Here is a 121,896-nt window from a genome sequence, read left to right as displayed (position 1 = left end):
GCTCTTCACAACTTCCTACAACTGGATACTGTAGTTGTGCTTGGGTCTGAATACTGCCTCCGGTCTTTAGCTGGGTGGGGCATCCAGTATTCAGAAGTGTGTGTGTGTGTGTGTGTGTGTGTGTGTGTGTGTGTGTGTGTGTGTGTGTGTGTGCAGAGGAATGTAGGCAGGCTGCACTGGGCCAGCACTGATGTGGTAGCACTGCTTCACACACACGTCTAAGGGCAGAGAGTGTGTGAGGATGACTCTATGGGAACACGAGGGGGCCGGTGCACACACTCATCACTGTGAGATGCTCTGTGGTCTGTAGGGAATGATTCACTTCCCACTCAGCCTGTGTGCAGACGACCAAACTCTCTATTTCCAGAAGTATTATAGTAACATGTGGGCCAATGACAAATAAGAATGTCCATGAAATGTAGAATGCTTACATTACATTAAATGTAGAAATGTAGTCTTTGTATTCACGTTGGATTCAGATAAGGTTGAAATGTCATATGCTGTAACCATAAAGCAAAAAGTAAAAACATATTTTTCTTACAGCTAGTATAGATGTGAGTGTGTATATCTTACATGTTATTTTTTCATGGTTTAATATTTTTTTTTACAAATATTTTTAATAATTAATTCATAAATATATTGTTTTTGGAGGGACACAACACATGATATTACAACCTGAACTAACCGTGCCTTGTCATCAAATATCAAAATATTTGATGTTTTAAGATAAAAGTTTAAAATATTAATGAACTGCTTCATTCTTTAGATAAAATATATTTTATATATTTAATTTTAATATATTATATTCAAAATATGAATGAGCAAATTTATTCCAAGAAATAATAATAAATTATTATGTCATGTTAAAGGTTTTTAGGCGATCGCATACTTTTTTTAATTAAAGCCCCAGCAAAATATTAATATAAATTTTAATTCAGAAATTAAAAATGTGCTTATCAAAGAAGTGGTGTATTTAAGTCACTTTGTGTATGATCTGATTTCAACAGATCCAGACAAAAAAGCATTGTGGCAAACTGACCCATGTTTCATTGATTTAGCAATATCTTTACATTAGCTGTTTACGATCGGATGTAGTTCTAATATTTTGCCATCAAACCTAACTTTTCTCATAATGATATAATCCTCTTTTTGTTTCCAAAATCTCTTTAATCCATTCCATTGTTGTTTTGCTTAATCCCTGGACTCATAAAGTCTTGTGCAGAAATCCCTGATACAGCTTGTCTTAATTTCAGTGGAGAATTATGTATTGTGTTTGTTCCCATGTATCACAGCACACATTTCATTACTAAAAAAAGGACCCTGCGCTCGTCATCTGGATCATTAGAGCAAATTTCAAACATGATAAAGGCAAACTGAAATATTGTTTGTTGTTGAAAAAAAAAACTGAAAGAAAAACAGGAACTTGGATCAAATCCAATCATGTGTTTGCTTGAGGCTTATATGGAGATGGTGAGAAAAGCATGTGTTTGTCCCACAGTGAATACAGAAAACATCCTATTTCAGCTGACAGAAATCCTATCAGCCTCTGTGGCTCTTTGGGCTTCCCATAGATGTGATGCTCCTAATTGCTGCTGGCAGGAGACTGACCATGTTAAAAATAACTGTATAAGTACTGTGGTATCATATATCTGTTACACAACACTGATCTCAGTAAATTGTGGCTATGACACATGTCGAGGATCTGGCATGGTTCTGGCGGCGGTGGCCCGCGAGCAGCTGGGCCACTCCACTGCTGCTGGCGGAAACGTAACGTTTCCACCAGGCGACCCGAAGCATTTGAACTCGGAAGGCAGAGGGAAGTTCAGCTTTACCAGGGATCAAACGGCCTATAGGCTCCAGCCACCACAGCTGGCCACCGATCTGGGGGGAACACCCTCGCTGTGGCTTTCTCGACAAATATTAAAGACTGTTCCTTTCGTAGGGACAGGGCTGCTCTTTCTACCTCTGCCAGTTTGTGGTTGTGTAAATAAAAACTGCCATGGACTCATTCATTTGAACGTTTAATATCTGAGAATCTAGTGAAATCTCAAAATACACAAGAAAACATGCACATGTTCTGTTTACCAGCTGCAGAAATACTTTCGCAGGCCACATTCTGCTGTGCTTTTCCATCACCACCCCCCACCTCACTTTGGATTCACAACAAAAATGTGTATTAGCATACTTGTTCATATGCTAAAATTATGCCAGTGCTGACTAACGTATCTCAACACTAATAAGCTGGGCACAAAAAAGACAGTCTCCATAACAACATTGAACATGTTTGTGTAAGCAATTCATTAAGTGATGCTCCATTTTTGTCGTGAATCAGTCAGAATTATACTTCTGGCTCCCGTACGCTCTTCAAACTCTAGCTGCCAAATTGTATGTGAGTGCAGTGTTTACTGAATGGCAATACAACGAAGTTAAGCAAACTTTAAGTATTTTCATACCACAGGTAATCAACTTAGTATTGTGCTTGGCTTGTTTCCTTGACAGTATGCAAGCAATTATAGTCTACTGTAAAATGCTCTGAGGATTACTCTGCCTCTTTTCCAAATCACTGTACTGCGAGCTGCTTTCACCGGTAAACAGAAGATGATTACTCTGAGATTGTGCTTAGCGCTTTAACCAACTAGAACAAAATATTTTTTTCACCTGTACAGACAGACAGTAGCAGGGGTTTCTGTTGTCCTACATATTCTGCAATCACTGTGTAAGAAGAGTTCACACCAAAATGAAAATTAGCTGAAAGTGGACTCACCCTCAGGCCATCTAAGATGCAGATGTGATTCATCAGATTTAGAGAAACTTAGCAGCACAACACTTGGTCACCAATTGATCCTCTGCAGTGAATGTGCGTCAATCAAACAGCTGATAAAAACATCACAGTAACCAACAACACAAGTCCATCCAGTCCATCAGTTAGCATCTTTTTAAATCAAAATCTGCAAAATCAATCAAGGAGTTTTACCTTTAAACAGTCACTTTACACATAATGAACATCAATTTGAAAACGAAATGCACTCACATGAGATGAAGCCATTTTATTTTACAGGGACAGGTCACCGCATAGGAGCAGCCACTTTGAAATCACATGACCTGTTGAATGCAACTTGCTTTAAATTTGCTTAAAGGGGTCATGATCTTTTTTTATTATTTTGTACAGTTCTCTGAGGTATACTTATAATGTCAATTTTTACATCACAAACATCATAATTTAGAAGTAATAGGCTATTTACTGTCCTGTTTGACCCCCCTTGTCGGAACACTTAATTTGTAAACGCCCACTGCTTGTGTCTGTTGGACAGCCTGCATCCTTCATAGATGGACACTGCCGTAATTTAGGTAAAAAAATGCATAAATAACTCAATACATATCAAACGATCTGTAATAACAGACAAAGCGATCAGTAACATCGTCATTTAGTTTCAATCTTCCTGAAAGTCCTGCCTTGATTTGTTCTTTGTTTGTAAACAAGTTCGCTGGAAAATGAAAAAGAAAATGCAAAAAGAAGGCAATGCAAAGACTGTGTTTTTCCCAAGCTTGGGAAAGCACAGTGCCTTGTTTTCTTTGGAGCCATCTTTTTGTTTGGTTTCTGCCTGTATATGCCTCTCTCGTCATTTACCTACTACATGTGTGAATCTTTGGGACAAACAGGCAGTGCTGTAAAAGCAGGCACTGATCTTCTACTTCAGAGGCAGTGTTTAGCCACACTATTACATCATAGAGTGGCATATTCCACAAGCTGTCGTTTTGGCAGACTGGCTATATAAGCTGTTTTTAGACTAGCGGGAAATTTGTGAGTTCTGAAACTTACAGGATGTTTTTATAGTACAATGACCTCTTATATGTCAAAAGATCAAGGGGATTTTGGTTTCTCAGTTCATGCCCCCTTTAATGCTGCATCCACACCAATAATTGTCAGTATAAGAACAAGGTAACCACTATATCATCCAACAACTTAAAGAGATAGTTCACCCTTTACTTACCTTCATGTTATTTAAAATCAGACTTGATTAAAAAAAAAAACTTGATAAACGAAAATCTCATAATTTATGGTATAATAAGTTGGTGAGTAAACAATGACAAAACACTGAATAAAAAAAATCCAGTGCAACTAAATAAACAAAACCAACACCTAGATCACCTGCAATCTCACGTGGAGTGCGATTTTTTAAAAAAAAACTGTTCTAAAATCCAACAGAAATATATTGCAGAAATTATACTCACCTGGATATGTATGACAGCCAGAATAATCACAGCATACAGTATGATGTATAAGCGTCCCTAAAAACGTTAGGTGTGGAGAGTTTGATATACCATAACTTGGTAACCTTAGCAAAGTGACGTATCTGGGATTCCCCAAAGTCACCCTGTCATCAGGTGTAATTTCCCTAACCTCACCTCACCTTCTCCAAGATTAATACGCTACTGTAAACATATACCAGGGTAGGAGAAATACCATCAGCGGTGAGGGCAAAAAGAGAATAAAAAAACACAAGCTCTATGAATCATGGAGGACAAGCACAATGACATCTGGCAGGCATGTGGGTTTCAGCATCACTGGAGGGCTTTTAGTGCAGAGCTTTAGGATGTGCCCCCTCTACAGGACATAACGAGCATTACAGCTCTAAACTTTATCCTTTGTATTGGTGACAGCTGGTCTACAAGAAGAAATTGCATCACTAGCTGACTCTAACAAATAGTCCTGTTCAAATTAGATGAAGTTTGTCCTTTGAAAAAATAAACATATTAAGTGTTCTCAGTGTTATGTACATATATAAGATATAAAGTAATATATAAACTATGTATATTTTACATTTTGCCCAATAATAAAGGCTTCATTGAAACCATAGAGGCACAAAGCATCCTACTGATATTGTGCCAAAGACTGGAAACGTTTTCGCCTTCTGGTGCCTTCAGAAACCACACAAACAAACTATTTAAGCTCATCACCTCTGATTGGTTCAGTTGATGAGCTGATGATATACATGTCTCTGTGCTATTTTATGCAGCTGTATTTTCCTTCTGGGCATCTGCAATTATTGCTGCTTCATAATAGTGATGGTATTGGCTGCCAAGCAAGCATGGCAGAAGGTGACATGGACTTATGAAAATACGGAAAACAATCAAATAATGTGAAAGTCAAGTAATTCTCAGTGGGGCAAAATGCTGCATTACCCTTGACCCATTTTTCATAGTTCAGTCCAGCACAAAAATAATCAACATCTGGAGCATCTGCGTGTATTTTAAAGACATGTATCATTCCAAATTTCTGGTCTGGAACAGATAGGCTTGGTAACTCATTGGAAAGCTCAATATAAGCATAAACACATGAAACCATATGGCCCAATGAGGTACCTAACCCTCTCCGTAGTCCAAAAGGTTACCTTTGTTCCCGTCAGCAACGGCAACCATCCCAATGGCAACAAATGTCCATTTTCCCAGTGCCCACCAGAGAGCGTGTCCTCTGCTTGCTTTTCTCAGGACAGATTTATGTGCGCCTTTAGTGCTCTCAGCAGCTGTGGGAGTGTAGTACTTTTGGCTGAAGATGCTTGTGTTAATGATTAGTATGTTTATGGGGCTGCAGGCAGACTCTCTCAGAGATGGTGACACCAGATGCAGCTCCAGCCAGCAGGCAGACAATGATGCCGGACAGAGATGGATGAGTCTAGCAGGCTCTCGCTGAGATGCTCATATTGCCTTACAGTGACCAAAGGCCTTGCTGATGGCCATTTTATGGGCTGAGGCTGGCACATACCCTCCAAAGACTGCAACGATGTCTTAAAGAGTGTATTCGGTTTAAATGTAATCACAGAATTGTAGGAACATTCGGTCTTCAATCTTTTGTTTCTCTCCATTTTTCAACAAATTTAATTAAGCTTTAGGTCTGAAGAACAGACATTTGTAGACTAAGTATTTAAATACAAAATAGCAAACCACGTGGCATCTGGAAACAAATTTTCTCTTTTTTCTAGTATAGGTTTTTATTTTGAAATCTACCTTTTGTGGCACATTTTAAAGAAAAATGTGTTTATCCAATTAAATGAATTATTAAATTACATTAAAATGAATTATACATTATATACATTTTTATTACATTTTTAAAATGACATTCTTTAGTTGAATCCTACTTTGTTTGATTATCCATCAGTTTTACATTATATTATATTCTGTTTTCTTATACTGTATAGAAGTCCTGCAAAGTGGTATGGATAATAAATAGATAGATGGATGTAATTTATAAAAAATTTAAAGAGTGTTTTTAGTTTTTGGGCCACATCTTATTTTGTCCTTAATTTATGCCTTTTTCATATGTGCATGATACACATCATATTCCTGCTAATTTTGTAACTTTTCCAACCATGAAAGGAGACCACACAGGGCATACATGATAATTTTACACAGAAAGTGTAGTTTAAGTTGTCAGACCTTATGCAGGAATCCTCTCTTCATTTCTATTTCATCACTAAGTCCAGACACTAGGTAGACTAGGTAGCCAAGGAACATCTCCTGCCTTATATTTGTAATGAGCTTAGGCACAGTTTGCCCCAAAGATGAACCAGGATCATCCCCCCATGACAGTTTAGCTTTTGACATTTCTTTCTTTCACTATCAAGTGGTTGAGTCCACAGAGACATCTGCCCTCCACCGAGGAGAGCATGTCTGACCACAGGGAAATCTGTTTCATATGACTGAGCTAAATCTAAAGCCTCTTGGAGTGTTCATCAGACACAAGCCATCCTTAATCATTTTATTTCAATTAACATTCTGGCAGTGCTCAATTTTAAGTCCCAGATGCTTTAAAGTTTGCAATATGCTCAACCTAAACTCGAAATGACAATTAAAAAATTCAAAATATTTAATGAAAACAATTTAAGTGGTTTAGTATCAGAGTTATTTTAGTAGTAAAATACAGTAGTTATTAATATTCTGAGCTTTCATTTTCAGATTTTCAATTTTTATTTTAGTTAATATATATAATTGTTTAATTTATTTTCAACTGTTGTATCTAATATTTATATTTTATTTTATTTCAGCTGTATTTCCATTTATGAAATTTTGTAATAGTTTAGTTGTTTTTACATAATAATATAGATTAGATCATGTTTTGTCATCTATAGTAATCAAAATTTGAGTCCAAACAATTGAATATTGGCATAAAACTTTTCTGTGACACTTTAGTATGGACCAGTTCTCATTATCAACAAGTTGCTTTTAGAATGCCTGTTATTAACACATTGGCTGTTTATTAGTACTTATAAAGCACATATTCATTAATAATTAACTATTAATAAGTAGCACATTAGGTGTTTATTGAGACAATAATCATAGTTACTGGTTTGTTAATGGCAAGAGTTGGACCTTAAAAATTAAACTGTGACCCATTTCTCTTTCAAAAGTTACATTTTATGAGGAAAAAGTGAAGCAACAAAAGTTAAAAGGTCCTAGAGAACACATCTTCACTAACAATGTTTTTCTTTGTATGCATGGCAAGGCTTTTTTATGAATCACTTTGTTGTTGCCCTTAGTTTCTGATGTAATATTGAACGTTTTACGCTAAACTGCCCCCGTCACACATTATCACACTTATACACACACATATAAACACCTTAATATGGACCAAAACACACTCAAGAAAGAGTATGTCTCACGGCGCTTCTTCAGTAAATCAACAGATTCTTTATCTCACAAAACCATCATTGCAGAATTAGTTGCAGAAGTTATTATGCTTTTGGCCAAAGCATTTTTAGACTTCAGCATGGGGAGCAGTGAACCAAACAATGCTAAGTCAAAGCTGTTTACTATCTCTTTGCGTGTTGGAATTATAACAATGCATTTTCGGGTTAAATTGGCTTTATTGCAGTTTCTGATAGCAATCAGGTCTGCCATACCACTTGCTGCATGTCTGGTATTTGTTTTATTGTGTTTGAAGTCTGATGAGCTCATAAATAGGGAGAAAATGACCAGTGAAGGCATTGACGGGGGAAGTATTTCTCAAGCTGGATACACACTCACACTGCTACACATCGAGACCCGTCCCACCCCAGGTGTAGATGCTGGGACCGCTCTCAAACTTTCAAACCACTGTCAAAAACACGACCTTTATTGATCCATACAAGCACCCCTCCAGGCCCAGCTGGAACGGCCACTGTGTTTTTTCTCTAAACAAATATATTTGGAAATGTTCTGTCACTGTTTATGGGAATGTGCGCGCGAGGCGAATGTTTGAACCGATACCGTGGAAACAGCCGATGTTTAGAGCTGATAGTCTCTCCCCTTTAATTGCGGGAAATGGGTTTCAGATGTGCGTCGCCCACTGATCACTTTCGGCCTGGGCTTCCTCGTCATGTCTTATAAAACCACTTCAAGGAGTGCCTGATGGGGGGATGATACCAGGGCTGGGACGGAGGCCTCGGCAGCTGCCTAAATACTCCTTTGGGTCCCTCTGAAATAACAACAGCCACATTAGCAGTAGCTGAGAGCTCCATCGCCACATTTTTCAAATTTGAAAACAATTACTCTCCATTTAGGCATAATGAGAACAGATGCTGAAATTATTGGCTTTATTTAATATCGTACACTTGACAAGGATTATGTTTTGGCCTAGGCTATACTTAGCAGCTTTTTACGCACTGATGAATCATTCTTGTGGGCAGAAGGGTGATGGTTAAAATAAGAAATGTCATTTTATGTGCGTATAGAGACTCAATTATGGGCTATGAAGCTGGTTTATGCTGTTATTTTGTACTTTCATCTGATATGGGAGCCTGTGTTGCCCTCTGTTGGAGAATCATTAAGAATGCTAATAGTAGCCTACAGTAAATATAATATACATAAATAAAAAATAGCTGCTGTTGGGAGTGTTTTTGGGTCAAAAACAAATTGTTTTCAGCACTTGATGGAAAATTTAGAGCCTTGTTTTATACCCTATACTGGCTGTTTTATGATTGTATCGTGTAGCTGCTCCGTTGTGAAGGTTTATTCTAATTCTAACTGCTTTAAGGATGCTTAGTGAACATTTTTTATAAGGTTGCAATTTCCCCGCTTTAGTGCACTGAATAAATTGTAAACCGATATATAAACGAAATAAATAGCCTCTATTCTTAGCTTTTAGAGAGTAGAGCATTTGCTTCTTTCTCATAAACCAAAGTCACATGCGAGTTAGGGGCTGTGTTTTTAATGCTTTCTAACGATTTCTCTTTGTTTATCACGCCATTAAAGCTTGGCAGCAGGTGGATTCTGGAAACTGGCCTCCCGACACACAATCTCCATTTCCCAGAAGGAAAGGAGAAAAAGGCCTCGTCGCTTCCAAGGGGTACACATCTCTGTGGTTTTCTCTCTTTAGTTTGACAAGTCATAGTGTTGCAGTATGGCGGGCTCAGGTGACATCATCGCCCAGCATGGAACGGGCCGCTGTTAGTGCTTTTCAACATGTGCTGTTGATTTTGGACCAGGTGTTTGAAGTACTCTGCAGACCAGGGAACCAGTCTTCCCTCTGTGTCAGTGAAAGAACTCAGTGTGCAGCCAGAACCCATTCAGAGGTTGGTTCCACCATCTGACAAAAGGAATGGGGAAATCTTGTTGCTCTCTAGCATGAAATGATGAGTTGTGTGCTCACTGTATTTTAGCAATGGACTGGTGTCTTAATGGGGAACACTTTACAATAAGCTTATAAAATGAATTTTTTGCATGGGATAAGTCACCAAAAAAATTATTTGTATGAATTATTTCTTTCTGTGTAAAAGATATTGTGAAGATTTTTTTTTTTGCCTGTGTTAAAAGTAACTGTGGACTTTCATTGTATAGATCAAAAAAATAAATAAAAAACACAACCATTTTCTCAAAAATTTAATATATGTTCAACAGAAGAATGTCATATAGGGTTGTAAGAGCTTGTGTAAATGTAGAATATATAAAACACAGTAAAGACACAAAAAAAGATATTTTGAAGAATGTTGAGTAACCAAACAGTTAATGGTCTCCATTGACTGCCAAAGGGGAAATACCATGGGGGTTATAATAGTAGTTTGATTACCCACATGCTTACAAATTCTTAATATTTTATGTTCTTTTTCAGCAGAAGAAAGAAACTCATACATGTTTGTAAAAACTTGTTGGTGATTAAATGATCATAGAATTTTCATTTTGGGGTGAACTGTCCCTTTAAATTTTAATTCATAATTACTTCCATTTTCTATGCTGTCAAATATACTGACAAGCATTAATGGCAAACCAAAGAAAACTTACATGTCATTATCTGTTAAAACATGTTCAGTATGTGTTTACATTAAATTTAATACTGAATAACTCACCACAGTTAAAATTATAATTATGTTGGCTACTGTACCTGTGTTTTAGTATTTTAGTCAGCACTTAAAATTCCATGAAGCATGACAAAAGGCTAAAATACAATGATGTAAAACTTTCTTTAAACGTTCAACTTTTATTTTGACATGATTACACAGTACACTTCTTAAGTGTACTAAAGTGTAAGTACACTCTCTGTAAATACACTTAAAGATACTTTTTATTTAATTAATATAATTTTATCTGCAAGTACAGTTATTTAAAAATATACTTTTAGAATTTATTATAAACAGCAAGTGGACATTCACTACATTTAAGCGCAGTTCTTTTTTCACAAGCAAAGCAGAGAAAGTCTGAACAGTTTCTTGATTTCCCAATTCAATGATGCTTTTGTCCAAAGCAGTTTACAGATTACAAACCATAAATACAATCCCTTTGGAGTAACTTGGGGTCAAGTGATTTTCTCTAAGGGGTTATTAGTTTATAGATGACCCACAGTAGTATTTGAACCTGCAGCTGTCCATTTGAACCAGTATGCTGCACCACCCACTACTGTATTATTTAAATTATGCATTCATTCAATAACACCTTTAGATTTACTGTAAATTAGAGTTGCATCTTAATACTATCTTGATTCTCTGCTAAAGACTGACTTCTGGACACACGCGGTTATGCTTCATGTGTTTTCCATGTCAATCCCTTACTTCAAACGTGCTGATAAATGGGCCTGGGGCGCAGGAATCTGCTCACTGTGTCTCTCACCCTCACTTTGTCATTCATTGGTGTCATAAAAGACCACAGGACACCAAGTGATGATCTTATAAACGTATTTATACATGCCCTGAAATGAAGCGTTGAACATTTCTCCGGCTGATCAGACGTCCGAGTGAGTTTCTCAGCCTTGGGAAAGGAAGATTGTAGGGTTTATTTTGGGAGGTCAGCAAGAGGTGGGACAATGACTACAGGAGTTGTGGGTAATGGATTTATCACAGGGCTTTGGCCTTTCATGAGTCGCATTACTTAGATGGAATCAGGGATCCGTCTGTTGATTCTGGCAGTGGCACAGTATTCAGCATGACCCTGTCCCCAAACACATGGCCCGTGTTGTCTAGTGATTTATAGAACTCAACACTCACGCTTGCCATAAACACACAACGATGCCATCTGCTGGTGAAACACAATTTTGACACTGAATTCATTACTCAGACAATAACATATGGAGGAATCTTCATACAGCTACACTTCTGACTACTTTAAACAAAATGTAAAGTTTCATTTTTCATGGTAACATCTATGATTTCACATGTCCTGATTTTGATTAAAAATAATAATTGTTTTATAAAAAAATTAACCAATTGATGCTCAATTTTAGGTTGTTGTGGAAAGTGCAAAGCCCAAAATAGAGAAATTCTGTTTAATTTAGACACAATTAATAATAAAACCTAATTTTATTTTATTTAGATAATTACCCTATTTCTCAACTTAAAAAATAATTTTAACTTATGAATCACCCATCAGCTCCCACAAATAAATACATACTTGTAATTAATTTAATTACATTTAATTAACACAGCTATTAATAAAATAGTGTAAATTGTCATTAAAAACAGTACATTTTTATTTTTCTAGATATTTACTTAATTGGCTATATGTCTTCTTAAAAGATGTTTATGTACATTCAAATAGTTTAAATACTCCTTTAACTTCTTCAATATTCAAATATGATTTTACATTATTGCTCTATATAATACATATGATTACAGAGGGTTACAAAAACAGAACATAGAATTCCTCAGTTTCCTCAAGCCAAAATCCTTTGTTAATATCAAACAATTATGCAAAAACTATGAACTTAACTAGGTATTAATTTGAAGACCTATTCTGGCCCTGTGAAAGATAGGCCCCTGCGCATATAGACTATCAGTGCAAATCAGAAATAAGTTATGGAAGAAAACATTATTAACACCCCTCTACCCTCTAACATCTGTTCTTGAATGTCTCGAACATCCTGTACAGCTGATTAAGACCTTTATGTAGAATCAATGTGACTATATGTTTTCCACTGTTAGTAGGATTCCATTGTTAGTAATTAGACTATGTGAGACATGAACTTAAACACATCACCAGCTGGGGGGTCTCACTCTGCATCACCTGCACCCAATCACCCAAAAGACCATCAGCAAGAACTCATCGGTGGGACATTTAGGCAGTTTGTTAATCTGTACATCAACGTATTTGCACAGAGCCTTTGAAAGATATATTGATTTTCTGAGAGTTTAAATATACAAAATCCCGAATTATGTCCCCAGAAATATTAAGCGGATTGTTTGAATTTCTGGAACTGATAGCATGTGACATTCGTCAATATGTTCACTACTTTGATAGAAAAAAGTTCTGTTCCACTAGCAGCACCCTACTGGCATAATTCGGTCATGTGCCAAATCCTTCACTAGTGACCATCCTGAGCCGTGACTAAAGACAACAGATGGAGTAAATGTCACAAAAATTCAATTTCACTCCAAGAAAAGAAAAAAAAAGAAGAAGAAAGAAAGAAATGCCATTAAAGTCATGTGGTGTAATTATGACATCTACCATCATCCTGTAATCTAATCATAGTAGTCAGATTTCAGGAATAAATGTTCGCATTATCTGACTAAAATTTATATGCATAGGTAAACCAGTGCTTATCTCATTCCTGGCATAAACTGAAAAATATAATTCCAGTGGGATAATTAGCGATCAGACTGTGAATCAATCTTGAGTATCAATATCCACCAAGGATCACATGACTGTAAACGGCAAAATGATTGAAGTCAACAAATCCTTTCAGCACAACAATGACGCAATATAACACAAGCAAGCCTATACAGAGTAACTTACATTTTATAGACTCTAGTCACTGTTTGTCTATTTTTTGCTTTGCCAAAGAAAATATCTCTGAAGTAGAAAGCTAAAATAGATTTAACCATTGCACATAATAGCTGCTTTTCATAATGATTTGGTTCCAAAACAATGATTCAGTTAAGTGAATAATTCAGTGACTCACATGTTTCGCTTCTTTGTGAATTTGGCCAATTATACAACTAAATTGCACATAAATTCAGACTTTGCAATATTCTTCTGTCTTTGTTTTTGTCTTATTTAATTCATTAATATATATATATATATATATATATATATATATATATATATATATATATATATATATATATATATATATATATATATATATATACATATTAGGTTTGGAATTGAATTGTTTTGTGTTTATTGAGGAGCATTTCCTGTTTTTTTTTCAAGCAGTAATATATATATTTTTTATATTTTTTTGAATGAATGAATGAATGAATGAATGATTTACTCATTAAGAGTATTGTCATCACCTACTGTCTCACTGATGTAACCTATAGAAATACCTCACTGCTACACAGAGAAGCAGAGTGAGACAAAACCTACATTTGAGAATGGAAACTAGCTGTTATATAAATAAACATAATCAGTGAAGTGTGACAGCTTTAATAATTATGCTATAACCAGACATTTCTAGTTTAGTAGTCAGTGTTATAGATTTCCTCCCCTCATGTTCTTGAGGCAGCAGATGCCGTCTGATGTCTTTCAGCTTTAGATAAAAACAAACAGGCCTTTCAAGTGATAGCTGCCCAGTTAAATATAGCGTCAGGTTTGTTTGCATGACAGGACTATACACCGCGTCGCACTATGCATGGCTTTCATGCAGCAGGCTTTGATCAAAGGCAGGTGTGTCTGTGTTCAAGAGAGCTCGGCCAGTCATATTGAGCCTTTATTAGTATTAACCAGTGTTTGATCTTCATTTAGACCCAGTGAGGTTAAACAAAGCTGGCAGGTTTTATGTTTATGTTTATGTTTTTTTTTTTTTTTTGTTAAATACAAACTACAGTTGCTATATTTTTGTTTTGCTCTTTCTAATAATTGTTTGGCATTTTATTCACCAAAATCAATGCGTCAGTGGCCCTGTCCCGAAATAAATGACGAAACGAAACGCTGTGGTTGACATTGTTGCATTTTGAAGCCAACATCCAGAACTTTTATTCCTTTTCGAGTATAGTGCCTCCTGTTTTTACTTTGTGATTTTATGCGTTTTCCATTCTACACTCTTAAAAATGTGGTTTTAAAAAGGAAGTTATGCAGTAGTGCCATAGAGGAACCATTTTGGGTTTTCCAAAGAACTTTTCAGTTTATTTTTTTAGTGTGGAGAACATTTTAAATAATATAATTAACGCTTTTCCACTATAAAATGAAAATGGAAAGTCAAGGAAAAGTTTCCATAAATGTTAAAGAACCAGTAATCCAAATAAAGAATCTTTCTTTTTTACAGTGTATTTGTTTGAACACTTTTTCATGCTCTGTACTGTGTGTGTGTGTGTGTGTGTGTGTGTGTGTGTGTGTGTGTGTGTGTGTGTGTGTGTGTGTGTGTGTGTGTGTGTGTGTGTGTGTGTGTGTGTGTGTGTGTGTGTGTGTGTGTGTGTGTCTGTTTAGGCCGCGCTGTCTTATCGTCTCAATGTTGTCCAGCTGCAGAAGCCTATCAGTGATGTGCTGTGCCGCCCACCTGCCTCTGGCTGTGCCGCTAAGCCCTTTCTGGAGTCCTGATGGACAACCCTGTGATAAGAGCAGCAACATGATCTCTGTGTTTGCTTTTGATGTGACCCACAACAAAGAGGTGGACAAATTCTTGTGCTTTACAGGGCAAGAGAAATGAAACAGCCACAGCCTATTGTGCACAATGACATAGTTGAGTTCATTGAGTTTTTCTCTTTATTGACCTTGGCACATATTATATGCTCATAGTTCTTTCCCATAAACCCCTTAACATGTTTGGTAATTAATTGCGGTAGGGTAGTATTTGTACTCAATGCATGCAGTTGTGTGAGCATTCTTAAATCTGTATTACATAGTTACATAAACTCTATTTAACACCTTTAGATTTTACGCTGCTTGTTCCAAGTATTTCCACCTAAATGTGGACAAATTGAACAAATGGTTGTCCTTCATATTCATTCAGAGCTTTTTCCTCCACTAACAGCTGGGGAGGTATAGTCAGCATTTGTTCAGAGATTTCTCTGTTGGCAGCAGTGCCTCGGATGAAAGCAGGATTCTGTCATGAGCGAGAATATTAGACAGATAGGGATCCCGGGGTGTATAATTTCGCTAGCTCTTGCCTGGGGTTATTAAATATTAGCCTGAGGTGCTGAAGGGCGTTGCTGACAGGGGCTATCATCAGCTCTCCCTATCATCAGGATTTTGCACTTCTTCCAAACGCTTGCACTCCTGAGACTTAGTAGATGGTGCCCTCTTCTGTCCTTACATATTGTAGTAATTAAATTAACTGAAATTAGTTTTAGATATTTTGAGAAAACCGTATACAGTATATTTATATCTATATAATTAAGAATTAATGATCAGCAACATACTGGTTAATGGTCAAAATTAAATGATTATTCATTATTTATTATTAGTAGTAGTAGTCAGTATCCATATTGGATATTCAATTGTGCATGTTTATTTCCCCTATTTAAATTACTTTTGCCTTCATCTAACACTTACTAAAGTTAATACACTTTAATATGCAATTAATATTCACTTTTAAAATCATTTTTAATACTGTAGTTTAAATTATGCTGTACAATGTCGTACTGATTTAAAACAATTAATTTTAGTTAAGTCTAGTAATAAAATAATAAAATTTATATTAATACACCTATAAATGTACCCCCATTTAAAAGATCAGATATTTATGAACAGTATGTGATATGACGTATGCAACAGGACAGTGTCATCCAATTTTAAACCAACTTTTAAAATTGTATTATTTTTATTATTATTTATTATTATTGCTTTATTAGTTTTGTAGGCTGCTTATAACTGACCACAAGGTGGCGATAGAGTGCAAGGAGTGTCTTCCAAGAATAGGACCGTGGTAATAAACAGCCTTGATTTACTGATTTTTCTAATGATCTGGCTTTATTTAAAGAATGTTCTAATAAAGAATTTACTGTAAATCTGAGACGTAACTCACATATTCTTGCCTTGACTCAGCAAGTTCTTCCTTCACAACAGTTGTCTCTCAACTGTTGTCTTACAGTGATGCTGATTCTAATCTGCAATTAGGTAATATTGACAAGCTTGGCAAATGCCACATCTGACTGTAATATAATTAATTAAAAATAGATGCTTAACGATATAGCTAATATAATTATGGTTGGTTATTATGAAAAGAGATCATTTCATTGTCCTTGAGTAGAAATGTAGCCTACTGGATTGACAGATTGAGAAGGTGAGAAAAGGTAATAATTTTCTTTTCAGACACATTGCTTTTCACAGTAACTGTGTAAGGTTGCTGCAAGAGGTGAATATTCATAACCCTCCCCCTGTGTATTCATTAGATAGAAATGCTGCACTGACTGCAGTACTGTCAGTTCTACTAGTGAGATGCTGCATTGTGGGCAATTCCTCTTTTTCCCCGGTTTTGTTATGTTTTTGGTTTTTGCACTGTAACCTTACCATATTTTCAAAGAATAATACTCTCATTATGAGTAGTGAGTAATTGTCTCGGATTGTTTTTGTGCCATAATGTGCAGTTATTTAAAAAAAAATCCATTATTTTTTTTTCTTATAATACTGTATACTTCAAAGGTATAATACAGTTTATCTGTCCTGCCAGCTGTTATGATCAGACAGGCCTTTTGTCATTCAGCAGAGTCACAGAGATCAGCAGCAAAGAACATACCATTCAACTTGAACAGAAACAAGTGTGTTAATCTGAAAGTTGATCTAACTGTCTAATAAACCTGGAATTATGTATTATGAAAACTGTAAATGTACACAGGATTTGAGACATTTCATGCTTGGATTACATTCTGTTATATTACATCATATCTTCTGTATCATCAGCAAAACGAATGTAAAATCCCTCTATGACACTTATTGGTGTCTCCTGACAAATATGAATAAATGATGTATGATTGAATTTGTCATAAATGGGCTATTTACAGAGCAAATGTTAATGTTTACAACTTTAATCCAGATTTAAGCATGACGGAGCAGCTTGATGAATCTGGTTATCCTTTTATAATCTCATGGAAACTTAAAGGAGTGCTCATGTAACGTCCGTTTCTGCCAAGACTTTGCTTTTAGTAAGCTGTTCCAAACAACAAAAACGTGTGCGAAGAGTTAGGAGTGTAATTTATTTTATTTTATATGTTTTTTAACAAATATATATTTTTAAATATCTAGGAAACCCTCTGGGACAAATGTTATTAATAACAAATAGCCTAACAATTTTTTTTTTTCCATTTAATTTCTCATGACATTTATCTTGGTTAATCACTGGTTATTGTTTTCTTTTTCAACTGTTTTAGTGCTAAGTAGGTTAAATGGAAGTGCTGAGGAGAGAACTGATCCCCGTCTGGGAATAGCAGAACTATACTTGGCTCATGCGGTCTAAAAATTCCACCTTCTAGAGTGATAATGTGAACGCAGGCGTTTGCTTCTATTGGTGCTTTAGTCTGTCATTTGTCCTCTGTAGCCCTGAGGTTGGCTAATTACGCAGACACGTTGGGATAATCCCGGTTAGCAGAAGCTGATGTCAGACTGGTTTGGCTCACCACAAATCCCCTCTAGTTGAGGTAGGCAATGCAGGAGGACTTTGCTTGTAGTCACTTCTACAGAAGGAGTGGAGGGAGTGTGACTGCTCGGGAATTTCCTTTCTGATGGGCTGTCAGTCCACCTGCTAACCTGCCAGTTCTACTAACCAAATGGAACTGTCCTTGTGATCTGATACGTTCGATCTCCATCGCGACGTCTCTGCGCTCGCAGGACCGTAACATTACATTTTTGTCTGCGATATGGGGACCGTGCTCTCTATATCCCCTATAGTAACTAAGGGGACCATTCTGAAAGATGGAGGAGACGGGAAAACAGAGAAAAGCCTTAAAAAGCCGTCAGTGGTCGTGTCCACGCTCACATTTAAGCGGCTAGTGACTGCATCATGTCAGAAAAAAAGTGCCAAGAAAGTAAGTCCGAATCCTCTTCCTTTGCCAGCGAGCAGCGACAGTCAGGTCGAGCATCTGAATCAGGAGAACTCCAGGAAATCGCAACAGTCCGAGAAGAAAACGAAAACTGTACCTCTCGTGGTACCCATCCCCACGGTTCCTCCCAATCTAGACCAGGATCGGGACCTGTTCACTCCAGCGGCGAAGCAACTGGTGTCGGTTCAGAAGCAGACCAGCAGCCAGTCGCTCGTCTCGCCGAGGCAGGTGATCGTACAGGCCTCCACCGGGGAGCTGCTCCGTTGTCTGGGCGAATTCCTCTGCAAACGATGCTGCAAAGTCAGGGAACTCACCCCAAACGAGGTCGTCCTCTGGTTCCGAAACGTGGACAGGACTCTGCTGTTGCAGGGCTGGCAGGACCAAGGGTTCATCACGCCTGCCAACCTCGTGTTCGTCTATCTGCTCGTTAGGGAAACTGTAAGCCAGGATATTGACAGTTCACATGAACTCCACGGGACCTTTCTGGCCTGCCTCTATCTGGCGTATTCCTACATGGGGAACGAGATCTCGTACCCTCTCAAGCCCTTCATGGTCGACACCAATCAGGACGTGTTCTGGGAACGTTCGTTAGATGTCATCGATAAACTGAGTGGCAAAATGCTGCAGATTAACATGGATCCGCACTTTTTTACAGAGGTTTTCCAAGACTTAAAAACCGAAGGCGATTATAAGAAGGATGCAGGCGAACTGGATCGTTGAGTGTGATCAGATACTTCTGACACTGCTGTGTTGGTATTGTTTTAACAGTAGCCCCGCTGAAGTGATTTGTAATTGCCTAGATGGCATCACCGGTGTAGCTGCAGTTTTATGCATTTACATCTGTTGCTGTGATTCACAGTCATTCATAAAAAGGGAAGGCACAACATTTATTCTATATAATTGTCGGCCTTATATGTCATTTGGGTCACTATCCTTCTGAGACCTAAAGAAAAGTTGTATATTTTAGTTCTAATGTTGCATTAGAATCGTTTTACATAATTAAAGTGTTTGGTGTAGCCTAACAAACGTAGCCTAATATCCGTTTAGTTATAAAAATATATACCAATTATGTTATAACCTATTGTAATGGCCACATTATTATTAAAAAAGTCTGGAAGTTGCTGTATCAAGGATTAAAAGGTAGGCCTATTAGTTCATACACAAATGACTGCATGAGTCACAGGAGGATGATGCTCCATTTGAAGGTGTGCATGGAACTATCCAAGGTCCTGACCTATTTGTGCTCATTTATTCTGTTGACAGATGCCTGTCTCCAGCCAATCTGGATTTGAAACTTGAAAGTGTTTTCTCTTCACTGAGATGTTCTATGTGCCAATTCATGGATGATCTTACTGTTTTTATTCACATTGGTTTGAGGAAAATGGGTAGATCATGCTTGGAGTTTATTTCATACTTTGACATGATTTTTTCAGTGCTCTTGCTTGAATGAAATGAAACCCAGTCTGACTGGATTTCTTGATCGATAATGCACAAGCTCATTAATGCACTGACCACGTGCCATTTGACGATATATTATAAGATTACATAGCATCCATAACTTCATCTGATCTTTGGGACAAGCCATATCCATTATCTCTAAAGTGTACAATAAAACTCAAAATCTCTTACAACTGTAGTCACTTGTTCTTACTTTTTCGTTTGACTGACAATCTACATTTTTCTCTCTGTTCATTCTTATGGTTTGTATATTTATTTGGGCCTTATATTCGTTGCCGTTTGATTCCTAATGATAGTTTTTGAAAAAGGAAGGAAACTAATATTAATTATGAATCTACAGTTAATTTACAGATGGATCAATCTTGTTTACGACTCCAAGGCAGTAAATTATGTTATGGGCTTTTCATTATCAACCAGTCCCGTTCACCTGAAAGTAAGAATGAGCGAGTCTTGCAAGGTTGTGAATAAAACACTCGACATGAATGATCTTCGAGTTCATTGGCCAGAATTCGCTGCAGTCTGTGAGAGGGATTTCTCTGCGGAACCTCACGCGCTTTGTCTTCAAGCAGCACGTGGCCACGTGCACACAAGAAATATACATCAAAGGAGGCAAGTAGTTTTGAAGTAGGAAATTAACTCGCAATCAACACATATCCCAGTTTTGGAACTATTTTTAAACTTCTGTTGTAAGCAACATGCAGCCACCTCGTTTTCCCCCTATATTTCTGCAGCTTACTTGCAAGTTCTTAAATATTTATGAAATTTGTTGGTAACTTTTGTTGTGTGTGTGTGTGTGTGTGTGTGTGTGTGTGTGTGTGTGTGTAATATTTTGAAGTAGAAAGCAAGAAATAGTATTTTCTTGTGAAACATCTGAATATTTTATTAACAATTTTGGGGGAAAAAAATAAGGAATTCCCCATTCAGTTCTAAATGGTGGACATCTGATTCATAATATCTAAAAACAGTATCACTGACACTAATATGTTCTGACTGTTGAATAGCTGTGCATTATTAGTTCCTCAGATCCTCAGTAAACAAGTGATTTCTCCAAAGACCCTAACCAAAGTTCCAAGCACAGGATTAGTTCTTTCTTTGTACTTGTTAAAATGGCTTCTTAATCTGTCAGGAGGCTTTCTTCAGAAGCTACCATCTGCCTGCCCTTATGACACTGAGCCCTGGCTATATATACTGTATATAAGAGGTCTAATCTAAGTCTTTCCACTAACTGATCCCAGATTAGTAGAAATAGGTTATATCACATTGGAAATCAAAGTCTGGTGTGGATGCTAATATTATAGTTAATTATTGTTACAGTTACCTTTATTTACATTTATTGCTCATGTTGTGAACGTGCCTTTAAATAGTTAACAATTCATTTATAATATAAATTATAAATTACATTAATAATATAGAATGTTTCAAACAGGCTATTTTTTGGCTAAATTTTTTAAGCATTCAGTATGAAATAATTAGCCACAAACCTGATTATACCATTTTTTTTTTCAGTTTCTCTGGGGGAGAGCAAGATGGAGGATGTTGACTGTACAGAGAGTGGGAGTGGGAGTTCAGTGACTGAGTTGAATGGATGATACATTGAGTGCCACCCACTGGTTAGTAACTGGATCACATCATTAAGGTTTCTCTAGGGGCTACCAGCCAACACTCCTCTCCTGTCACAGAGGGTTGTGTTTACCAGAAACTATTATTTCAGCAGCCTTTTGGGGGCTAATAACCATTAACAATCCTGAATTATATTGATTACTCTTCAGCTTCCTTTAATGATAGCATTTATCCTTGACCCAACATGACCAGCAAGTGGCATCATGCTTGTAAACACAATCTACCATATAAGTAACTAAAGTGTTTGGCCTTTTTAAGTTCCTTTAAAACATACCAGTTATTTTATAAGGAAGGAATAAAGTAAAAAGCGTTTTATAATTTGTAATTTTATACACTTGTTTAGGGCAGGAGAGATTGGAAATGTTTTTCTTCCACCTGTGTGTTATGCAAAAGCCGCTGTACTGGACTTAGCACAGAAAATGTCCAGATTAACTCTTGTACATTCACCTACTCAATGACACCCTAGAACCCAGAAGAGCTTATTATAAGAGTGATTTGTCTTAGTGAGCACTGAGGAGACCTACGGAGGGTAGACCTTACTGTATATATAGATTAGATGGTCTGTGTTGTTATTGTTCACATTTTTACTTTCCATACTTAGCTCAAATAAAAAGGTCACTATTTTTAAGTAATAATAACAACAACAACAATTGTATATTTAAAAAAAAAAACAATAATGAATTGTGCATTTAGCAGACGCTTTTATCCAAAGTGACTTACAGTGCATTCAGGCTAACATTTACATGTGTTCCCTGGGAATCGAACCCACAACCTTGCGCTGCTAACAAAAAAATTCTCTATCACTTGAGCCACACTTACATACCATATTTGGGTGTAACTATTTCTGTATGATTACATGTAAACATATAAATTGTTTTAAATATTATAGTCATAAAAAGTTAAAATCCTATTAAGGACATTTTCTGTGTAGTACTTTTATATTTTTGACAAATGTATAATATTGATTATTTTGGAGAAGTAAATAATTATGTAATTTCTATATAGGGGAGGCCAGGGCTAGTTGTCACAACAAAGTGTTTCATAATTGTTTTGCTCTTTAAATTTAGAATAAAAGCTTAAAATAGATAATAAAAAATAGGCATGTTCTGTTGTGACAACTTGCCCCATATAGAGTAAGTAACATTAATGCACAATAATGGACGAAAAGTTCAAAACCAAGTTTTTAAGATGTGTCTACAAAAAAATTGACTTTCAAAAATAAAGCGAACATAAGAACTGTTTAAAAGTGTGAAGATTAAGCAAAACATAAAGGCTCCTTGATTTTATTGTTATTCATCTCATACAAATATTGTTTTGACTGAACGAAAGCACCAAGTCTGTGCACTTTCTCTAAGTTGGAGTCTGTTGGCCAGACAAGAGCTGGTTTCAAAATAGGTCCAGTGTGTCAGTGCAAGCAAATCCTGCCATGAACGGCGGACCCCAGTAGAGCTGCTATTAACATGCAGATCACACTGATGGGACTTATGGGTCTCCTCACAATACACAATGCTGGAGAAATTCCTCGTCTATGACATCAGATAAGCTACCAGCCAATTTAACAAGAAAGCAATTTTCCACAAATTAGGAAATGCATTGCTATTTGGATCTCAGACTTGTTACGTTACAGGAAAAGGTCAGGATTTTATTTCCCCAGTTTGTACTTTTTGGGATTTTTATATATATATATATATGAAGCTAAAATGATGTCTTATGGCGCGGTTTCTCTCAGTTGAGGTTATGGTCGAATATAGATACATGGCGCCCTCGCCCTCTTGTGTCCAGATTGTGTCATTCTAAAACGATGCGATATTTTGCTTCCCCTGTATTTTATTGATCCGCTTTCCTTTTCTCCTGTTACAATGCCTATGAGGACATTTAGTTTAATATAGGCTATGTATTATGCCTACTTGTAAAACCCCCACACGTTCAATAGTATAAAATAGTTTTTTTTTTAATTTACATTATTAATGATAAACATTATAGACTTTTGATGAAATAAATTAGCCTTTACACACACACACACACACACACACACACACACACACACACACACACACACACACACACACACATAGCTACTATAAAATAAATAAATACATTAAAACTTCTTTATAAACCACCCAAACAGGATATAATATTACTCTGTCTACATAAACACTGAAAGAACAAATATAACACATCATAATTTTTACATTAACCATTTTAATGTACTGTAATGTCACAAACAAAATACATTATAACTAAATAATCAGTTGAGTGAAAACAAGGCAAGGACACAGACTGGTGATCAGTCTTTGCGTGCTTAAATGGACCATACGAAAAAAATATTTAGGGGTTTATTAGGACATATTTTTCTTAAAATGTATCCCTATGCCTAATATTCAGACACCGTCCACGAGTCAATGTCGACGTTAAATAAATAACGAAATATCAAAGCGCTTTACATACGTGTTAACTATGCTCGATTACAAAAGTGTAGTAGCGAACATATTTGAAGAGTTCAGATCATGTAAAAGCCTCGAAGTGCCATCTGAAATATTCTTCTAAAATGAGCATTTTTCTCAGTCTCCTATATTCAATTATTTCACATTAATGACAATGAAAATAACATTGCATGCCATTGCTAGCCATTGCAATTAAAGAGAAATTACTGAACCTACACATGAGAGCCTGAGAAAATGAGCATTTTAGAAGAACATTTCAGATGGCACTTGGGCTTTTGCATCTCAACTCTTCTATTTTGCTTCTTACCATTTGTTCTCATACCATGTAGAATTTTCTCCAACATTGCGTTCCATTCTGCAGTCTACGACAAACCAGCTGATTTTAATGTCGAATTAACCAGTGATATTGCTATTTTCCATAAGATGGCGCTAAATTCCTTTCTTATCTTAAAGTGATCAACATTAACAATCCACCAAATGTTATTTCCAAATTACCCATTGAGCCGAATAAGCGCCTTTTCGTTTTTTTTTTTTTTTTTTTTTCGTATCTGTGTTATGATTGAAATATTAGTCTACAATGTTTTGAAATCAGTTGCGCTTTTGAATAGGCCCTATTAGCCTTAGTCTATCAGCGCGCACTCCTGAGGCGAATGAAAACAATCAGTTATAATGACTATTGATATTATTCAGGTTATTTAAACTGTTGATATTGTTAACGCAGCTTATATGTGACGCAGACACGGCACCGAAGGGTCCTGGGGCTTGCAGGTTGTGGCTGTGATAGAGGGTCGGGTGAGATCCGGGCCAGTATGAGAACCCCGACGGACCAGCACCTGGAGCAACCAGACTGAGTTTGGAAATGCCTGAAAACTGGAGGGGAGCGAAGTTGCTCTGGAATTTGTAAATAGCTTGTTCGGTTGAGGAGGGCTGGCACACTTGCGCCAGGCCGTTAAAGTCAAATTTGTACGCGTAACGCTTTCCGTGCACCTTGGTCATGATGTTTTTGTCGTAGTAATAGCGCAGAGCTCGGCTCAGTTTGTCATAGTTCATGTTCGGTTTACTCTTGCGTTCCCCCCACCGTCTGGCCACCTCGTCTGGGTCTATCAGTTTAAACTCTCCATTGGTGCCCTCCCAGGCGATGCAGGTCATATTGGCGCTGTCAGACAGCAGCTCCAGAAGAAACTGCCATAGCTGGATTTGTCCACTTCCTAAAATGCAAGTAAAGTAGGCTTACATAAATGTAGGGAAAACAAACAGACAGGCCTTTTGTAATCAGTAGGCCTATTCTTTGTAAAGAGTGAGAGTAAAGGGTATTCTTTGATGGTTATATATATATGGTTCTTTGGGGATTATTATTATTATTATGTTTTATTATAGGTTCTTTGGTGTATTGGCTTCTTGGTTCAAAAAAATAAAGGTTCTTTATTGGTTTCTATGGTTCCATGAAGAACCGTTCTCTGTAGCATGAAAAGGTTCTTAAACTGGAACTAAAAATTGTTCTTTAAAGAAATATTCACTGAAACCTTCTTTTGGGAACATACAATTTTGGAACTTTTATTTTTAATAGATTCTTTACGAAATTAAAGAAAAAAATAGGCCTAATCATAAATATAAAATGAAATAAAATCATGAATAAGCAGTCAAACCCCTTTGAATTATTATAATGATAATGATAATAATACATTTTGTTTTAGACGCCTTCCATGTCACTCACGGTCACCGTACATCAAGAGCAATAAATAAAACAGCAATTTAAAAAAATGAATCATAAAAATAGAAGCCACATTTACAAAGGTTAAAACAATACAATAAGAGAAAGAAAAGAAAAAAATCCAAAGCACACAATAACATATATTTTAAATTATGCAATAATTGTTTTTATTTTATTTTATTATTATTTTTCTTTTATTTTATTTTTTTGCACAAAAGTCAGTGCATTCGCCTGTCAACAATTCATCGCAACACTCACCTTTTTGCACTCCTGTGTTGATGGGGGTCCAAGAAGAGCCTTTACTTTCCTTCAAAAGATTTTCTGTAGGGTCTGAAAGAAAGCGTTTGAAATACGTTTCAAATACGTTTCAAATGAAAATAACATTTAGCTGTGATTTATATTCTAAATGCCTTCTTAAATATTGGAGAAACATAAAACGCAAAAGATGCATTTAACATATTTCCCCGTCTGTGTATTTGTAATTCGTAATTTTAGACAAAACACGTAATGTCACTCGTCTATAACAAATCGCAGCAAAAGAGGTTAAATATTATGAGTATTGTCGTGTTGCTGCTCGAAACGTTTGCCCAGACTTCAGCGCTGAGGTCAGGAAACGCGTCCAGGAAAAAGGATATCCGATTTCCGACAAAAGAGGACATGCTTTACAGATGGAGAAATCAGAGACACCGGCAATGGTGCGCAGCATTGCACCCGCGGACCCCATAGCATCGCCCTTTTCTTTTCAGTCATTTCAGCAATATTTCTCATTTTACACACAAAAAAAGATTGTGTACCTGAGAGATACATGTTAAACATAAGGCTTCCTCCGCAGTTCTGTCGCATTGTGGTGGCGGTGGAGGACGTGAAAGGGTAGGCTTTCATTGGCGCAAAGATTTTTATTAAACTTTATCTCAAAACTGTGATCTGGAATAAATGCGAGACAGATTGAAGTTTCCAGGCAACTGTCACAAGTCCTATGTCTGAGACAATATTCAGACAGCAATTTCCTTCGGTGCATTGGTTTAATTAAAAGAGCAATTTACCTCTGTCATCCCTCCCTGTCTCCACAATAAAAAGGAGCCGATAGAAATTCGGCCTTATCAATCCACCATCAAGGTTTAATAAAGTTTCTGCGTTAAGATCAGAGTTTCTATGGAAAATTGAAGTGTTTGACATGGAAACCGGTTCAGATCCCTTTTCTTTTCCGCCTTTTTACCTCTTTGCAAACAGAAAGGCCTGTTCCATGTTGGTTGAGAATATTTACCTTTTAACCATGCCTCAGTGCATAATGGTAAACAAGAACATTTTATCCCAAACTTATGCTACTTTAATGAGCAATAGATTATATGGTAAACCCTCGGCCCTGCCTTGATCACTTCTCTTGACTGTTTAAAATCGCGTAATATTATACCTTTCTAAACTAGACAATAACAATAGTTTTTGATCATGATTATTACACATTTTTATTATACAAGTCCTTGAATTTCATGGATATTTTATGTAGGCTATATACCTTTTTTACAAAAACAAATCTTAAAAAAAGAAGAAAAATAAATAAATGTAGATAGATTTAGATTCAGTTGTACATGTTTTACACTGTGATTTTTGAGTGTTAAACTGTTAAAACAACAATAACAAAACAGATTGGGTTCCCCCTGAATTTGACAATTTTGCCACATAAAAATGCTAATGCTCTGACTGTATGCACAGGGGTGTGTAATGTATTGTTTAAAACTCACAATAAAGGTAAATATGTGGTAATAAGTGCTTAAGAAGGCTTATCGTGAAATAGGTCAGGTAGGCTAGGTACTGTAGGCTATATGTCTACTTATAGTGTTTATTTAAACTATAAATTGCACAATGATTGACTGCATCAGCTTAATCTGTCAGAGTAGCATCGTTATCGACATGAACAAACATTAATATCATCATTCTGTAATCATTTTACTCATCTTCTGTGCATCGTTCTGACGCTCTCTGTCGTGCTTTCTCTGGCGTCCCAGACTTGCTTTAGCTGCCTGAGTCATTAAATAGATCGCAGGCAACTTAAAACAAGCCCCGGATGCAAGGCGATTCTTCAGTTTGTCCACGCGACATGGGTTACTTCATGCTGGTGCGCGCTCCTAAATGCAACAATTAGACAATTAAGGGAGAATAAACTAGAAAATATATATTGCAAAGACAATTGTTTAAATCTGGTATATATCTGAAGATTTACTTGTGTTTTTAATATCAGGTTATAGGACTTGCATGATTACATACTGTAAAAGCAAATTGTTAATTTAAGGAGATATTACTACCCGAATACACAGGTTTTTTTTGTTGATTTATTTTTCCCTGCTTTTGTTTTTCGCGAATTTTATTTGCGTTTTGAATTTAAAATTCAAAAATAAAAAAATTAAAATGTTAAAATTAAATATAGGGCGGTGGCAGGGATAACACTTAGCCTAATTTAATAGTAAATTAAAATTCCACAATAAATTGATGCTCAAAATATAAAATGTACATGTTTTAATTATTGCCTTACAAATTTCCCCAGTTGGGGGTAAATTGTACCAGCAGCACCCTTTATATTAGTTCTTTTATTAATTTCAGTTTAGAGTCCGGTATTGAAGCAACGTTAAACAACGTTAATCTTAAGCAGGCAAACACTAGAAAAAGAGTTATATCTAAGCTTAAAATACATTGTGTTATTCAACAAACTGTGTTACAGGTCTCTCCTTCTCTTGTTAACGTTTTAGTCAAGTTAATTTAATTCTAATAACACGATTTTTATTTTAAAAATTTGCATGAATATAACTAATCAACTTATGTTATACATGTAGCTAAGTAGCATATTTAAGTTAATTATAATTAACGTTATTATAATTAAAACGTTTGACTGTGTAGTTTAAACAGTTTGATTTGTGATTCATAGCTTTATAACCTGATATTTCCTCAGCTAACCCACACTAACTATAGTGCCGGTCTGTTTCCTGATTTGCTCCCTCAATAAGTTGACTTACCGCGTCCTGTTATGTCAGACTGCAGCCTGTCTCAGATCCAGCTGCTTTCAGTACTCTTGTCTGTCTTATAATCATTGCACTAAGAACGAGTGGCACACTTTTAATCAGCTCGTAGGTATGTGTATTTGATAAAGGTGTGTGCACTCGAACGTTTATTAGGAGATCCTGGACTGGGTGTGGGATCGGGTGTTCAAACAGCAACTGTTTCGTCCACATATGATCCTGTGAGTGGGTGTGTGTACTGTCTGCTAGAGTCCTGAACGGTTACACTGCAAACAAATAAGAGGCGGAATCAGACCCGGATCCCAGGGTTACGAACCATTTGATTGGACGAACAAGAACCCGTACTTCCTTTAGCCCATTATTGTTAAAAAGAATCGTCCATTGCATTAGATCTAGGCTGTTTTTTTAATAGTGAAAAAATAAAATACAATAATAATAATAATCATCATCATCATCATCAAGAAAGAATGTGTGCGACCTGTTTAATTCATAAAGGTCAGGACCTCGGACAGCTCCACACAAACCCAAACGGTTCAGACTCTCTCCCCCTCATCATTCATTTATAGTATACCGACTATAAATTCATTTTAATATATCATTATATTTCATATATAAATAAATTCATTTATAGTCATTTCCCCCTTCATTTTCCATCGGCTGTATCATATGTTTTGTTTATAAAATGCATAATATATATATTTTATATATATATTATATATATATATATATATTTTTTTTATCTGAACGTGGCTCGAGAACCAAGAAAGTGACTTTCAAGACTGGCAGTATTTATATGTTTCTGTAAAACGTATGCTATCTATTTTTAGTCCATGTTTGTGTGAACATTAAATGTGGATAAGATTAGCTACTGTTTGGTAATTGTTAACAGCACTTTAAATGTTTTTATTTTCTTTTGGCTTTTTCATTTTTCTTTCTTTCTTTTTGTTTTCAATTTCCTTTTTCACCAGTGTTATGTAGAATTAATTATGATATTTTAAATTATTTAGTGACAAATTCAATCTAAGTACAGTACATTACAGTATTGCACTCTATAAATACAATGCATTGCTTTAGACAAAGATTACTGCAGTAAAAATACAGATACTACAGCGGGATATTGTTTTTGGTGATAACAGTACATGTTGTTTATTGTGGTAGTCTTACAAAAACACAGTCAGTATTTACATTTTATGCAAATATATATACTGTGTGTGTATGTATGTATGTATGTATTTATGTATGTATTGTGCATACATACATGCACAATACAAATAATTTACATAAACGTAATAATTAATTTTAAATAAATAATTGCTAAAATATATGTCATTTAATTTTAAATACATAAATATTTAGATTTGTAATTAGCAGCACTTCCTATATATCTAAGTTATATATGAAAAATTGGAGTAAAACTTTTTATATATAAAGAAAAATAATATACATTTATATAAATGTATATTTATATTTAGCTCTGTAAAATATGAGTTTTAAAGACAATTATATATATACACCCTCAGAAAAAAGGTACAAAAGTTGTCACAGGGGCAGTACCCTTTCAAAAGGTACACATTATTTACCCCTAAAGGGTGCATATGATATATGTTAATATATGTTAATGTAGTTGAAAACCTCAAAAGCAGGTCCACGATGAACAAATAATGAGGCATTATCATAAAGGTACTCATGCTCTTGTTTATTATAGATATTTATTATAGATCAAGCAAGAGTTTTTTGTTGTTCAGCTGGCATAAAACATCCTTATTGTTAAATTTAATCAGTGTAGTCCAACAATTTTAGAAAGAAAAAACAACAACCTTAATTCGTAAAATGTCTGCATGATTACAGTTACCTAGAAATGTGGGAGGCCAGCTCTAATTACATATAACTTTAAAAAAGCATCAGATCTGCTTGTTTTACATCCAGAATTACCACTTAGCAGATCCATGAATTGAGCAGATATGTATGAAAGCAAGGAATTGCCGCAAGCACTCTTTTACTATAGTTTATATAATGTCTTTATTGCCTATAGTATTGACATGTCATGACATTGTGAACACAGTGGTGCTGGGTCTTATTGCTGAATTCTGCGCATAGACTGGATCTGATTGGTGTGTGCCTGGGTGCCGTACTCGTTGTAGCATCTGTACTCTCCTTGGTGTCTGTCCCTCTCAAAGATGTACTGATATCCACGGTAACCAGGAAACTGATAGCCTACCCAGCTGCCAGAGAAAAGGGCAAATCTCATTTATTGCACCGCTCACAAATAAGACTGTACAGGGAGCTGCTGCATTAGTGTCACAAAGAAATGGACATCCACAAATGACAAAACTCTATAATATGAGTTTTAAAGACAATTTAAATATATATATATATATATATATATATATACACCATCAGAAAAAAGGTACAAAAGTTGTCACAGGGGCAGTACCCTTTCAAAAGATACACATTATTTACCCCTAAAGGGTGCATATGACTACCTTCAAGGTGCATAATAATACCTAAAGTGTACATATTTGTACCTTTTGAAAAGATACCATCTTTGTGAGTGTGTAAAATCACAAGTAATGTAATGCTTGTTACAAATACATTTTTTGATTGCATGCATTGCAGACATGCATATTTTTTACAGAAAATCTAACATATATATTACAGTTATATAAATATACTATATCAAACATATAAAAAGTAAAATATATAAAATTAATGTATAATATAAACCTAATAAATTGTGTATGCATTATTATTTGGCTTTACTAACAAACATAAAAAAAATGAATAATTAAATATAGTTATTCAATATGTAGATATTTATCATAGTTTATTAATGACAGATGATGTTAAAAAGCTGGTGAGGTGACTTACGCTCCAGAGTTGATTTTAATTGAGGGGACTTCCTTGCTGCACCAACCCATGGCTTGAAGGGAGGGATAATCCTCACACATCTCAAATTTGCGTCCCATGAAATCTTCACACTCATAGAGGGTAATCTTACTGTCACTGTGGTTCTGTCGGGGAGAGGGTGAGTGCGAGAAATTAAATCATAGAGGTGATGATTTTGATGATTTTTGTTAAACCTAATGGGTCGAAATTGCAGAGATGCTGAAAGAGGTGCTGGAGTAAGTCTTCACAGGTTTGACGTAAACTTACAGCACATTTAATAGGTCTGAAAGAGAGCATGTGCTCTGTTCTGTAACTGCTGTTGCCACTCCAGGCCTGGTAACAGGGATAGTCTCCTTTCTCCAGGATAAACTGCTGGCCCTGGAACTCAGGATACTCGTACCCCACCCAGCTGAGACAGACAGAATGTCATAGTCAACGCAAACCAGGAAACAACAGCGTTTTACATGGCAGTGATCTCTACTGATCAGGACACAAAAGCAAAGCAAACACAATGGTGTGGACTGAATGGAGCGGCTCTGTGTTCCTTTATCAGCTCATCTGTCGTCACCACGGCAGGCAGCTGCCAGCCACACAGACTATCGCCACTATCTCTCTGTTGTTGTTCCAGTTTATATAAATATAACAAAAACAGCATCGAAGCTATAGTTACAGTTGGAAATATTGTTTAAGACTATAAGATGTTTTTATCTGGGAGCACTGCTATCAAGTAAAGAAAGATAAAGATACCAAATAGTCACTGTAATTCTAATATAGACATTTTTAAATTAATAAAAAACAACAATAATGTAATTATATAATTATAATTATTATTATAGATTAACAGAATATTTAAAAGTACATATACAATTATATTTTTCCTCTTAAGCTTACCTAGGTATAAAAAATAGTAAAACATTAATATTAGGAAATATTTTTACTTTTTTATTTGCTTGATATATTTAAAATGTCATTTATTTCTGTGATGGCAAAACTGAATTTTCAGCAACCATTATTTCACGTGAGTCACGTGATCCTTCAGATATCATTACTATATTCAGATTTGTACATTATTTTCCTTTATTATCAATTTTAAAATTATTTGTGCTGTTTAATATTTTTGTTTACACTTTCAGGATACTTTGATGAACAGAAAGTTCAAAAGAATAGCATTTACTTGAAGTAGAAATAATTTGTAAAAATATAAATGTCTTTGCTGACACTTTTGATTCATTTAATGCATTAAAAAACAGAGATGTATATATATATACATATTACTTCTAATTTTACAAATATCTCACTTATTTCGATGAAAAATTAAATTCATATAATATAATATCCTTTCTACTTCACATTTTGCACATTAAAACATTCAGAGAATACACTTACGGGCCGTTCTCCACCTTAATGGAGCGAATCTTTCTGAAGTCTCTGTCCAGAATGTTCTGGCACTCAAATCTGAATTCACAGCTCTTGCCCTGGAAGTTTTCCTCCTCGAACACTGTCATCCGAAACTTCCCCCTCTGCTCCAACTGCTCCTGCGGATTCATGGCTGCTGTCGATCACCGCACTCTCTATCAGGGAAATGAGGAGAGGAGAGGGGCATAACCAAGACCACAGCATGAATTCATGCACCCTTGTCAGAAATTCCTGGGTAGATCAAGTAAAAAATTGATTCCTGGATCGATTGTTGATAGTATGTGTTTCTTTCTGACATAATCTTTTTGGTCAATATGATCACATTTGCTCTGTCTGTGTTCTTTAGCGTTCTGATGTTTCACTTTGAGGGCATACTCACGTACTGAGGTGGGACAGATCCAGTATAATCAATGTGGTGGCCAAGCCCTTGTCCGGTGTTTTATAGGACAGGGCCCCTCATTTAGTGCAGAATGCACATCAGGCCTGCACACTCAGCAGCAGCCAACAGAAAAACTGCATTAGCCTTCACTATTGTGGAGCCATGTGCAGCCTATTGTGGAGGTCTTAGACCCACTGACTCATCAAAACTTCACTATCTGCCCCCACGCCAGACCCTTGGCTGTTTACAATGGCTATGCTTTAACATGAGATTAGACTGAGCCCTGGTCCCTCTCTGGTGCCTGCTTGTGGATGCTCTCTCTGGGCAGAACTGGCTGCTGTTGGCCAATAGCAGGATTTCTCTCACACTTTAATTACAATAGAATACATTTCCCAAATAATTTGATCCACAATATCCACCTTATTTAGGCAACGCAGATCTAAACTATTTTCTTTGAATAAGACTTATGATTCATTTATAATTACAGCTGCTATAAATGAATAATTTATTCCTCTTTAGAGGAATACTTCATAAAAAAAGTGCAGTAAACAGTAAAACCTATTGCGCTGGAAACCAGTGTGTTTATGATTAAGATAATGAATTAAAATAATATACCAGTTCACAATATCAAGCAGCATAACTGTAGGCTGTTTTTGCTCTGCTAAAATAACTGTAAGTGACTGCTTTACTCAGACATTCAAGTTATATGGCTGCACTCGCACTTACATTAAAAAAGGGCCTAAGGTGAAGTAGGCATATAATTCACTTTGCTAAATACACCTCGGATAATAATATACATATATATTTTTTATCTGTAATAACAGCCGCTGTTCAGAAACATATAGGCCTACAGCAGACAGTTGTTTTATGTCTTTTTACAATAAAGGCTAAAACAACTTTAAATAATAGGTATACATCATTAAAAATAATTGAGATAAATGTTTGAAATTTAATCAGCGTAGGCAGATTTATCCTATCAAGCCCGTGTTGTTTCATTTAGAGCATGATCATGTTAATAAAAAGTAGGCCGTTTAAATTTATTTTAAACATTAGAACTAGTTCAGTGGTCAGCCTTCTTGATGACATCTGGTGGTGTAATACTTTACTGCATGACCAGTGAAGCTGGGTTTCAGTAGCCTACATTTGAACTTTTTTAGGACCTTTTTGGCCACAACATTATTTAGTATTATTCATAGAACTAAATGTATTACAATCATGTTGGAAACATAACCCTATAAAATATTCTGATAAGCTAAGGCATGAATATGCATGCATGCACATGTGATTATTCTCACCTGGTGGTGTTGTTTGCATAAGAACAGGTGCTGCAGGGATATAGGACACACAGCTGGTGTCCTGTTATCCTGATTTTACTGATATGAGAGAAACAATGTATTTATAATTCAATTGCATCCAATAACTTAATTTCATAAGAGCACAGAATTGTACTCAAAAGTCAGTAAACTTTTTATTTTATTTTATTTTAATTTTTTTGACAGGAAGGTATATTTAAATTCAGCAATGATGCATTAAATCCAAAACTGATATGAAAATATAAAAGATTCAGCAAAATGGAATGATTTCTGAAGGATCATGTGACACTGAAGGCTGGAGTAATGATGTTCAATGTACATATTCCTAATGGGAAAACACAGTGTCACTGTCAGTGATTTGACATGCAAATCAGTCCTTTGCAAATCAGAAAGTGTGACACTTCCGTCTCATTCCAAAAGTAAATTTGGCATATCTGTCTATTTGAACAAAATAAAAAGTTACGTTTATAAATAGACATTGAACAATTATGTTTAAATACTAATGGAACTGTAAAATATAATAAAAGATTATATTTTATTTTATTTTTTTATTATTATTATTGTTGTTGTGTGTTGTCAGTATCATCAAACCCTGTAGGTGTGATTATTGTTTTTCCTGATTCGTTTACTTTGCAGGTGTGATGGAAGGGGAGAAATAGTTAGTGTTGGGTGATGTTTTCTTGAGGGTGCCATAGAAACTAATCCTTCTTGGTGCAAATGTGAACAGCTTCAGACAGTTGGTGCAAGTGACATCTGCTCAGATAATGTCCTCTATGTGTTTGAGCACAAGCCGAGTGCTTCTGCAGAACACGGCCATGATGGATAGAGACAGACATTTCCATCTACTGCCAAAGGCAAAAAAAAATTTGCATTTCAACAGTAACTCTTTTAACTGCCACACAGCCAACAGGCAACGCCTCTCCAGCAGGTAGCTGTTTGCTAAACACTTCATGGAGTAATACTGCAAAATATGCTTCATTCAGACACAATATAATTGTCACAACATAAGCAGAACCGCAAATGCTTCAAATGTAAATAAATAAATAAATAATAATGATAAACTTATACAGTATTTGTTTCTGCTTAAAAACTAATTTGCCAGAATCTAATATAATATACTGATTATTACATTTATATTGTTCTTAAAACACAAATACACATTAAGATGATAATATAAAAGTTTATTTCACAAACTGTTGACCTTGAACTGTTGACCTGAGTATTACAAGTGTTACTTGTTTAAAAACCAGTCAATAAATACATAGGCCTATTCTGATTATTACATGCATATTGTTCTTAAATACAATTACATGGTTATATAAGATGATAATATAAAGGTTTATTTTACAAACGGTTGACCTTACAGTATTACAAGTGCTACTGGTTTAAAAATAAACGAATAAAAACGTTTTTAACATATTTTCCTTTTCTAAATTCCAAATAAATAAATAGGCAATGAAAATAAGACATAGGACATTTGTAGCCTGTGTCTTCATATGTCATAGCCTAAGCATTCTTTATAGTTAATCAGCATGTTATTTGCGTTGTATTATTGCTTGTTGTAGAATGGTAAAGCTTCGGTGAAAAGTGTGACAGCAGTGAGATGTCAGTCGATGTGTCCCGCTGCTCTGGTGTTTCACTGACGCGTGTCTGCATCTGCGTAACGCGAGCCGAACGAACAAAACCTTTTCATCTGCAGGCATTGTGCGCGTGGCTCAACGTGAGACAAGTACAGAAAACACACAAAACATTCATCCTGGACGGCAATTCCTTCATAACGTTTCTGATGATGACTTTTCTCTCCTTGAAGGCACAACCCCCAACAGATCATGTGAGCAATGATTTTCCCAAATGATAACTTTTTCCATCAATACAAACATCATATAGCTAATAATCAAATGAAAATATGAATAGGCCTACTATATTTAAATTATTAATTATAAGGCTACATTTAGGTAGCCTACTACAGTATTAACAAAACTTGAGTAAAAAATAAAATAAAAAAAATCTTACCGTGTCATTCAGCGAAACAGTAGCGTTTTAATAGTACCGCTAATGCACACTGACCTGAGGCCTTTGGCTTTATAGTGCAGTGTCGGTGTATTTAGTGCGCACGCGGGTAAATGCATTGATCCGCTCTCCGTCTTCCGCGCGCGGATCTCTGTCCTGGACACCTGTCACACGGCACTTTCCTCTCATCCAATATTGACACAGGGAGTCAAATGGGAGGGCCAGAGTAGATTAGTACTGTTATGTCAATCATGTCGCTCTGTGCAAACCGACCTCTCGTTTCGTCGAGATAAAAAGCGCGGAGACATCTGGAGCGCATGAGGTCAGAGCGCGAGATCATACAAAGGTGACCCTTTAACCTCCGCTCTCTCCTGCAGGTGAACGATTCAGAAATAAAATCGGAGCATTAAATGGTAGCCTATAAAATTACACTTTTGCTAATAGTTTGCTCAGCTCATGTTATTTTTTATGTTTTTTCTTTACTTATTAATATATGAGGTAGCTTAATTTTAAAATGGTGATTTCCAGAACTACAGAAGTCATGTGAATGAATAAACTTCTATAACTAAAAAAAAATGTATTTTTATGTATTATTTTTATTATTATTTTTATTATAAATTTATTTCTGCTCTTCACGGAAACTGCATTTATAGTTTTATATTCTTAGAAGTTATACATGTATTAGATAAATATTGACTTTTTATTGTTTTAAATGTGGTATACATGTGGACTCGCTGCTGTTATTGAAATTAAACCACATCACATTTATCAAAGAGAAGCAGGGGACAATGACTGACAGAAATAATTTAAGGCCATATTTTTAGTCATATGAAAGGCTTAACGTTATTGTGCAGTCGTTTTTATTTATCATTTGAACACTTTTTTGGCAGCAACAGCCATAAAATAGCTGATGTTTTTCTGCCCCCTACTGGATTTGACAAAAGATAATAACTAGTGACTTTCTAAATTTCAAAAGATTGCAATACCTTAATTACTAAAAACATGCTTAAGCCAGTAGAAAAATTAGTTTCACTTTTCATATATCATAGTTTATTTGTGAAGCTCCATTTTTGTTCAGGTACAATTTTTTTCAAAGTCTGGAGGTCGATAGATTGTCTAAGATTAAGACGGGTATTGACCCTACGTGTGATCGGTGTAGGTTGGCTCCTGCCACACTGCTGCACATGTTTTGGTTGTGCCCTAAACTATACAATTTTTGGCAGTCCATCTTTGAGGCATCCTCTGGAATATGTGGAAGAACAATACACCCATCTCCTCTGATTTCACTGTTTGGTTCTTGGCACCACCTAAGCATGATGGCCTTCTGTTCTTTGTTGGCTAGGAGGCTTATCCTGTTTAAATGAAAAGATGCTCTCCCCCCAACCTATGGCAAATGGATTAAGGAGGTCATGAGTTATGTTCACTTAGAAAAAATTAGATACACTGTAAGAGGGTCCACTAGAAAATTTTATATCATTTGGTAGCCATTTATTTCCTTTGTAGAAGGCACGGCAGCTACTAACATATATCTATGTAACCCAATTGTGTGTGCATTTTTTTTTATTATTATTTATTGATGTCTTTTGCTTTTATTTACCTAGATATTTTAATTATATGTATGAATCTGCTGACTCTTATTTGTGTATCTAGGGATGCATGGTAATTTGATGGGGGTCTAGTACTTGTGGGTGGGGGGCACTGGGGAGTTGTTTGGTTTATTTGTATTGACAAAACTAGATCTGACTGTTTCAGGTGTGAATTGTATATCTTTTATTTGTTATATTTGAAAATAAGAGACCTTGATCAAAAAAAAAAAGTCTGGAGGTCAAAGATTTTTTAGAAGATATTAAAACCTTTATTCAGCAAGAACACATGAAATTTCACATGAAAGTGAATTACAAAAATAATGTGACAAATCAGTTTTTTTTTTTAAATCTGGAAAAAAAAAAGAAAAAAAACTCAACTGCTTTCAACACTGATATGAAATGTTTCTTGAGGACTTCGAATGGTAGTGTATACCTTCATGTCTAGGCTTATAAATGTGGTTACAACCAGGCCAGATCCAGCTAGGTGTACAAGACAAAGAAACATGTTCATAATATTTAAATTGCAATAAAATATTTTTGTAATAATTATAGTGAGATTTTGACTGACATTTTACTAGTGTACAAAACATGGAGGGAATAATCAGAATTAGGTTTGTATTCAAGTGGATGGAATGACTGAGCTAGACCAGATGTGATTCAGCTCTCTTTCCTGAGGGGGTTTCATTAGCTGGCCTGTGAGAGTCTTTTCAGATATGCCTGCCAGCCTGCCGTTCTGTATTCTTCTGCAGCTCTGAGCCGATCTGAGCTGGCAAGAATGCCTCGTCCCACAATGATGATATCAGAGCCTTTAGTGCAGATCACATCTTCTGGACTAGAATACTGCTGTCCGAGTCCATCCCCTGTAGAATAAAATTAAGCACATGTATCAGATCTGTGCTTAAAAAAAAAAAAAAAAAAAAAAAGACATTTTGCTTTTAAATAGTAAAAATACAACATACTCTATAAGGCATTTTTGTGATTTTTCTTTCTCTGACAAGACTCCTTTACCGAAAAGCTAATGCCAGCCCACAGTAAAACCTACCTCCTGTCTGCATTTGCACTCCTGGAGTCATGTGAACCAGACCAGGCTTTTCACTGATCTTTGATCCACTTATGAATCCAAACACAAAATCTGTATGGTCTTCAGCCATCTTGACCTAAAAGACATTTCAATCAACTCAAATGGAGAAACAAGAAGCTGAGCTCTGGTAGCTAACAAAGAACATTACTGTCATGAAATAAACAAGTATTATCCGAGGTGAGAACAGTGTTCCTAAGTTCTTCACAGAGAGCAGAAGACGTACCACTGCTTGAGTGTATTCTCCTGCTGCTAGGGAACCCTGCGAGCTCATCTGAGCAATGAGCAAACAGCCGTGACCCAGAGGCCTGCCAACTGCACCGAGACCCTGCAGCACACCAGGACCTGGCAACGCATGGGCATTAATGATGTGCGCCCACGAAGAGATCTGATAGAGACCGCCTTGAAACAAAGAACATGTGTAAATCATTTATATTAAGAAAGCTTGTGCAGAAATTTAAATAACATCAAGAAACTAATAAAATTAAACTAAAATAAACCTTTCGTCATCATTTACTCACACTTATGTCATTCCAGAACTGTATGACTGTATTTGTCCTGTGGGACACCAAAGGAGGAATCTGAACATATGGCTTCAGAGACTTAAAAATATATTTGTCTACTTTTATGGTGTTTTTATTATTATTTTGTCCATTTTGGACACTATAAAATGAAGATTTTGCTTCACGGAAAGTCATACAGGTTTTGAATGACATGAGGGTGAGTAAATTATGACAATTTTTCAAACTAACTTTATAGCTTTACCTAATATATGAGGTAGCTTAATTTTAAAATGGTGATTTCTAGGATTACAGAAGTCATGTAAATTAATAAACTTCTATAACTAAAAAAAATATAGCCTGAATGCACTAAGTTGCTTTGGATAAAAGCGTCTGCTAAATGCAAAAATGTTAATAATGAATGTACATTTTTCTAGTTATGCCTAGCTCCAAAACATTATTTTGCATAGAAATCAAGAGTAAAAATATATATTTTAAAATCCTTATACAATGAAGGCAGCTAAAAAAGTCATGGCGCCTTTTAAAAGGGTTTGGAGCAATAATGGACTATGTGTAACATCAAATTTAATTAGAAAAAACAAAACATTATATAAAATTACTTTGCTCTATGGGTGTCTGGTGCAGACTGTAAGTGAGAGCAACATTTTTAGACTAGTAAGAAGCTCCATGACCCTGTGAAACAAACCTTCATACTGATGCTTGACTGTGTTTCCAATGTCTGCAAACTTGCGATCCTCAAAAATCAGGAAGTTGTGCTTTATAGCCAACTCTTTCAGACCGCTGGGGACATCTGCAGTGAAGTCCTGCAGGATGTCCACATGAGTCTTTAACACGCAAATCAGTGGCCCCAAAGTATCCGCAATCTCCAGCAGCTCCTCAGAACGAGTCACATCTGCAGACACGCACAGATTGGTCTTCTTGTCCTCCATGATCTTCAGCAGGCGGGCGGCGAGAGGGTGAGTGTCTGGGAATGCAGCCCGAGCCCCATAGCTGAGCTCCTTACAGCACTTTTTAGGAGCCGGGGAGCCATTCTGCTTTGTTGATATGTAGGTGTTATTTTCTTGAATGAACCTCTCAGCGTTCTGAGAAGTGGCTGTGTCTATTCGACCAGCTTTAAGTAACACATCCAGAAGTCTGGAGACAGAAATGACTGAATGTAGAGTGATGCCACGGTCAGCTAGCCGGGCACTGCCTCCCTGCTCTCTGTCCATTAACACGACAGCATCTGTGATCTTCAGACCTTCCTTCTCAAGCACCTCAGCAGTTTCTAGAACACTGCTGCCACTGGTCACGACATCCTCTACTATTAGACATCTGTCACCGGGGCGGATGGCTCCCTCGATGAGACGTTTCGTTCCTGGGAGATATCAAAATACAAATCAATACAGGTCAGTGGTATTTTAGTATCATTAAAATACTATTATAGCATTTATTAGTATATTAATTTATTTTTAGATTTTCCAGTCAGTACAGTTTTTAGTGATTATTTTAAGTTTTAGATATAAGTACATTCAAGTTAAACAAAATGAACATTTTATTTGAAATTTAATTAAAGTTTTAGTAATTTTGTCTCTCTCGCTCTCTCTCATTTTAATGCCATTTTAGCAGATTTTTGTCATTTATTTCAGTTTAGTTATTTTAGGACGTCAAGCTTAACTAAAGATACGTTGCTTTGCAACTATCTTAAATAAAATACGTTTAGGTTTTTAAAATATATTTCAGTTAATGTTAACTTTGTTTAACCCTCATACCCTGTTCACATAACAGCCCTTAATTGTTTGTTCGTGGACAAATGTGGGCACAGAGGTCTCAGGTGTCATCCAATTTTTAATTTATTATAAATGTTATATCAATGTCTTCGATAAAATTTATTCTATCCATTTATGGTATTTTTTTTTATTTTGGGGGTATTTTTGAATTTATTTACCTCTAAAAGTACCACAATTTCTATGTAAATAATGCTTATTTTATGTTATATTTATTATTTCTTTACCTACATTAAAAATATCATTCCACTAAGTTCTGAGAGTTAAATCCTAAAGATGAAGTGTTTTTGCTGGCATCTAGTGCCTTTTATTGGTATTAAATCAAGAATAAAAAACAATAATATCAATAGCCACTAGATGGCTATAGTACTACTCATACTCAATGGCTGCATAGACTACAGGATCAGCCCTTCATTTGTGTGTATGTTAGATATACATTGTATTGGATTTATTGATTTTATTTTACAAAAAAACAACAAGAATGCTCTGAATTACAGGTTTTCCCATTCATTCCTATGGGTGCCCATTTTTGTCCACGAACAAACAATTAAGGAGTTTTTTTTTTTCACCCACTTAACATTGTAGAATCGAGTCATTTTTGTGTGTGTGTGTTCAGGTGGTAAACTTAGGAAAAGTAGCCAAGTCTTGTACCGCTCAGATCAAGGGAAGTATTTTTTAAAAATAAATCAAAATTATTTTGCCCACATTTGTCCCCAACATGGTTTTAGGGTTAAGTGACTATGCGGTTTCATCGCATGACATTCCATCTTGTCAATGAGAAAAAGTGTCCAAATCTATTTTGAATATCAAATCTAACACTATATAAACAGCCTAACTAAAACCTAACACGATTTTTTTGTGAACTGTTTTACAGTTCTACCCTATTTTTGCACAAATATTGCTTGGGTTGAAATGTCGCTACTCAGCACAGTCTTTAAATGTGTCTTAAGTGTCCAAATACTTAACTGGGAATGGAGGGGTCGATAATACAATGAATCGATTACTGATAGTTAAATGGTCAGTTAAATTTGCATTATTTTACCATAGTCCTTTGCCTCCTTTCGTCGAATAAGCATGGGATATTGTTTGGTAGAGCAGATGATGGTGGCCAGAGGAAGAGCTGTGTAAGGGACTCCACACACATTATCAAACTCAACTCCTGCATCCTCAGCACGCTTATGAAGAAGATCTGCCACCTGATCACACACACAAATAACATCTAATATTAATATATGATCAACACTTCTTGGTTTTATAAAACGTTTTTATAGGAAAACCTTTAGGATATGTTACATACTTTTGGCATAACAGTACTGAATCATTACTCAAAGCGAACACGTGTTTACCTGGTTCATTAACGCTGGATGGGAAACTATTACTCTAAGATCAAAATATATAGGCGAAGTGAGTCCACTTTTTAACTTGAAAGTCCCAAACTTGACTGCGTGGATGTCGTGCAGATTCATGATTAAACTATCCAGAGTAACGTTAGTGTCCTCCATTTCGATTTGACCAGTAATGTTTCACTAAACTAACTCGGGAAAAGTAGTGATGGCTGCTTTATGAAGCTTCGATACTTTTATGAATCTATTGTTTCGAATCAGTTGATCGGAGCGCGAATCAAATTCACGTCATGACTGTTTCGAAACCTTTCAAAATATATAAACCATAGACTGTATAAAAACAGATGTAAACCCGTGAATTATGAGCGTTCATTTAGATAGATGCATTTAATGTAGTATGCTTTCAATAAAACATTTGGACTGAGCTTTAAAAGCTGTTTTTATGCATATTTAAGCCTGAGTTTTTGTTGCATTAACACAGTTTTGACCAGCAGGGGTCGCCAGCGTGTTGTGTTTCAAGTGCTTCGAAACAGTGAATCGTTTTGCGAAGCAATTGGTTCAATTGATTCGAAACTTTAAAAAGCTTCGTTTCTCCCACCACTAGGGTAAAGTGCAAAGAACGTTAGCGATTCCTTCCTGATGAATCACTTGACAAAATAAAAGCGCCATCACCCTGTGACTGTGTGGACTTGCTAATGCTTACTGCATAGCTAGCATTTTATATACCCTGAATACAAACAAAAGAATAATAGGCCCATGTGACAAAATTTCACAATGTGAAAAAATTCCAGCCGGACTGGAAATTTTGTTCACAATTATATTGATCTCTTATATTTCACCTCAAGCTCTTCAACATGACATTATTGTCGAGTGGAAGAGCGTGTGTATGGTTAAAATGACATAACAAATATGGGACTGTACTTTTTTTAAGACAAAAATCACTTTCACACAGTAATAACTGAAAAAAGAGATGATCAGATGGCCAGCTTCTAGGCTTTTATTTTGAAAACATATTTCCTGTAACACAAATAAAACGTTTAAATAAAAGAAAACAAACGATTTGTCTGTTTTAAAAAGTGTTTTGAAATTGTGTTAGGCACTTCAAGATCTGCCTCTGTTTTCTCAGTAAACTGTGTTCATTTTGTGAAGTTTGTTCTGCTTTAATCACGTGATTCCTGTTACGTTATAAAGTTTCTTATCAATCAAGGCTTGTTCCTATGAAGGTCTGTCTTCTGTGGAATAATCAGAGCGATATACTGTCTGACCAAAGGTTATGTATTAGGAATACTGTCAGCAGAAAGAAGCGCTGATCATTTGCTGAGCTTGACATCTTGTGATCCACGTCTACATTTCTGAGACAGGATCATGAAGAGAAGACTTCTGCTGGTCTCTAACTCCACTCTTCATGGGGGAGGTTATCTACAGCAGTGGTTCCCAAACTTTTCCATTCTACGACCCACCTAGACAAGTGTAATCTATTTCACGACCCACCAAAATATATATATATAAAAAAAAATAAGAAAACGATTGACATTACTTTAAGCCTAATCTTAAAAGTTTGATGACAGAAATTAAGTATTTAATAAAAATAAAAAATTTTCACTACTAATATTTCAGTTTTAATTTTTGTTTACAGACGTTAAAATATGTAGTGTCCATAAAAACGTGAAGCAGGCTCACTCTAGTGAACTGTAATCTGCGCTGCTGTGTTTTGTTGCAGAAAATACATTCATGATCTTCCGTTTGTGTCGGCGAGAACGGAGCACAATCCAACACTTATTTAGAAAAGCATGAGAAGCAAAGCAGAGCTATCTAACACAGTTTTGAGATTAAAATAATTGTGAAATTGGTAAAAAATTATAATAAACAGATGTGTCTCATTTTAAATAATAATAAAAAAAATATATTTATTTTTGTGATGGTTAAATAAATGTTCAGCAATATCTTCAAAAGACTTCTGAACTTTGGCAAATTTTTTTCTAAACAGAGATGATACATCAAGGAAATATTGCAAACTTTTGTACATTTTGTTACGTGGAAATGTTTAAATCTTGTAGTGTTACAATTAATCCTGCATTTGTGCCCTGCTTATGGAATTACATTTGTTTCAATAATAATGAACGAAACTTTATAAAACTGAACGTAACTTTTTCAGAAACTATCAAAAATATGCCATTACAAAAGAAGAAAAACACTATGAAAATGAAAAAAAATTAACTCAGTCGCACAAATTTAACAGGCTCTTCAAATATGCTTCATTCTTTGTTAATGTTTTTCAAAGATTCGTTTTCGCTAATCGTGGATTCTGAATTCATTGCTACAGATTTCGCTTACGTTTCGCAGTTTTTCGTTTGGTGTTTTGACACAAACATCTCATGGGGGTGGTGTTAACAGTGATCTACTCTGATTGGATAGTGAGCTTTTGATGGACAGGTGCTCTCTGACCGGGAAGTACAGACGCCACCCAGTGGCCTCTCTCGTCCTTCACTGTCGTCGCTCCTCTTTTGTATACTTCCTATCTCCTCCGGGGTTCTCGAGACCGGTGAGTGTTGCAGGTGTCGCTCATTTCCCAATCACTCCACGGCTCTCGGCCCCGCCCCACTCGTCACATTCGTGCAGCCCTAGACTGAACTGTGTGAGTGTGTGTGTGTGTTTTTATTGAAACGCAAATTTAGCTGCAGCCAAGTGACTTTGTGTGACCCACCTTGTTCCATTCTGTGACCCACAAGTGGGTCGCGACCCACAGTTTGAAAACCCCTGATCTACAGCACTGTCAGCAGCAGATCCAAGACTTTTTTGGAAAGTAAGTTGCCAGCAGCTTAACTAGAATGTAGGCATTTCACCTTTGGTAAAACTGTTCTAAGAACAGTTTTGCAATTACAGAAATAAAACCCTTTATTATATTAATATTCTGATACAAAATAAAGGGTTATATTCGGAATATATTCTGATACATTTTATACCTGTATGTAACCGTGTCGCTGGATTAAGTCCATTCACTGAACATAAATAAGCGTTGTGACAAGTGCATATAAGCGTATTAAAGACACAGTTTTGTGTTTTTGTAATAATCAAATTAATCTGACCTGCATTGACCCCGGTTATAAGTGTGCATAACTTAATGTTTTCCGTTCAACAGGAATGTAAAGAGGATCCTGTTTGTCCCATATGCACTGCATGATCAAGATGCCTATACCAAGACTGCCAGAGACAAGTTCAAGACACTGGGTTTGTGTCTTGTTGATTTTACCACATGCATGTTAAGCACACAGTCACTGCCACATTGGCCTTCATCTTTTCTCTTCTCTTTTTCCAGGCTATGAGGTGGACAGTGTCCATGAGACACCAGACCCTGTGGATGCTGTTAGAAAAGCTGAAGGAATATTCATTGGTATGAAGGATTTTTAATACATATGCTGCTATAGTAAAATAAACATTTTCGTACTATGATCAGCATAAGAATATATTTAATATAATAAATTATATTTAATCTCAGACTTTGTGCTATTGTGTTTGTGTTCACTAGGCGGCGGTAATACATTCCGCCTGCTGAAATCTCTCTATGACAACAAGCTGGTGACTGAGATTAGAAAGAGAGTTCTAGAGGTGAGTGAGTGTCTCTATTAATCAAAATCTAAACTACAGTGTAATTGCCTGTAACAGGTGTAGTTGTTTTCTTATAGGATGGGATACCTTACATGGGATCGAGTGCAGGTACCAATGTCTCCACCATCAGCATCAACACCACTAATGACATGCCCATAGTCTATCCACCCACGTTTGCTGCCATTGGTTTAGTGCCCTTCAACATTAACCCTCACTTCCTGGATGCTGATCCCAACAGCAAGCATATGGGGGTACATTCAAATGATCATGCACAACGCTACGACCCATCAATGAAAAGAACAAAAACTATTGAATATAATAAACCAGAATTTTAAGGTAGATTCTTCAGGCTTCATGAATGCAGATTTTATTTTGCATTTTACAGGAAACACGTGAACAGAGAATTATCCAATACCACGAGGAGCCCGAAACACCATGCGTGCTGGTATGTTAACATGCACAATACTGTTGGGGCCAGTGAGACAATTTAATGCTCAACATAGCTGCATTTATTTGAACTGTATTACAGTAAAAACAGTAATATTGTTTTCTCTTTGAATGGATTTTCAAATCTAATTTCCAGCAGTAGTTGAGCTCTACCATTACTGTATATGCTGTTCATGGCAGGGTCTTCGGGAAGGCTCAATGCTCTTAGTGGAGGGAAACAAAGCCACCTTATTAGGGAGCACCAAAGCACGACTGTTCCAGAGGTAATGCAGAGACTCTTGCTCATGCACATGGAAAATATAACAGAAAAAATGATCCCAAACAGAGACAGTGAGACTGTGGATTTCTTTCTCAGGGGGAAGCATACTACGGAGTATGAACCGGGCAGTGATCTCAGCTTCTTACTGACAGATGCCCAGTGAGCTGCTGCCGCATTATGTGCAATGCAAACATTTTTACAATAAATTATAAAATCCACAATTAAGTTTGCCATTTTGTTTCGAGTACACAAAAACAAAAACTATGGAAGCACTGTAGAATTTAAATATGATTAATTTTGTATTTAAAGCCTGCAGTTGGTTATTCATCAACCAGATATCTGTTAACAGCTAAACATATCCTGTGAGGTCAAGTTCATCGCTGTAGATTAGAAAATGGTGTTATGATAGCAGGACCTTTGGACAGCAATAATAAGTACTAAATGCAAGTCCAGCTATATTCATAAATAGGATCAACTACCAAAAGAAAAAGAAAGAAAGAAATGCAACTACATCAGTATTTGTGTTTATTGAATTACAGAAGCATTAACATATTGCTAAACAAAATTGTGGGGGAAAAAAAGAAAAGGAAAGTCAAAAATAAAGTCAAGAGTCCGTGATCATCTTTAAACATGGTAGATTCTCATAAATACATATTTTTGTTGCTATAATTATGTTCTATTGGTTTTTTTTATTTAATTTTTTACAAACTTTACATGAGAATATATTCTGGATCATTTTATTTGTGGAAAATGCATCATTTTGATTGAACTATAAATGTGTAGAATTTTTCATTTAGACAACATATTTATGGCAACCCAATATGGGTAAATTCATATGGGCAGCAGCATTACTATAATACAGCAACATAAGAAATCCAAGGTTTTTTTCTTGTTCTTCAGTGTTATGGGTTATGTATTTCAGTATATCTGAAGTCAAAATTAAGACCAGTAACTATGAACCGCAACCTAACAAAATCATTAATTAAATAACCATAGACCAATACTGTTAAGGATTCCAGCTTCAGTTTTATTTTTATCAATTAATATTAATCAGTATACATCATACTAAATTGATTTTGTCCTATTCTAATCAACATGTATTTGGGTAAAAGAGATCTTAAAAAAACAGACTAGTGTTTCATCGATAAAAATACTTTTGACCAAGAGGAATATTAAAACTAAAGGGGGGTTAAAATATTCTAATAAAGGTGCTCTGTCCATAAGGGATAGTTTTCAAAATACGAAAATGCTACCATTTTAATGCTCTATTGTGCAAGGATATTATTGTTTTTTTTTATAATACAAAATGCTCTAAATGCACAAACACAACCCTGCCCTAAAATCATGTGCTTACAGTAGACAAACATAAGAATATCTTCTCAAAATAATATACCTTACGCCCAAATAAGAAATTAAATCCCAACAGCTGAAACAACTGCAAAGAAAACATAAGAAACAAAAGCCCAAAGTCCTACAGAAATCCCCCAAACAGCAGAAACTGAGCATTTCTCCCAGAGAAGAAGCAGAACCAGCAATCTAATGATGTACCAAACCACCTCACATCTCTCAAAGTAAAAATCATGAGCTCATTTTGTATTATGGTTCATTACCATTATTAATTTTGTTACTTGTAAACAGTTTGAAATTTATTATGAATTTTCATGTATTATTCTCTATACCCGACTGAAAATCAAATCGCGTCTTAAGACTCAGTGCAGTAAAAGAAGGACAGGAGTGCAGGGGGCTTTAGTCCTATTAACAGAGCATCATGGTTATTCAAACCACCTCAGCTGTGTACCATTCAAATGACGACAGCCATCTCGCTCATCAGGGCTGTCTGGCTGACCTGCTAATAAAGATGAAGGATGTGTTGTACTGTAAATCAGGCACACTGCTGCTGATGTGGCATTATTGAGTCGGCTAGTAATAGACTAGTGAAGATGAAGAGCTCAGGCTTCTGTGTTTCGGTCTCCGTTCTCCTGAGGCTGAAGCTGCTCTTTCTCTATGCTGTCGTCCTGGGGCGGACGCACACGTTTAAAGAAGCCCATCTGAGGAGGAGAGAAATCAAGATCAAGATCAGTCAAAGATATTTCTATGCATAGTTCAATACCAAAACTTCCATCACTGATACAAATACCATTGAAAGTGGACTCTACAAGCACATTAAAGTAAACCAGAGACAGAGATTTTTTTTTTTTTTACATTTTACATCAAATAAATAACTACTGAATAGGCCATGGAAACGCAAGTAATAGTCACTGATTGGTGGCTTAAAATGTAAATGTGTAAATGACTATTTATCAAATTAGCAACACTAATTCTGACCTCTGTAGTTCATCAAACTAGTTATTTGACTAAAGTTTACAGCTGTTCACCTTATGCATGACAAAGATGAGCAGAGCCAGGAGCAGAAGTCCGGCCAGGACAGCCAGAGCCACCACCCATCCTGGGACAGGCTGAGGGTTCTCTGAATTCCAGATCACCTTGAGAGAGGCCTGCAGGACAGAGACGCGTGATAATGACACTGACATCATTCAACTCTCAGTCGTGATCAGTGGAGACAGTAAAAAACACCACATATTCAGTGCACAAATATGTTCCTTTTTTTGGTTATGCTTTTTTTAAATAGCGGTTAACCATTCCACACTTTCTGACCCAAGAAAATCCAAGTTATGTCCCATTTACAATGATGATTATAGGAACTTACCGATGTTTTGCTGGCTGGGAGCTCAGAATACAGATTTTTATATGGCATCTCTATGACATTGAAGGAGGCTGAGGAGCGAACACTGTATGATTTGTTTTGACTTTCAGCCTAAAAGGAAAGAAAACCACTGTTGTGTTTTAAATGTATTAGTATTTGTGCAGTGAAAACAAGATGTTAAAGATCTTGTTTAAGGCTTTGAAATGTCAGTCAAATGAACTGATTTTACCTTGAGAAACGTGCTCACAGCGAGTCTGGACTGAATAAATAGAATGGCACTCTGGCCTTTCTCCAGCCGACCGACCCAACACTTAATCTTCTGACACTCCATATTCACACAATCCTGCGTGGACACACAAAAACCATTACAGTTGCATTCACACATACTGGTATAAAGGACAGTTCAATGACACACACTGGCTGCAGCTACTGGAGTGTAGAAGGGTAAAACAGTTCCCATAAAAAATGGTTTGATAGTTTAATAACCATAATAATAGTTCATATATTTCATACATACACACTACTGTTCAGAAGTTTGTGTTTTTCTCCTGTATTTCTGCTTAAATGTGGACTTAGAAATGTCTTTCAAAAATATCAGACACAAATTCACTGAACAGCTTTTTGAACAGGGAAGTGTACATATTTCAAATTCGATATAAAACTGTTCCAAGTACTTCGCAGACAATGGTGGTTGTCAAACAGCAAGTGTTAAAGCTGTGAACATACCAGAATCTCCAGGTTCTCTTCCCCTTGTTTGTCCTCCAGGTCTCTGCGGTGGACGCTGTGTCTGGCCCTCCCCTCAGATCTGTCTCCGCTGGCAGAGGTCTCATTTTTGTCAATAAATCTGGGATTCTAGGTGAAAGCAAAAGCTTAAGTTTATCAATGGAATTTTGTGATTTGTGAACAAATGACGTTTTTAACCATCCATTTAACTAATTATTCTGTCCACACTGTAAAAGAAATCCCATTTGCTTGATGTTAACAAAATGTCACAGCCAGTCAGAACATAAATAATATTTAATATACAGCTTGTGTGGAGCGGGGTTTTGGGTCCTGTTTACACCTGTTATCAACAACAGTCTTACACATAAATGTATACTTTGGATTGTGGGATACATACAGTGACATTAAGCGGGTTGAGCTCTCTGTCTGAGCTGCAATTCATGTTTCCGTCCACTTCAAACTTGGTGATGTAGAGCAGAGAGCCATTTTTGAATCTGTATGGCCACTGCACATCCAAAATGGCCTTACTGAAAGTACTGGGTCCTGTGTTCCTCAGCTAGTAAGAGATAATTGATAACAGAAAAAACAGAAATTATGCACTACTGAAGTCTAATAAATATATAATGTCTTTGACCAATGGCCTTCACTGCATTTTCTACCTCATAGATGTGCTGTACAAGAGGCCCAATATCATCCTCCAGAACAGGATTCTCTTTTGGCTGCCAGTTAGCGATGGGTAAAAACACCTGCTCTGGCACAGACACCCTACACAGGATAGAGCAGATGAATACACAGTGAAGATCGTGTCTAGTAACAGCCAATCATAATGCTCAAGTTTGTTTTTTCTTTTTTTCATCATTCAGGTTTTTATTGACATATTTAATCCATACTGGATCATTTTTACTTTCTTAATTCACAATCTTGGTCAAATTGTGCAAGTCATTCTAAAAAAAGGTTTGCCCTCTTAATCTAAATGTCTTAACTTAAAAGTAACTTAAAAGTTGCTACTTAAAAGTAAAATGTGTTCTAAATGATTTTAAATCTGTGTAGATAATACATGTCACACAATTCGAACAGAAATATGATTTAAATGATCATACCCTCTTAATTTCACTTTGGCAAGCACAGCAAGCTTGGTCACAACAGAGACCAAATTGCTGGTATTGTTGAACTGATTTGAGCTGGAAGCAGAAGGGAATTATTCATTTCCAATAGGTGGTTCTGTTGTTTTAAAAACTGATACATTTCATTAAATTACAGACAACATGATAAAATATTACCATGGACCACTCTTTAGGTTTCAGAAATGCACTACAAATCATTGTGGTAAAGACGGGTAAACAGTGAGAGACAGGAAGCAAAGCAGGATGTTCTCACAAAAATAGCAGTTCTGTGTAATTAACACTATAAGAAAAAACACTGACAGTCAGCAGAAAACTGTAGCATTAGAAGCAAATGCTGTCTGAAGTTTTACGGATTTAAATATTAAATAGGAAGTGAAAATGAACGTTTTACAGTTGTTCTAATGGGCCTCCTTGGGTTACTGAAGGCTTACCAAACTCCATTTAATTAACACTGCACAAGCAAATCTTTAAACTATATTATTGCAATAGCAAGCATTAATTAAAATACCTCTGTATCTGCAAGTCAAACTTGACTTCTGTATCCTGTTCAGAGAGCTGGTGCACGCTGAAGCGCAATCCTGCTATTATCTACACAAACAACACCATTTTACAGAAACAAAAATCAGAAATAGCTCATTTATGTTACAATAAGCAACATTAAACAAAATTAACTTTTGCTACAAATAAATATGCAGACATTTTAGTGCGGAAAGTCTGTTGGTCACCTTAGTTCCTCCTTTCATTGGGTTCCCAAGATCACAAACCACCACTCTGGTCTGATTCTCTCTCTTGAAGGCACAGGACAGTCTAGAAAATGTCTGAGATACAGAAATAACATATGGACCTTCGAACAATCCTAAATGATGTCACAAAACAGCATATAAATATTACTGATAAATAAAACTACTTTTGACTAAATTACACTAAATGGTCTTAATGAGGCAATGTGGTTATGTGTTATTTTAAGGTGTCCATGATACAGTGTACTTATATATTTAAGTACAGAGTAATCTTGATTAACTACATGTACTATATGGTTAAGGTTAGGATTAGGGTTTGGCTTAGCATTGCATGTTACTTGCATGTAATTATGCATAATTTGTTGCAATTATAATAGTAAGTACATTTAGTTTGTAACAAGGTCACTGTAAAATAAAAAAGAGTTACTGGCAATGCTTTCCAAAGCTTTTGAAAGCAATGTGCATCTTGTATTTTTTAAAAGTGCTTATAAATCTTCCTACTACTGTCCAAAGAAACTTTAGCTTGTGTTTGCAAATGGAGCAACAAGTTACCAGTAAGATGTCACAGACATTGTCCATAGAGTTTAATGGTCGTTAAACCTGGAACATCTGTTAAATCAGCTCTTTTAATACAACATTAATTGTCTTGTTACAGGAGGTCACTGTAGGGAGGACACTGCACTTTATTAGGTGTAAATGGGTCACTGCTCACCTCACTGTTACGCACAACCCCAATGAAATCTGCCTGAGATGGTAGGGTGACGGTAAGGTCGGCCTCATATGCCCCCTCTCCTCCATTCTCTGCTGTGACCTCTAGGGTCAGGGGGTTATCGTCACCTATGTAGATCTCTTTCTGGTCACTGGAGCACAAAACACCATCAGAAGCACCAAGTTAATCTCCAGCCACACAGAACCAGACAATGGCTGAGATGAACCAGTGACTCACCTCACAACAGACAGTTTTAAGTCTGGCTTGCAAATATTGTCTTCACCACAATCCAGGAGTATGTGAGCCTGGAAAGTCACAAGGAATTATAAGAAAATAAAGTGAATTTTTATTTTTATCCAATGCTGTTTCATGTTAATTGTTCGTGTAAATCATCATGTAAGTATTTGGTTAGTAGAAGATTTGATATTTTGAGTAGCTTCTGCACAATGTAAGGTCTCATTCAGGGCTCCCACACTTTAAAACCAATGAATTCTTACAGTTTTCCAGTAGTTTGTGATAAATAGAAAAAACTATAAAACTAAAGTGAAATAATTCAAGTTAATTAAAAAAAAATGAATTTAGACCAATTTGCAAATCGGCTCCACAATTCCTTGAAAGTTTTCTCACAATGAAAAATATTTCAGAACACTGCATAAAAAAGACTTATATTAGGATTTTAATTATTTCCATGGCTTTTCTAAAATGTAGGAAACATTTAAAAATTCCCTGCTACTTTTAGTTTGTCCATGTCCATGGGAAAAGATTTGAACTCAACCATGTCAGCCATGTACGCAGTATAAACCACGCTCATCTATTCCATCGTCATCCTTTCCTACAGACGCTGAGATCTTTCCGGAATACACGAAAGATGCAACTCAGGCCATGACAGCCCCACCCAATGAGGAAACAAACTGCTCATTCACTACCGCTCAAAAGTCTGAGGTCAGGAAGAGTCTTCTTTGAAAGAAATGTATACTTATCTATTAAATTGATGTACTGAATTGATAAACATCAGTAAAGACTAGATTTTATGATTTGATACAGAAGATTTCTATTTTTATTTCTAAGATTTGTAGTTGTCTATGTAGTGTCCCTGTAAGCAGAGGTCTAGTGTGGGAATCAGCTGTACCTGCTTGGTGACATTTGTAGGTGCAGACTGGTCAAGGATGGGCAACAGGCCGGTCTTATCTGCTGCTGCTTTGTAATTCAAGCTGTACTCCATAAAAACAGAAATGGGTGTGATCTTATCCCTGAATTCTGAGTCATCCTGTTAAGAGAGAGAAAGAGGTAGAGAGCCAAAAGTGGATGGAGAGAGGAATGGGGCCTCTAGTTCAGTGAGCTCAAGGCTGGGGAATTTCAGTCCAGCTTACAAGCTCGACAACATGCTCTTTTATGTCCAAGAAAGAGAGCTTTGGCTTTCCAGGTCAAATCCTTCTTTAGCTCTGTAACGCACTGTTCCTTTTCAAAAACAAAATAAAGGCATATTCCAGTGCCAAACATCTGGGTTATCTGCTTTTAAGCACAGGGCAAACACATATTTAAAATAAAATAAAAATAGTGAAGTGACATTCAGCCAAGTATGGTGACCCATACTCGGAATTTGTGCTCTGCGTTTAACCCATCCAAAGTGCACACACACAGAGCAGTGAACACACACACACACACTGTGAGCACACACCCGGAGCAGTGGGCAGCCATTTATGCTGCGGCGCCCGGGGAGCAGTTGGGGGTTCGATGCCTTGCTCAAGGGCACCTAAGTCATGTCATTTGATGACATAAAGGCATGAGCACTTCTTCAGTTGGCCAAGTAAAACAAAACTACACTAAACTTTTCACAGCCCAGTACTGGCATGATCAGCAGAAGTGAATGAGCTACATAGAGTTTCTGTGTGTTCCTGTATCTCAACTGGAAGAGCATTACATCAGGAACACCTCGGCCACAGGATTGATTTCCTATCAAATATATAACTTGCAAGCACTGCAAAAGGCTTTAGATAAAAACATCTGTCAAATAAATAAATGTGAATAAATTTGCTCACTATTAAATAAGCCTGAAGCTCCTCACAGGCCGGTCCCTGGCTGTTGGAGACGGTCATGTTCTTTGAATATTGAGACATCTTGTTATGGAGGAACAGCACACGTTTGATAGCTCCCTTGTGTTTGAGACGGTCCAGGGTCAGATCCACTTGGAAATCTGTGAATGAAAAGCCACGTTTTCATTTCAATTATAAAGGAGAGAAACTCAGAGTGATACAAAGCACTAAATTCCGAAGGAATGAGGGAGCTATTTACTTTCTTCACATAACAAGAGTTTCTCTTTTAAATACAAGAAGCAATTTAAAGGAAACAAGCAAAAGAAATACGATCTGCAAATGAAAGAGTTTAGAACACCATCAGTCAACCCTGAAACCTTTAAACATAGTTATGCCCCTGAATTTCTGTAAGCATTTAGCTGCAATCATACATCCTTTTGTATAAGCACAGAAAAGCACTGATACTCATTTCACATACAATGAGGGGTTTACATACATGTCAAAAGGCAGTGACAAAAACTACGTGTTTAAAGAAAACAAACAAGCTAGTTCGCAAGGTTTTCTACATTTATTTGATGAAAAATACATTAAAACTGTAATGCTGTAAAATATTATAATTTGAAATTCCATACATATTTGGATATATTTTCTTCAGTGTCACGCCATCCTTGAGAAATCATTCTAATATGCTGATTTGCTACTCAAGAAACATTTCTTCTTATTAGCAATAGAACAATGTCTTCACTGTCTCTTCTGATAAATGTATTGTTGAATTAAATAATTAACTTGTAAATATAAATAAATGAAAATCTACCTGACCTCTAACTTTTCAACAGTAGTATATCCATACCTACTACATGTTCTACTCATAACAAAACAACTAAACTGATACAGTTTATGCGTTTCAGATCCATTTATGACAGGCCTTGTACCATACACACATCCGCACCTTAAGCTTGCATAACGGTAGCCATTAGCTCAACCAGAGCATAGGAGAACTTCTAAGCACACAGAGAAGTAATGAATTGGCATCATGGTCTGTGGTCTATGAACAGTGGGCTTGGGGTCTGGTAGCCATTACACCCCAGGCTGTGAGATCCATGTGAAGACTTTGTGAGCGCCGGACGCTGGGCTTTTAATGGCTCCACACACTGATGCCTGACACGTTGAGCTCTAGTTTCCCCCCACAGCAGTGCTCATAACACACACCGCAACAGCAGGATGCCGTTTACAGCCACCTAGTGCTCCTACTATGGGCAATAATAGGTTCTATTGCCCTGGATATTATACATTTGCATATATAAAGAAAAAGGTACTTACAAAGAGAAGACGGTGCTCCCTTGCCATTTGCTTTCAGACAGTATTTCACAGTAAAGCTAAGGGAAAGAATTGAGTAGGATTACCATTATTTTCATGATATTTTAAAATCTTGAGGATTTTGTCTTGCAATCGGGGCACAGTGTCAAGGAGAGTTCACAAATAAACATTTTTGAAAGATGAAACAGTACTAGATATGATCGCAGCTGCATCACAAACCGTAAGTAAATGATTTCATAATGCTTTGTCTGGAAGTTTTATTTTGATCTGACATTTAATAGTGTTGCAATATGGTTTCCTATGCAATGGTGTTAGCCGATCATCAGTGGCTGATTACTGTGAAGCATTAAAGGACACGCCCCTTAAAACAGGTCATTTTAGGCCATGTTCACAAGTATGGGTATTTTTTATAGTTTTTCCATCCATTTCTTTTTTTAAATCTCCGTTCTCATGAAAATGTAAAACATGCAATGAAGCACTGTCAAGAGCAGGCCAAGCCAACAGGCAGCGATAGAATCTCAACCGTAAAGTCATGTTGGCCAATCAGAAGCCTGAAAAAGTTTCCAATAGGCGGAGATAACAGAGCATGGTCTGACCACACAAGCCCAAATCCTTGGTTTCGCTGTCTACATGATAACACTGCAACCAGAGTTTTTGAAAATCTTCACCCTGGCAGAAGTTTTCAAAAATGTTTGGTTACAGTGACCTGGTGCTTTGTCTGCGTGTGGACCAATGGCCAAACCGCATAGAAAAAGCTGCGGATTTGAAAATACCTGCATTCATGTGGACAGGCCCTTCGACAGAGGGTCAGAATGAGGGTTGAAAATAATAATTTTATCACACATTTATGTTTTATTGTGCAAAAAAACTTAACATTATAAGTTAACCTTAAGGAACATATTAAAATAAATAAAAAAATCCATGTCATGACCCCTTTAAGAAATCAGCTCTTTAAACAGATGTTTCTAGACAGGAGCATATTCATGCAGACCGATGCTTCTGTTAATGTATTCTTGCACAAACAACTGTGGCTTTAACAGAAGCAGAATTTACAATAATGACCCCCCCCCCCCCCCAAAATAAAGAGAACCAAAAGTCGAGCTTAGTGTTATATTAGGGATATTCACAATATATTTGATATGATTTTACTGGTGATATAAGAGGCAACACAATTATTATTGCAATGATTTTAATGTACTTCTTATTTGGCAATGACATTTCCATCATTAAATGAAACAAATTGCACCATGTATGTTTGGTTGAAACTGATGAAAAAAACCTTGACTCACCAGGAAACTGTGGTGGTTGTACCAGGAAGGGTGCAGCTCTTGTCTTCAGGATTTAGGATCTGTGGGCTGATATCTAGTGTGGTGTTCACGCTGATGACTGGACGAGCCCTAACAACACAACACAAGAAGGCATCATCAGTCTACCAATTCAGACAGGTTCCTTATACTGTAAGACGGTAGGCAATCACAGAAAAATCATGAAAACACTAATTTAGTTTTACATGATCATTTTAGTGTAGTTTTTGACACCCTGGCGATATGTGGTTGGTAATATTACTATATTCATATTTGAGACAACAATACTGTGTGGGATTCAGAATAACTTATTTTTGCAGCTTAGTATCCATTAATGGTTTAGATGGACTGAGAAGGGAGTTTCACAATGTATGACTAAACTTTTGCTCACTGTTTTTTTTAACACTTAGTGCTTATTGTGCAATAATGATGAGCTGACTGTACATTTGGCTCACACAATATGTGTAATACAAAGTAAATCTAAGTCTGGTGGTCTTTCGTGTACAAAAATAGATTATGGCAAATGTTTCACTGTGATTTTCTTTGTATACAGCCTGGAACTGCTTTCGCTACATGCACATAAAGCAAATGAAATACTGCTGAATTAAATGAGACCACCTTTAATAGCTTATCCGGCCCAGACCATAAAAGTCAATCAAACGCATGTGTGAGTTCAAAGTGAAGCATAAGCATTGTGTACCTGTACAGAACAGCTTTGTCAGCACCAAACACCCCAACAACCAGGTCTATAAGAGAAGGGAGTATGAGACAAAAAGAATGAGTGGCAATAGAAGAGTAAGAGAGAGGAAGTAGCTTTGAGTTTAAGTGACTGTAATCGTTTAATTGCAAAAGATGTGAATGTGTTAAACAAGACCATTTGATTGGTGAAATCTAACCAGGGTATCCATTCTGATCAACATCTGTGCCTCCGTTCATGGAGTAACCAAAGCTAGAAGGCATGGAAGCAGACGCCCATGTTCCTTCCAGAACTTGAGAGGCCACAGAATTGGGCCCTGTGGGACGCCCGTTATGAATGTACACCAAGCCACGGTGGAACTGCCCACCATATGGGGCAGCAATGGCCACATCTGAGAGAAAACAAAAGGATTCAAAATAAAAAACATTTTAAGTCGTGGTTATGGAGTAACCACCATGGGCAGTACTGTGTTTGTATCTGCTTGTACAGCTTTTGCACAAAAAGCTCACAAGTCATGACTACTGTTGCACAATGAGGCAAGTAAGACACTCAAATGACTAAATATGTACTGTATGTTCGTCAGTGTTGCAATCTCGGTTGGGTCCTTTAAGAACAGCACAAAAATACAGAAAATATGTTGAAGAAAGACAAAATAATACCATTATATCCATCCATGTTGAGGTCTCCCAGGCTGCAGATGGAGCTTCCATATCGAGCATAGATCTCAGAACCAGTGAGTTCGATGGCATTGTTGAAAGTGAAGCCACCTTTGCCCAAGTAGACATAGACCTGACCAACCTCCCTCAGCTTCCCATCTAACCCACGGTGCATGAACAGAGGAGCTCCCACCAACAAATCCATCTTCCTAAAGGGGGGGTGTTAATTTGAATTGAAAAGATCATGATAGGCTGTTTGGGATTTTGCAGTTACGCTCATCAACCAGCATAAAACAGCTGGCAGATTCTGCTGAATAGATGCCATACTTCGAAAGTAACAGAAGTAAATGCACAGAACTAAAAAAAGATAAGCTGATGAAAACTACCTCATATTAAAAACAGGTAATTTCTGAACAAAAAGGGTCAACATGTTCAGACAGAGAGCAACTTTTCGGGAAACTTAGGGAACTTTATCTTCACTGTTGCACAATGTTCAGATCTGAGCTCATTTTTTGAAATAATGCCAGTTAATGCTCTCAAAACATTGCTGTGCATATATTTAGGCTAGGTTTACTTGGCCCAGAGTCATAAAAATGAATTGCCAACATGAATATAATTAAAGCAGTGGTTCTCAACTGGCTTCTAAAAGACATTAAATTAAAATGCCCAAAAACCTATGGTTTGCGTGAACGCACATAAAACTCTTTAATTAATCAATTTTTCCACATTTTTTCTGTTGTAGATGAACAAGATGGCCTTACTTGCTGAATAAATCACATGCCCTCTATTTATTCAATCACATTCATACTGTAGGTCCAACCAATTAAATGCTTTGGATGTCTTTGGAGGGTGGAAAAACCCAAAGCAGTCATTTACTTCAACAAAAAAAAAGTAAAAAGAGTCAGTGCAAGGAAGTGAACAAGAATGTTTTGTCCACTTAAAAGATTGATTCATATGACCTTAACAGACACCACTACATACACACACAGATTGCTATTTGAAATCACAAACTATCCCTGAAGCCTTGAAGCTGATCACATGTGCTGCAAGCTTTTCAAATCTACAGTTTGGGGAGTTTTATAAATTTGTCAAAAATCACTGAGAAAGTGTTTCTCCAGGCATCTTCATGGAGCAGTGTTGCCCCAGGAGAAGCAGGGCTCTTCCCACACACCTGACGGGATTCTTGGTGGAGGGCATCTCTTTCATTCAAGAGGCCAGTGAGCTTTCACAGCTGGCAGCTGTAATCAGGTTAGATCACACCTAAAGCTGCATCTTTGCCAAAACTCACAGACCAAACAGGCTGGAAGAGTGATACCTGAAGAACTGCTGTCTTTCCTGACAGCTGTCCAGCGGTCTCATTCTCTTCAGTGGACGATTGTCTGAAGTCTTTGTGTCACCAGGAAGACCCATCTCCATCCACGGCTGCTGTGTGCAGGGCCACCAGGACATTTACCACTCTGTGGAGCCCATGATGAAGACACACTGGGGTCAACGGCATCCCTAAAGCCTTGAGCTGGGGCTGAAGATCAAGCAGCACCTGTGGGAGACACTCAAGTGCCCTTCACTACTGGAGACAGAGCTGCCAGATGGATGCGTCATCATCACTGAGAGCTTCACACGCAGCAGAAGCTTCGCTCCATGTATCCACACGAACGTCAGTGAAGAACCTCTGCCTGAGCAACACTGAGTCATCAGTGTCACATGGAGCATCACACAGCGGGACACAGTTTGTAAATACTGTATATATTGTACATAGTTATAGAGGAAGTCATATTTTGTAGAGTAAGTTGTTAATTCATCCATCCAATCTGGCAAGATTTTAGAGATTTTGGTTCAAAGGACTTTGCCACAATGCAGGCTGATTAGTTCAGTAGTTGTCCTCCTCTCTGCCCATTTAATTTATTTTTCTTTCAGTTTTCTTTGACTTTCTTCCTGTCCATCCATCGAGATTTTAAATCACAAAACCGGGCGACGCCCTACCAGTCATGAACCACTGATTTAAAGTATCCAGTAGTGCATGAATGCTCATTCTTAAAAAAAAAAAGATTGTCAAAAATTTCTAAGAATCATCATCAATCCACATTGAGAAACAAAAAACATCCAGCGTGTAAGTGTAAAGTGCTACTTACCTGTCATTATTGATGTCAACAGCTGCTACAGAATGACCGAAGTAAGCAGCCATCTAAGGTGGACAGGGGAAAAAAAATGACTAGACTGCAGCTTTAGACTAAGCACTGTTTTTAAGACGTGAATATCATGATTATCACTGGTATTGGTTGTACTCCCTACAGTATTTCCATGTAGATTCAGTTCTTGAGCTTATTGAAATCTCTGTTAAGCTCATGCCGACTTAAGCTTGATTAACTGTTGATGAATCATCACTGAAGCAATCGCAATCAGCCAAAAACACCTCTTTTCCCTTCTTGCTCTCGTGTGTTGGCGATACTGCTGTCAATAGCGTCCAGATGTGGGAATAGATTTAGGACATGAACTTGCTGCTCATAAACAAATGTTGAACATAACTGTGCCATGACCACAAGCATGGGCCTATCATATGACCTGCAGGCTGCTCACAGGCAAGACTGCTCATATATGCTCTTATCCTGTCATTTACCACACATCACAATGTCTAACAAACACTTTTGTAATGCTCACCTGATTGCCTGTGAAATTATACACAGACTCCATGTTCCTCCCATTAAAAATGTTGACCTTACAAGACAAAACCAGACAGAGATTCATGCAAGTTGTTTCAAGCAGAGTTGCATCACTTTTATAGGTTCTCATCAGATTCCTGACCAAAAATAGTATGAAACTCACATAACCGAGAGCCTTCTCCCCTCTAGGAACTCCTGTGACATAATCTAGAGAGGCAGGAAGAATTTGAAATGAGTCAGACACAACAATGCTTTCATTCAGCAGAGAGGTTTCTTGATTTCAGTGTACAGAAAAATTGGATCTAAGCAATTCCCGAAATGCACTACTTTAGTTTGCAATACTATGGGGCCAGTTAAGACCAGATAAAACAAGCCACTGACAGCTTGTGGTTGTGGGGTGTTCAAAATTACACTACTGTTAAAACATTTGAGGTCTATTAGAATTTTTTATGTTTTTGAAAAAATCTGCATTTATTTGTTTAAAAATACTGAAATATTATTACCATTTAAAATAACATTTTCTATAAGAATGTATTTTAAAATGCAATTTATTCCTGTAATGCAAAGCAGATTTTTTTTTTATCAGCCATTACAGTTTTCAGTGTAACATGATCCTTCAGCAATCATTCAAATATGAAAAAATCTTTTACAATGATAAACGTTGAAATGTTGTGCTCCTTAATAATTTCTTTTTTCCAGGAGTCTTTACAAAAGAACAGTATTTATTTGAAAAAAGTGATCTTTTGTCATTATTGACTTTAAAGGGTTAGTTTACCCCAAAATTTTAATTAGTCCATCTTCTACTCACCCTCGAAGCATCCTAGGTTTGTGTGACTACATACTCTTTCAGAATAATCCAATCAACGTTATAGTCAGAATTGTCCTTGCTCTTCCAAGCCTTTCAATGGGGGTAAATGTTTGTTGTCAACAGTTCAGAAGACGTGAAATAAAGTGCGGCCATCTGTGATAAAACATACCTCACACAACTTCAGTAGGTGAATAAAGGCCCCCTGTAGTGAATCCATGTGTTTTGGTAAGATGAATATCCAGATTTCAAAGGTAATAAACACTGTTTTTTCGAACATCTGCTGACTGGGGGACTCAGAAGTTGTGCAGGAAGATGGAGCAACAAAGTTTCCTTACTTTAGCAAAGGAAAACCAGTCTCCTCTTGGCTTATTTCGACGTTTTTCTTTACAAATCCTTGTTTTGTGCTTCTAATTTGTGACCAGCATTTTGTTTTGTTCTCGCTCCATGCTCATCACTAACCACGCAGCGTTGACGAACTACGACATATGCCTGCATGTCTTCCAGTTCCCCACAGTCAGCAGAAGTGAGAAAAAAAATTGTTTATTACATTTGAAATCTGGATATTTATCTTACAAAAATGCATGGATTTGCTACAGGGACCCTTTATTCAACCCTCGGAGCCGTGTGAGGGACATTTTATTACAGATTTGCGCAAATTATTTCACGTCTTCTGAACAGTTGACAACAAACACCCTCTTACCTCATTGAAAAGCCTGGAAGAGCAAGGATAATTTTTAATATAACTCAGTTTGGATTATTCTAAAAGAAGAAAGTCACACACACCTAGGATGCTTCGAGAGTGAGTCGAAGATGGACAAATTTTCATTCTCGGATGAACTAACCCTTTAATTGTTTAATTTAATGTTCCCTTACCATATGTTTTTTTTTTTTTTTTACAAAACAATATCTAACCGATCCCATCTATTTATAGTTTCCAAAATATCAACCATATAAAAATTATGAAATATCTTACCATCTTCACCGTCATCGTTAAAATCCCCAATGGCCACAGAGTAACCTAAGAGCAAATCAAACGATGACATTCATATCTGCAAAACTTTGTATTTTCTGATCACTGCAACTTAAAGCACATAAACATTCATTACATATATAACTTAATATTACAGCATGCTCTACTCCTGGTTTCCAGGTAACAGTGCACCACCACAAGACAAAATTACAACGTTAAGAAATATCAAAACAAAAGACGCACACAGGCTTACCCAAATAACTATCATCATACTGGGCTCCGGCTGACTTGGTTGTTAACTGGTTACCGTAAGGAGTAAAAAACTCCTTATTGTATCTGCTGATGACCTCAGTGATGTCATCTGAGATCAGCTGACCTAGAAAGACAAAAAACAGTTATGAAAGCACAAATATGAAACACGCATATGAAATTAAGTGTGCAGGTAATAGATATTTCTTCAGCCTGCATGTAATGTTCAGCATATCAGAAAGATGTATTAACAAAATGTATTCTAAACAGTCACATTGTCCTCAGTCATATAACATTACTATAAATATGGTTGCATGCATGCATATGCATTTTGTTGTTCTTATGGTCTTTAATCTTTACTAGACTAATACAGACTCTCTCAACATCAGTGTTATAGGGAGTAAATAATTAAATGTTGTGATGTGACTAACTTCATTTTTTAGTAGTGTAAAAGGTGTAACAGTGTAGCTTTTTCAGTAGCAAGCAGTTTTTTTTACAGTACGTTAACATGTTTTACGCTACATTTTATTGCTCACACGGCCTTACACAAATAATCAAACACACTCCCTTCAAATCATCTTTTACTTAAGGTTAATTTATTTCAGTGGCTACATTTCTTCACTTTGTTCATTTAAATGTCTCATTAAAAAGAAGTTATACATTTTCTGAATTTTTTTTTTTTAAATAAATTGCTAAAAATAAATTATAAATTTTTTGAGTAATCAGTAAAGTTCCCAGACATTTGTCACCTTTTTGTAGAAAAATAACTCATGAGGCTTAAATGATAATGTATGAATACATTAACACAACAAAATAAAGACTTATTTCAAGTCTATCCAAGGTTAGTCTTGACGAAATTATGATAACGCAGGAATTCGTTCACAAAATGTAAACAAAGTGAGAATAAGAAGTTCCAGTCAAACCAAGCTTACTATCAATCACATTCCCTTTTCTGAAAGCATTGTACTCTCAGCAGGGTGTATAATTACTGTACCATACCACCAGGAAAAAGAGAGACTCAGCAGAAAAACGAAACCGTTTTCACAAAAGGCTATTAGAAAGCTTTTAAACAGAGCCTTTAAAATGATCACTGCAGGTCATGAAAGATGTGTTAGAGATTAAATGCATTTTCTGGGCACGGTTCCTTCAGTGACCCCACCCTATGAGGTCACAACAGAGCTGAGATTTGGTAAACAGCCATCTCAACATCGCAGTGCAACACAAAACCTTTCAATGAAACAGCGGCGCATCTTCACAGAAGGAGACAGCATATCATTCTGCATTATTTATTGACTCAAAAACATCCTCCCTCTCCTCTGAGCTGCATTTCTCTGACAGGCGGGGACCAAAAACACATTTGTAAATTTAAACATGCATTGCCATTCTTGTGCAAACATTCACTGACTGGTTTTGTGTGCATGCTATATCTGAAGACACAGCAGACATTCTCTGAGTCACAAAAAATCCTGACAGAGCACATTGTTGTTTCCCTTTTTCCCATTATGCTTTCCAATGTCAAATTCACAGAGGGATAATAAAATAAATGAGTTTACCTTGCCAATAAAAGCTTCCTGGTCCTCCAATAACAACCCGATTCTTCTGAAGGAGACATAAAATCATGTTTTCATACATTCTGTACAAGTTTAGGCAAGAATAGGCAATAAAATACATAGCCATGTAAAAGCAGCTATATATGAGTCCAAGAAGAGATGTCTCATTTTAGTGTCCACACCAGAATTAATTTCTCAAAGTGATTTTATACACTTAAAAAGCATTTTAAAAGCAAATGTTTACATAAATGTTTCAAATACCTTCAGTGAAAATAAAAGGTCAAAATATGGGTGAAATAATGTTCCATTGTCATACAACATAACAGATATTTATGTAAAAAAGAATAAACATACTTATTCTGTAATATATATAAAATAAAAAAATAAGATTTATAAAATAAATAAAATAATATTAAATGCATAAATTATCATATTAAATGTTATTATATTTTCAATAATTAAAATCTAAAATATAATAATATATTTCAGATGATTAAAATCATTATATTTTAGATGTCCTATTGGTTTGAAAGATGTTGGCAAGGACTAGTAAAGATTTAAAATGACAATTAATAATTTTTTTTGTGGGCTGTATTGTGATCCTTAAACAGTCTTTTAATGTAATGTAATGATTCTTGTTGTGAATATGCCTGAAAAACCTTTTTGGTATATAAACTAATTTTGCACACAATGGCATTGTACCCAATTATCTAAATAACTAAAACTATTTCATTATTAATGTTGCAAAGAAAGAGCGCACTCTTTCAACAAAACTTTAAATAAAACATTTCAATAGAAAACAACAGTATATATATATATATATATATATATATATATATATATATATATATATATAATGGGATTTGATATGAGCTGTTTCTGTAATCTGTTATAATGTCATTTTGAAAATTCTGATTTAATGAATATAAAGTGTCCTAATATTTTGGGGGGCAAAATGTATATAAAATGTAACAAATAAATAAATATATATACAAAGAAGCAGATTTCTGTTAATTCAATACCTTCACAAAGTCAGCACTGAAACCTGCTTGACAAAAGCCTTGTCCCTCAGGTGAGTTTGAGTCTGATGTAGTAAAAAACATTTTTTTTAATTCATTCATATATTCACAACAAGCAGAAATTGTTTTAAAGAAGTTTCAGAATGAAGAAAAAGGTGAGAAAATGGAAGGCAAACTGTAGACAGAGGAACTGTCATAATCACATGCACACTGACACATTGTCTGGTGAGAACTTATTAACCCACACATGTCTAAAAAACCATACAATATTCCATTAATCTTAGTTAAGATTAGGCTACTAGATATGACCCAATAAGGGTAGGAGCAGCGTGAGGTAAAGAGTGGTGATCATGTACGTACTAGAGCGGCAGGGTGAATATTCCACAATGTTATTGCCTTTCTTCAGGTAACATGTCCCAACAGGCTCTCTCTCTGATAATCCATACGTGCTCCACTGGTAGAGAGGAGCACATGCCTGAAAAAAAAAAAAAAAGATATTTGCAAATAAATACTAGAGTAGTAATCATGTTCTTTCTGTAAATCAGCTCAAACCCAGTTCTTCCAAACAGCATGTATCTATTTACTTTAAATCTTTTTATCTTTTTATAAATATTTTCAGTGCCACATCAACACTGAAAGACAAGATCAAGGTACTTCAAAATAAATTATGCAATAAAGACTACATAATTACAATTTAACATACTGCCTTTTAATCTGGGATTTCAGATCGATATATATAAAATTGTTTGGCGAATAAAATATTTTTATGGTCCATAAAACAAAAATGTGATCTGTTGCAGCAGTTATTTATTTATTTTTTATTTTTTGCGCTCTGTACAATCTTTTTTTCAGAGCAACTTTCACACTCCACAGACAGACTCACCAGAATATGGTCCCCAGAGGAACGCACAGTGGCCCCAAACCATTGATTTGACTTGAACTCCATTTGCTGTCCATTGGAATTCTTCCTGTCATCTGTGAAAGAGAATGACAGGGGAAGGGAGAACGGGAAAGGAGGAGATGGAGGGAGGAACGGAAATATAAGTTAGGTCAGTTAATTAGAATCATCAGACTTTCATCATTTCCTTTGTAGTGTCTACACTGCTCTCTCCATCACTACAATCTCATCCCCTGGCGTGTTCCTCAAATTACAACTGATTTCAAAAGATCTGATCTGACAGAAGCATCGGAGTTAAAAAAGTTGAGCTGATATGCTGATATGAAACACTCTCTCATCTTGTTCATTACCAAACCATCTGGAGTTCAATCCAAGGTCAAGAAAAGAGACAGCTGAACCTATTCATGGCATGACAGAATTAAACACTATACCTTTCCTGCTATTAAAAAGCACAATGAACATCTAGTGACAATAATAAGAGAAGCAGGCCCAGAAGGAACCCCCCCCCCCTCTATTTTTTTTTTTTTTTTACAATTTCTGTGCCCACTTTAAGAAAAACATGTGGAATTTTGGATTAAAAAAATTATAAAACATGTTATGAAGCTCAGAGTCTACTAAAATCTTAATGGTAACTGAAAGCATAATGGGTGATTTTTAGAAAATGGAGAATTAAAGGTTTTTTTGTTTGTTTTCAGTGCTTCTGCAGAAAAGTCAGGGATTTGTCCATTATAACATTATTCTGACATGATTCTAATCATTAAATCACTCTTTTAGTTCTGTAATATTTACTCTGTGATTCCAAATGTATGCTCTTCCAACAATACACTTCAGTTGAAGGTTTTCCTAGTAATGCCGTGATCCTTACAAACACACCCACACCCACACACATAACCACAAAGATATTCCCTCCCTGCGGCTGGTTCATCTCAGCCACAGGACGCCCCAGCTGTTCATCTGTCTGTGCTACTGGGCTGGGAATTTCCCAGTGTTTCTCATGGTCAACAGAGTCATACAGCCGCTCAACAACACCCAGGCTTTACTAGAATTAAGCACTTAATTATTCCCTAACAGCACAAAAGGAGAGCTGATGGTACAGTGGCTCAACGGAAACACAGTTGTATAACCGTGCTGTAACAGCTCAGTATGAGTGTTGTTCGGTATACACAGTGTTTTCCATCTCATACTTCTGACATTTTTCTCTAATCTAGTCTTTTCCAGCTCCTCAAACAGTCAGCGGGTCGGCCAGCACAGAGAACACCATTGTGAAGCAACATCATTCAAAGTAAAAACATGTCAGGACACAGTTATCCTTTGGCAGTTGCTTAACATAAAAATGTTTAAGATTCTTTCTTGCAGAAGTGATTGTTAAGAAACAAATTTAGTGCACTGAAAGAAAACAAGAAAAAAAAATATCTTGAAGGTCAGTGGACATTATTGTGCCCCAAATAAGTATCCAGACACTTAAAGTGTTCACACAAAAAAGACCAGCTATTTTTCTCCACAAAATATATTTAATTATATTATTATATACTTGTAACTTGTCTGCTTACTATGCCATGGGTGCACAGCGTCCCTTAAACCTAAACTATACTTGGTTCTTTTCCAGGAATTTCTTTAAGGGTGAAAAGGACACAAAGAGGAGTAGTTCAGTTGTTGGTGAGAACTCGAAGCATACTGAGATAATCCAACTGAAGACCTTTTTGTTTGTCTGGTAGTTCCACTTCTAGCAATCCAGCTTGGCTGGCAGGGTAAATCAGGCCAGACTAGTCTATAACTGTCACTGAATGCCAATGAGATCTGGCACAAAAAAAACTGGTGCCTATATTCACCTCAGAGCAATGTAAGGCTGAACAAAGTCCTGTTAGTGTGAAGACTGTGTACATCTGCAAACTAGTTAGTAGGCCAGTACATGAATTTTGTGAATGGTAAAGAAAAAAAAAACCTTCTCTATTGCAGGTCATTGCCAAGCATGTGAATTCAAAACATTCTGCAAAAACAATCTTATAATCTAGATGAGCTTTGAACTGATCCCAGACTCCCTCGCCTGTTATTTTCCCCCCACCTATTGATAATATTTAGAGCAAAGCTGATATATGACCCAATAAATCATAAAAAAAATTTACAAGCTACTCAGAAGGTCCTTTAATAAATCTGAAAAACCCAACCTCTTCAACTAGCATGCAAAGTGAATCAACAGACAAACAGAAAAAAGCTTTAAATAACATGTTGGAGCAAAGACTGCACTATGATGGCTGAAAACACAGTGCTGCATCTCACCAGTGCTGTCAAACTCAATCTGGGTGCATGAGCCACTTTTTTGCCAGGGACAGCTGAAGACAGCGCCCCTCTCAGTGACTGCTGACGGGGTTTGATCAGATGTGTTTGCCCTGGGTGCACCGACCAGTATGTTTAACCTGGAAGAACAGGGTAAAGTGTGTTTAATTGCTTTTGTTAAATACTAACACTAAAACACAATAATATTATATTTTTTACATTGATATATATATATATATATATATATATCATCAAAATCTATCATTTTGAATTAATAATGGTATTATACATTCTAAATACCATGTATTACTATTATTAAAATCTATATATAAATATTTAAGAAACTATATTTCTTTACTTTGATGAAAATTGTTGTTAGTTATCCATTAAATTACTAATTAAGCTAATGTATTCTGACTACCTTTCGATAACTTTTAACTTAACTTTTTGTAATCACAATTTTGAATGGGATTATAGTGTACTGTATTCATATAAACAATGAGAAAAATAAATCTGTGTGTGTGTGTACATATTCCATTTTTTGTTATCAACAACAGGAAATGCATTAAACATTATGTCAATTATATATTTTTTATGTCTGTAACTGCAGTTGTTAAGTGAACTGATGAAAGCCTAATGATTAATTAAATCATATTAAAATTTATTATTATTATAATATACAAGGGGAGTCGTGGCCTAATGTTAGGAGAGGTTGACTCCTAACCCTAGGGATGTGGGTTCGAATCGCGGGCCGGCAATAACACGACTTAGGTGCCCTTGAGCAAGGCATCGAACCCCCAACTGCCCCTTGGCCGCCGCAGCATAAAAATGGCTGCCCACTGCTCCAAGTGTGTGTTCACAGTGTGTGTGTGTGTGTGTGTGTGTGTGTTCACAGTGTGTGTGTGTGTGTGTGTGTTCACTGCTCTGTGTGTGTGAACTTTGGATGGGTTAAATGCAGAGCACGAATTCAGAGTATGGGTCACCATACTTGGCTGAATGTCACGTCACTTTCACTTTCTTTTTCCATATATATGGTAAGATTTCTATAAAATTAACATTAACAATTAACTGTTTAACATGCAATGAATAAAATACTAAATATATACATTGCTTTCACATAACAGTTGTACAAGAAAAGAACAACAGAATTTTCTCTAACTTTGTAAACATTGTTAAAAAAATGTTCTTTTATAATTGCATATTTAAAAAGAATCATGCCTTAGTCTTTCTTTAAAAAATAAATAAATAAATAAATAAATATAAAATGCTGTAGGCCCCTATGAACCAAACTGGCGCACCGACAGCTCACTAGGTTTACAAATGTAACTTAATTTACTCACTGTTTGTTGTCGGGATTGAAGAAAGCCACGGAAAATCCAAAGTAACTTCCTGGAGGTCCAGCGAAAACTGTGGGTTTGCTAATATCCAGATTAAAAGAAAGTGCTTGTTCAAAGTAGAAAAGAGCCACTAGAGCCCAAATCCGACAGCAGATGAGATGTCTGGCCATGTTTTGTATCTGAGTGTGGTGTGAGAGTAGACGAAGATCGTGCTTTTTGTGGGTGGACGTCTGTATCAGCAGCACATATCTCCACTGATTCCGCACTCCATAACAACACAATTACTGAAACACTCACACTATAACTGTTCAGCCGAGATGTCCGTTACATTATTCCCGGCGGGACGCTGCAATAAAAAGCATCCGTTTCCAGCCTGAGCTGTAAAATGGATTCAATCGTCTAAAAGTAGGACACGGGACTGTTGTAGTCCTGCTCGGATGGAGCCGCGGGATGTCCCCTTATTTTACTGTCTATGGGTGTCCCAGTGTAAAGGAAGTGAAAATAGACCCGCCTACTGAAACGTCACGGTGACGTCACAAGAAACTTCCGCAGCGTTTCCCAAGGACTTAAAAGGGCATTTGGTACACATTTTAAATGCCATTAAATCACTGTGATTCCAGGCAAGAGGAATTTGTTGTTTTATTAAAGTCTTTTGATTTATTAGAACTACTGAAACTGCGCCACCCTCCGATTAGGAAAGCCCGAATTGTGTCTGTATTTAATTCAGGCAACAATAAACAAACGTGGATTTAATTTTTTTTTTACTAAAATTTTTAACTAAAATGTAAGATAAATCTTAATTTTATTGTTATTTTTTTATTATTAAAAAATATATTATTATGTGAAAATATTATAATAATACTATTATATTATTAACAATAATAACAGTTGTCAACAAAAGCTCATTGAGTCTCACTTTATCTACAAGGTCCAGATAGCTGTGACCATTACAAATGACTGTTTAAAGCTTGAGGAAATGTTATTCATATATGGGCTTGTCAGTGATTCATGAGGTTAAAAACCAGTGAAGTACATCTCCAAATATGCAGTTTGTAAATCCCCCTGGGATCCTCCATAGATTCTGCCTAAAGAAAGACATTGGGTGATTTATTGTTTTTTTTTTTCAGTTTACTTGTCTTACAAGTGAAGAGGCTTGCTTTCGACCCCTAAAATTCCGTTAATTTGAATATATATGGAACAACTGGTGTTTTATACGATGTCATAGAGTAAAAGGCTTGAAAAGATTGTGTTTCCTGAGGAAATAAAAGGCACCAGTTACAAATTGGAACATAAACAACATTCTCACTCTCTAGGCAACAAAGTCACTTTTGTTTTAGAGCTGTCCAGTCATGTGTGTGGTCAAAGGGGCTTTTGGGACCACGTGATACATGGCAGAGTGGCAGAATAATTCTGTTTGCCTGGTGCACATCAAGATTAGACTTTACTGTACGATGGACGTTCTTCACTTTGTCATTTTTCCAATAAGGTGTTCTGACTTTTCGGGGCTTACTAGAATAGGAATGTCTTACTAGATCTAGCAAATGTTTTAAAGTTTAGAAAAATGCCTTATGGGGCAAATTATTTCTTTATACTCTAATTACTAAAAATAACTGTCAGAAGGTTGTTATTATTTGTTTTTATGCAAAAAGAGGTTGTATCAATTAAATGTTTTTTTTTCAGTCGTTGGGCCACTGACAACAGAAGGACACTGGCTTTGTACCAATGAAAATAGAGGAAATACTTTGTTAACAGTCTGTTGCCAGCCAGCTGGTCATTATACGCTCCATATACAGGCCCTACTGTTGTTGGTTCTGTTATAATGACCGGATGACTGTACATGATCCTACTAACCTAATAACAAATGTGTAAATTAAATAGTGAGTGCTGAAATTATAATCTTACCGGTGTATTGTCTTAAAGCTTCTGCAAAGAAGAAAAACAGTCCACTACAACATACAACACAATGGATGGCACTTTTGACCAATCAGATTCAAGTATTCTATTATATATATTTATGTTATGACCAACCTTGACTATGAGATCAATTCAGTTTGAGACACTCACTGTTGTTGACAGGAAGTTCAGATTCAGCGTACCCATATTGTTTTAGATGAAGATGTCTTACTATGGAAAGTGGTCCAGAGTTGTGATTGAGAAAAATCTCTCTGTGATATTTTATTTAGCTTCAGTGACAGAGAGAAGTTAGACCTTATCAATACCTCTGTGTATTAAAAACAGTTTCAGTCCAGCTGCTGGAGCAATGTGTCAGAAATACAATCTACTAAAGAAGCGAAAAGCCTTTATTTTTTGACTGCCATTAAAACAAACTTCCTGTATCCCCAGGACTACAAAGCCCTAGGTGATGAGAAAGGTAGACCATCAGCTTTGTGGGTAGAGCAGTGGTAATAAACATCTCCACGTTTCATCACCCTCCTCATTGTCATCTTTGACAAGCTCAGGTCTGAACTCAAACCCTTCCTTCCACTGACCTGCAGAAAATGAAAGCAAGATTGAAGTGTCATTTAACACAAAAGACAACAACATGAAAGAGTCTTGAAGAACCTGGGGCTTATTTCATAAAACAAGTTTACCAAATAAGCCAGGTTTATTTTGGTAAGTCTGACTCATTGTCAGCTGATTTGGTACAAAGTCAGACTAACTGAAATAAGCCTGGATTATTTCGTAAACTTGTTTTATGAAATAAGCCCCAGGACACAGTAAATCAGCAGCAACCACAGGATCTGAGAGCATAAGCTTTACTTTCACCCCCTGGTTAAACCACAGCATCACCAACCAAAATATCCAATTCATTGAGTCACTCATTTTTTCAATCAAGCAAACAGAGGATGAACATCAGCGTGTCACTCACCCCAAGTGCTCTGCCAGCTTTCTTTCTCTCCATGGCCTGCTCGGCTTTAGTCAGTTTCTCCTGCCTTTTCCTTTTCTTCCAGGCCAAGAATGTTTCCAGAGTGACTAGAGTAATTCTCTATCAAATCCTCCAGTGAGATCTTTTCATTCTTTTTCCTTCTTCAGAACAAAGCCCACAGGAATAAAAGTCCATCAGTATTTGCGGAATGCATCAAAGAAATACATATTTGCTGATTTCATTTAAAAGAAAATAAAAAATAGCCAAATGGCATTACTGATGAAGATCAATATACAGTGCCATTCAAATGTTTGGGATCAGTAAGATTTATTTTTTCATCAAGGCTGCATTCGTTTAAAAATGCTGAAAAAAATAGTGATTTAAAGTGACTATAGTGACTTAGGCTATTTAAATGTTTTAATAAACTTTTAAATAATTTCTGTGATGCAAAGCAGCATTTCCATCAGCTGCTACTTCAGGCTTGAGTGTCACATGATCAGTCATTAATATAATATTCTGATGTATTAGTGTGGAAAACAGTTGTGCTGCTTCATATTTTGTTGGCAACTGATACTTTTCTTCAGAAATCTTTGATGAATAAAAAGTTATAAAAACAGCATTTACTTAAAATATTTAAATACAGAAACCTTTCCCAACAAGTCTTTACTTTGATCACGTTTTATCAGTTTAACATCCTTGCTGAATAAGTGTTAATTTCTTAAAAGAAAACAAAATTTAGTGATCCCAAAGTTTTGAACATAGTAGTGTATATTGTCATTAGACTTGTATTTTAAATAAATGTTCTTTTTGACTTTTTATTAATAAAACCAATTGTAGTTTTGCTTTTCCTCTAAAAACATGGCCAGTAAATGCATATTTTGCAGTATTATTTTTTCCACATATTTGCAATTTTTAAATTAAAAAGGTTTAAAACAGTTGTGATTCACGTTTTGTTTAATCATTTTTCGTTGACAAAAGGTCTTCAACATTTTCACCAGCATGACTTGGGCAGGACTTAACTGGTAAACTTTTTAAGATATCATAAAACCATTGTGTTTCCAGGCAAATGTAATTATTGAAATCTTAAGCTTTAGTGATACAGTGCCACCATGTGTTAAGAACAGCACAACTGCATAATACATGTATTCAGGTAAAATAATTCATGGATTTGGGTTTGTTGCAGACCCATATTTCACATAACGTAATACATTTTTGATATAGGATAAGCAGTCCATATCTAGACCAGACTGCATGTTTAAGTTTTTCCGAACAAACTTCAGATGTTTGTTAAGCTTAAATAAACCTACACTCAATCAAAAGTTACAATTAGACATTTCAACTCAAAGCCAGTATCTGATATCCTTTTATTTACAATTTCTTGTGTTGGTGGGAGGGCAATTTAAAACAATTGAATACAAAAGGACAGACATGTTACTAGTTCACAATCTCACCTCTTTTGCTGATATTTCTTGAAACCACTTCAAAAATCAAATCTGACTAGTAATGATGTCATCCACATCTCCTTCTGTAAGGCCAGATGCCACATCTGCATCCGAGAGACTTCACATTCAACACCTCAATCTGATCAACTGATTATGGAACATCACACTTATTCACCTTTACATTCTGATCCTGATACAGGCATGCAGTTGGTTAAAAGTTAAAAACTGAAATGAGACCGATCGACTGAACCTTTTTTTTCATTATAGCAACATTTCAACAGCAGAGGAAGAGGAAACCAGATTCCAAAAGAGGATTTATGCTGGATCATTTCAAAGACTGATTTAATCAAATGCAGAAATATCAAATAATCAACAGCCTCATAAATATTTGGAGTATGTTCCTGCTGAAGAACCAAAGCCTCACCTGACTGTGCCTTTGGGGTAGACCGCAATTAAAAAAAAAAAAAAAAAAAAAAAAAAAGTTAAATCAGAGAGAGAACAAGAGCCACATCCACTCCAGTCTCTCCTGTAGCGTCCTGGGACATCGAGTGATGAGGGTGCATATTGCAGGCAGAGCGGCTTCTGACATGGCAATTCAGATGGTAGTTATTTGTGAAAATATCGTCATTCACATCAAGCCATGTGTAGTTTATGAATGATGCACCAGTCCCAGTCTTCATTCGTCCAGGTCCAGTGTGTTGAGCTCCTCCTCAAGTTCGTCTAGATCCTCCCCGGTGAATAGGTTCTCGTCTACAGGCACTGCCTCTGACTCGTCATCATTTGTTTCTCCGTCCTCCAGCGTCTCATCCTCGCAGTGTTCCCCGTTCTCCATAGATCCGCCTGATGCCTCGCTCAATTTATTATCTGTGGAGACAAAACAGAGTTCAGTGATGTCTGAATGACATTTATAGATAGCTGTGACCTGATTGAGAGTTATTACGCTCATTAAAGACAAAAAGATTGACTATTTTAAGGTAGTGAAGATTAAAAATAACCATTACATATAGACCACTGTAAAGCACGGTTTCTGAAATTGTGGTAGGCAAGTTAATTGGGTGATAAAAAAAAAATATAGCTGAAAAGTAAACACTAATGTTTTTTTTTTATGTGATTCACTAACCTGAAAACAGCTTGGTAGAAAATTGTGAAATATATTAAATATATATGCTGTTTCTTTCTTTTTTTTAATATTGTCATTCTACCCTTCTCTGCCTGCCTATTCAAACAAGACTGTACTTACACAAACCTCAAATTAGCATACAAAATAAAACACAAATAAAAGATATTTAGATGCATCTCACCATCTGTGTCATTTGTTGGAGGAGCTTTGGCAGTAAACCGGTCTGCAGATGCCACTGTTATACCCGCATTATCCACCTCTTTAGGGATAAATCTAGCAATGTCAATGTCCTGAACCTCATCTATTTCCTCCACCTGGAGACACAATCATGTTAACAATGCTTAACGACTTGAGACTTGAAACAAGTGAATCACAATAAAGTATTACATGCAACAGACACAAAAATTAAACATCATGTAATAGATTTGTCTTATTATTTTTATATACAATGTTTATACACTGCATGCATAATTATTAGACATAAGGATGCATCGATCCGATACTCGGTATCGGCTCCGATATTGGAATTTTCTGCAGATCGGGTATCAGTCAAACAAGACCGATCCAAATCCGATATTATGGGCATACTATTCTGTGTTATTGTTGAGCTCCACGAAAGATACAAAAACATCATAAGGAAACCAAAATGTTTTCGTGCACATATTTCAAGTGTTCTGAAGCTGTTCCATAGTTGTGAGGTCTGTTTTTTTATTTTAGGATTTTTTACCCAAGCAAAATCTCGGAGAACCTGACACCTTGTAATTCTGGAGACTCCAGGAAGTTTGCAGTTCTGAAATATGGTGGCGCTGGAGATTAAATGGTTCTTGGTGGTTTTGCGTCTATTTCTTCACATTAATTCTTAATACTTTTGCAGTTAACATGTCTTTTCTTCTCCACCTGTTTTTTCTGACCTTTTTGTCCCAGAGAGCATTTTGCTGTCCAATGGTCATGCTTTAACTTTGCAATTTCTGTATTGCATTAGTTTTGAATATTTCTCATGGGGGATATTTCTCAGTCTGAATTTAACCTCTGTTTTAAGCTAATTTTATCAGTAAAGGTAAACATGCCTAATCATTCTGCACACCTGAGTAAGGAGTTTTTTCTTGGACAATAGTAGTTATTAGGATCGATGTGGTTTGGAATTGGTAAAAATGAATATCAGAATATCAACATGCCTAATAATTGTGTACACAGCGTATAGCTTATATTAGGTAATGGTGTATTCTGTTAAATAACAAGAAATGTATTTTTCACACCTCGTTATAACCCTCAGCATCATTGTCATCTTCATCCGAATATTTTGTATCATCGGCCTCTGCATCGTCATCATCAACAAGCTCAGGTCTGAACTCAAACACTTCCCTTCCACTGACCTGCAGGACATGAAAGCAAGAGATGAGGAGAGTCTTGAAGTACCAGGACTTTTAATGCCCAATAATTTTTCAGAGTATTTTTTCCAAGACCTCAACATCTTTATTTTAAGATCAGTATTTTAATTAATCAGACAAACAGGAATATCAGTGTCTTGATTTTCACTCACCCCATACGCTCTGCCAGCTTTGAAGTCGGCTTTCTTTCTCTCCATGTCCTGCTCTGCTTTAGCCAGTTTCTCTTGCCTTTTCCTTTTCTTCCAGGCCAAGAATGTTTCCAGAGTAATTCGGGTGACATTTGCTCCCAAGGAAGCTCGCTACAAAATAAAGAACAGCTGATCATAACAACAATTGTGATTGATAACCATCGGATTCAATGACACTGCTACTTCACTATCGCAATCTGAAACGCTCTTCCTTCTCACCTCAGTCTCTATCAAATCCTCCAGCGAGATCTCCTCCTCGTTCGTCTCTTCTTTCTTCTTGTCTTTCTTCAGAACAAAGCCCACCGGGAGAGCGTGGCGGTACATACAGTTGTCACCTCCACCAGGACAAACCCAAAACCAGCCGTATTTGTTGTTCTCAATAGCATCAAGGAAATATTTACACACCTTAAAATAAAGATTACTTATTAATTTCTTTGATTCACTGATCAAATCACATCAATGCTAATATGTAGATGATTTAAAGTGCAAACTTCCTGCCAGAACCTACAATTTGGGTCTTTGCTTTCTTCTTTTCAGCCTCTCCATGTTTCTTGTTCACCACTTCCTCAAGTTTCTTTTCATCCCAATTGTCCATAGTGTCTGCGATTACAAAATCAAAACAATTTAAATAACTACATAAAAGCAACCAATATTATTTTTTTAGATTAATTCTATCAACCAGATCAGAAGCAATAGTTCCACTTATTTCTATTCCAAAATCCAATGGAAACCTTGTTAGTATGTGATAAATAATTTGTTTTTCAAATGTATTAATGTACATAAAAGCATGCTAAAAATATAGCCTCATAAAAATACTATTGGACTCGCCTTTCTCCAGCTCATCATCTCTCCCATCCACATACAAGCTTCTTTTCTCACATTTCCTCTCCAAAGTGAGGTCATGGGAAAATTTACACTTATCACCTTTGGTACACTGGCCTTGCTTAAAGAAAGCACACAGCACAGACTTGGGATCTACACCTGAAACGAAAAACAGAAAAAACATGAAAGAGATCACACACAACAAAACAAAGAACAGAACAGAAGAGCAGAATGAACAGATGGACAGTAATCATTCCAAAGCAAGACAATTCTATTCATCACAGAGCTACATAAATCAAGCTAAGACCAAAGTAAAGTATACAGATGGCCATAAAATATACAGTTGCACTCATCTCTTAACTAGCAATGGCTAAACAATATAGATCTGGAAGTGATGGGAGCAATAACTTCAGCTAATTAATCAGTTTAGCTTTCAATTATTGTCACATTACTGCTATAAATAAACATTTAAGGGCTACCTAGCTATTTTTGTTCTCTGTTGTTTTGCTTTATTGACAGGTGCTTGATTTAATCACTGATTCCCTTACATCGTACTCCAGTGTTCCCCTGGGTACTGGATCATATTTGCACATGCACTCTTTAAAAAAACTGTGCTTTTATTTTTATGACAAACTAGAAAAATACAAATTGTACTGTCTATTTAAGCATGTAACCAAAAACTATGCTTCTAACCACAGGTCGAAAGCTGTAACTTGTTTGTGAGGCTGTTTGCAAACTCTGATTTTGAAAAAGACACTGAATCGTTAAACTTTGTTGATTACAACCAGCTGGTTAACAATGTTTTGGGAAATGCACCCCTGATGATTTGAATTATGTGCATGATTCAGAGAACAGTTTAAAATAATGTTGTGTCTCTTATTCGATGGACCAGTTACCTTTGCTGACTTTCTGAGCTGCCACCACGGGCTTAAAGAGCTCATTCAACTCTGACAACTCCTTCTTCTTGTCATCCTTCTTTTTGTTCTTTTCAGCTTCAGCAGCAGCAACCTACGGGGGAGAAAAAAAAAACCCAACACATTGCAGACCTTCGGGACACTGGTTTGGGAATTCAAACTGAAGATAAAAACACTAAAATCAGTGTCAATCAATCATTACCTGTCGTGGATTCTGCTGTCCAAACTTGACCTGCTGAGTCACAGCTTTGATAAACTTCTGTTGTTTAGCTCCCTTTTTGTTTTTCAGTCCAAAGGTTTTATCCTGCCATGAACAATTGAAAGTCACAGTAAAAATGACATCATCTAAAAACCAGCCCCATCAAAACAAACAGGTTACATAATCAGACAATTAAAAGTAACAGAACAGCAATGTGATACTTATAAAATAAGACCAAAATTAACAGGCATTTCGTTTCAAGCCAATTGTCGACTGTTAAGTCATTTTGGCACTTTCAAATGACTCCAATAATGGCTACAAATACAGTCTACATGGACAGCTCACTGTGTTTTCAGACACCGTCTCAATGTGGCACACTAGCAGTAGACTTTGGCTCAATTCATCATATCGTCATTTCCTCTTTACTTACCGATACGTTGACAATATAAGACTGACAGTTTAATCTTAATTCGTTTAACCCAATTAAACAAATATATAACTGATTATTCATATAGTTCCATTCATTTTAGGTTTCTAATATCAGTAGGAGCTTCAGAAATGCGCTGGTGGGTGAATCAGAGCACAAGGCCCAGAGCTGAGAATGCTAACGTTACATGAGTTCTAAAACGCCCGCAAATCTCACCTCAATGATCTTCTCTTTCTTCTTCTCTTGGGTTTTCTTGTTGCCTGCAGGTTGAGCTGGCTTTTTCGGAGGCATATCGCTTGAGACTAACTATAAAACTGAGAAAACCCTGACGCCGTGTGAATAATGCCGTATGTTCACAGGCAAGCGTAAGCTAACCGCACTAGCAACCGCGATGCATTCTGGGAAGTCCGGGCGCGCATGATGTGAGCGCACGTGGTACAACAACGCCATCTAGCGCGCTGCTGATAAACATGTTGTTCATGTTTTCTGTGATTTGCGGTCCATGGTTTATTTCCAATTACAAAATAAGGCCTTGATCAGCCTTCAAGTAGATTTTTTATTGTTTTGCATGTGAGAGTAACAATGTTTGATGGTAATAATATTTCTCATTTATATATTAATTTATATATATATACAGGTCCTTCTCAAAAAATTAGCATATTGTGATAAAGTTCATTATTTTCCATAATGTAATGATAAAAATTTAACTTTCATATATTTTAGATTCATTGCACACCAACTGAAATATTTCAGGTCTTTTATTGTTTTAATACTGATGATTTTGGCATACAGCTCATGAAAACCCAAAATTCCTGTCTCAAAAAATTAGCATATCATGAAAAGGTTCTCTAAACAAGCTATTAACCTAATCATCTGAATCAACTAATTAACTCTAAACACCTGCAAAAGATTCCTGAGGCTTTTAAAAACTCCCAGCCTGGTTCATTACTCAAAACCGTAATCATGGTTAAGAATTCTGACCAGAATGCCATCATTGACACCCTCAAGCGAGAGGGTAAGACACAGAAAGAAATTTCTGAACGAATAGGCTGTTCCCAGAGTGCTGTATCAAGGCACCTCAGTGGGAAGTCTGTGGGAAGGAAAAAGTGTGGCAAAAAACGCTTCACAACAAGAAGAGGTGACCGGACCCTGAGGAAGATTGTGGAGAAGGACCGATTCCAGACCTTGGGGGACCTGCGGAAGCAGTGGACTGAGTCTGGAGTACAAACATCCAGAGCTACCATGCACAGGCGTGTGCAGGAAATGGGCTACAGGTGCCGCATTCCCCAGGTCAAGCCACTTTTGAACCAGAAACAGCGGTAGAAGCGCCTGACCTGGGCTAAAGAGAAGCAGCACTGGACTTTTGGACAAATTTTGCATGTCATTCGGAAATCAAGGTGCCAGAGTCTGGAGGAAGACTGGGGAGAAGGAAATGCCTGAAGTCCAGTGTCAAGTACCCACAGTCAGTGATGGTTTGGGGTGCCATGTCAGCTGCTGGTGTTGGTCCACTGTGTTTTATCAAGGGCATGGTCAATGCAGCTAGCTATCAGGAGATTTTGGAGCACTTCATGCTTCCATCTGCTGAAAAGCTTTATGGAGATGAAGATTTCGTTTTTCAGCACGACCTGGCACCTGCTCACAGTGCCAAAGCCACTGGTAAATGGTTTACTGACCATGGTATTACTGTGCTCAATTGGCCTGCCAACTCTCCTGACCTGAACCCCAAAGAGAATCTGTGGGATATTGTGAAGAGAAAGTTGAGAGACGCAAGACCCAACACTCTGGATGAGCTCAAGGCCGCTATCGAAGCATCCTGGGCCTCCATAACACCTCAGCAGTGCCACAGGCTGATTGCCTCCATGCCACGCCGCATTGAAGCAGTCATTTCTGCAAAAGGATTCCCGACCAAGTATTGAGTGCATAACTGAACATTGAAGGTTGACTTTTTTTGTATTTAAAACACTTTTCTTTTATTGGTCGGATGAAATATGCTAATTTTTTGAAACAGGCATTTTGGGTTTTCATGAGCTGTATGCCAAAATCATCAGTATTAAAACAATAAAAGACCTGAAATATTTTAGTTGGTGTGCAATGATTCTAAAATATATGAAAGTTTAATTTTTATCATTATGGAAAATAATGAACTTTATCACAATATGCTAATTTTTTTAGAAGGACCTGTATGTATATATATATATATATATATATATATATATATTACAGGAGAGTATAAGAATAGGGATCTAATTTGAACATGTTTAGCTTTAAAGAATTTTGGCATTTCAACATTTATGTGGACGTCCTAATCACTGAATTGAGCGGGATGCTTGTATGAAACATGTATGATTAAAAGTAACGTCATTTATGGGATAGAGAGAGATATTTCTGTGAGATGAACTATGATAAGCATACCTATAAATGAAGAGGAAGGCCCCTCCAGCATTCTCATTAGGAGCTGTTTTGATTTATCAACATCACACCGAATGTGTTCCCCTTGTCGGAGTGATGAATAGTGTCTAATCACAAATGGACACCCTGCTGTAAGTAGCCATCATTAACACTGGCAGTTTCTACAAGCAACTGCTCTTTCTCTTCCTGCTGCATATTAGATCCTCCCATCCAAAGCAAATAGAGAGGCGACTTGATGAGTCTTCCATTAGTCAACTTGGCCTCGGGTGCTTTAGAGGAATATGTAGCTGATAGTCTCAAAAATATCTCAGATATTCATACAAACTCTAATGTTTGAGCTTTGAGGACCTGCAGATGCTTTGAAAGAAAGGTAGCTTTAGAAGAATTTTAAAACACTTTTCGTTTGAATTTTTCTTTATATGTCTTGTCTGAACGCTGAGCATTTTTTATTTGTTGATTCTCTTTCTATTGGATTTTTTTTCTCAGGTTGTAGTGTGACACAGTTGAATCAAAGCAGAAGTCTTGTGCTAAGCAGCTCATACTGTCGCACCTTTTCCATTATATTATTATACTGCTGATTCAGCAGACGGATGGGATTCTGTTGCGACACTCCTCTCTGTGAGAAATCCAAAAGGGAGAGGTGAGATAAACACACTCTTGAGTAACAATGGAAATCACAGCTACAGAAATGAAGCTGCTCATCCATTATATTAAGTGGTGTTTAAATGTATGAATGGATTTTGTTGATGTTGTCTGGAATGTTGTTATAGGTTTTTTTTTTGAGCTTCCTTTGTAAACACTTTTTTGCTTAAATTTTTTGGTACAGAATTTAATTTCACACAGGCAGCATCCTGCTGTCACGCCAGAGTCATTTCTACTTTGCAGTTAATTTAAATTCCCCCATCATGTATTTTGTAATATAGTGCATGAAATAAGTGTTAATTTGTTAATAAATATTTCAGATTAATTTATTTCAGTTTATTCATATATTACAGATATTTCAAAATAATGTATCAACATTTTCACATGTTGCGTACTTTCTATATCACTTTATTTCATATTACTATTTTATAATTTATTTTACTATCATAAGCCATTTTTTTTACATTATCCTCTCAAAAGTGACAATTTATGATAGGAAAATAGCAACCCAAACATTAATAAATAGCAATGGATTTTATAAAATCAGTTTTCATTTTTTTCTTTAGTTAACTTTAGATAAACATTCCATCTTTATAAAATTACAGACATTGTTATGATAATATAAAAAAAATTAGAAGATGGTTAAAAAACATAAACACATAAAACAAACACACCCACGCACGCACGCACGCATGCACGCACACACACAAAGCACCGTGTTTATTTTCTTGCCATCCTGTTAATCATTAAAAGATTATTCGTTCGGACCACAGTTCTGGGAATCTGGTATACTTATAGATTTGTATTTACTGTAATAGGTTTTGAATAGAGCGTGGATACAAAATATCATTATTGTCCTCTAGGGGGCGGTCAGCCTCTTTTATAAATAAGTAGCCTAAATCACCATTTTAAAACGAATCTATTAACACACACACACACACACACACACACACACACACACACATAAAATATGGTACATAAAATGGTACTGATTTCATTTTTCAGACAAACAGATGTGTTTCTGTACACTCTGCACAGTTATTTTATTATATGTCCTGCACTGTCCAACAATGCCTTAAATTACTGAGACAAAGTGCAAGTGTCTATGGCCACCTGAATCAGCTGAAACATGTTTGACCATAAAATTAACAGTAGCCTAAATGAAAACAGTATAGGCCTACACTAAAAACTGATACAAACTGGTAAGTATTACCTTTAATTAATCTATAATTCTGAATTAAAGTCTAAAGTAGTATTTTCTTGAATAACATGCTCTAATTGTCTTTGTTTAAGGGCAAATTAACATTTTGTTGATGTGCAATACATAAAGACATTCAAACATGTAGAACTGCAACTAGCCTTTTGCTACTTTTTATCTCCAAGTGTCAGATGCTATTAGCTATCCACCATACACCATTTGTTCAAATGTCAAATAAATCACAAAAGTGAACCAACTTAAAATCAAATAAATAAACAAAGTCATCTTAATTTGATTTTCGCACATTAGCATAAAGCCATAAACTGAATGAAATGGTTTGGCAATTCATTGGGTGGGGGTAATAAATACTAGAGAAAATCACTCATGCTGCCTTTATGGCACAGTAAATTATCCAAAGCCTTCTGCAACGTCCTCCTGGCTCAGCGCAGTGCGCAATAACCCACAAAACCCTCTGCAATATTTATCAGCACACACACTGCCGATGTGGCCAAGTAAAGTGCAGAATAGCAGAACACAAAAGAACAATGTCATTCACTGTGTGATTTAGGTTAAATGCTCATTGAATGTTGGTAATTCAAATGTGTGTTTGAGCAGGAAGCTGAAATTACCTAGGGACTGATACATCAAGAAACTAATTTTAGCTGTTCATCAAGCCCTGATATGAATTATTTTAGCTTAATGTTTAAATTGTTTTGAGTCACCTGTTGAATTCCTTGTAGAACACAGTCAAAGAGGCACACAAAAATATGCAGCATTGATGTTCTCTTTTGAATAAAATTCTGCCTCTAATGACAATCTTCAATATGGGAAATGCTTCTATCATTAGATAATCAATAATTATATATATTAATCATTTTTTTTAAAAAGAGAGAGTTTGAATGTTGCTGACCTTCAGCACTGCTGTATAAGTTTTACACATTTTTCCCAAACAGAAAGTCTCAAGATGCTGATTAGACAGCATGATTATTGCACAGGTGTGCCTTAGGCTGGCCACAATAAAAGGCCACTCTAAAATGTGCAGTTTTATCACACAACACAATGCCACAGATGTCGCAAGTTTTGAGGGAGCGTGCATTTGGCATGCTGACTGCAGGAATGTCCACCAGTGCTGTTGCCCGTGAATTGAATGTTCATTTCTCTACCATAAGCCGTCTCCAAAGGCATTTCAGTGAATTTGCCAGTACATCCAACCAGCCTCACAACTGCAGACCACATGTAACCAAACCAGCCCAGGACCTCCACATCCAGCATCTTCACCTCCAACATCGTCTGAGACCAGCCACCCGGACAGCTGCTGCAACAGTCAATCGGTTTGCATAACCAAAGAATTTCTGCACAAACTGTGAAAAAACATCTCAGGGAAGCACATCTGCATGCTTGTCATCGTAACCGACTTGAGTCTGCAAATGCTTACATTCAATGGCGTCTGGCACTTTGGAGAGGTGTTCTCTTCACGGATGAATCCCAGTTTTCACTATACAGGACAGATGACGGACAGCGTGTATGGCGTCGTATGGGTGAGCGGTTTGCTGATGTCAACGTTGTGAATCGAGTGGCCCATGGTGGTGGTGGGGTTATGGTATGGCCAGGCGTATATATTATGGACAACCAACAAAAGTGAATTTTATTGATGGCATTTTGAATGCACAGAGATACCGTGACGAGATCCTGAGGTTCATTGTTGTGCCATTAATCCACGACCATCACCTCATGTTGCAGCATGATAATGCATGGACCCATAGGTGTACAAAGTACATGAAAGTCATACTCAAATAAAAGTACAGATATCTTACCAGAAAATGACTTTGGTAGAAGTTGAAGTCACCGTTTAGAATATCACTTGAGTAAAAGTCTCAAAAGTATGTGATTTTTATTGTACTTAAAGTATGAAAATTATTTTTAAAATCTTAAATGTACTTGAGTATTGAAAGTAAAAGTACAAGTAAATGCATAGTAAATAGAAAAGAAGCAAATAAATAAATAATTAAATGTTCATACACAGCTTGAGTAGCAAGATTGTGTTCAGTTTTAACAATTTCTTCCATTTTGTATTTCTGGGTAAGAATAAGGAGCACTTCTTCCGGTACTTAGTGTCTTTCATTCCAACATGAGAAAACATTTCTGGAATCTCAAACTGAAATAGCATGTATTTACACAGTTTATCTATCTCAGAAGGGACATGGATTCATTTAAACTGCAGATACAGATGTATAAATAGGCCTAATGTTTTGTTCTTAACATAAAACGCTGAATACTGACATTTTATACAATTAAAAACATGAAAAAAAATGTAAAGATTATGTGGTTGCTTATATCATAAATCCATTTTTTGTTTTGTAACAGGCATTTAGCAAAAAGGAAAATTCTTTTGTGAAATGATAGTTTGGAACGGTTTTCCAAACCACCAAAACTCAGTATCCATCTATACAGCAATGTCACCTACTTGCAGTACTTTCACTCCTGATACTGAACCTAATTTACAACCGTCCATCCAAGTTCTTATTGAACACCCCCCACAGACTCTTAATATCTTCCCTTGTCACTTCCCCCAGAAACATTAAATACGTGCCTTACAGATGCTATCATTATGCTGTCAGTTTGTCGTGAAATGGTGACCATGACTCATCTTTTTTGCACTTTCATGTACTATGCTGGCATTTAAATGATTTCTTAATGGAAGGTCTAGAGCAAAAAAAAAAAAAAACAACCAACCAACTCTTTGTACTTACAATGAGTCACCAGCCTCTTACGTACAAGAAAAGAGTTTTAAAACAGAACAGTGATACAACCTTGAGAGAAAAACAAGAGTGGTTACTGCACAAAAACACAGACAATCACATTGTTGTGAGTATTACATTTGTCTAAAGAGAAAAGTTTGTATTTATTCATATGAAAAGGCAATTTCAACCCCAAAATTTGTTATATGATCAAAAAAAAGTACAATGTACTTATTGTGTTCATATTGTATTGTAAAACACTTTTGCTGCTATTGAGGTGGGATACGTGTAAGGTTAGGGAGAGGGTTGGAGGTATGGGTAAGTTTAAGGGTGGGTTAAGGTGTAAGGTATGGGTCAACAGTGTAATTATAAATGTAATTACAGAAATTAAATACAGATGTAATTACATGTAGTTTTTTTATAAGTACAATGTAAAAACATGTATGTACACAATAAGTACATTGTACTAAATTATTAATTAAAATGTAAGTACATAGTAGTTAAGGCCACTTAATATAAAGTGGGTCCGTTTGTTTTGATACAAGAAATAATGTAAATATAAAGGCAACTAGAAGGGGAAACAGTTATATGGTATTTTTCATATATCGGAAAATATCTTTAAGTAACATCTAAATAAGAACCAGTTTTCAGTTTAAGTTTTTTCATAAATACATTGTCTGGCTTTAAATGCACAGTGCACCATCTTAACCCAGGCATATTTAACAAATGAATCTCTATTGTGGGTGGAAGAGTCAATTAAATGTTAAATCAAATGACCTTCCAGATAAATGACCTGTGACATTCATGTCATTATCTCTTCTGCATATTGCCCTCACGGAACAGTCACATTTTTGAAGCACATCTATAATTTTTTCCAAAAATGAGGGAATAGTAAGTATCCACTTAATCTCAGCATCCACTCTATAACATGATTCTCATAGTCACCACCTCCCTTCCATCTTTGAGAGCTCTTTTTGGCTAAGGTAGTAATTAGGCCTCCCTACTGTGTATCTCTATGGCGTGCAGCTCTGTGTCGCTGCTCAACCGAGTGTAGCCGTGAGAAAGCAGGCAGGTAGGAAAGACTTGTGTCTAATTTTCTCATTGCCCAGAGATTCTTTGAGTCAAAACCCCTTACTGCCATCAGACTAATGTGTCCCATGAATAGCCTACGGTTTGTCAAAATTTGCTTCATAAAGCAAGAAAAAAATGGATGGATAAGTAGATATAAACTGTAGAGATTATAGACGGACACAATGCCAGACAGATTCTACATTCTACAGGGAGGATATCTGCATATCATACTTTTATGATATCACAACATCATTAGTAAATGTAACATGGCTGTCGAGGGAAAGAAAGACCTTGTTTGTTTGGGGAAAAAAAACATAATTTGGGAATTAAACGATGTTTTTTAATCAACATTTATATTGTATATTCACATTAACTGATGAGTTTATGAAACCATGTTTTGTAGACATACCATCATTAAAATAAATGTGTGGTCACATGAATTATTCCGATCCTGTCCGAAAAGGAACGCATATGTGTTTTTTTTTAGCCAGCTGGTTCAGAGGTCCCACAGTCCCTCATACTTAAATAGCTGTTTACTCAAACGGAAGCAGATCGGAGCTCAGAGGCCAATAATTGGAGTGTTCATGCACCCCTGTGATCCCGACACTATTACTCTATCTCTGAGTGTAATGGGATATTTAATAATGGCGATCCCCCACAGGTCGCCAATCACCCTCATCATCTGATTTTAAAATGTTTGCAATAACCTGCGGCCCGCAGGTGTAAACATGCTTGCAGGGGAGTGTGGATGTGCAGCTTCTGTGTCATTATCTTAATGGAATTCCTCAGAGGGGCAAAGGGGGAAGCCTACAAAAATAAACAGCCCAGAGCCACATATATGACAGGGAGGGGGGATATGAAAGGGTATAATCCAAATACCTGTAAGAACCAATAAGGGTTTGAGGATGGGAGCAGCGCTTAAAGTTTACCTACAGCCGAGGTGTTGTTTAGTTGTGAAGATTGCTGGACCGGAACTGCGTGTTGATGTTAGAGAAGCAGAAGATGAGAAAGGCAGCCGTTCTGCTTTATCAGATAGGAATCCGTTATTACCCTCACAAACACTTAATGGAGTTTACAAGACTGAGTCTCCTGGGTATGACAGATGTGCAGAACACACCAGCCGCTCCTGCTGCCTGAATCGCTATCCAAATCCTGTAATAGTAAGCAGCCACATGGCGCTCAGCTTGAACATGCTCAGATGGAAAGACCATCAGTCACGTCAATACAGAAAGACGATCTCCCCCGGAATGTGTCCCAACATGTTATTACAGCCATTACTAAGTTTATGTGTGTGCATTTATGTGATTGTTAAGCTAATGGAGTGACAGGCCTTTTAATCAGCCCACAGAGAGCGTGTTGTCATTACCAGCTCCCCTGATAGCCCCGCTTACACTTCTGCTGGGACACTGATATCCTTCTGCTGTGGTCCTGAATGGAATCTCTCCTTCCACACTTAACGGAACTAACATGCCGATCACAAGTCTGACTCCTTCTAGGGATTAGCATACACAAGAGGAGAGACACACACTCGCACACGCACGCAGAGCCATTAGTGTATTACGCCTGGGTTGTTCGTGCATAGCAGTTGCCAATTACTTTCAGTGGGAGCAGAATCCTCTTTAGGTGTCTGTGTGCCTACATCAGACAATCAGAGAGAACTGGATGGAATGGAATTCTTAGGGGCCGTTCACATATCGCTTCTTTTGCGCGCTCAGGCTCGTTATTTCCAATGTAGGCGCGCGGTATGCGCGCTCATAATGGAAGCGACGCGTCCGCACCGCATCGAGTTAAAAACATCTCAACTTTTCAGAGAGCCGCAAGCGCACCGCAGGTCATGTGACAAGAACCAACCAATCAGCTTCATCCTTTCCCGTAACAACGTTGAAAGCTCAGCCAAGATGAAGGAATTTTGAAATAAATTTAGTAGCAGAGCTACTGCAAGCGATTTTTAGTACTGCAAATTTATTTATCCTTTGCTGAAATTTCCGCATCTTCATGGAGAGAGCAGGTTGCTTAGCAACAGCAGATGCCTCTGGAGCGCAACTGCCCGAGCGCTTTGGAAAGAAGGAGAAAGCGGCGCGACTAGCGTTTCCACGCGTTTTTAGGCGCGATATTTGAACGGCCCCAGCAGCAGAGGAAGCAGGTGAAATACCACTGCAATGGCTGAAATAACCACACGGGCTCATGCCGGTACAAACTTGAATAATTTACTTAAATGGAAGTGGAAATGTAGAGATCATGAATCAACAAATACTATCAAAATGCTTTATAACAAACACTGGACAAGATTCTGTCTCCAGATGTGTGGTTGTGAGTGTCAGATCTTTTTTCCAATATTTCGACTTCTGTAACGAACTGGTGCCACTTGGCCAAATGCCCATATGGCCATGTGCCACAAAAGCTGTTGATAAATTTAAAGGGATAATTCACTCCAAAATGAAAATTCTGCTATGACTTACTCACATGTTTTTCCAAACATGTCTTTATTTCTCCTGTGGAACACATAAGAAGATATTTTGTGAATTTTATCATTTACGTGAATTGGGCTCAATACTGTTACATTCTTCAAAATATTGAATGTAGAGGTGAATTGTAGGTATTGTCTAGCACCACCAAGTAAGTAATACCAGAGGGTTAAAAGAAACAGGTTGTAATGACTAATATCTGTTATCTTCATACTGACATTTACTTGGGTCCTTCAAACCCTGTTCCAAGAAATCTCTCCAAGAAATGCACTCATACTGCTAGTCCACTGGTTTGCTTACAAGAAAACCACTGGTAAAGTTCACATAGACTACAGATAGACAGTACCTGTGAGTATACATCTGTGTGTATTTATGAATGAGTGTGTGTATAGATATGCCTGCCAGCTCTTTGGCAATGAGGATCCAATGGAGCCCTGCCAAAACAAGACAGTTACCCTCACCCCCCACACGGATGACACCTCGTCTGTAGCGGTGGGTTTGAGGGGGCAGGAGAGGAGGAGTGCTGCCATAGCGTCTCCCTTTCTGCTTGCTGAGCATATTCAGCTAGACAGGCGTCCCTGTAGTGGGCCAAGAAGCAGATGGCTGGGGACTCGATCTCCCATCAGCGAGAAAACAGGAGCGCCGCGGCCCATCCTCCAGAGCTTCATCAGCCACCCTGTCACACGCACATACACACCTCTCTTCCACCACCCCTTTTAATTTGTTGTTTTAAAGATCTGCCTGAGGATATTCGGTGGCTTATTGATGTTCCTCCTCCCTGCGGCGATACAGCAGAACTGTTAACAGGTGTTTCAGAGACACCCCTCTGTTAGAGCTCTACTTACTTGATCGGATGCGGGAAAACGATTTCCACAGCGTGTCTTATCCCGCACCCATGCCTTTCAACATGTGTTGTAGCACCAGTGTGAAACAACAAAGGTACAATGACAGGAAACAAAAGACGTCACTTTCAAAGTGTTTCATGGCTTATTCTTCTTTGGCAGCATGTACAAAGTGATAAAACGTTGCTTTGGAAACCATATGCATCGAACACAAATCCCGGCACTGGATTTCATATGGATTAGTATGATTGTGAATATGCCCCTCAATCACAATAAACCTGCCACAATGGGAAAATAGCACGGTATACATGTTTTTGATTAATGGAAATATGGTTTCATAATTCACCTGACCTGGCTGATGGAAGATATTCTCATTTTTATTTACTCAAAATGTTAGCTGCAGGCCATGACTTAGAAATGTTCTCAACAAAAACATAAAACAGGGAAAAGCTGAACATCAACAAAACTGGATAAAATAGATGGAGCCTTTTGCCATGGTAACAGTTCAGTTGTGTGAGCAAAATAACAGTAAAAAAAAAATTGTAAGTAACAATTGCTAATTTCTAAAATTTTTGACTGGATAATTACATTTTGAATAATGTAATAAATCATACAAAATTAAGTTGGTAAAAAAAAAACTGATTAAGTAGGTTGGCATAATCTTTTATTATTACATCTTCTAAAAATATTTTAACACATACCTTTGAGGGGGAAAAAACAATAAATTATATTGGCTCCCCCAAAATGAGAATGAGTCAAAAATATATAATAATATAACAAATGTGTGTATTTGTGTGTGTGTGTGTGTGTGTATATATATATACACACACACACACACACACACACACACACACACAAATACACACATTAAGTACATATAAAGGCATAAACATATCTAGTGAGCCATTGGCTGGCAGAGATAAATATTGTTTGTTTGTGTAGATGCGATTTATGTCAAGGTTGTGTTGTTAAACACTTGCCAGTGGGCGACATGTACTCTCTCCATCCTCTCACAATATCAGTGTGCCAAACTGATTCATAATGCATTTGTTTTGTTCCAGATGCAAAAATAGACCTTCTGTTCATCATTTCTGAAGAAACAAAATGTGCCAAGCAATGTTTAATTCAGTGCAGCTTCAAAAAACAACCTTACCTTTGTTACATTAATTTCACTTCCAAAATAACCACAAAAATGAGAATATTACACTGCATACCAACCACCAAGGAGCGGAGGATGTTTTCACACCAAAATAATCATTTTGCCACAAAAGTCACGTTTCCTCCTTTATTCATGCACACACACACATTCAAACGGTTGCACAGCATCGTGCACTGGCAAGAAGATTCAACCACGCAGCCATCAGCCTTTATCGTCCATCCACGCTGGAACATTCTGTCAGTCATAACATATGCCCTGATTGCACATGATGCTATTTATTTGTGCGATTTCCACAAGTCCTTCCCAGAACTCCTCTAAACAAGACTGGCTTGTCCTAGTTCAGTCAAACATCATCTCTCACTGGGGAATACATTTAAATAAAAAAAAAGACAGCAAGACACGCTCTTCTTCTGCTAGAGGATTAAACTTCAGAATTCTTGTTTGACTTGGCACCCAAAGTTTTCATCATTTAACATCAGGGCTACAGAAATGCTGATGAGGTACAAGCAGGCCAGCTCAACAAATTAACCTTTAGCTGCTGGTATAAGATTTGGGGAAGATCTGCAATTACATCACCGGAGCAGCTCTGAGATAACGTTAACTGACTTTTTTTAATTGTTAAATCCTGGACAATTTGCAGCCAGGAGAAAAACTGGCTGAAAAGGGTTGACAGTGGATAATGTGTCCACAAACCCAAACCTGAATTATAGAATTAAATACTGAATGTAGTTAGTTTAAGTGTAATCTTGTTTTTTTTTATTTTCTTTTTTTTTTTACCCTTTAAAGGCCAAAATGCGGTCACCATGATTTTGCCAAGCAAGACATGTTCCTCATGTCAAAATCTTTTGTTAATCCTGGATCAACACCCTATCCCTACCCCTAAACATAACCCTACCCATAATTTATCCCTAAAATCAAAGGGAAATGATTGTTAAATAACAAGAATGTAGAAGCACGTAACTCTGGGTGTAAGTCTAAAAGGGACATTTCCTGTAAACTTATCCCTTATTTCTGATTGGTTGAATGGAATATTGTTCCAGGATCAACATGGATGTTGATCCAGGAACATGTTGCTCTTCACCATGCAAATACATAAATTATGATACTTAAACACTGCAAAGCAATTACAATGAATTATTTCAGTAACATACTTGAACATTACATTTAACACTCTCAAATAATTTAGTTACACTTTAGATTCTTAAATTTAACTTTGGTTGATGTAACTCATTATTCTGTTTTTGTGTATTTATATATATATGTCCACAAAAGAATAGTTAAACTCAAACCTAATGTCTTGATCAGGCAAAGCACACATTGGAGTCCAGAGCCACATGCTACTTCCAAAAACAAATGCATGTATTTGGTTGTAACATTTTTAGCTCAACACATTTTCAATTTGCAATTCATGAGTGACCAACATGACCTTTCAGTATATTCATGATTAACAATGTAAATCATTATATCTCAGTTCAAAAGAATCAATGAATTCCTAGGCCTTTGCACAAGCACTGTCTTTAAATCTGTCACAATAAGGCTTTGCAGACTAATCCTGCTTCCTTTACCACATTAACCATTTGATCCCAATTACAATTAACTAATTATCAAGATGGAAAAGTATGGCATTTTTTGTCGACAGATAATCTCCAAAGAGCCTGCAAAATATTGTGTATAAGCTGCGCATTTATTTTAATTAATGTCCAGGTCAAGAAGCCAAATTTAGCCAGATTGAGAATTAAAATATAGATTGACGTAAGAAATACATTCTAGCAGTTTGCAAAGAGATTCTCAGAGATCTGTAAAATGTAAAAATGCATCTTTTAAAAGCAAACATCAAACATATATAAGATAAAACAGAACATATAGGTTTTGATACGGAATATTTACGATTGAAATAAAAAAGTTTTGACTAACTGTTCAGCTATTCAGAGATACAGTAATGTCATAAGGAATAATTCCTGAATTTTACTCACCTTCATGTACCTGCAATTCCTCAAAATATCTTCTTTTGACAAATGCATGAAGAAGAAAAGTCAAAAAGGTTTGGAACGACATGGGGGTGAGTAATGGGTGATAGAATTTTCTTCTTTGGGTGAACTATTGTTTTAAGACTGTAAGATCGAGAATCTGTATGGCAGAAATATGTGTGACAAACAGTTTTGTTCCACAGACAGCATAAAGGTGATTAAAATATGGGTTATGATGCCACAGGATATGACACCATGGCTTCTGTTTTTCATAAACAATAATTGGAATAGTGTATGCATTGTCAATCTATGATGTTTAAGTCAAACATCTGTCCTAAGATTAAGTTTCCCAAACGACACTTTGAAAGTTCTGCTTTCAAGCGCTTTTCTGGCGCTTTCATTTCTGCCCCCGTTCTTGTACGAGCGCAAGTCTAGCGTGACCATGCCATATTAATTCTGACAGAACATGTACTTGTCAGTGACAATATCCTACCTTTTATACTGCTCCCTGCTCGCTGTTCATAAGAATCAGATATTCTGTAAGAGTGAAGTTACATGGTCTGAGATTTGGGTTATAGATGACAGTGATCAAGCATGGGAATAGTTTGACAGCATGGGGACTGGGACAGCGGAAACCAGAGGGAGAATCTTGTGCTCTCCTAATTAAACTTTGTTCCTTTCATCGCTGTAATCAGACCCTTTAATCTCTGTTTGAATCGCCTCTGACAGTGGCTGGCGGGCACACGTCAGCTGCGTTGGTTTAAGGCCTCTGATTTATCAAACAGACCACTAGTGGCACTTCCGCAATTTCCCCCGAGGCAATCCTTCAGAGAAGTTGTCAGCTTCAATATTGCGGCTCGCTTCATGACACCTTACCGGTTTCAGCTTTCCTTGGATTCTTCAAACGCCGCTGTAAATATAGAATGTTTTACCCACAATCACGATGTCTCTAGCTACAGCTATCACATGCCTTTGCAACCACAACACTTTTTTTGGAGTGCAGCCATCAGATTCTCTTAGGCAGAAGTTGTAAACTACACAAATGCCAGAGGTTTATTAGCAGTTTTACATACTACTTGTTGAAGCTATTTTTGTGCTTCTTACAAGTAGCCTAGCAACAACAGAAAGTTGAAAGAGAACTCAACTGATCAGCAGCCGTCAGGGTTTGATGCAATTTTTTGTGCTATCCTTCATACGGAGTGCAATTTATCTAATTACGCATGAGTTGAGATTCAAATGGAAAGTGAATTACATCCTGAGGAAGTGGCACTGTCTCATAAACGACAAACACAATCTTCTTTAATATACACTGAGTCTAAATGTCCACATGGAGGGAAGAACAGAAAACCAAATAGCACTGAGAAGAATTAAAAGACTTCTACTCAATTTACATTGAGTTCACACGCAAAGTTAACATTCAGTATTTCATACACTGATAGTGAAATTAATCATTTTATTCTGCAAGGATGAATTAATCTAAAAGTGAGTGAGTGAACTGTGCACATTTTTTTCAAATAAAAGCTTTATATTTAGTAAAGAATCCTGAAAAACAATGAAAAAATGAAAATGACTGGAGTAATGGCTGCTGGAAGTTCAGCCTTGCCATCAAATATATTCAAACAGAATACATTTTATTTTAAATTGTAGTAATATTTGACAATATTACTATTTTCTACTGAGCATTAAGAGATTCTATCAAAGTCATAATAAATGAAAAAAAAAATGCATTTATATGTATTTGAACTTTTTGGAAGAATTTCTCATGCGCTGTTCCTCATGTCGTCCCAAACCTTTATGTTTTCCATGAAACACTTAATGAGAAGTTTATTAGAATGTCTAAGCTTCTTTTTTCCATACAATGAAAGTGGATTGGAACCAGGGGCGTAGATTATGCGGGGGACGTGCCCCCCCCCCCCAACTTTTAATATCACGTAAATTTGTCCCCCGCACTTTTTCTATTCACATAGAGGTTTTCAAGAGCTTCTGTGAATGAATATAGATTTTAACTCAAAGAGACAGGATAGTCTTCACATGATCTGATATTTTATCCGGACCCAGAATAAGGCGAGATGAACATCACGGAGCGCTAAACACTCATGCAGTGTGTTTCGTTCATACAAAGCCGGAGAAAGTTGAACCAGGAAATTCCTAATATGGACAAAAGTGCAAGCTGTCGCTGTATGAAAACAGTTGTTTTCGAAAGAAAAACAGAAACGTACGATTGCAACAATATGGTTTATCTGTGTTTTTCAAGTCAACACCAGGTAATAAATAAAGTATATGAACAATGCAGTGCTAACTGATATAGCATTTATTACAGTATAGAAACTATTCTGCCTTATTGTGATAAAAAAAGTGTTTGTGTGTATATAAACATTGACAAATCATTATTGCTGATTATTGTCCAGCAGTTTTCTGATTTCTAAGCCAATTAAAAGGTAGAAATTAGAGAAAGAATTAAGTTACCTATACACTACCAGTCAAAAGTTTTTGAATAGTAAAATTGTTAGTTTTTTCAAGAAGTATCTTCTGTTCACCAAGGCTGCATTTATTTGATCCAAAGTAAAACAGTAACATTTAGAAATATTTTTAGTATTTAGAAAAACTAATTTATTGTGATTTCAAAGCAACATTTTAAGCATCATTACGTTACTCCTGTCACACGATCCTTCAGAAAACAGGTTGATGTTCTGAATTGCTGCTCAAAAAACATTTATTATTTTGATGATGTTTTCAACATCAGAGTAGATTTTTTTCACGTTTCTTTGATGAATAGTAAGTTAAGATTTATCAGCATTTATCTGAAATAGAAATCTTTTTTAACATTATAAATGTCTTTATCATCATCCTTGCTAAATAAAAGTATTAATTTCTATAATTTCTTTTCCGAAAAATATAATGACTCTTAGCTTTTGAATGGTGTATTATGTTACAAATGCTTTTTATTTCACATAAATGCTGATTTTTGGATTTTTCTATTCATTAAAGAATTACAAAAAAAAAAAAAAAAGAAAGAAAGAAAGAAAAGGTACTCAACTGTCTTAAGCAGAATATCAGCATATTAGAATGATTTCTGACGGATCATGTGACACTGAGGTCTGCAGTAATGATGCTGAAAATTCAGCTTTAATCACAGCAATCAATTACATTTTAAAATATATTCAAATAGAGAGCGGTTATTTTAAATAATAAAAATATTTCACAACATTACTATTTTTTACTTGTTAACATTACTTTTCCTCTTTGGATCAAATAAATGCAGGCTTGGTGAGCAGAGTACGGAGCCCCGCACATGACATGCAATAATAAAAAACAAAAACAAAAAAAAAACGATTTATAAATCAGGGCACAATATATAAATCGAGTGAACGAAATAGTAAATCGAGGGAATGCAATAGTAATCTTGTGCACGTTTTAGTACATTGAGGAAATTAATTTTCCTGCATGCCATGTGCGGGGCTCTGTACAGAAGAGACTTTAAATATAAAATATATGTTCACTGGTATATAGATTACAGAAATGTTATACTGTAATGCTTTATATATATATATATATATATATATATATATATATATATATATATATATATGATGAATAGGGCGGGGCCGAGAGCCGTGGGAATGGCGTGAGGCCGGTGGAGTGATTGGGAAATGAGCAACACCTGCTCCACTCTCCGGTCTCGCGTACAACGGAGGAGATCGGAACAGGGCCGCTGCTGGCCAAATGGATGCCCTAAGCAGGATTGTATTGTTGTGCCCCCCTTCCTCAAATATGATGATGGAAAAAACACCTACTATAGGGGTGAAAATAGAACTTTAATCAAATAAAAAAGTAAATGAATCAATTTTATTATTTATACATTTACTTCACTATATTACAATTAAATATAATCTAATCTTGACAAACTATATATTGTTGGAAAGGTCTAAGACTCCCAAATATATATTTTACCAATGGTTTCTGGTTAAAAATTATGTAGGAAAAGTAATAGATTAATTTATGACAAGAGTGCACCCTCAAAAATCTGCATCATAACAGGAGTTCTGACCTTTGTTAAAAAAAGGCTTCTTCGTTGCCTTTTTCTCTATCACATTTTAGAAATCATTAGAAATTATATATCAACTGAAAACTTAAAATCTCAAAATTCATCCTTTAAAACCCATTTTAAAATCAGACATTGCATTATGTAAATGGTACATCAATATCATATTACAAAATGTTTTCATTCATGAATTATATAAAATAAATTGAGTTTGGATTGTGCACTATAAAGTCTATGTTCAAAAATGTGAGTGACAGTTAAGGGGCTAAACAAGGATTTGATTGTCCTGTAAGTGTATAACAGCAGCAATTACATGGCATTTCGCTCCCTTTGCAGGCATTTGTAATAACATGTACATAAATTGTTTATTTTGTATTTGCCTACATTATGTATTTTAACAGTGTTATTATTAACCAATCATAATTGCCTCATTGTTTTTTTATATAATGCATTTTAAGTCATTTTTTGATGGCTTAAGTCTACAACAACAACAACAAAAATATTACAGTATAATACTTTTGTAACTTATTATTTGAAGTAACAAAACCATCATTAATTTGCAGTTAAAATGGCTACAAGAATGATTTGTGGTGTTATTGTTAAAACCATGGGTAATTTTTGTAAGGGAACCTTTCTCCTCAAATGCTATTGAGCTTCAAATTTGCGTTTGAGCCCATGTGAAAAAGTAGCATAATTTACATATGATTTACAGTTTATTTGAATAAATATCAAACATTCAGTTCAATTGTGCATTATAGCTGACAACTAGATGAACAATTACATTGTTTTTATGACTGTAAGTCATTCTGCTCAAATGCTATTGACGTTAGAAAAGTGTATAGATACCGATATCTCATGTAACTTTAGAGATGGTCCCTAAAATTTGAGACTCTCGAACGTCCAACGTCAAGCCAACTTTATGCCGGGGTTTTTTTTTTTCTTTTTTAATTTGTTTAGTTTTCTTTTCTCAGCGCCAGATTGCTGATGTCCATTACCCGGGCATAGATGTCATCCATCAATTATGAACATTCAGCCGCAATCAGTTGCGAGCGGTCGCGAGCGCGGATGTACGGTGCCTGTAAGGTGACTTGTTCGGTTTACTTAGTTTTGTCGTGCACTGTTAAAAATATTCCGTAAAATATACGGTAAAAAACCGGCAGCTGTGGTTGCCAGAATTATACCGTAAAAAATACGGTAAAACCGGTTTAACGGTTTTATACCTTAAAAAATAGTTACATTGTTGTAGGTTTAATGGTTTTACTTTATATTTACAGTTTAATACCATAATTTAACTGATATAATATTAATATACGAACTTATTGAAGCACTGAAATCTGTTTTGTACCTTTGTATTACACTGGTAACCACCAAAAGCAGGTGGTGATGAGAGAGTCATGTGGTGAAACAAAGCCCATCACAAGCAGCTTTTAAATAATAAGATACATAGAAGGTGCACGGTGTCATTCACACAAGCACTAAACACCATCATGGTGAGACTCATTAAACTGAAATATGCATTAAACATTAATTTAACAACATTTTATGTAACATACAAACCTAATAAACATAACAGATGAGAAAAAATTAAGAAGAAACATAGTTATTTCAAAGAAAAAAACATCAAATTCAAACAAAATTTGAAATGCAACGCAGAGAATTCTGGGAACGTAAGTTTACGGTTTTTCCCTGTAAAGTTTACAGGTAATTACCGTTAACCAGTAAACAGGTTTGTACTGTAGCATTTTTACAGTGTGGCCACGACATAACTCGTGGGAACGTGATAATATGTCGTGGCCACGAGATATTAATTTGTGGGAACGACATATTAACTCGTGGGAACGTCATATTATGTCGTGGCCACGAGATCATTTTGTCGAGGTAACGACATCCTTATGTCGTGTTGAGGGAACAACATAGTGATGTCCGATTCGTGAACGAATCGTTCAATTTAACCGGTTCTTCTTAGTGAACCGGTTGAACCAGTTCACCAAATCGAACTGAATCGTTTGAAACGGTTCGCGTCCCCAATACGCATTAATCCACAAATTACTTAAGATGTTAACTTTTTTAACGTGACTGACACTCCCTCCGAGTAAAAAAACAATATCCTGGAGTAATTAATTTACTCAAACAGTACACTGACTGAACTGCTGTGAAGACCGAACTGAAGATGAACACCGAGCCGAGCCAGATGACGAACGAACACGCCCTCTGCTGGAGCAGTTCTCGTTCTCGAGTCAAGAACCGGTTGAATCGGTTTTCGGATCACCAGTACACTGAACCGAGAATCGTTTCTGTCAGACGCGTCCGATTTGAGAACCGATGAACTGATGATACTGCGCATCCATTGGACTTGTCTAAATTGCACTGACATGATTACATACTTATGAAATACATGATTTTGTGAGAATACTGTAAGGTTTTATCATTGTTTGGGGTGAACCAGAGATGTAAACAATTTAGCCTATGTCATGTAACTCCTACTCAGTACCTGTTTTTTTTTTTGCTAAAACACAGACTTTACATTCGATGTAAAAGTTATTGCACCCAAAAGTAACTTAAATTGGAGTTGTATAACGTACTCGGTTACTAAACGTAACCTCGGTTCTCTCTAGAAGAGCGAACGAGTACTGCGTCTTAGCTAAGACGCTACGGGAAAAGTCTCTTTTCACGAAATACTGAAGCAAAAAATTATCCTTAATTTTGTATTTTTGTAAAGCGCATTTGCAGCAGTACACAGCCATAGGCGAGACGGCTCGCTCGCTCACTGGCTTGTTCTGCGGCAACTGCACAGCCTATCGAGCGCAGGCTGATGCAACATCAGACCAATAAGGGCGCTTCGCGCCCTTCTTGCCACTTCCCGCCGAAACGGGTGTGGCCCAACCTATAAAAGGAGCTCGAAAAGGCTGACTCACCTGATTTATTTCATCGCCGAAGCGAACCAGAGTGAATCGTACGCACGGCAGAGAACGCAGTACTCGTTCGCTCTTCTAGAGAGAACCGAGGTTACGTTTAGTAACCGAGTACGTTCTCTTACGAGAGCTCTCTCGTACTGCGTCTTAGCTAAGACGCTACGGGAACCCGATGTAAAACGCCGTGCGCGCAGGGATCACACACCGATAAACCTGAAGCAACGCCCAGGATATACAGTGCACAGTCACCTGAGGGACTCACAGAGAGTCCGGGACAGAAAAAAGGGGGAAAAACCCTCCGTCCCATATCTAGCAGCATCCGTAGATGCGGCAATATGACATCACACAGCCGAGGCAAGGCCTGACCAATGTGGCAATGCGGGTCTTACGCAATACTGCCCATATAACAGTCGGCAGCGCCTAGCGCTCATGAATTCAGAATTCCCCTCAGGGCCCTGATTCTTCTATACCGACAGCAGCCTTGCTTGCAAGGCGGGAACCTCCAGGTTATAGAACCTGATAAATGTAGACGGCGAGGCCCAACCCGCCGCCATACATATATCCTGCAAGGAGATCCCAGTAGACCACGCCCACGATGAGGCGACGCCCCTTGTGGAGTGTGCTCTGACGCCCAACGGGCACTGAAGGCCCCTGGAAGCGTAAGCTAACGCTATGGCGTCAACTATCCATCTGGATAGAGTCTGTCTCGAAACAGCCATTCCTTTGGAACGTCCACCGAATGAGACAAATAGCTGCTCCGTCTGCCGAAAGGCAGCAGAGCGAGACACATAAGCTCTTAAAACCCTGACAGGGCAAAGAAGACTCGAGTCTCCATCCTCCCCTGACACCGGCAGGGCGGACAGGGCAATAACCTGAGCCCGAAACGGTGTGTTGAGGGATTTCGGCACATAACCGTGCCTAGGTTTGAGTATGACCCTTGAGTCATTGGGCCCAAACTCCAAGCACGACTGGCTCACCGAGAGCGCGTGCAAATCACCCACACGCTTCACAGAAGCGAGAGCCAACAAGAATACTGTCTTGAACGACAGATGCTGAAGGCTAACCGATTGGATAGGCTCAAAAGGGGGACCCTTCAAGGCCTCCAAAACCGCCGCGAGGTCCCACATAGGGACTGACGGAGGTCTGGGAGGATTCAGCCTCCTAGCTCCTCTGAGGAACCGGATGACTAAATCGTTCCTTCCTATTGACTGACCGGACGCCGTTTCAGAAAACGCCGCGATGGCCGCCACATAAACTTTGAGCGTGGATGGGGCTCTGCCCTTATCCAACAGCTCCTGTAGGAAGGAGAGGACCTCCGTCACCTCACAACTAAGGGGTGAATAACCTCGAGCTGTGCACCAGCTGGAGAACACCGACCACTTCGAGGCATACAGACGTCGTGTCGACGGAGCTCTAGCCTGAGTGATGGTATTTAGCACTCCCACTGCGAGATCAGCGGGTAACCGTTGAGTGCCCATACATGGAGGGACCACAACTCCGGTTGAGGGTGCCAAATCGAGCCCCTGGCCTGCGAGAGGAGATCTCTCCTCAACGGTACCGGCCATGGGGCGACATCTGCTAATTGCATCAAATCTGGGAACCATGGTTGGTTCTTCCAAAGAGGTGCCACAAGCAGTATTGAACATCTCGTTTCTCTCACCCGTTCTATCACCTGCGGAAGGAGGGAGACGGGAGGGAACGCATAAAGCGGGCAGCACGGCCATTTCCGTGACAGCGCGCTTTCGTTCTTGGAAAAGAATGCGGGGCAGTGAGCGTTTTCGTGGGACGCAAAGAGGTCCACCTCCGCCATGCCAAATCTCTCCCACAACAGCCGAACTGTTTGCGGGTGTAGAGACCATTCGCCCGTAGGGACATTGCCTCTGGACAGCCTGTCTGGACCCAGATTCTGCAGTCCAGGCACATGCACCGCTCTCAGCGAGCGCACGTTGCGTTGAGCCCAAATCAGGAGGCGTTCCGTCAGCCTGTACAGGTTTCGGGACCCGAGACCGCCCTGGTGATTTATGTAGGACACCACGGACATGTTGTCCGAACGGACTACGACGTGGTGATCCTTGATATGGGGACAAAAGCGCGTCAGCGCATTCTCCACTGCCAGCATTTCCAGGCAGTTGATATGATGGAGCTTTTCCCGTTCTGACCATAGGCCAAAGGACGGTCTGCCTTCGAGCAGCGCTCCCCATCCCGAAGTGGAGGCGTCCGTCGACACCATTTTCACACTCGGGGAAGTCCCCAGGCTTACACCTGATCGGTACCAGCCGTTCGCTGTCCAAGGTGCTAGAGCCGCAACACAGCTCTGATCGACCTTGAAATGCAGCCGGCCAGACGCCCACGCTCTGCGCGGCACCCGAGCCTTCAGCCAGAACTGCAGGGGGCACATGCGGAGCAGGCCCAGCCGCAGAACCGGAGATGCTGAGGCCATGAGACCCAGCATCCTTTGACAGTGTTTGAGCGACACAGTCGCGCCGCAGCGGAAAGAACTCGCTGCGCGCTGAATGCCCATCGTGCGCTGTGGTGACAGTCGCGCCGTCATGGAACACGAGTCCAGAACTATACCCAGAAACAGGATCGTCTGACTGGGGTTCAGCGAACTCTTCGCCCAATTGACACTGAGGCCGAGCTTCTCGAGGTGATCGAGTAAAACAGCCCTGTGGTCCACGAGCTCCGCTCGTGATTGGGCCAGAACCAGCCAGTCGTCCAAATAATTCAGCACTCGTATGCCTCTGAGTCTGAGAGGAGCGAGCGCTGCATCCATGCACCTCGTAAACGTACGAGGAGCTACGGACAAGCCGAATGGCAGGACTGCAAACTGGTATGCCTGGCCCTCGAAGGCGAATCTCAAAAACCGCCTGTGGTTTGACGCTATCTGTATTTGAAAATACGCGTCCTTCAGATCTATTGACATAAACCAGTCCCCTCCGCGAATCTGCGCGAGGAGCTTCCTGGTCGTGAGCATTTTGAAACTGCGTTTCATCAATGCCTTGTTCAGCTGCCTTAGATCCAGTATGGGCCTGAGACCCCCGTCTCTCTTGGGCACCAGAAAGTATCTGCTGTACAGCCCCCCCTCGCTTTGAGCTTGAGACACAGGCTCTACAGCCCCTTTGCTCAACAGTTTCGATATTTCGGCCCGAAGTATGTGTGCTACTTCTGTTTTGACCGTAGTTTCGACGTGCGCTGAGAAGCGCGGTGGGCGTCGAGAAAACTGTAGCGAGTAGCCTCTCTTTATAATGCCTAGCACCCAATCCAAAACCCCTGGAAGCGCTGACCATGCATCTGCATGAATGGCTAAGGGCTGGATGTGACACGCGCTCTGTTGACTGGGCAACGGCGGCGCTCGAGTGTGCTGTGCATCTGAGGCGGGGAGCGCGCTGATCACAGCGGGCAGATCGCTCATCCTCGACCCTGTTCCGGCGCTTAACCGACTGGAGGGAGGCTGAGCGGGTCCCGTGGGACTCAATATATCTGCGAGTAACCGTGGGCTGCATGTGTGCACTTTTACCACTTCCAACTCGCCGTCTGCCTGTGCAGAATGTACGTGCACGGGCCTCGTTTTTACAGAAGCCCCGCGCCGTAAGTGACATAGTGTATGTGGGCACTGGGAAGTGGGCACGTTTACTACGCGGCGCTCGACCGATCTGTGTCGATCTTATGTGCGCCCGCCCTGTGTGCAGGGCTGTGCTTACATGGGGGGATGGGCACTGTGTAGTGGGCATCGTCACTGCATTTAAAGCACCATCGGCCGTGGCCGGACGAGCGTGCACGGGTTTCGTTTTTACAGAAACCGCATGACGCGTGTGACATAGTAATTGTGGGCACTGAGGGGTGGGCACGTTTACTATGTAGTGTGCGCGACCGACTTGAGTCGACATTATGAGCGCAGGCCCTGTGTGTAGGGCTGTGCTTACATGTGGAGATGGGCACTGAGGAGTGGGCATCGTCACAACATTTATAGCACCATCGGCCGTGGCCGGGACACCAGAAAAAACGCTGTTTTTGTGAAACATCTGGGTAGCCGTGATAACGGCTTTTGTGTGCAGGCAAGCGGGTACTCGTGCAGGCTTGCGCATTGCAGAAGACACTGAGGCAGTCGCAACTCTTGGAACTGCAACAGCGGCGCGCTTGGGTGAGAGCTCGGCCGCAGCGGAACTCGAACACCGGCGCTTTCCCAGCAGTGCTAGGATGCTTTCGGGGCTTCTGGCTTCACCGCAATCCTCTGCCGCGGCTCCCGCGGCGCGGGGCGACGGCTCGAAGAGCGAGAACGGGGTCCCGAGCTGCGTTGCTGACGCTGTCGTGATGGCGCAGCAGGAGGCGGTGGGCGTGACTGAGAGCTCTGTGGGGCTGGTCTAGAGCGGCTAGCTGCAGAACTGGAGCGCTTCGGCAAGAAGTGCTTGAACGCCTGTGAAGCTTTCTGGTCCTCGGCGAATCTCTCCACAAACTCGTTGACGGAAGATCCAAAGAGGCCGGCAGGAGTTAGCGGAGCGTCAAGAAACGCAGCGCGCTCAGACTCCTTGATGTCAGAAAGCGTCAGCCACAAATGCCTCTCAGCCACCGTAGCGGAAGCCATAACCCGTCCCATGGCCTGTGCAGCGGACTTAGTAGCGCGGAGGGAGAGATCCGAAGCACTCCTCAGATCCGCGAGACAGATCGCTTCAGGTCCCATCTCATCCAGCTTGCGGAGAAGATCGCCCTGGAAAATCTGTAGCGTCGCCATGGTGTGTAACGCAGACGCAGCCTGCCCAGCAGCAGAGAATATCCGTGTGAGCAGCGATGACGTCATGCGGCAGGCTTTGGATGGCAACGCCGCCTTAGTCCGCCGTCCAGCAGAGGGCGGGCAAAGGTGCGCTGCTATAGCCTGTTCCACCGGCGGAAGTGACAGGTAGCCTCTGTTCTTAGCACCGTCCAGTGTGGAGAATGCTGGCGAAACAGATGAGCGGATTCTCGCCGAGAATGGAGCGTCCCAAGCCTTCGCCACTTCTTCGTGAAGCTCAGGAAGAAAAGGGGCGTGTTTTGAGCTTGAGGAAGAGCGCTCATCCGGAAGATAGCTACCATCCAGCCGGGAACGCGAAGGGGGCGCTGGTGCAGACCACTCGAGGCCGAGGCTCGCCGCGGCCAATGAGAGTACACGCATCAGCTCCTTATCGATATCCCCCCGTCTGCTGGGCCTCTGAGCAGCTGGTACGAGATCCACGGAGCTCGTCCAACCCTCACTGCCCGAAGCAAGCAGAGAGCACGTGTCTTCTTCCTCCGACGCGGGCCTGAGATCCACTTCCTCCGATGACGCGTCGGCAAGCAGCGGACACTGAGCATCGGGAAGCGATGCAGGGGAGACCGGCGAAGCGGAGGGAACCGGCGAGCTCGGCCGAGCTGGAGGCGGTTCTGGTAGGCGCTGCGAGCGGCGCTTCTTACGGCGCTGCGGCGCAGCGGATGATGCAGGCTTCGAGAAGGATGCCAGGCGAGTCCTCAGAGTCACCATAGGCATCAGCTCGCAATGAGGACATCCGCCATCAGCGAGCGCGAGCGCTGCATGGTCTTCATCCAGACAGGAGACGCAGATGACATGACGATCTCCTTCGCTGAGCGGGGTTCTGCACGAGCCGCACGAAGGCATCTTTAAAAAGACGCAGCTCTTTTGTGAATGTGCGTCGCAGGGCGAACACACACACAGATTATCACAGAACAAGGATTATAAAGGATATGGGCGCCGGATAGCGCAGCAGGAACGGCAGTGGAAGGCGGCGGTGGAAGGCGGCGGTGCCAGCGGCTTCAGGATGGCTCGTCCTGCTGATATGCTCTTCCAGACGGCGCTTGCTTCCTCGTGATCCAGCGATGCGTGAGCTTCGCTGAAGAGATGAAAAATCAGGTGAGTCAGCCTTTTCGAGCTCCTTTTATAGGTTGGGCCACACCCGTTTCGGCGGGAAGTGGCAAGAAGGGCGCGAAGCGCCCTTATTGGTCTGATGTTGCATCAGCCTGCGCTCGATAGGCTGTGCAGTTGCCGCAGAACAAGCCAGTGAGCGAGCGAGCCGTCTCGCCTATGGCTGTGTACTGCTGCAAATGCGCTTTACAAAAATACAAAATTAAGGATAATTTTTTGCTTCAGTATTTCGTGAAAAGAGACTTTTCCCGTAGCGTCTTAGCTAAGACGCAGTACGAGAGAGCTCTCGTAAGAGAACTTTGATCATAAACAACCTTGTATTAGCCCAAACAGAGGCCTGTGTGTGAAACCTCTAAAATTGGTCACTCATTTCAATTTTAATAAGGTAATACATGTAATGCATCCTCTATAGATGTTTTTGAGTATATAATTCAGAAGATGGTAGAAGAGAATACTGACATTTGATATTGCTTGACTCATTGTAATATTGTTGGCAGCACAGTGTACATACCATTTTGCTCAAACAAAAATCATCCTTGACTACTTAAAAAAAAAAAAAAAAGTTCTTTATTTTTTGTAATGTAATTCAAAAAAGTAAACTTTTTTGTATATTCTAGATTCATTGCACACAAACATAAATATTTCAAGAGTTTTTCGTTTTAATTCTGTTTGTTACGACTTACAGCTTAGGGGAAAAAAAATCAGTATCTCAAAAAATTAGAATATTTCATTTTGAGCTTGATTAGTTTTATTAATTATGAGTATAAATACTGGGTACCTCCTGGGCTAGTTCAGAACATGCAACCGCAATTATGGGAAAGACTACTGACTTGACAGTTGTCCAGAAGACAATCATCATCATCCTCCACAAGGAGGGTAAACCACAGATGGTCATTGCTGAAAGGACTAGCTGTTCACAGAGTGCTGTATCAAAATATATTTATAGAAAGTTGACTGAAAGGAAAAAGTGTGGTAGGAAAAGGTGCAACAGGGATGACCACAGACTTGGGAAGATAGTCAGGAAAAGCAGATTCAAGAACTTGGGAGTGCTTCACAAGGAGTGGACTGAAGCCGGAGTCAGCGCATCAAGCTGGACTGTTGCTCAGTGGTTCACAGCCCTCTTTTCAGATGTAAGTAAATTTTGCATTTCATTTGGAAATCAAGGTCTGGAGGAAGACTGGACAGGCACAGAATCCAAAGTCCAGTGTGAAGTTTCTGAAGTCAGTGATGATTTGAGTGCAGTGATGTCTGCTGGTGTTGGTTCATTATGTTTTATCAAGTCCAAAGTCAATGCAGCCATCTACCAGGAGATTTTGTAGACCTTTATGCTTCCATCTGCTGACAAGCTTAATGGAGATGCAGATTTAATTTTGCAGCAGGAATTTAGCACCTATGTCAGGGATCTAGGAGGGAGGACCCAATTGCAGTGTATATTCAATTGCAGAAAATATTCAAATTTTTTGAGATACTGAAGCTGTAAGTCGTAAACATCAGGGCCCATATTCATAAAGATTCTAAGAATCCTCTCAGAAAACTCTTAACTTAGCTTAAAAATATTTACGTAGGAGTCTTAGCTTAAGAGCGATTCGGGACCGATCTGAGAGCAACTCTGAGTAAGGAAAAGACAAAAACTTTCATCTTAGTGAGGAGGCGGGGTTGACCCTGTTGCTATGTATGACACAATCTTTTGAAGACTGTGATTGGTTGGTTGTCCCAGAAGGAAAAAAAAAAGAGTGATTCTAATTCTTACTTTGAATTTACATGCGTAATTTTTCCTATTTGACCGTTCTCTCTCTCTCTCTCACACACACACATTATATGTGTGTATATAAATCCTTTTTTTATTTACCATGCTACTTGACTTACTTGATTGGCTTAGAATGATAAAAATTGTTCCACTCTTTCCAGTTACAGTGATTGCTGTCCTATTTAAGTGGCGGTTTGAATGTATCAAACATGGAATCAAAAACAAGAAGGGCGAGAAAGCCAAACTGGACAGAGGAACAGTGTTTACTGTTAGCCCAGTTAGTGGATGAAAAACAAGGCCATTCTTAAAGGAAAATTCTGGCCAGGTGTCATAGCAAGGGACAAGAAGCAGACATGGGAGCGTATAGCACAAACTATTAACGGTTCATTCCCCCTGCTTGTGCGCACCTATAAGTCTGCTATAATCATAAATGCAGTTTTTTTGAGCCTGCAAGGTGGGAATGTCCAGTTTTTTTCTTTAATTTTAAGAGTAAACACACACATTTCTAAGAATTTTCTTAGAATTTTGTCACTAGGAGCTACTTTTTGCATTAAGATTCTTTATGAATACGGGCCCAGAACTCAAACAAAAAACTCTTTAAATATTTCAGTTTGTGTGCAATGAATCTAGAATATAAAAAAGTTTGTTTTTTAAATTAAATTGCAAAATAAATAAAGAACTTTTCCATGATATTCTATTTATTTTTTTTACATGTACCTGTACTTTATTTATGGGAAATTGTACATATTTTTCCCATAAATATGCTTATAACCAATTGGTTTAATATATAGTTGGACTTGTAATCATTTATCTATCATGCACCTATGCTAATTAGAATATTACATGGCCAAAACATGTATCAGGCACCAATATTTCTGGGTCTAGGAGGAATACAAAGGAGTAATGGTCATTTTAAGGACCTGGCGGCTGCCATTTTGAAAACGGGGCCTTTCTTGGAGTCAAACTTTGGTCAACTTTTAGTATGTTTTTAAGTACATTTGATACTACTGTAAACCACTGAGAAACATTTTGTTAGATTTTTTTTGGGGTCAAGACATATTTGCAGCTGACTAGTTAGAACGTTTCTCGTTCTCGAGTCAAGAACTGGTTGCATCGGTTTTCGGATCATCAGTACACTGAACTGAAAACCGTTACTTTCGGACGGGTCCGATTCGAGAACCGAGGAGCTGATGATACTGCACATGCGTGATTCAGCGTAAAGCCGACTGACTCACTGCGCGTCTGAACCGAACTGGATCTTTTGGTGATTGATTCTGAACTGATTCTGTGCTAATGTTATGAGCACAGGTAAACCGAGAGCTTGAATGAAGGGCAATCTGGCGAAACGTAAGTTCATTTAATAACAAATACATCGCAATGGATTATGTAGTAAGTGGATCATGGTTTCTGCGCTGATGACACCTAATTTATTTACTTTATATCTTCAAGACTTAAATCCTCGTATGCACATTATTGTTGTTACTGTATTTGGGTGCGTTGTTGCAAAACTTAATTGTAAACGGCATTTGATTATGAGGTTCATTCATGATTATGAGGTTTTTAACTGACTAAAGTTGATTACTGACTTTATATATTTGAATGTTTGATAGACATGACGACATTATGTCATCGCCAATGACGTCATTACGCCGAGCGTAAAATAACCGCTGAACCTTTTCTTTTACTGTCTATGGGTTTTTTCCATAGACAGTAAAAGAAATGGACACAGCCACCCAATTGGATTCAACGGAGAAAAATGAAGTCAATTAGAAGTACGCACTTCCTGGGGGTCGGGCGTACTGCGCAGACTCAAACTGAGCTTGATGACGTAGATGTCACGTGAGAAACCTGTAAGTCTCCTAATCGCTGTGCCAAGAGAAATCTGAATCACCCACCGAATCTTGCAGAGACAGCGAGCGTGAACAGGAGCAAATTAGCAGAAGAAGTAGAAGTAGAAGAAGAAGTATTCTGATTAATTATCTCCCTTGACTTCATGCCTCCACGTCCCCCTGATTGCCTCATAGACAGTAAAAGATTGTCTGCGAGCTTCTCCTCCTGTCCATATGGTAATTTCTCTACTGTGCGACAGAGAGTCGCAGGTTATGATGCAATCGTTAGCCTATTTTTTACAAAAACTGCTACTACGGGACCATAACGTAAGATACAAGGTAATGGAGCCTTTTATACATTTTCGTGTTTCTTTAGAAATAACGAATGGACAAATGGAGTCTTTAAACGCCTCAGATGTAAAGTTATTCGCTGTCAAAGTGACGCCAATATGAATGGAATCAATGGAAAGCTAACAGCAGGTGGGGGTCCGCTAGCCAATGGCGGCGCCCAGGGTTGCTTCAAAAAAATATGAAACCCTGCCCCCCTGGTTTTTTCAACCGATTAATTGAATCGAACCATCCGAAAAAACCGGTTCGTGGAAAAGAATCAAACTTCCCATCACTAGAACAACATCCATTTCTCGTGGCCACGAGTTATAATGCGTAAACAAACCTGCGTGACCATAGCAACCCGGGATTATCAGAGATGGATTCATTCATATTTTATTTTGAATTACGAAATTATTATATTATGTATACATATAAAATGTATGCATTTACATTATGACATTTTATGTTAATGTCGAGCATTTACAGTACGCTATTATTTACAAAAGTATTCAGAATGTTAAGAGATCGAAATTGAAGCAAAAAAAAAAAAGAATATAAACGAAATAAAAAAATTACCAATTATAATAGGCTAATAATAATAATAATGTACACATATTACGGGTGAAAGACTATCATTTAATGGATAACAAGACTGTAGGATGGATAAGAAAAGTTTTTATATTTTATTATGCACTTTATGTAATATTTATTTATGATGAACTTAATTTGAATGCTGACAATCGCATGTAATACAGCCCGGTAGCCAAAGCTTATGGTTAATATAATAATTACTTAATCAAGATAAAATATGAATGAATCCATCTCTGATAATCCCGGGTTGCTATGGTCACACAGGTTTGTTTAAGCATTAAACTCGTGGCCACGAGAAAAACATGTCGTTCCCTCAACATAAGAAGTCGTGGCCACGAGAAATGGATGTTGTTCCCTCAACATAGCATCTCGAGGCCACGACATAGGGATGTCGTTACCTCGACAAAATGACATAATATGACAAATTAATATCTTATGGTCTCGACATATTATCACGTTCCCACGAGTTATTATGTCGTGGCCACGATAAAACGAAGTAAACCGAACAAGTCACCTTACGGGCACCGTACGGATGGGAGAATGGCGCATGTTGTTTTTGTTTTTTGTTTTTTGAGCAACTGGGATTGTGCCCCCTCTGCGTACTCTTCGTATAGGGAGCATTGGTACTGGATCAGAATATATATATATATATATATATATATATATATATATATAAAACATTTCTGCACCCCTCCCCCCACTTCTGAAATGATGGCTACGCTCCTGACTGGAACCAGGGGCTATGATGAGCAAAATACCTATGAGCCATGCATTGTAATTGCCTATTTCAATTTTTTAAGTAAACTTTAAAAGACCAGTGCTGGGATAACAAGCATATATTAAATATAAAAATACAGATCTGTCAATTGCAGAGCTTGAGAATGATGTTAAATGATTTATAAGCAGTGGAAAGTTTGTCGCTAAATGTGTTTGTGGTTAAAAATAAAGATTTTCTGATGACAGAAACCAAGTGAATACTTTTAGCTGCGCTAGAGCTTAGTAGCATGAATTAAAGAGTGACTCAAGTCCAGCAGGAAGGATTATTTATGTATGCCAAAATTTGTGTTGATTTGGGACATTCTGGGGTAAAGAAAAGAGGTCTGCATAATATTAAACCAAGCAAAATGTCACAGGAGAGGCCAAACCTGTCTAATTAAAGAGGCTGTGTGATTTTAAATGCCACACATTTCTGGGAAAAGCAAGAGAGCTCAAACTGACTCCTTGTGAGGGAAATTTCATCAATTGTCAGACGCAGAGTCTTGGACATATTTAATGTGAGCAGATCAATGAAATGCTCTATAACACTGTGGCACATTATGCCTGGTGGAGTTCCTCTACGACGAGTTCATAAATTAACAAGCTCAAAGTCCTGACAGTTTTTGAGACACCTCCAATTTCATAACGCTCTTCAAAACCTCTAAACGGAAACTACAGACACTGCAGAGCCCTGAAGGAATCAGACCTCTCTAGCCCACACAGCTGTCAGCAACAGTGCTTCTTTACAGGAAAATTACACCTCTTATGATTTATTTAATTCATAATGCTATAAAAAAATGGCATAGGCCTCGGCAAAAACTAAAACTGGATTGCTCATCTCAGGAAAGTTTAAAAAACTGCACAGCTTTACTGCTGCCTCTGTACCAAAGCTTTCAAATTTTATAGACTCAATTTGTGGATTGAATAAATGGGGTCTGACAGTTAATATTTGATTATTCCTGTCAGTAAATAACAAGATTTATGTCTCCATAAACAAGAGAACAGAAAAAGCATTATAAAACCCTGGCATGGCATTTCATAAACAGCTATATAAAGATTTTACCCATGAGAAGCAATCGGAGCCATAAAGAATGAGCACGAAATCGATCTTTTTTTTTAAAAAACAGCCCCAGTATAATAAGCTGATGAATAAACTTCCTTTACATTGGTAAACTCTCATATATACTGAAAATATACATTCTGCCACAATCCTGAGGTTCTTTCACGGTTAAACTGTATCGTTTTGTTCATTCCTATGAAAATAATCCACAGCAAAGTATTCGATTGCCAATAGCCTTTGGAGTTGGGCAAATCCCACCATTAGACACTGTACAGATGAAAATTTAGACTTCAAACGCAACCATTAGGAGGTTGTTGTTTTTTCACACAGATTGAGCTAGACAGCATGTAACTCCCAGTGTTAGAAAAGAACAGCTTTCGGTAATGGCCCTTCCATCACACTCGGTTCCTCTACTCTGATCTCTGTCAGGCATTGTGTTTGATGATAAAGTGCATTCATGTGCATCTCACAATATTGGATCCGGAAAAATGACTACAAATTTTTTATGAAACTATCTGCCATGTTCAAACCACTCAGATAGACCTCTTCGCTCCCCGGGCTTTCAGCATTTTTCAGCCTGTGTTGTCATTCCGTTGCTTTCTATTGAAATCTCTAAATTGCTTTAACTGTGGGGCTGAGACGACGTCACTTACTCGTACGGAATCTCGTTGGACATCAGGAACACTCGGATGGAATTGGCAAGGAAAGCAAAGCACAGTTGTCTTCAATTTATGAGAGACATATTGGTTATGAATCTATAACTCCAGGAAAAAGGAAAGTCATAAGATCTAAAATACGATACATGCCTCAGTAGGGTTAACACCCATATTAAATCTCCAATCTCCCTCCCAGGCCCTGTTAACGACAGAGGCAGTTTATTGATGAAGAACTGATGTCGCAAACCACAGGGCTGTCTGCCTATGATAATTTAACTGGTTTAGCTTTTATCACCCACCTCCTAGCAATTACTGTGACCTCTTTTAAGAGCTCTCTGTGCTGTGGGCTAATTGCTTGCAGAGGACAGAGGAAACACTTTCAAATGAACCAGATCTTCGCGTTCTACATCAATTTAACTAAGGCACTGTTTACACCTGGTATGAAGGTGGAGTGATTTGATCACAAGTGGTCAGCTGAGACCTATTGCTGTTTACTCCTGCATTAAGACGTGATCACTTGCAACTTGTGTTTTGCGGGAAGGGTCTCTGATATAGTGACTATGCATTACTTATGCCAGTATGTTAGTGCAAGTTAGGAAAAAGTTCAAAGAAAGAAAAAAGAAAAAACCTTCTGATGTGGTTTGCATGATCGAATAGTAAAATGTTTTAGACCTCTTTAGCTCTTTTCGTTTATGAACAGATGATCTGAAACAAATCATAAAAGGTGCATTGTACATGGGGGTCACTGTGAATAAATAACAGGTAACATAGTCTTCCTAAAATGTAAATGAGCTACATATTTTCATATAGAAAATCCCATATACACTATTCAAAAGTTTGCAAACTTTTACAAAATGTTGTCTGTAAGCTTTTTTAATGACTTTGAAAGCAGCCACCATTGCTGCATTTACTCGATCAAAACACACACACACACAAAAAAAAGTTTCAAAAAGTAGTGTAAACTGTGGGAGAAAAATATTATAAAGACAACATAATTAATTATTTCCACAATAAATTATGGGCTTTAATACTGTCATGTACCAAAGCCAATTTTTATTATTATTATTATTATTACAGGCTGAGAATAATTTGAGAATGTGTCTTTCCGTTATAAACTAGTGGAGTAAACATAACAAAATATCCACTATTAATCTGATTTCTGACCACTCTTTATAAAACAGAATTAAATTATAATATAATCAAATTTTGTACATTAAACATATTGCATTTTGTTAATATTTCATGAATATCTTAGGTGCACAATGCACATGAACTTTGACAGCCCTAAAAAATATTCTCATAAATCCCCTTTGCAAGTCCCTGGTAGATCACATTTCAAAAAGCCCCTCTTCCAGCACACACCAAGATATAAACATGCACATATACAGTACACACTGCAATTTTCTCTCCTATTGTCTTCTCAGTGTCTGTTTTTCCATCAGTGTATCAGTGTATAATTACATATTGTCTGCTAAGGCAATTAAATGGCTTAATGAAAAGCACACATGTTCACAAACCCATGTTACGTGTCAAACAGATGCATTTTTCTGCAGTGTATTTGTGGAATGCTATAATACAAGGTTTAAATGTTTTGCTCAAATAGAGGGTGACTGTAGCAAGTGGAACCCATGTAACAATTATGAATTCTCTGCTGGTCAAGGGCTTACAGCGTCAAAATCTGCTGAGAGAGACATTCTGGGATGCAGCGCTTGGTTTTCAATTATGTTGTGCTGTGTTACACACATCATGAGGTGACAGCAGGGGAGAGCAAAATTGAAATGAAACTCGCAACTTTCTAGGACGGGCCATGAAACAATTCAAAGCTAAATTTCATTAGTTAGATTTCTAATGGACAACACTGGGACTTGTCTTCATTCGCTCCATTCTGGCACATTTTTGCTAAGGCAATATATGCTAAAAAGTGCTTGACATTCATGTGATCAAAACAAACATACTGCCATTTAACCTCAGCCCAGAATGGAAGTTCATTATTCTCAAGCACATAAGAAAGTCGATAAGTCACAGAGCGGGGGAAATCAAATTTCCTCCTTTATCCATACTTAGAGTGCTTGAACCGAATGACTCAGAGAAGAAAAAAAAAAAAAAAAAAAAAAAACCAACACACTGCCATCAAATATCCCGGGTGAATGGATCATGGGAAAGGCCTGACAGGTCAATGCTCTCGTAGACGCTTATTCAGGAAAAATACTTCTTCTGAAAGCTTGTTTCTTTTCCTAATGCTTTCATTTTGCGTCCCTGACCACAGATTGCACCAACCCGCATGATAATTAAAGAGGAAATAAATGCACACTGCTTATCTGGTGCACACAAAAGCAAGTTCAAGGCATCTCATAAATCATGTTTCGGAACGGAAATCATGTTATGTATCAAAGCTGGACTTTCTATTTACTGGAAGGAGGAGGTTTTGCTTGTAAACTGCCCACTGTTTCTCCCTCATACATGAGTCATAATATGAGAGCACCAGAAATACTATTATTATCAATGTGATAGCAAAAACAGATGAAGTCTAGGATGACATAATGTTGTTTTGTGGCATAAAAAGAAAAACATTTCCCCTCCAATCTGCATCCAAGCATGTTGCAAAAATTCAAGGACCTGTCAACAGAGGGCACTGTAATCTATGGTACAAGGCCACTGTCACCAGCACAGCTACAGCTCCCTCTGAGTTATACACATCCGTTCATCCCAACTGTTTCATCTCTTTGTGAATTGGAATATAGCATACAGGGATTGCATGAACAATTAAGCTTCAGATGTGAAAATTGAGCTCCCGATAAAAATCGATAGAAAGCAAAATGAGTTGAAAAAGAGCTGACTCTCACTAGATTGCTCCATGCTCTGGGAAAACACGACCCAAATAAAGATGCATGTGTCTCCAAAACTGAGAAAAAAATGCATCTATTCTTAGAAACATGGTGGAAATGTATTGCTTGTCTTGCAAATAATAGAATTTGCTTGCATTGTTCATGACATCCCTGTTTCGACTGAGAAAGATTATATATATATATATATATATATATATATATATACATATATGATACATATATATACATTTGATACATATACATATGTATCAAATCCACATATACATATGGAAAGGCAAAAACCTGTAAAGCAAATACAAATACAAAATGACAGATCGATAATGATCATTTGTATTGCAACTTCTAGATAGGAAGGCTCATGGTGGGAGAAAGTCCTGTCTATCTATCCTCCATTAGAGGCCAGGCTTTAGTATGTGTGTGTGGGTAGAGATTTGAGAGACTGGGGAGAAATGGTTGTTGTTGACCAGTAATCTCTCAGCGCCTGATCAATTTAGGAAACCTCGACTGATGTCCCCTGACAGTTGTGGCACCAAAGCGGCTTGAAACTCTCTGAACGCAAAGCCTGTTACAGTGGAGCTGCATATCAGACACTGCAGATGGTGGAATAGCCTTATCTTTAGAGACGGCTCAGGTTTGCACCTTCAACAACACAGCAAGTTTCTCACAGTCTGCAACTGCTGTTAGAACTACCCATTCAGAGTCTTACTATATAGCAAAGGACTCAATCATCAAACAACAGGACCCACATTAAAAATCAATCATGAATACATCCGCTAAGCCCAGCAATGTTAGAAATAACTGATTTGAATTCAAACTCCCTCCACTGGTGTTAACAGCAAAACTTTGGTAAAATACAGTGGACAAAAGTTTTTCTGGCTAAAGCCCTGGTAAAGGGGACATGCACTGATAAATGGCAATTGTTCTACAATATGTCCTTGAAACAAATGTGCCTTGACCTGTTTTATCCCCAAGTGTCAGAATTCAAATAAGTATTCCTGGGCTCCAAGACAGTTTTTTGACGTGCACCGGATGCCTGTCACCAGCTACCATCACAAACATGTTAATGGAGACAAACAAAGGAGAATCAGCATGTGTTAAAGCACAATTGTTTAAAAAAAAAATACCATTCTTTCATTATTTACTCACCCTCATGTTGTTTCTAAACTATAAAGGGCAAAAACACCATTAAAGAAGACAAAAGTGGTTCATATGGCTCATGCACTATTCATATAGTACAGGTCTTTTGTAGCCATAATATTGCTTTATGTGATAAACACACAGAAAGTTAAGCAGTTTTTTCACTGAAAATCACAGTGGTCACCATTCACTGTCTAGAAAATCTGTGATAAAAAACTCCTTTTTAATTTCACAGAAGAAAGACATGCAGTTTTGGAACATCATAAGAGAAAAAATACACAAATGTGAGCTATCCCTTTAAGAGACAGGCATATGCTTCTGTTGTAGAACGAAACGTGGGGAGACCTATGTGTGGTAATCATTTTAACAGCAATAGTAACCTTAACGTCTCCAGCAGTCACTCTACCACTAGCACAGAGTGGGTGGGGTGTGAACAGCACGTGTCACTTCCTGTGAGACCCTTCCCTCTTCACAGCGGACACTTGTAATCCCTGTGTCGAGTCCAGACGGTCATGCCATGGCACAACACTGCTAGCACAGACCGAGCCAAAACACACAAGCACGCTCTCCACACTTCCTGCCATTTGGTCGTATATGTTACGTAACTCCATATTCAGGGTGCAAGACCGGATGCATCACAGTTAATAAGAATAATCAGTCTGTAAAGCCATAAATTGAGAAGCACTGTTAGGTGGGACGCAAAATCCAGCCATTCATATTCTGTGTTAACCAGTAAACCGTTTACAAAGAAAGTATCAGTGAAATGACATTTCAATTCTTAATTCGTTGAATTCAATGTTTCAGTGGTTTGCTGATTGTTACTATTGTGATAGCGCATCATGGAATGTACCACAATGCATTAATGCTTCCAAGCATCTTAACAATTCAAGATCATTGTAAATGAATGATTGACCCATTAACAGAATTTAGTGGATGCACAGTCACATGTGTCCATGCATTGTCTATTTTGAATTGGATAAGTCACATTCAAAGTCAATAAGAGAGGGTGCGAACTATCCACTCTATTTAGACAACATTAAAATTCTATTTAAGTACGTGTGAGCAAGTGTGTGTGTTATGATAAGTTAAAGCATTTGCATCTATGTGTCTGCGCTATAATTTCTAATGACATGCTTGGTGCCCTACACCCCTGTGGCTTACGGCTGGAACGCATGGGACTGCAATGGTGGCCACATTATTCAGCAGCATGACGAAGTGGTTCTGCCACGCTGGCTAATGTGGCTGTGCTTTCCTGTGAAGTGCTGATGATGGGGCAGCTCTCTTTCTTCTGTCCCTGGCCAAAATTCTGCCGGTCAGTAATGCTTTTTCTCTCTTGCTCTTTCTGCTCCTCTTGCAGTAATAAAGCATACAGTGAAGGTTTTCAAAGCATCTTACTTCTGCTAGTGAATGCATGATTTTGAAGCACTTTTTTTTGGCTACTGGCCTGAGAGGGATGTTCAGGTCAGTCTTTCAATACTACATCCCACAGATGCAGTAACAGCATGCAGAGCTCGTGATGAGGGGTTGCATGAATTTAAGTGAAATGGCTAGAAATATGATATAACTTCAAAGTATGTTTAAAGTGTGGAGGTGTTAAAGTGGTCCACATGCCAAAACCAAACACAACGAACAAACAAGATCTCCTTAATATCTCAACCCTTTCACCTATAAACAGCAGCTCGATAGAAAAGACTTGTAGTACTTCTATAGAGTTTCAGTGGATTTCAATGATGTCTCACGCTGTCCTCAAATTTGTCAGCTCAGACATAAAAATTTATTTCCCTGAGCTTATATTTCTGCTATAATTCTGTATATATAAATAAACAGAATGATGAAAAAATCATTTTCATCATCTAATTTGCATTTATATCAATATAAAGAATTAGACACATCTGAAATAAACCCTGCTAATAGAGAATGTTCTCAGAACTTCGGCTTTAAACAGCTTTGTGAAATCTGTTTATGAACAAATGTTCTTCCAGTAACATTAATAGAATTGGCCTAAAGTTATCCGGTCTGTAATAATGCCCACAAAATGTTAGCATAAAACAATTATACATCGTTTATGGAACTTTTGTTGAATTTTTATGTTTTTATTTGTTTCAGAGGCCATTCATAAGTAACTCTTCCATAATCCATAAAAATTATTAAACAGAATGTCCCCTTAACATTTGTATAAAATTCATTTAAATCATTTTAACGTTTTGAACATTCAGAGAACATATAACATTAGGAAAATTATAGCTAAATGTTCTTAGAACCCTTTTTTTCAGCTGGAAAGTTTAAACTTATATGAACTATAACTGAAAATCTCACTGAGACTCCAAAGCGATGAATGAACAACCTCCCAGCAATAAAAATGTCCTCTTTGCTCAGAGAGCTTTACCGTAGATGGTTTTTTTTAAATCTCTTTTTCTCCAAATCTGGGACAGTGGGCTTTTCACCATCTGGGACAAAAGAATCGCCATTGTGGCTGTGACTGAATGACCGGTTTATGATTATCACACTGAAGTAATTAACAGCACTCCATGTGGATTATTAAGTATTACTTACTGGAGGTTAATTAATTGCACTGTTCTAATTACAATGTAAATTAAAACTGCAAAAAGAAACAATGAGAATTTCCCTGAGAGTGTAATCAGTCAAAAACCATACACAGCAAGATAAAAATATTTCTAAATAAGGGACACATGCAGTGCACTGAAAGAACCTTGTTCACATCAAATAATTCACTGTTGCCCTGATTTAGATCCCAAATAAATGTTACTAATTTGCTTTAATAATCTGTGAAGGTATGCGTTTAATTAACTGCATACAGTATAGACCAATTAGCAAATAGTTTCGACACACCCATATTTAAATCAGGATTTTAGTTTAATGAACTCAGGGTGACAAAAATGTATATTGAGAAAGGATATTATGTTTTAGAAGAAATGCTACATAAAACAACTGCTTACAGAAAGTTCATGAGAAATAATTGCTAAATCTCACTTTAGTCTCTGTTCTCCACTTGCAATGACATCAGCCATGCTCCACGTGATTCAGATTAATACTTGCCTTTTGGTCATATTAATTTGCACACGCCATTTATGAAATGACTTTCAGGGTTGATAAATCGATTTGTGGCTGCAATTTTATCTTGCATTGACACCAATCTTTATTTTGCACTTTTATAGAAGCATACCCTTAATTACATATTCATTAAGACAAGCCAATATAATCTGAAAAAGGCATGCTACTTTGCTC

The 121,896-nt window shown here is 37.6% G+C and overlaps 7 protein-coding genes across 8 annotated transcripts; 2 read left to right on the top strand and 5 right to left on the bottom strand.

Moving 5' to 3' along the window:
* The first annotated feature begins 17,947 nt into the window (after nt 1–17,947).
* LOC132095067 (cyclin-dependent kinase 5 activator 1-like) lies at nt 17,948–19,112 on the top strand. Its single transcript, XM_059499819.1, has one exon. The coding sequence runs from the start codon at nt 18,195–18,197 to the stop codon at nt 19,095–19,097; it is 903 nt and encodes a 300-aa protein (XP_059355802.1). The 5' UTR covers nt 17,948–18,194; the 3' UTR covers nt 19,098–19,112.
* Nucleotides 19,113–23,748: 4,636 nt separating this feature from the next.
* fev (FEV transcription factor, ETS family member) lies at nt 23,749–26,507 on the bottom strand. The gene is made up of 3 exons (XM_059499816.1): nt 26,405–26,507; nt 25,869–25,940; nt 23,749–25,107 (listed from the first exon to the last, which is right to left on the bottom strand). The coding sequence occupies exons 1-3, from the start codon at nt 26,490–26,492 to the stop codon at nt 24,560–24,562; spliced, it is 708 nt and encodes a 235-aa protein (XP_059355799.1). The 5' UTR covers nt 26,493–26,507; the 3' UTR covers nt 23,749–24,559.
* Nucleotides 26,508–30,612: 4,105 nt separating this feature from the next.
* cryba2b (crystallin, beta A2b) lies at nt 30,613–33,450 on the bottom strand. Of its 2 annotated transcripts, none has more exons than XM_059499817.1 (5): nt 33,300–33,450; nt 32,891–33,075; nt 31,772–31,913; nt 31,487–31,629; nt 30,613–30,840 (listed from the first exon to the last, which is right to left on the bottom strand). In XM_059499817.1, exons 2-5 carry the CDS (start codon nt 33,049–33,051, stop codon nt 30,693–30,695), a joined length of 594 nt encoding a protein of 197 aa, XP_059355800.1. In that variant the 5' UTR covers nt 33,052–33,075; nt 33,300–33,450; the 3' UTR covers nt 30,613–30,692. The 2 variants fall into 2 exon arrangements, with proteins under 2 accessions (XP_059355800.1, XP_059355801.1); XM_059499818.1 differs by having other exon boundaries at nt 33,304–33,450.
* Nucleotides 33,451–38,772: 5,322 nt separating this feature from the next.
* Nucleotides 38,773–43,146, bottom strand: umps (uridine monophosphate synthetase). Its single transcript, XM_059499814.1, has 6 exons — nt 42,920–43,146; nt 42,616–42,769; nt 40,493–41,164; nt 39,513–39,688; nt 39,251–39,365; nt 38,773–39,068 (listed from the first exon to the last, which is right to left on the bottom strand). The coding sequence occupies exons 1-6, from the start codon at nt 43,073–43,075 to the stop codon at nt 38,893–38,895; spliced, it is 1,449 nt and encodes a 482-aa protein (XP_059355797.1). The 5' UTR covers nt 43,076–43,146; the 3' UTR covers nt 38,773–38,892.
* Nucleotides 41,122–47,449, top strand: si:dkey-69o16.5 (Alpha-aspartyl dipeptidase-like). Its single transcript, XM_059499815.1, has 10 exons — nt 41,122–41,195; nt 44,278–44,343; nt 45,663–45,719; nt 46,056–46,144; nt 46,233–46,307; nt 46,443–46,522; nt 46,600–46,773; nt 46,908–46,967; nt 47,150–47,232; nt 47,325–47,449. The coding sequence occupies exons 1-10, from the start codon at nt 41,137–41,139 to the stop codon at nt 47,389–47,391; spliced, it is 810 nt and encodes a 269-aa protein (XP_059355798.1). The 5' UTR covers nt 41,122–41,136; the 3' UTR covers nt 47,392–47,449.
* Nucleotides 47,450–48,234: 785 nt separating this feature from the next.
* On the bottom strand, nt 48,235–71,486 carry LOC132095061 (integrin alpha-V-like). The gene is made up of 30 exons (XM_059499813.1): nt 71,001–71,486; nt 69,664–69,800; nt 67,372–67,463; nt 66,849–66,963; nt 66,492–66,553; nt 65,473–65,518; nt 63,924–64,046; nt 63,674–63,718; nt 62,056–62,099; nt 61,891–61,947; nt 61,365–61,417; nt 59,239–59,444; nt 58,779–58,970; nt 58,583–58,628; nt 57,868–57,975; nt 56,582–56,637; nt 55,268–55,422; nt 54,358–54,495; nt 53,466–53,533; nt 53,232–53,379; nt 52,505–52,597; nt 52,288–52,367; nt 51,756–51,836; nt 51,315–51,420; nt 51,053–51,211; nt 50,659–50,784; nt 50,162–50,275; nt 49,936–50,043; nt 49,604–49,723; nt 48,235–49,276 (listed from the first exon to the last, which is right to left on the bottom strand). The coding sequence occupies exons 1-30, from the start codon at nt 71,165–71,167 to the stop codon at nt 49,178–49,180; spliced, it is 3,144 nt and encodes a 1,047-aa protein (XP_059355796.1). The 5' UTR covers nt 71,168–71,486; the 3' UTR covers nt 48,235–49,177.
* Nucleotides 71,487–75,210: 3,724 nt separating this feature from the next.
* Nucleotides 75,211–80,785, bottom strand: LOC132095060 (zinc finger CCCH domain-containing protein 15). The gene is made up of 10 exons (XM_059499812.1): nt 80,580–80,785; nt 79,940–80,041; nt 79,720–79,831; nt 78,830–78,982; nt 78,510–78,601; nt 78,221–78,406; nt 77,966–78,112; nt 77,682–77,798; nt 76,607–76,739; nt 75,211–76,169 (listed from the first exon to the last, which is right to left on the bottom strand). Exons 1-10 carry the CDS (start codon nt 80,652–80,654, stop codon nt 75,982–75,984), a joined length of 1,305 nt encoding a protein of 434 aa, XP_059355795.1. The 5' UTR covers nt 80,655–80,785; the 3' UTR covers nt 75,211–75,981.
* Nucleotides 80,786–121,896: the final 41,111 nt, after the last annotated feature.

The sequence above is a fragment of the Carassius carassius genome, chromosome 19, assembly GCF_963082965.1.
Source record: "Carassius carassius chromosome 19, fCarCar2.1, whole genome shotgun sequence".
In the NCBI taxonomy this organism is placed as follows: domain Eukaryota; kingdom Metazoa; phylum Chordata; class Actinopteri; order Cypriniformes; family Cyprinidae; genus Carassius; species Carassius carassius.
This window is presented reverse-complemented; position numbering and strand designations above follow the sequence as displayed.

Coding starts and splice junctions, on each gene's coding strand:
- fev (XM_059499816.1), bottom strand. CDS start 26,492: ATGAAAGCCTACCCTTTCACGTCCTCCACCGCCACCACAATGCGACAG. Junction 25,941..26,404: donor GTTTAACATGTATCTCTCAG/GTACACAATCTT, acceptor GCTTTCTTTCAG/ACCCTACAGAAAATCTTTTG. Junction 25,108..25,868: donor CAACACAGGAGTGCAAAAAG/GTGAGTGTTGCG, acceptor CTTGCATTTTAG/GAAGTGGACAAATCCAGCTA.
- umps (XM_059499814.1), bottom strand. CDS start 43,075: ATGGAGGACACTAACGTTACTCTGGATAGTTTAATCATGAATCTGCAC. Junction 41,165..42,615: donor AAAGGAGGCAAAGGACTATG/GTAAAATAATGC, acceptor GATATCTCCCAG/GAACGAAACGTCTCATCGAG. Junction 39,069..39,250: donor AGTGCAAATGCAGACAGGAG/GTAGGTTTTACT, acceptor TTTATTCTACAG/GGGATGGACTCGGACAGCAG.
- cryba2b (XM_059499817.1), bottom strand. CDS start 33,051: ATGAATCCGCAGGAGCAGTTGGAGCAGAGGGGGAAGTTTCGGATGACA. Junction 31,630..31,771: donor TCAGACCTATTAAATGTGCT/GTAAGTTTACGT, acceptor TCTCCCCGACAG/AACCACAGTGACAGTAAGAT. Junction 30,841..31,486: donor ATTAAAATCAACTCTGGAGC/GTAAGTCACCTC, acceptor TTTCTCTGGCAG/CTGGGTAGGCTATCAGTTTC.
- LOC132095067 (XM_059499819.1), top strand. CDS start 18,195: ATGGGGACCGTGCTCTCTATATCCCCTATAGTAACTAAGGGGACCATT.
- si:dkey-69o16.5 (XM_059499815.1), top strand. CDS start 41,137: ATGGCTCCCTCGATGAGACGTTTCGTTCCTGGGAGATATCAAAATACA. Junction 46,308..46,442: donor AGCTGAAGGAATATTCATTG/GTATGAAGGATT, acceptor TGTGTTCACTAG/GCGGCGGTAATACATTCCGC. Junction 46,774..46,907: donor CCAACAGCAAGCATATGGGG/GTACATTCAAAT, acceptor TGCATTTTACAG/GAAACACGTGAACAGAGAAT.
- LOC132095061 (XM_059499813.1), bottom strand. CDS start 71,167: ATGGCCAGACATCTCATCTGCTGTCGGATTTGGGCTCTAGTGGCTCTT. Junction 51,421..51,755: donor GCCAAAGTGAAATTAAGAGG/GTATGATCATTT, acceptor TATCCTGTGTAG/GGTGTCTGTGCCAGAGCAGG. Junction 49,277..49,603: donor TCATCTTTGTCATGCATAAG/GTGAACAGCTGT, acceptor TCTCCTCCTCAG/ATGGGCTTCTTTAAACGTGT.
- LOC132095060 (XM_059499812.1), bottom strand. CDS start 80,654: ATGCCTCCGAAAAAGCCAGCTCAACCTGCAGGCAACAAGAAAACCCAA. Junction 78,407..78,509: donor AGAAAGCAAAGACCCAAATT/GTAGGTTCTGGC, acceptor CTTTATTTTAAG/GTGTGTAAATATTTCCTTGA. Junction 76,170..76,606: donor TCCAACAAATGACACAGATG/GTGAGATGCATC, acceptor TTGTCTCCACAG/ATAATAAATTGAGCGAGGCA.